At 42.6% G+C, this 121,896-nt stretch overlaps 1 protein-coding gene and 1 non-coding gene across 2 annotated transcripts; both read left to right on the forward strand.

Moving 5' to 3' along the window:
* The first annotated feature begins 62,381 nt into the window (after positions 1–62,381).
* Positions 62,382–120,839, forward strand: LOC126232243 (clumping factor A-like). Its single transcript, XM_049942534.1, has 2 exons — positions 62,382–62,430; positions 120,370–120,839. Exons 1-2 carry the CDS (start codon positions 62,382–62,384, stop codon positions 120,837–120,839), a joined length of 519 nt encoding a protein of 172 aa, XP_049798491.1.
* On the forward strand, positions 81,646–81,720 carry Trnat-ugu (transfer RNA threonine (anticodon UGU)). Its single transcript has one exon. It is a non-coding gene; the product is annotated as a tRNA-Thr (tRNA).
* Positions 120,840–121,896: the final 1,057 nt, after the last annotated feature.

Raw genomic sequence — 121,896 nt, forward strand, 5'->3', positions numbered from 1 at the left:
GAACTTTCTCGTTCAAAAATACCCTTACAGAGGCTCCCCGAAGCTTCATGTCCATTTCAAATCTGCGGAATCGATCTCTACGGGCCATTTCATAAAACACCTGCTGGTAATAAGTATGTCCTTACAATTATAGATCACTTTTCACGCTATCTAGCTATGGTGAGTCTCCCAGATCAGCAAGCAAATACAGTTGCCCAAGCTTTAGTTAACAACTGGATACTTAAATTTGGCGTACCTGAAGCTATTATCACAGATCAGGGATCTAATTTTATGTCTGAACTAATGAAACAGCTTTGCCACTTACTAAAAATACGTAAATTACGCACAACTCCGTTACACCCTCAGTGCAACGGGCGCACAGAAAGAGTTCATCGGACGATTGGCAAGATGCTTAGTTATTATATTAACGAACAACATTCTAATTGGGATACGTATTTACCAATAATCGTGTCGGTATACAACGCCAAAACGCATGAAGCAACTGGCATGTCACCTTATGAAGTGGTCTATGGCAGAAAAATGCCGTCCCCTTTTGATGTAATCAGGCAGAAAAACGGAAAAGTCGGAGAAACAGTAAGAGATTTCAGTCGAATGATGAAGGATGTATGGAAAAAGGTTCAAAAATCTAATACAAAGGCTTTGGAACGACAGGAAAGATTAGGTAATACCCAAGGTAAATATCCAAATTACAAAATCGGTCAGTGGGTTATGCTTTCGACTCCTTACATTGCTAAAGGAAAAACGAAGAAATTTGTAACAAACTACAGAGGTCCTTATCAAATTATTGAGATCACGTCACCAGTCAACGTTAAATTGCAACTGCCCACCAGAACTACCATTGTCCATGCAAGTCGTTTAAAACCTTTTAAGGGCGCTCCAGATGTAATTCCTTCAACAATAGTGTCTGCTTTTCCGAAGGGTGGAGGAAGTTCCCGTAAAGGAAAAAGAGTGGCCACGCCAGCACAGCATACAGACATGGCACCATACAATCTTCGACCAAGAGTGCGAATGTCCTAGTTGAATCTTAGTAGACTGTGGATAATATACAAATGTAAATAATTAATACATGATAATGGTTTATTTTCTAAGAAAGAAAATTTGAACGTAGAAACATGAAGATCTTGTAGTTAACAATGTATTCCTTCTTTTCTTTGTTTTTGTTTTTACTAGGTTGGTAGGATCATAACCATGTTGTTTGCTTTCTTCAGAAAACGCCATGCAAGCATTTCCTACACAGAACCTGTCCTACCTCAATGACTCCCTTGACAGTTCCCTTCTGAAGTCATTAGATATGTTCATAAACTCACAGCAAGGCAAAATTGAGGCCAATGTTATGATGCAACATGTTTAAAATTAAAAGGTGAACACAAAACTAAAATTATAATGATAGGAACAGGTATATCTGGAACCTTTGTGTTGGTGTTTCTACTTTGTACAGTTTTCTTTTATCTAAGACGAAAAAAGAAGCCAAATAATAATATACCACTTCATCAAATCCCTGTTACCTGGATACCACACTCTTAACTGGTGTACTTCAGTAGTTACTTTTCAGCACTAGTGTATTAATTTTGTTTATTGTACTTCATTCTTTATTAAACAGTCTCTTGTTAAAATAAACAATACTGTAGAATAAATATTCTTGCATTCATATAGGGTTGATTAAACAGGTGTTGCTATGTAAATTTCTAAGTGAATAATCTATTTTTTTGTTTATTCATTGTCACCAAGATTTGTTACACTTATTACAACAATTTATGTAAGAACTTTGTGATTCATAACCGTACAGTGCTTTTGTAAAGTGATAAAGTGTTTTCCACATACTTAATGTGAAGCGTGTGTAATTTTCTAAGTCGAGAGTTTTCATTGTTTGTGCTTTTGCCGTGTGAAGAGTGGAGGAATGTTGAGTGGTAAATTCGAGGGCGAATTTCTCCGAAGGGTGGAGGAATGTTGAGTGGTACTTAAGTAAATAAATTAGTGAAATCAAAGTGAACTAGAAATTAGGATATAAATGAAAAACTTGGTTTAGTTTAGAGAGTTACATACTCGCAAACAGCGGGCCGAACGGCGGAACAGAGGACACAATGACCATGAAGTCAGCAACTTCCACATAAGCGGGCGCTGTCGATTCAGCCGTCAGGGCATCGCCCGACCGGCTCACGTGTTTCTCAGTTGTCGTATGTGAGCAAAGGCCCTCGCCTACATCCCAAGAGCCAATGACCGACGTAAAGAAGATTCTTCGAGAAGCTATTCAACGTGACAGAAGAGGCAATGACCGGCTCACGTGTTTCTCAGTCGTCACATGTGATCAAAGGCCCTCACCTACATTCCAAGAGCCAACGACCGACGTTAAGAAGATTCTTCGAGAAGCTTTTCAACGTGACAGACGAGGCAATGACCGTGAAGTCGTTCACCTCCAGTAAACTGAAGTGAATAAATACGCGAGACGCAGTGGGCCAGACAGATGAAGTCAGATGAAGACGGAGACGGAGGCGGAGACGAAGACGAAGACGAGAGACGAAGGAAGAAAAGAAGAGTAGCAGTAGTTTTCAGTCAGTTTCGGTGCTGAAGACCGTCATGCAAGAAGAGTCTGCATCATGCACAGACGAACCAAGTCCGCCGCTGTAATGGAATAGCAAGCAGCCGCCGTAGCGCCAGAAGACAGAAGTTAAAAGGTATTTGAAGTCTGGTTTTTACATACCCGGGTGACTCGTGAGGACGGGAAGGAGACGGCCTCACGTCAGTAGTCACCTGTGAGCTGGGATGAAGATCTGACAGCCGAAGACTGGCAAGCGGGAGTCCGTGGTTCGAGTCCGGGACACTGGCCTTCCCCCGCCGCGCCGCTCCGCTGGTCGACGCACAACACACGCGGCCGCTTAGAGAAGAGAAACACTGGGACGCCACACCCAAGGTATCATCCGATGCACGATTTCGCTCGCAATAATTAAACGGGCCACCTCGCGCTGCGCTTCTCCAGTCAACTGAGCGAGACAGCGACACGAGATACACACCGCTACGCGTAATCAGACGCCGCCGCCGCCGCCGCCGCCGCCGCCGCCGCTGCCGCAGCAGAAGACTTCACAAACGACACAGCTGCCGCTCTCCGAACCAGAACATCCCGTAAGATACAGTTGTACAAATCTTCAATAAAAGTTATCTTATGTAAAAATGATGTTTCATTCGACCTCATACCCGAGCCAAGGAAGAACCCACCCTGCCCACATGTTGTTAAGAGAGGAAAGTTAATTTATTTAAGATTTTCACCCTGACAGAATGCTTTAGAATGCTCATCCTGACAATTGACTTGCATCAAAAGAGAAAACCCAGTTACATTTAGTGACAGAAGTGCCACAATTGTTACATTTGGTATCAGAAGCCGTTCTAGTTGTTACAGGGGGTTTCACTCCTTATGCCTTAACAAAAATTGGTTAATATTAATAAATGTGATATATTATAGGTATAAGCTCCTAAGAAAAGTGTTTACTTTTCGGGGTGATTGGTAGAAGTTAAGCGATTGAACCATTTTTAGTTTATGCTGCAAGCCGTTCTGAGAAAATCATTTCTCAAGAAAAAAAAGTTGAAGGTTTAGGGAAAACTTTTAGTTGTATTATTACATCAATTTGCATGAACTAAGTGTTACATATATACTTTTAATGTCGCTGAACACGTATCTGAAGTTAGATTTTTAATATTCAAAACGGCTAATCCAATATGGAGGACCAAGGATTATGTTTTACCAAAAATGTATTTTAGTTATTTACGTTTAGTCTGCAATTCAGGGAGTACTTACCAACCCTTCTTCTAGCTCGAAATGTTCCTAGACAGCAATTCCCTGTTCTTCTTGGCAGGAAAAGCCGATCTGTCTAACCTGGATATGCAGCACTCGTTATTCGTCAGTATTTTCGGCGAGTATGTTTGCATGCATTCTGTAGTATGAATCGTTTTGAGGACGTGCGTCACGGGACGAGTTTTCGCCTACATCTATATGTATACCCTGGAAATCACATTTAAATGCCTGGCAAAGGGATCATCGAATCACCTTCACAATTGGTAATTAATTGAAACCCTCAGCTGCCGACAGGTGTTGTTGATATACCTCGATGGGGACAGCTGAAAATGTGTGCCCTGACCGGTACTCGAACCCGGGATCTCCAGCTTACATGGCAGACTATCCATCTGAGCCACCGAGGACACAGATGAACAGCGCGACTGCAGGGACTAATCCCTTGCACGCTTCCCGTGAGACCCACATTCCCAACTGTCCACAATCTACATACGTAATGTACCTAATAGGTATTTGCCCATCCACTCATTACTTGCGCCGCACACTGACGTGGTGATTCCCTTAAGAGTTCGGGCAACGTGCGCATTCGCACAGTCGAAGGTCAGTGGCTGGGTAGCGTTTAACCATATATATTTAGATAGTAACTGTTCTCGAAAGAACAGGGGCCACTGACGACCGTACAGCTTCTCTAGAATAAATGATAATTAATTGAAACCCTCGGCTACCGACAGGTGTTGTTGGTTCAAATGGCTCTGAGCACTATGGGACTTAACGTCGGAGGTCATCAGTCGCCTAGAATTTAGAACTAATTAAACCTAACTAACCTAAGGACATCACACACATCCATGCCCGAGGCAGGATTCGAACCTGCGACTGTAGCGGTCGCTCGGTTCCAGACTGCAGCGCCTAGAACCGCACGGCAAAGTCATCATCAATGGTATCTGTTCTTTCGATTCCAATCTCGTATAGCGAGCGGAAAGAACGAACATCTACATCTTTCCGTACGAGCTCTGATTTCCCTTATTTTATCGAGGTGATCGTTTCTCCCTATGTTGGTCGGTGTCAACAAAATATTTTCGCATTCGGAGGAAAAAGTTGGTGATTGGAATTCCGTCGCAACGAAAAACGCCTTTGTTTTAATGATGTCCAGCCCAAATCCTGTATCATTTCATTTCAGTGACACTCTATCCCATATTTCGCGATATAACCTGCTGCCCTTCTTTGAACTTTATCGATGTACTCCGACCACCCTATCTGGTAAGGATCCCACACCGCGCAGCAGTATTCTAAAAGCGGACGGACAAGCGTACCTGAGTAGAGCGTTTCCGACTCAAGAGTGTCCCATGGCAACCGTCTGTCTATGGTAAGCTCCTATGGAACCAAACTGCTGAGGTCATCAGTCCCTATGCTTACACACTACTTACATGATAAGGACAACGCACACTCATGCCCGAGGGAGGACTCGAGCCTCGTAGCCAATCGTAGCGACGGGGGGAGCCGCGCAAACCGTGACAAGGCGTTTGGGACAGCCGGGCTACCCCGCGCGGCTCATGGCAACCGTGACACTGCTTCAAACAATGGGCTGTAGAAACTTTTGTAAAGCACGGATTACATAAAAAAAACTTTCCGTTCAAAGAGTCTAGTCAAGTGCACCTTTAAAAAAAATGCAACTACAAAGAAATTGAATTTTCGAACGTTTTGAATGAGAACCTGACCTTAAGGAACACCGTTGATCAAATGTCGCAGGGATTATGTACCCAGGTTTCACATGTGGGTTAACAGTTTCTAATCAATATCCGCAATGAGCAGGGCTTAAAACTTTGAAGCGTTAAATTTCAAGGGCCGTTCTCTTGTTTGCAAATAGTTTCACAGCGGAAATTTCTCTAGTTTTTTTGCTATAGGAGAAGGAGGATAAGAATGGGTGGAGGGGGGAGGGGAGACGGTGGGAGGAATCTTGCGTCTCCCAACTTGGAATCTTCAGTACAGAATTTTTATTCATTACGAGATTCTCAGCCACTTGCAGAAGTGATTTCCCGTGATTCTGCAAAACTTTTCCTTTAGCCAATCGTAGCAACTAACTTTGGCACATAAATAAACTGTAGAGTGAACAACTTTTCTGGGAACACTTTTATTTTTAAAATCATGAGAGGTGGAGGTTATTTAGTTAGTCGTGATGCATTTCAAGTGCTACACACAACTACTTCTCAGATAAGAAAGCTAACTATCCAAAATAAGGATAAACACTTGTTACAAAACGTTCCTCTTGCTCAACCTCTCTACAGTACGGCACTTGCTTGACCTGCACACTGCAACCCCAATTAAAATCAACCGAGCAAAAATGTGTGCACTTACTGTTCATAAATCACTTGATTGTTGCGCTCCTTACTTCTGCAATTGAAGACTTCAAGCTTTTAAATCTTGGTATCCGAACACAACATGTGAAGCTGTTATCCTTTACATTACACCTCACAACCAACTAATGTCACTCAGCTTTCTTAATGCTACCGAGTGTCACACAAAGTACAGAATTTCTTTTCTCGCCAGTTACTCGCAAACGTGGACCCCCCATTATGAGTGGCTGCAGTGTCTTAACCTACATAACCGTACAGATGGTTTCAGACGAAGTGTTACTTGCAGAGGAGTAGGATAACGAGCTATCGGCATGGCAACTGAGTTGGAGTTTGGCCGAAGCAACTTTAGGCACGAAGGAGAAACATTTTGCCTTGGCTGTAAGCGGCGCACAGCTCAGCGTTTACAAAGTTTCGAATTAAATCTCACACCGGGAATATTATTATTAAGCCCAGTTTCCACAGCAGCGAATGGAAGCGAACGCAACCGTACGAACATTTGCAGACCACTTGCCAGTATTCACTACCTTTCGTCTACGAGGTCTGTTCAAAAATTTCCGGAACTTTGTCCACATAATTTTTCTACGCTTACTTTCACTTATTTGTATGTGATCTCCCCCACGACTGGTACACCGCTCCCAACACCGTTTTCACTTCCGGGAGCAGACTTGGTTCGCCTTTCGTTGGACCGCGCGTCTATCGTTAACAAATCTTCGACTTCTCAACTTGGTTTTCAACTTTGGAAATGAAAAAATGTCTGCAAGGGCCAAGCTGACCTGACAAGCTTTTTATTTTTTGATCGTTGAGAACATTTCCTTACCCATTGTGAAGACTGAACCTTGTTCTCAACGTCATAACTGCAGACCCACGTCCCATCACCAGTTACAATTTTCTGAAGGAGCATCTCGTTCTCATTTGGGTGATCCTCAAGCTCTTCTCAGATTGCGAGGCGGAGGTCTTTCTGCTCTTGACTCATGAGCCGTGACACGAACTTGGCGGCATTACATTCCAAGATGCTGTATTAGGATTTCACGATCCAACTGCAATGTTACATTCTTCTGCAATCTCTCGGACAGTCAGTCTTCGTTCAGCACGCACAGTTTCGTTGACGTTCCTGACGCAAGCGTTGCTGGCAGAAGTCGAAGGACGTCCTGCACGGGGGTCGTCTTCCGTCCGGCCGTTTTTAAACCGTGTGAACAATCCGTAACACCGAGTACGGCTTAAGCACTCATCACCATAGGCTTCCTGCATCATTTGGTGTGTGTCTGTAAAGGTGTTCTTGAGTTTAGCTTTTAAGTTCCTATGGGGCCAAACTGCTGAGGTCATCAGTCCCTAGGCTTGCACCACTTACACACACCCATGCCCGAGGGAGGACTCTAACCTCGGACGGGGGGCAGCCGCACGAACCGTGGCAAGGCCCCGCAGACTGCGCGGCTACCCCGAGCGGCGGTTTTCTTGAGTTTCACGTAAAATTTATTTCAGGCGCATTCCTCCTCTAACTACCCCCTCTCGAAGTACGCCAACTGTGCCACACAATGTTCTATTCAATACAGCACTGAACAATAAGCTAACAGACATTCAACAATGAAACCTCCAGCAGTTACACATTAAGCACACGCGCGTGCAGGGATGTCAACTGCATTTCGCCCCAACACGCCATTGGCGCGAAATTACGAATAGTCCGAAATTTTTTTGAACACACCTCGCGTATTCAAAATTTAGGGTATGTTCTAGAAATTTTTAGCAAGTAGGCTTTCTGCGGATAGCTTACGTGTATCTTCTTCAGGCATCTGCCAATTTCTTCAGCATCTCTGTTACATTCTCCTGTGGGCCAAACAAACCTGTAACCATTCGTGCTGACTTTCTTATGAACAGTTCAATATCCCCTGGTAGTCGTATATGGGACAGGTCCCACACACTGGAGCAATATCAGAGTATGGGTCACCCCAATAGTTCGAAAAAGATCATCTTTTTGCACTGATTATATTTCCCTTTAATTCTAACAATGAATTACAGTCCGCCACTATCTTCGACTAAGACAATGTGATGGTTCCATTTCTTACTTCGTTATCACCAATGTAAACATTCTCGCTGCTCCCGTTTATGCTTCATCTCATCACTTCTGTCGTCGATTTACTCTCACCCCAAATTCTACACTCATTATTGTCGTTGATTTACTCTCACCCCAAATTCTACACTTATTATATTGTATATTCCATTCATCAGATCCCGTAGTAATTCACTTTCCTGAGGACGATAATATTATCAGCAAATATTGTCACTGATATCCTTTCACCCCGTATTTCAGTCTGAATCTTGAACCTCTCTCTTATTTTCTTCATTGCTTCTTTGATGCACTCACTGAACAGTAGAGGCGAATGACTCTATCAAAGTCTTACTCCCTTTTTAATCCTTGCACTTCGTTCTTGGTCTTCCATTCATATTTCCTCTTGGGTCTTGTACGAATATATTACCCGTCTCTCCCTAGAGCTATTTTCTTCAGAAGTTCGATCTTGCACCATTTTACATTGTCGAACGCTTTTCCAGGTCTACAAATCCTATGAACGCGTCTTGAGTTTTATTCAGTCCTTACAATGTGTTACACCGAGGTATTTGTGTGAGTTGACCGATTGGAAATGAGAGCTATTGCTGTTGTAGTCATAGTATACTACGTTGTTTCTTTTTGTGAAGTGCACAATTTTAGGATTGCGAACATCTAAAGCAAGCTGCAAAAACATCCGAAATTCTGTTTGAGTCTACGTACAAAAATGCATTGTTAGAAAAACAAACCAAGAAGGGACAAAATATCAGTAACGAACAACGTAGAATCTCTACGGCTAATCTGGATTAAACTGCGTCATTCAGCAACAATCAGGGCACAATCCAAGGAGGGATCTACACCTACATGGATATTCTGCAAATCACATCTAAGTGCCTGGCATAGGGTTTATCGAATCACCTTGACAATTGTCTGTTATTCCAACTTCATGTTTAGAACTGCCCAAGGTGTGATGAAGACTAAAAGGAGTCTGTCACGGAAGACCGTATTAAGTGTGATAATTGCTCCCAACAATGGCATGAAGAATGCACAGTTTATGAAGGTTATGGTGCATTTTCTTGTTATTGGTGTTAGTGCGTACTCTTACCAGACGATGCGGCTACGAGTGCGAACGAGCAGTCTCATATATATAATGAAATTTAAGGTTTGGGTTAAAAGTTACTCTGATAAATGTTGTTCGTAATTAAATGAGCAATGGTTTGCTATTTGTTTGTTGTAACTTTCACATCAACTTGAAATGACCGATTAAATACTAAGTGCATACTCCTTCCTGACTTTCCCCTGCAAAGGCAAAGTGATGAAGTCGAATAGTTTGTAGGAAGAATTTTTGTAGTTTCATGACTTTAGGTTGGCACGACTGAGATGAGCTGAGAGCGGCTGCCACAAAAATAACGGTTTTATTTATAACCTTAATTTTGCAATTAACAATGACGTGTCCGGTTGAAGTTTCCACATTAATTGAGCAACGTTCAGCGATGCGTTTTCCCTTTCAGAAGGTGGAAAACGGGCAAAAAATATTTTCTCTAATGATTTTTCAGTGTGGTCGAAGCTGTGCGAACGACGGAAATTTTCGCTAAGTACGTAGGACAGTTGAAAAACAATCGAACTTGAGTGACGAATGAAAAACGCCGTGGCCGGCCAACTGAAGTGTCTCCTCCTTCGGTTAAAGCCGGCTCTGACGACATTACTCATGATGGCCGACGTGTTGCAGTAGAACTGAATAGCAAAATAGCTGCAATAGGTAGTGGCACAGTTCGTAACGTTGTCAGTGACATGCTCAAGTACAGCAAAACAAGTCCAACGTGGGTCCCGAAAGAATTCACACAACAACAGAAGGAAACAAAGAGTGCTATGAATGTGAAGGTGAACCTTTTCTGAAAGAGATTTTAACGTGTGATGACACTTTCGTTCAAAATGGTGAACACGACTCGAAAAGACAAAGCGTGAAATGGAAGCACACCAGTTCACCTGTCCGAAAGAAATTCAAAACCCAAGCATCAGCGAGGAAAGTGATAATGACCATCATTTGGATGCCACAGTTGTCGTATTTTGGTGATTATTTGGAAGATCAGCGTACAGGATGGAGCGCTGACCATTCACATACACTGATGAGCAAAGAAAAGCCAGCGATGTGAGGGAAGGGTCGCCAATGTCAAAGAAAAGACGTGATATTATTACACAATGCTCGCCCACACACAGCGCAGCTGATCCAAGAAACCACTGGAAGGAAAAAGAAACCATAATGGGTTGGGAAACTCTACGTCATCGTCCCTACAGTCCAGATTTGACTTCCGTGAATTTTCATTTTCATATTGCTGATACACTCCTGGAAATGGAAAAAAGAACACATTGACACCGGTGTGTCAGACCCACCATACTTGCTCCGGACACTGCGAGAGGGCTGTACAAGCAATGATCACACGCGCGGCACAGCGGACACACCAGGAGCCGCGGTGTTGGCCGTCGAATGGCGCTAGCTGCGCAGCATTTGTGCACCGCCGCCGTCAGTGTCAGCCAGTTTGCCGTGGCATACGGAGCTCCATCGCAGTCTTTAACACTGGTAGCATGCCGCGACAGCGTGGACGTGAACCGTATGTGCAGTTGACGGACTTTGAGCGAGGGCGTATAGTGGGCATGCGGGAGGCCGGGTGGACGTACCGCCGAATTGCTCAATACGTGGGGCGTGAGGTCTCCACAGTACATCGATGTTGTCGCCAGTGGTCGGCGGAAGGTGCACGTGCCCGTCGACCTGGGACCGGACCGCAGCGACGCACGGATGCACGCCAAGACCGTAGGATCCTACGCAGTGCCGTAGGGGACCGCACCGCCACTTCCCAGCAAATTAGGGACACTGTTGCTCCTGGGGTATCGGCGAGGACCATTCGCAACCGTCTCCATGAAGCTGGGCTACGGTCCCGCACACCGTTAGGCCGTCTTCCGCTCACGCCCCAACATCGTGCAGCCCGCCTCCAGTGGTGTCGCGACAGGCGTGAATGGAGGGACGAATGGAGACGTGTCGTCTTCAGCGATGAGAGTCGCTTCTGCCTTGGTGCCAATGATGGTCGTATGCGTGTTTGGCGCCGTGCAGGTGAGCGCCACAATCAGGACTGCATACGACCGAGGCACACAGGGCCAACACCCGGCATCATGGTGTGGGGAGCGATCTCCTACACTGGCCGTACACCACTGGTGATCGTCGAGGGGACACTGAATAGTGCACGGTACATCCAAACCGTCATCGAACCCATCGTTCTACCATTCCTAGACCGGCAAGGGAACTTGCTGTTCCAACAGGACAATGCACGTCCGCATGTATCCCGTGCCACCCAACGTGCTCTAGAAGGTGTAAGTCAACTACCCTGGCCAGCAAGATCTCCGGATCTGTCCCCCATTGAGCATGTTTGGGACTGGATGAGGCGTCGTCTCACGCGGTCTGCACGTCCAGCACGAACGCTCGTCCAACTGAGGCGCCAGGTGGAAATGGCATAGCAAGCCGTTCCACAGGACTACATCCAGCATCTCTACGATCGTCTCCATGGGAGAATAGCAGCCTGCATTGCTGCGAAAGGTGGATATACACTGTACTAGTGCCGACATTGTGCATGCTGTGTTGCCTGTGTCTATGTGCCTGTGGTTCTGTCAGTGTGATCATGTGATGTATCTGACCCCAGGAATGTGTCAATAAAGTTTCCCCTTCCTGGGACAATGAATTCACGGTGTTCTTATTTCAATTTCCAGGAGTGTATTATGCAGAATGGAAGCTGTCTGCAGTGTAATTAACTCATAAAAAAAACTTCAAAAGTCAACCTCATTTGTATAGCATTTATTGGTACCTGTCTGAACCCCTCAATGACGCATCGAGTTGAAAGGATTCAGCGACAGCGAGGAGGTTAAAACAATTTCGGTTTTACTTACTTCATTCGCATTTATCGCCTCTCTCTTGCCCAGCAATATTTCGCAAACGACTGGGAAAAGAGCAAGTGGCACCTGTATATAACGAGATCAATATATATTTGCCTTCTGAATATTACACCTGTAACGGGTCCAACTTAAGGCAGTTAAAAAATCGCAGGTGACACTCGTGGACGAGATGAGGAAAAGAAAGGATGTGTATAATTACAGACCAGTGTCCTTGACATCGATTTTCTGCAGAATTTTAGAACGTATTCTGAATCTGATTAAATAAATTTCCTAGACACCGAAAAGCCTATGTCCATAAATGAGCACGGTTTTAGAAAGCTCGTGTGAAACCCAGCTTGCCCTTTTCGCACATTATATACTGCGAACCACGGATGAAGGGTGCCAGGCAGATTGCACTCTCCTAGATTTGAGAAAAGCCTTTGACACGGTGCTCCACTGCACGCTGTTAACGAAGGGCCTCGTATGAGCATACGGAGTAGGTTCCAAGATATCTGAGTGGCTCAAAGACAGATACCAGTACGTTCTCGACGGCGAGCGTTCTCTATAGACATAAATGATGTGACAGGCAAAGTGAACAGCAATCTGCGGCTGTTGATGATGCTGTCGTGTACGGGAGAGTGTCGTCATTGAGTCACTGTAGGAGGATACAATTAACGCGAAGCGCGGACATCTGAGAAAGGGGCAGGAGTCAGTGAGGTACTGAGGCATGCCGCCGCCGGTGCCTTAGTCAGCTGCGCTATGTTTGTCGGTTGAGGACCCAGGATACTAACAGCCTGAGCCAGGTGGTCCTACATATTCTCGATTCCGTTAAGCCCGGGAAGCCTGGTGGTCGGTGGAGTACAGCAAACTTATCCTGGTGCCTTTCACACCACGCACGTACACTGCAAGCTGTGTCACACATTCAGTTGTTCTGATGGTAGATTCCGAGGGAAAACAAACTCGATGTAGATGTGGCAACGGTTCCGACAGATATTTCTGCTCATCCACTGTGCCTTCCAGAACGACGAGATCACGTCGGGAGTGTCACGATAACGTTTCTGAGACCATAACGATCCTTCCTCCTGTCTTAACCCTGCCGTCGACTGCTGCAGGGTGTTCACTTTCAGGTGAATCACTCCCTACACGCCAAAGTCTGTCACTTGAAAAGCCCGCTTGTCACCGTGCAGTGGACGACCAGTCGCAGAACTGGCGTGGAAATTCCAGCCTTCGTCGCCGATGAACACCAGTCAGCATAGGTGTATGGACGAGGCGTCTGATGTGGTGACCCATACACAGCATTTTTCGCCGCGTGGTCTTTGAGGAGACACTGTCGGTTGCCCCTTGGTTCACGTGCGTGGCCAGTTGCTCAACAGTTGCACGTTATTCACCTGCGGCCTTCTTTAACTCCTGTCGTCTGTGGCCCGTGGGGCACCACAACGGCCACAGCGTCGGTTCTGGACAGTGCCATGCACGGAGTGCTTTAAATATGGCAACGAGCCAACATTTTACGAACTTTGCCGTTTGGAAAATGCGTCCACCGGTGGCCCGAAAGGCAATCATCACGTCCTTTTGGATGTCACATAAGTGGTTGAGTTTCCGCGTTACACATATCCTACAATGCTAGTGCTGCCACCTGCTGTCTGTGAGTGGTTACTGCACATTAACGTCGGACACAGCCGGTGATCACGTTAATGTAACTGAACCGTGTGGTTAGAAAAAGTAATGGAAATGGAAACAAAAAGGGGAAAGGATGGTAATCGGTACCAGGAGCACCGAAAATGTATACGAATTGCCTGTGCATGAGCTCCGAACGAAATAGGAGCAGCGGTGGTTTAAAAATTGTAAATGGTAGAATCACGGCTGAACAGTAAGTTCCTCGCCCAACCTGACGAAACAGATGTGGAGATTGAGAAACGAATGCATAACTGCTGGAAAAGAGTCTGCGGAGAGGAGACAGTGCCTGTCTTCTGAAGGTTTAAAGAGCAATTTCAAGATTTGCGAGATAAAGGTTTAGATTACGTCGCAAATATGCCGAATTATGAGAAAGACTGCACTGTGTAAGGGAAGCTACTGGGATGTCCCATAACCGTGGCACTAGTTCAGGGATTCAGCTGCACGAAGATATTTTGAAGGTGACTGCAGTTTTTTTGACAATTGATAATAAATCTGTTCCCGACAAATGAATCCTGGTGATCAGTTACGAAGAAGGGGAGAAAATGTATGAAAATCAATCTCTTCTTATGGAGGGACATTTCAGAGTTGTTCGAAACAACTGAAGCAACTGTACACGATTGCATGTTGATATCTGAAGCACGGAAGACTAGCTGTTTTACCAGAGGAAAGTCGAAATAATTGTGAAATATTTTTTTTCTGGATCGAGAAATGTCATAACTGGGTTGTCATTTAAAACTGCATTGCTACGCATCGAAATGGCTGCAAATTAAGCTATGAAAACAGTGTTCTCAGAGACATATCCAGTTGTAATTTTCGGTTCAAGCAATGCCTCTGGAAGACATACAAGAACTGGGATTAGTGGAGAAATACAGGGATGAAGAAGTAGGTCGATTGTCTTTCCGCATGTCTGCTGTAGAGCACATCTTCCACCGGACTGACTTGATGATGCATGGATGGTAACAGCGTAGCAAATGCCCAGTGGCGAAAAGATCATGAATTCGTAGACTATATAGTCAGTCAATAGATGGAAAATCCCAGTACCCCATCTGAAATGTGGAATTGGTGTAGACAGACAGTCGACCGAAATTATTTCGAAATAAATTCACTCTTAACTTGCGCTACCTCGATACCTAACACAACTGTATCAAAGTTGTCTGCGCTCAGAGAATTTATTTCGAAGTTACTTCGGTCAGCTGTCTACCGTCATCAATTCGATGTACAGGACCATGAATGCTGGCATAGCAAACGATACTCAATAAGGCGAAGGTATCTGAAACTACAATTTCTGATCAATACGCTAAAGGAGAATGCAATAAAATCAATACCTGAAATTAAAAAAAAAATATCCGTTGATCAGCCTCTTCAGTGAAAGAGGTAAAAGAGTTAAAAGATATTTTAAGAACACGGTGGATTTAAGACGTTTAAAATTTACGACATTCCTACGAAAAGTTCGTAAAATAAGACAGGAAGTAATGTTGTAGAATGGAAAAGGTAAAAAAAAAAAAAAATATTTTTTAAAACGCGGCTATGCACTATGTGCATAGACAGTTTTAATCCCAGATAAAATGTGGAGGGGCGTTCTTATTACAAAACGACAAGCAGAGCCTCCCCATTGTCGCTGCCTCCTTTGAAGATCGGAGAACCCGCAGCTAAAATGTATGTGATCAGAAACACCGCGTTGACTCACGGGTCGCCAAGTCCACGGCAGCAAAATCCCATGACACCCTTCAAGAGGCGGCGAGGCATCTCGTACAGTAGTTATTTGAGAGTGAATTTATTCCTCGCTCCTCATGACACGTCATCAAACTGATCTTCCTGCTTCTGGAGTGTCTACAGCGAGTATGAGGGAATCCCGAAACGTTACATCTTATTTTTGTTCTGCTCTCCGTTCCACACCTTCAAGGACCCACTTCTTTTCTGTGGCTCTCGAACACTTGTACTTCTTCGATGTCATTTTCGCGACGGATTTATGTACTGTGCTTATGCTTTATTGAGAAAACACGGTAATTTTTCGAAGTGTATAGGGGTGAAACGATTATCTAAATAACCGATAAAACAATTCTAGATATCGAGTATTACGTACCAGCTGGCACTTCATTAGAAAATGTTTACGGGGCTGTCTGTTATGACAGTCGCTTTGGTTTATGGAATGTACCGAACACATGAGGTTTCTTCGATAAATAGAAGTTCTTACATGGGTCTTGACAATACGATCGAATTACAAAGGTTCAAATAGTGAGACTCGACTGCGTGTAACTGCATAGGCAGATTTTCGGTCCCTGCAAATAATTGTAACGCAACTAAGGACATTATAGCGACACGAACGTCAGCCGCGTAAATAAGTCGTACACTAAGTGGACATCCAGCGGACGCAGGTAAACACTTCCTGTTATACCATGCCTCTGCTGCCTAGGTGTAAACACGGAGGACAGAAGGAAGTGCTCTACGTCCACTAGCTGGACTCCAGAGCAGGAAACAGCTGGGGTCCTCGGTGGTCTAGTGGTAAGGTGTCTGGAACGTTCCAGCGCCTCGGCTGGGGCTATTCGCCCCAGCCGGGCCGGGGTTCTATCCCCGGCCGGCGCTGGAATTTTCAGATTTCCGAACACTAGCCTCCACCTCTGCCCTGGCATGTGGCGCATGCCGGGTACCCCCGTGGGGTCCTTGCTTCGGATCCCACGTGTAGCTCACTCCCACACTACAAACTAAACCTGATTATGCTACTGCAAACATTTTAAATTTCAATTCACACACTTTCTACACCAGACTTCATCTACATATATTTTAAGGTACTTAATATATCTCACTATCATTAATGTTTGTAGGATTACAACTATGAAATAAAAACCTTACAAAAATAAATAAATAAAAGATTTTGTTTTCCATCGTGTGCTGAACACCCAAACATCTGCCATTTTCTTGTAGTTAACAGCCAATATTCAAAACAAAAATTTATGATACTGATTCATATATTACATACTGTATTTCACACATTCTAAGTGCTGAAAGCGCAGTAATTATTTCAAAGTCATAAGAAAATGCAAAATATTATATCAATAGCAAAACACAAGCCAACAATGTGTTCTTTTTAGTATCATGACTGACTATGTGATAAATAAATTCTGTATAAGGAATCGTTTCGTAACAGTTTACAATACAATACCTTTTAAAATGCATTGTTTTCACTAAAATTACATTTTCAAAAACGAACACAGGCCTTTTTTCTCAAATTATTCTAGTGTCAAAATGAGATGTCTGATATGACACAGGTCACTAATGAGACAAACTCTTTTTTTTTATGAAAAACGATATTTCTCGTTGTTTTATGTGAGCTGAATGCTGAATCAAAGAGATAACACTTAACATTAATAAGAGGAATTTCTTGGCGATTTTACTAACACGTCCATATATTTCATATAATATTTCGATTAATAGTTATATGACAACCGCTCTGCCTCTACTTTTTGTAAAAGTATCTTGTGGATCAGAAAAGAAATTATATTACTACCTCTACAGGTTAAGTCTAGTTGAATGAAAGAGATTGCAAAGGCCGTAGCCGAAGATGCAGAATGTTACCTTCTCTGCAATGCGTTTGCCTTCAGTAATGAGCGAAACTGTAAAATAAGAAAAAGGGATGACAAACGTCTATTATTGCTGTACTATTATATCACTAACGTTGCATTGCAAGAAACTTACTTACAGCTCCCCTTGCTGTTCAAAATTCTTTAAACCACAATACCGTGCGATTATTTTGGTACCATTTAATGTAACAGTAGCTCCGACACCTCACTGCGCAGAGGAAATTGAACCTACATTTCGTATTTTTGTTAATGAGAGAGAGAGAGACTGTCTGCCAGTATGGCTGTTTCTTTTACTATTAAATTCCGAGCCACATATCCATTTTTAATGCTTAAAAGTGCGGACAAAACTTTTAGTAATACTAAATTACAAAGAGGGAATGATGAATGTAACATGGTGCATACATAAATGTCACTGGAGATGTAGTTCGCATTATATGTTACGAGAACAGAACTATTTTGTAACGCGTGAAATACACAATGATACGGTAACAAACCGAGCAGTGATGCCATAGTCTGTTTTGTAATAATAGTGTAAAGGAAGAAGTAAACAGCAACTAGACATTTAAGTCACTCTATTTTCGCGGCCATTTTGCGGTTCATCACTTTGCTGCTAGATGTCACTACCAGTCCCTCACACACTCAGTTATCACTTCGCTGCTAGGTGTCGCTACTAGTCCTTCACACACTCAGTTATCACTTCGCTGCTAGGTGTCGCTACTAGTCCCTCACACAGTCAGTTATCACTTCGCTGCTAGGTGTCGCTACTAGTCCCTCACACAGTCAGTTATCGCTTCGCTGCTAGGTGTCGCTACTACTCCCTCATAGACTCAGTTGTCTATAGCGCAGGGCTTCGCTACCAGAGGGCTCTATCAGCACCGGCGAGGACTCACTCTGTCGGCGTTTGCTGCTTCACTCCTCAACATCTATGCTAGCTGACGTGACTGCTAAATCTTCAGACTACACGAAAAAATAACACAAATACCAAATAGGGCAAATAGTGATAAGTGCGAATACTACCGAACCATCACTTTCATACGTCCTGGCTGAAAATACTGAACCAAAATATTTACAGAGGAATGGAACACATTAGAGAATACGAGCTAGAGGAAAATCGATTTTGAGAGAACACACTAGCCGCTAGAGATCGGTTGAAGAAATTCAACCCCTATTTATAACATCCATAGATGTAGAAAATAACTTTTGACAGTTTTGAACAGAAAATACAGTTTGAATTTAAGATGCAACCACCGATAAAATACAGTGAGCGGCATGTTATCTAGAACTCGGCCAGATATCAGACAGCAGGTGTAAGACTTAACAGGAAGCTGGTAGTTGATAGTTGAGAAGTGAGAGTGTGAGAGAGTGTGAGAGTGTGAGAGTGTGAGAGAGAGAGAGAGAGAGAGAGAGAGAGAGAGAGAGAGAGAGAGAGAGAGAGAGAGAGAGAGAGAGACAAGGGGGGGGGGTTCTAGCCCCATCTTCCATGTTATTCACTTTGCATACAGAATGTTTCACACGTCATGCTACACACTTATCGAGTCTGTAGAGGGGACCTAGCTGATGAAGTTTTACATAGGATTCGATGTCTGGAAACGTCATCCAGCGACGCTACGGAGTATATAAGTTACAGGCGCTGCAGTCTGTAAAATATGTGTATACAGGGAGATCTAATGAAGATGTTACCAATTTTCTATGGTGATGGAGATGGATAAATGTATCAATTTGAGGTTATGTCCCTATAACGGAAAATTAGAAGAGAAGACATCCCTGTTATGTGTGACAATATGTACCGGTAGTGTTGTAGCTAAAATGTAGGGCAGGAAACTTTCAGAGGTGGTAGTATGGACCGAAGGAAGAAGACAATGTGCAGTACACATGGGCTGTAAAACGCATACTTTGCGAGCTTTAAGGACTTGTTCATCTTCGCTAGCATAAAACATGTCTCCACTATTGAACAAGTGCTCATAGCTCCTCAGGTATGCATTTTGTAGCCCATGTTTACCGGACATTTTTTCTTACTTTGATCCATACTACCACCTTTGAAAGTTAGCAACGACAGTATCAGTACTTGTATTCCACCGTCAGAGGTAACATAACGATTTTCCCTTTTAACTTTCGACTCATTCGTTTCCGGTACTGGGGCCCTTACCTCAAATAGATATATAATCACGGCAGCACACTCTACTTACATACATTTGCCGGAGATGGCGCCTGTATTTTGGTGCTCCGTAGCCTCGTTAGATGACGTTTGCAGGCATGAGTTACTATCTAAAATTGCAAGCTCTAGAAATGTATAAAGAAAGTAACATACGAAACGGACGAGAAATTCGGGAAATTAATCGAAGATAAAGAAGAAATAGAAGTTGTTTCCAAATCAAACTTGCATTTTGCTGCTGCTGATCTGAAATTTCGTGGCATTTATTCGCTCTGAAGAGGATCGTTCAAACGATGGTCGAAATGTCGTTATTTTAGTTGTTTCACTGTTTTATAATGACATGGCCTAGTAACCAAAATGATTTTCTTCAAGTTGTTTGTAGGAATTCTATCGCTTCTCTCCGATATTTTCAGTATGATATTAGTATTTTTCCTACACCTAGCAACTTTAGTAGTGCTTGAAATGATGAAAATAGTACCTAATACTTTTTGATATGGAGACAGAAACGGTGTTTCGTTTTAATGATAACGATATACAGGAAATTCCAGCTATGTTTCTGCGAAGTTGCACAACGCCGAAATCCTGAAATACATCCGTATATTTCGAATGTGGTACAACAGCTGTAGGTAGGAGACGAGGTACTGGCAGAAGTAAAGATGTGTGGGCGAGGCGTGAGTCTTGCTTGGGTAGCTCAGATGGTAGAGCACTTGCCCGCAAAAGGCAAAGCTCCCGAGTTCGAGTCTCGGTCCGGCACACAGTTTTAATCTGCCAGGAAGTTTCATATCGGCGCACACTCCGCTGCAGAGTGAACTAATTCTGGAAACAGCTGTACAGGTACTGGAGAGATACAGGACGTTCCAAAATTCCCGCTATAATCTTCTAGGGAACTGAGTGACGATATTTTGAACTGGAAGCCATGTATGGAAGCGTATATCCGTGCTACAGCCGTATAAATACATCTTCGCTAATGTGGTATGGAACAGGGTAATCATCACTGGAGGGGGGTTACTTACGTCGGATCGCATGATGTCATTTGACGGCTGTCCTACCTCTCTGAACTGGTTCGAGTCTCGTTCATGTGTCTGTGAGTGATAGAGCAACATTGCTGAATACACTTTTGCCGAATACACCGACAAGAGTGTTCTGTGTGGCCAAGCTCACAGTACTGGAAGAGCTGCTCGTCGCCTTTATCAAGATCGTTGTGCACAACGCCTCACTCCTCCCCACACGCTTTTCGTTACATTTGCGCAACGTCTTCGAGAAAGGGTGCCTTCACCGTCAGCAGGTGCGTCTGTGGTGCGCCATAGAGACGCAGCGCACGGGAGTTGGAAAATATATTTATAAGGATATGGTGCCTGTTCTTTCGGACATGTCCGAAAGGACACTACGAATGTAGCGAGTGGACATACAAGGTGAGAATGTGGGTCTCGCGGAAGGCGTGCGCGAGATAGTCCCTGCAGTCCCTGCAGTCCCTGCAGTCCCTGTGCCCTCGGTGGCTCAGATGAATAGAGCGACTGCCATGTAAGCAGATCCCTGGTTCGAGTCCCGGTCGGGGCACACATTTTCACCTGTCTTCAGCTGAAGGTATTAATATCATTCTAATTTCGAACTGGAAAAGGCCATCCTGTAAAAACAGTGTCTCTGTAAAAACAGTGTCTCTGAAGACCGATTTTTTTTTGTTTCTTTGGTTATTAAAGAGTGGAACTGTAGAACAATAGATGTATTGGGTCACATCTACTCTGAAATGCCAAAAACTGGTATAATAATGCGTATTCAAACACAGAGATATGTAAACAGGCAAAATATGGTGCTGCGGCTGGCAACGCCTGTGTAACACATGTGTCTGGCGTAGTTGTTAGATCGGTTACTGCTGCTACAATGGCAGGTTATCAAGATTTAAATGACTTTGAGCGTGGTATTATACTCGGCGCAAGAGCGATGGGACACAGCATCTCCGAGGTAGCGATGAAGTGGGGATTTTCCTGTACGACCAATTCACGAGGGCACCGTGAATATCAGCAATCCAGTAAAACAACAAATCTCCGACATCGCTGCGGCCGGAAAAAGATCTTGCAAGAATGGAAACTGAAGAGAATCGTTCAGCGTGGCGAAAGTGCAACCTTTACGCAAATTACAGAAAATTTCAATGCTTGACCATCAACAAGACGGGTTACAATTTACCATTCAACGAAACATCATCTACATGGGCTTTCAGAGCCGAAGGCCCACTCGTGTACCCTTGCTGACTGCACAGCACAAAGCTTTACGCCTCATTTGGGCCCATCGGTACGAACATTGGACTGTTGTTGACTGGAAACATATTGCCTGGTTGGACGAGTCTCATTTCAAAATATATATAGAGTATGGACGTGTACGGGTATGAAGACAACATCATGACTCCATGGACCCTGCATGTCAGCTACGGACTGTTGAAGCTGGTGGAGGCTCACGTCGTATGGCGTGTGAATTTGGAGTTATGTGGGACCCCTGAAACGTCTAGATACAGCTCTGACTGGTGACACGTGTGTAAGCATCCTGTCTGATCACCTGTATCCATTCATGTCCATTGTGCATTCTGACGGATGTGGGTAATTCCAGCAGGACAATGCGCCACCCCACAAAACCACAATTGCTACAGAGTGGCTGCAGGAACACTCTTCCGAGGTTAAACACTTCCACTGGCCACTAAACTCCCCAAACATCCTGTACGTTTCCAGTAAATTGTGTAGCCGTTGTCGTATTATATCTGATATCTGCGAATACACTTCATAATTCGTGACAGATCGTCAGGCGCGACTGCAGACGTCCGCAGCGTTTACCCAGGGGGCGTCTTGGCTACGGCAGCTCTGACGGCCACGAGAATAACCGGAGGTAGAGAGCGCAGCACGGCTAGTTTGAAGGACATTTTCAACTAGTGTTGCCAGAGGTGTCTCTTTTTAGATATACGACGACTCGCCGCACGTAAGCTGTAAGCGGAAAGGCAAATGCTGCAACTTCTGGCCTCTTCTAACATTTCGAAATACACTATCCTATCAGTAAGTGTACAGACACCTATTAGTGGACATTAATGTGCAGTGTGTCCACCCTTTGTCTCTATGGGGGCTTGAACTCTGCGCGGGACACTAAGTGAGGTGCCTGCCGACAATTTACGCACCACACACGGAAATAGTATCTACGTGTTTGTCTTTGTACATGCCAGGCAATACATTGCTCAGCAAGATTGCCGTGTCTCTCACAAATTTTGAACGTTTGGAGCACAATGGGCGGGTTCTTTAAAGCAGGTCGCGATTTTGACGATCTAACGAACCAACTGAACTGAATTTGGTACGATATCCGTCAGGAGAGCATCCACTAACTTTATCAATGTCAAGCCGAATAACTGCCCGCGTAAATGCCAGAGGTGGACCAACACGTTATCGACTTATCAATTTGTGAACCTCTTTCTCTTCAATTAATCATCCAGTTTTTCTGCAACTGTAATCATTCATTTGCCCCTACACGTACGTCACGTGTATCGATTTCCATCGCACTGGGGTATTTCCTCCGGGATACGTTTATTTTCCTTAGAGTGTAAATATATTTGGAGCGTATCATTCAAAAACGTTTGAAACGAAATAGAGGGGAGCGGGTTGTTGTTAGGAGAACAGAATGTATTAGACTCGCGGATCATGTGGTGTTATTGGCACAGAGCGAAAGAAGTATGACTGAAATGTTAAAAGAATTAAACAAGACACGTGAGTAAATTGGAATGAGAAATAATAAGAAAAATGCAAAATGTCCGGTGGTAAGTGCACGAAAAGTTAGAACAAATATAATGCTAGGTAGGAAGATACAGAACAATTTAGTGTTTTTAGATAACTGCGACGCGCTATTATGGACGACATTAGAAGTAATAAGGAGGTGAAAACACGTATAGCAATTGCCAACGAGACGTTTCATAACAGGAGGCTTTTATGTGACTGCGTTGATAGGGGATAAAATAGGCAGGCACAGTGAGAAATGAGGTGGTGTTGAGTGGGAGAACAGAGAGAAATTTTAAAGGCAGCAAGATGAGGAAAGTCGATTGGCATGGACACTGAATGAAAAGAAATTGTTTATTGATGGTATTGTGGAAATAGTGAATGGAAGAAGAGGAAGAAGAAGAAGACGCAGAACATACCAGGTGGTGGACAGCGTAAGGACAGAAAATAGTTATGAGAAAACAAGAGGGCAACAAATGATGGGACTGCATGGAGAGGTACATGTGAAGACCTGCCCTAGGGCAGAACACTCATGACGGCGGCGATGGTGGTAGTGGTGGTGGTGGTGGTGGTGGTGGTGGTGGTGGTGGTGGTGGTGACGACGACGAAGAGGAGACTTATTTAGGACATTTTCCAAGACGCCCATTTTCTTGTAATCGAAATTTAAACAAAAAAATAGGCTGCATATAATCTGTACTCTAAAAACAACCGTGAAGTGCGTGGCAGATGGAACTTGCCACTATACCAGTTATTAGGACTTATTCCCACTCCACTGACGTATGGAGCGTACAAATTGTGACGCTTAAAAGCCTCTGTGCGTGCTGTGCTTAGTCTAATCTGGTCTTCACGCTTCCTACAGTTACGATACGTAGGCGGTTTCAGTATATTCCTACATTCAGCATGTAACGTGGGTTCTAGAAACTTTCTAAGTAGGTCTCCTCGCGATACTTTGCTCTTCCACGGTATAGTCCGTGTCTATCATCAACTGTCCGTTAGTTCAGTTCTTTGAACACCTTCCTGACATTCTCCTATGGGTCAAACAAACCTGTGAGCATTTTTTGCTGCCCTTCTCTGTAGAAGTTCAATATCCCCTGTTCGTCCTATCTGGTACTGATTGCAATTCCCCAGTATTGTACCAATGAACCGCACGTGCTTTACTTACAAATGTGCTTATGTAATCGTTCCATTTCATACCGCTACAAATTTATACACTGAAGTATTTACACGAGTTAACAAATTGCAGCTGCAGCGCACTGAAGCTGTAGCCGTCGGAGAGTACGTAGTCTCATTTTTGAAATGTTGATTTAGTCGATACGGTCACAGTAGAATATCTGACTATGCTAACAGAGCCTCAACCTCACCTCTGCTTGCACGGCTTCGAACTATAAAAGTTCTCGAATGTGTTCTGTAAGTTTTGGAGACAGATGAAAATCGGATGGGACCAAGTCGGAGCTGTGTGGAGGTCAATCGACGGCAGCGAATGAACGGCATCGGAGTGCTGCAGACGTCGCAGCGCTCGGCTGTAGTTCGGCGTTGTAATGCTGACCAACTCTTCGAATTCGTGCTTTCAGTTTTCTGAGCTGTTTCTCACGCACCGACACAGTTAAATCACACACCGCTATGTTACACGGTACAAATCGGAGCCCTCTAGCAGCAGAGGGCTGCAGATATGTAGAATAAAGATGTAGAATGTTACTAACGTTTTTTAACTGGAAAGCTTAAGAGTTTTCAAATAAAACATTTGGAGTCATTACTTCTCAGCACGCCCTCGTGTTATATGCACAAAACCAAGAAACTGTTTCCGAGCAAAGTATGTTATCCATTTAATTGAACATCTTTATAAAGTACATCAGTAGTAAACCTTATAGTGATGGTGAAATTTCGGATTTATATTTACATTGAAAAACGATTTATCTGTGGCCAATACACAATTAAAATGGCAGTAGCCAGGTGGATATTAATTGCAATACCGCCCACATTGCCACGGTAAGTGGAATAATTGGTTTTCCGACACATGTCGCCATGTAACTGTCGCTCATGGCGATACATTAAAGAGTTCTCTGTCTCCCTGTCAGAGAGCCAGTATCCGGCATCACTCTAACCGAAATAAAGACGGAAATTCTGTGTGCCACATTTGAACATGAGTCTGAAAAGGTTACAAAACTAGTTAATGGAATTAAAAATACTTCAAAAAGTGAGTTGTTGCAGTTTTCCGTATTTATATGCAATACACTAGTCACAGGCTCTAGATCCTCAGTGGATATGCTTAATCGGTTGTCATACTATTTGAATTATTGAGTGCGTGATGTGTCCCTCCGAGATTAATTTTGCCTGGGCTTTAAGCGACTCACCGGTCAGCATTTACAGAGCTGCCAACTACATCTCGCACCGGGAATATTATTAGGCTCAGTTTGAACCGCAGCTAAGGGAAGCGAGCGCAGATCGAACGTGCATTCGCAGTGATTCCCTCTATTGACTACCATTCGCCTATATTCAACATTTAAGGATTCCTCCGGAAATATTCCAAGTAGACTTTCTCTGGATTATTTACAGTCGTATCTGATTATGATCCAAGAATCTCGAGCAATATTGGGGGATGGGTCACACGAGTGATTTCTAAGCAATTTTTTTGTACACATATTGTATTTTCCTAGAATTCCACCAACGAATGGCAGCCTGCCACCATCTTTCCCTAAGACTGCGTCTATGTGACGGTTCCATTTCAAATCTCTAGAAATTTTTACACCCAGGTATTCGTGTGAGTTGAGCTATTGCGAATTTGACTCGCTGACACTCTACCCGTAGGATAAGGTTATTTCGTTTCGTGAACCGAACAATTTTACATTTCGGGAACATTTGAACCAAGTTGTCATGCTTTGCACTACAGTGAATTCTTATGAGGGCGTGGCTTCATTCAGTAAGTACTTCATTGCAGACGACTGCATCATTTGCGGAAAGTCTGAAGTTCCAAATAGACCGCGTAACCACTGCCCTCTTCTCCCCTCCAAATTGCTATCTGAAGACTGGAAGTCCCATATGTAAACCACCTTCAGAAGTTCGTTTACTTTCCGTATCAGTTAATGTGTTAAATACTTGACCTGAAGAAGCATAGCCTTCTGCAGTTGAAGACGCTCTGTTTTAAGAGAAGCTAGTTTTTCGAAAACATCTCAATGTTTATGTCCTGAACTAGGTGTTGTACAATGCTATAATTTTTCAGGTACATTCAACGATATGTGTGAATACTGTCTGACAAATGTGTTGCGAATAGAGTGAGTTGTAAAGAAGTAATAAATTCAAAATTCATGCCTGATGCTGACGCCTTACTGCATGAACAGCTAAAATGTAGGAGTGATAAAAGTCTTTTTTCCATTCATCATCCTGTCAGGGATGTCAGCGGGAAAAAAAGTTTCGCAAAGTTTCAAAATTATGCGTGAAGTTTGTTGGAAGTTGCCAAGTACTGCCATTCACAAATGCACGGTGAATATAATTTGGATAATTTTCGCGCCATGTAACTATGCTGCCTTAGACGAGTACGCAGTTTCTAACTTTTAACGCCCGACTTATTGCGTTAAACCTATGCCTTTAAATGAGGGACGGAAGGAGGATTGTATTTAATGTGCCATCGATGTCGAGGTCATCAGAGACGCAGCAGGAAATGGCACTGCGTCAAGGAAGGGTAAAAGAAGTCCGCCGTGCCCTTTTATAGGAACCATCCCGACATTTACTTGGAGTGATTTAGGAAAATTGCGGAAAACATATATCAGGGTGGCCGGACGCGGATTTAAACCGTCGTCCTCCCCAATGGGAGTCTCGTAGCTAGCGTTTCTGCTCTGGATCATGGGATTCCGGGTTCGATTCCCGGCCGGGTTGAGTGTGTTGTCCCTATCATTTCGTCATCATTCGTGAAGGTGGCGAGATTGGACTGTGTAAAGATTAGGGCTTTGAACAGGCGCTGATAACCGCGCAGTTGAGCGCCCAACAAACCAATCTTCATCATCTTCATCTTCATCATCATCATCATCATCATCCAGTGTACTAACCACTGCGCCAGCTCGCTCGGTATACTTTTAAATGAGTGGATTATGTCAGCATTTTTACTATTTACATTGACTTCATTCTTCATAAATGAAAGCATGAACTACGAGAAGACAAAGGAATTGGGATAACGAATGAGAAATACCTCATTGTGCTTCTGTTTGTAGATGACATAATTCAAGTGAATGAAATGACCTCCAAAGATCTGTATACCACCTGAACGAAATATGCAACGAATGCAACTTTAAAATTTCTAGTAATAAAACGAAAATAAGTGCACTTCGAGGAAAATATTCAGTCAGTTTAAAACTAGTTTTGGATAATCCTGCTTTAGAACAGGTCTCTTAATCTTTCATTTAGGCTCCGCTGTAAGATCTTATTTTTACTCTGATACTGAAAATAAATTACACAAATTCTAAGCTGTCTGTGGCACCATTATCCGAAGATTGGGCAATAAAGTACAAAAAGAGATTGTCCCGAAATTCTATAAAGTGGTCGCGGTTCCTGTGTTATGCTATAAAGCGAAAACATGGTTGAAACAAAAAAAATTCAGACGGCAGTGATGAGGTTCCTAAGAAATTCGAAGGGCTGCAGAACACGAAATGATTAGGAATGAAGATACTAGAGAAAAATTAAGTATTTTCAACAGAAACTAAAAAATTCAAAAATATCGTGAAGACTGGTGAGAATGCTAATTCCCAGACTTCCCGAAAATATTCTGAACTACAAGCGGAATGGGAGAAGTGATATTGGAAGGCCTCGGACGTGGGAGTAATTTCGTTTGAGAGACTATCCCGCGTGGCGACTACTGAAATACATTATAGAATTCTTAAGTTATACACCAAAATAAGTAAGTTTTAATGTAGTTTACGTTCACTGAAGTAAAGAAAAAAAAATTTCTTGCTTTCTACAGTGGGGTATGTTCTTTCTCAGGATTCAAACTGTCTCCATGCCAAATTTGAACAATATCTGTTAAGCGGTTTAGTCTCGAAAACGAAACATTGTGTTACAAAGTAGAAAAACAACTGAGAGAAAGAAGCGGCGTCAGTTTCTGCAGGACGCGGCCATCATTTTGCAGGACAATGTTCGGGCAGGCTTGGCTCAAGTCGTGACTGATATGACTGGTATATGAGGATGGGAAGCGTCGCACCACTCACCACACTCCCCGGACTTATGCCCTCGTGAGCTCAGCTTGGTTCCTAACGTGAAGGATGAACTTATGGGTATTCGGTTCGGGGCTGTTATGGAGATTCGTCGGACAATAGACCGCTCCATTCGAACTACCTATACAACTGGCGTAGCTAGGGGTATCTTACTCTTTCGACATCACTGGCGACGACTTATATACGAGAGCTGTTCAAAAAACATCCGACCTTTTTTAATTGTTGAAATCAACAATGGTATCAGAGCGTGCGTGCGCTCATGTTTTCAGGGATACATACCTGATTTTCTGCACTACTTCGGAGCGCTTGTAAGTGGTACACGTTGGATTTAGTAATGTTAGTGAAATGACGTCGTTGGATCACATTTGGCTTCAAGCTTGGCGATTTTCAAGTTGAAACTATCATGTGTTTGTGGGCGAAGTAATGGGTACTACACGGCTAAAGGAGTGGTACAACCGTTTCAGAGGTAGTTGCTAATCAAAGAAGACTGAAGCCAGTTAAGATACGCACTCAGTATCCGCAAATCAGGTCGTTACTGACCCCGCAAGCTCCCTGGTGAAGCAGAATAGACGAATCACTATCACAGAAGTTGCAGGCTAATCTAAAAGCCGTAAATTCAACTAAATAACTAGGTATTACAATAACGAACAACTTAAATTGGAAGGAACACATAGAAAATGTTGCGGGAACGCTAACCAAAGACTGCGTTTTATTGGCAGGACACTTAGAAAACGTAACAGACCTACAAAGGAGACTGCCTACACTACGCTTGTCCGTCCTCTTTTAGAATACTGCTGGTAGATGTGGGATCCTTTCCAGATAGGCCTGACTGAGTACATCGAAAAAGTTCAAAGAAAGGAAGCACGTTTTCTATTATCGAGAAATGATACAGGATTTGGGCTGGACATCATTGAAAGAAAAGTGTTTTTCGTTGCGACGGAATCTTCTCACGAAATTCCATGCACCAACTTTTTCCTCCGAAAGCGGAAATATTTTGTTGACACCGACTTACGTAGGGAGGAACGATCACCAGGATAAAATAAGGGAAGTCAGAGCTCGCACGGAAAGATACAGGTGATCATTCTTTCCGTGTGCTATACGAGATTGGAATAAGACAGACTTGTGAAGGTGGTTCGATGAACCCTCTACCAGGCACTTAAATGTGATTTGCAGAGTATCCATATAGATGTAGGTATAGGTGTTCACATTATTTTTCCTATCCCCTGTATGTACGTATCTTTCCCACGAACTTTGTTACCTCAATGTCGATATCTGCTCCATTTTCGAAATATGTGAGCTTACTTATATTATCTGTAATGTTAATATACAACGTGAACAGTAAGGCTCCCAACACACTTCCCTGTGGCCCAAGTGGTTAGTTTTGCACGTATAGATGAACTCTCCATTCAAGATGAGATGCTGTGTCATCCCTACAAAAATATTTTACTGGCCGTACTTTATATGGTACATGCAAACGGTCAACTACAATTGCTGTTAACTGTGCGGTAACCTTTAGTGTATCAGAAGCGGATTAGGAAAATTGTTTCAAATGAGTATACGCACTCGTATTTCGGCAGGTGCACAGTTTTGCATCTCAACTTTTGCACGTTTCCCAGATACTTTTTCGAAAATTTCGAGCAAAACAAATCGAAATGTTAATTACATTATGAAACAAAGAAGAAGCAAATGCGGGTTTGTTCGCAAACCCGATGCAACATCTGGTGCAAGAGTCATGGGTTTTAATAAAGTAGCTGTCGATAGTGGTTATTCATTGCTAACAAATGTGGCTGACAAACACAAACTAATGACTTCTCAAATATCTAATTGTGATGAAACAGGCGTTTCGGTTAATCCTAAAAACCAATCGAAGATCACAGCTTGCAAGGGGAAACGTCAAGTAGGATCGTTAACATCTGCAGAAAGGGGCGAAACTGCAACCTGCCTCATTAGTTCGTCAGCAAGCGGAGCTTACACGCCTCCTACGCTTATTTTTCCACGAAAGAAGAAGCAGAAAGAATTTGACTTAGGACTGGCAGCAGGAGGTTGCGCTGAGGTCCACAGCACCGCATGGATGGCCACAGAGTCATTCTTTGTATGGTTTCGAAAATTTGTGGAATTTTCTAAGGCATCAAAGGACGTCCCAGTTCTCCTTATATTAGATGGCCACTCCACACATAACACGAACATTGACGTTATGGACTACGCGAGGGAGAGTGGCGTTTCGTTGCGATCTTTACAACAAATTGCTCTCACTGACTTCAGCCGTTTGATGTTTGTTTTATGAAGCCTTTAAGTCTTCGTTATAGTGATGAACTTCGAAAATGGCTACGAAGTCACGCAGGAAAAGTCGTAACTATCTTTCAAATTTCAACGCTTTTTGGTTCAGCTTTCGTCTAAAGAGCGACAATGAAAACCGCTATTAAAAGTTTCGAAGCTACTGGAATATGGCCCACGAACATTGCAGGCGCCGTCTACTTAATACCCGTCACACTTCAATGAATTTACCAATACGTTACATTCTTTACTATAGACCACGAATCAAGTAAAGTAAAAAAAAGCTCTGCGTCTATTGAGATCATGTTTCAGAGTTAAAGAAGCTCTAATAAGTCGCCTACATATTACAGTTGCTGCCGAAAGAGGAGAACCACTATTTTCCCACAAACGGAAATATAGTTAAAATTACGCTTCTATTTCGGCGGTTACTAAAAATTGTAGTGGAAGTTACATAGTGGACTCTCCCCTCCACCCACCAGAAACGTAGTTTTCGCGGCTGTTGTGCAACTTTTGTACACAGCTAGAGAAAGTGTGTTAAATATGGTGCGGACGGGAACACTAGGCTACGCCACAGGGCAATCTGCTCGCACAACGTTTACTCGGCATTCATAATCGTTGGCCTAAACAACTCACATTCAAATTACCCCCTTCCAACCTAACTTAGATCTCGGGCTACACTACCCATCGGCCTGTCATCACAACCAAAATTTCATTGGGAGGGGGGGGAAGGATTTCCTGTATCTCTCTCTAGGCAAAACTGTCAGATATTGTAGATTGATTGTCAGTCTCAACTACAAGATTTACTAATGATAAACACTTTTGAGGCGGCTCATAATTTTAGAATAGTTCTCTTCGTCTTACTTGGCATAAATTGTTCGCTGGCGTCCCTGCAGCTAGCTCCCTCAGTGTCTGTTGTTGTCATAGCAGACCGAACGCACCGCACATCCGACACCTTCGGAACCACTCACTGGCCAGTTAGCAACTGAGCCGAGCACTGTTTACAGCGTGAAAGGAAAACTATGCAAAGATGTACAATCAAATGGCACGACTAAGTAGCGCACGCACACACACACACACACACACACACACACACACACACACACACACACACACACACACACACACACACAGTAATATCTGTGGAATGTACATCGACACGCGCAGAACGAAATTCTTCTCGCGAACGTACAGCGTCTCCGAAAACAATCTCGTGACTATATTCCGGCGTTACGGCCAGGTTCTCATTCAAATGAGCATAAAATGGTACATTTGGAAATTTTTTTGAGACAATGAAAATACATTCGAAGAATCTGTTTGGGAATTACGAGTGATCATAGTATGAACTTTATTTTAGATTTTCAGTAAAAAAGAGGAACAAAATGGCGCCCGTAATTATGATTTGATCAAGGGCCTGCGAGTCTGAAGTACGCAGACTGCGTGCAGTGTGGCCCCTCAGATGACAAGTTTTATCTCCGGGTTCGGCATGTCAGGGGCAGTGACAACGAAGTGGCCGACGCTCTTAGCCGTATGTTCGCGTGAGAGTCTGGGGAAGGCAAGGGCACTTAGCTGACAAACAGGCTGAGGACCCTAGGTGGGGACCGATTCGGCAGCAGCTGGCGGATGGCGAGGTTGTTACTGGCTATTGCCTTCGTGGGGGCCTCTTGTGTAAAGGGGGAGACAACCAAGGTGAAGTGAAGGTCTGAATTCCACAGGAACTAGTTAGCATGGCACTCAGATATTTCCATGATTCGGCGGTCGGGGGTCATTTGGGGTTCTACAACACCTTGAACCGAGTTCGGGAACACATGTTTTTGCCCAACCTATATCGCGATGTCAGGCGATATGTTGGTAACTGCGTCCAATGTAAGCGCGGTAAGCCCGATGTGGGGCTGCGCAGAGAGCTACTACAGTCGGTTAGGGAGCAGTGTCCTCTGGACCGCGACTCAAAGATCAAAATGACGATCAATGGCAACTGGCGCCAGAAACGCACCAGCTCACTCTATTTCATCCCCTTAGGGGTTGACTTTCCAAAAACGTATTTGTAACCTTGAAGTCAAATACCAGTTTTCGTAGATGTAGCCTTAAAAATACTTTAATGGTTCTTCCATAATTATTTATCTCAAAATAAAACGTTCACCCACTATTTCACCTCATAGATGTTAAATTTCCAATAATACTGGAAAACATATTTCTTTATTTCTGACCTAGAAACCAGATACAAATTTTCTTATATATAGCTTCAAAATTACCTTAATAGCTACATGTTTCATAAATCCTTTCATTTCCTGTTTCTCCCACTTAGAGGTGGAATTTCGAAATATGCAGTATAAGTATAATATCAACATCCTTTCCAAATCTCAAGGTTTCTTTTCCTTGGCGGTCGGGACTGGGTGAATTTCGTAGTAATAGGCCTCCACACACACCCCACCCCACCCCACCCCTACCAATGCCCCCACCACCTCCTGGGGAAATTTCTGCGGACGCCCTTGTTCCACTGCACTCATATTTTGCCGACGACCTAAATTTAGCAGCGTGGGAAGGATAGGGTCGTGCAATAGACAGTATACTCAGTAGACAACGAACTATTCGTTGTGAAATCAGCGACATAGGAACCGAGACTGAAACAGAAGGTGCTGAAGGCGAAGTACACTAGACTCGTGTCTACCATCGATTTACCATGAACGGAAGTTCCGAAAATGAGCAAATAATTTTACAGTAAATTCAGTACCGATGGAGAGGACATACAACGAAAAACATTTCTAAAAAATTTCTGAAATAATTAAACACTCCACTTAAGTCGCGCGGCAGAAAACGCAGTGAATATGCTAGCACTTAAGACGGAAGGCCCCACGTGTTTACGCAGGCTTACGACAAGAATTGTTCAAATGGCTCTGAGCACTATGGGATTAACATCTATGGTCATCATTATCTAGTTTAAGGGGAAAATGTAAAGAAGACGATCGTCACCGAAGTTACAACTAAACTGAGTTTCTGGTTAGGTATCAAGTGGTCTTGTGTGCGAGCCTGAATTTTTAATCCTTTGCGGTGGGAATGATTCAAACCCGTCATGTTCTTCTTAAGAGGTATGCTATTTATTTTGCGCACAATGATCGTTTGTAGTTGTGTTGAGTTACTGCCTTGATAAGTTTTGGATGGCGCACGTATCGTAACTGTGGTCTGCGCTTGCGCTTAATGGCTGAAGGTGAATTAGCGTAATGAGTAGTAGCGAATGTTATAGTAACACGTTTGTAAATTATTTCGGGTGAATTACGTTAGTCGTGAACACATCTACTTACAACTGCACGTTTGTAAATAATTTCAGGTGAATGAGGAAATATATAGTAGTGAACACTGCATTAACATGTTTGTAATTAACTTCAGGTGCTACATCTTGGCAACTACTTTCAGGTGAATTACGTTAGTCGTGTAATATTATCCGTATACCAGTACAGTATGTGGGACAATTACGTTAGTCGTGGAATACTATCCGTATAAGACCTTGATGTCCCGGAATTTGCTTCAGTTTTGGAATCCACGAAAGAACTGGAAATTTTCCTCTACACAGCTTTCCATATAATTTCTATTACAGTGATTCAGTCTTGCCTGCCACTCGACTCTTCTGACCGTGAAATAAATTATACCACTCAGGTAACCGAGCGAGGTGGCGCAGTGGTTAGCACACTGGACCCGCATTCGGGAGGACGACGCTTCAATCCCGTCTCCAGCCATCCTGATTTAGGTTTTCCGTGATTTCCCTAAATCGTTTCAGTCAAATGCCGGGATGGTTCCTTTGAAAGGGCACGGCCGATTTCCTTCCCAATCCTTCCCTAACCCGAGCTTGCGCTCCGTCTCTAATGACCTCGTTGTCGACGGGACGTTAAACACTACAACCACCACCACCACCACTCAGGTGCTTATTACCCCTCCGTGTTTCCATTTGCCGATATCGCGCATAAACACTCACATGTCTCGAAGTTGCTATGGACCATGACGTAACGACACACTTTTCTACGGCGACACTGCAGTTTAGAGATAGAAAAACCGATCAGCTAAAACGATATCGGTGTTTTAGATCTGAATAACCGCTGTGTTTCGGTATTTGTTTGCTCTCGGTTATAGCAAGTATCTTTTTATATTTTCCTAATAACCACGTAAAAAACATATATCTCAATTAGCCACAGCAGTCGTAGTAAAATTTTTAGTTTTCAAATAAACCTTTTTTTTAAAAAGCAAGTAATTTTAATTTTGTAATATTTCCATAGCTTTGAAATACTGCGTTATTACAGAAAAATGGGAAAAGTGATCTATGCCACATTAATAACACTGCTGACAGAAACGAGCAACAAATGGATTGGTCCAGCATTTCCGAGATAATACTGTGTCTATTATACACGCAGTGTGCGAGACCTAACGCAGTTTCTCGCTGTTGTCGAACGTCAGTTGTAATACAGAATGGCACCATCCGGAAGTCTGGAAGTATTTTACGATATGCGGTATGAGTGAAGCACAGTGGTCGATTTGGTCAACTTGCGACATCATACAAGTAAAAATGTAAAAATTTAACAAATCATTCATAGTTCGCGATAAAAATAGAAAGTGCCTGATCTGCTGCCCGTGTCTACGTTATCTGCTTGTAGCCCTTGAAAACAGAGAAATTAAAACGAAAAAGAGATTTCTCCAGCGGGAGTTTTCACCCTTTATCGCTGGACTATACGAAATGCCCACATAGTGCTGTTATAACCGATTACAATATAATTTTTGAGCAGAGCTTCTAAAAACTAAAATCAATAGGAGAATACTGGCAGTTTTCTGTAGTATAGAAGCACTCGCCATATTTAGGGAAAAGCAGTGAACAGCGGAAAAAGTTTTATTTGACTATTTAATTTAACGAAATTAGAATTATATTAATACCGTCAGTTGCTCACGGGAGTTGATAAATATCAACGTGGACAGGTGAAAATGTGTGCCCCAACCGGGACTCGAACCCGGAATCTCCTGCTAAAATGACAGACGCTCCATCCATCTTTTTTTTCTTTTTTCTTTTTTTTAGAAAACCCCTTAATAAAATGGGAAAAAAAGAAAAAAAGGAAACCTAAGTGCCACCGCCACTTTTCATCCTATAACAAAACAATCTGGTCCACTTCAGGCGTTGGCTCCTGGCTAAACCTACCCCAGAGAGCTTCCAATATACCAGGGGAAATATGGGAAACCAAGGTTAAGGCTATCCTTACAAACAAAACAAAATCTTCCTTTTTTCTGAATTTTATTTTTATTGTTTTTATTTTTATTTTTTATTCCTTTTATTGTTCAGTTTTGTTGTGTAATTCATCAGAGGCCTTCTGTGCACCGCTAGTAACATGTTGAGTCACGTCTTCTCGAAATTGATGAGTTCCGTTGAATTGTTCAGAAATTTTCATTGGTTCAAACAGGAAACCTTCTTCTCTCTTGGCTTAACACATTCCAGCGGCGAGGCGGGTCGTGGAAAGAACTCCCCTGTATTTTGGGTGACGGACAACGACATAATGACGGTCATTGAGATATGTCCAAAAATCGAGTACAGAGTCTACAGGTTGTCCAAATAGGTAGTGAATGGCATGTCCGCGAATCCAATTCACAGCATTGGTATTTGTCCGAGGAAAATAGTCACGTTCCGGAAATAATAATGAAAGGGGAGTAATCCGATCCGGAATGTCCCGCGTCAGAAAAACCACAATACGTCGAACCAAGTGCCAAACCTCCGCCACCGGTCAGCAAACAAAGCGATGTTCATCATTGTCTGGCACTCCACACGTGGAACATAGAGGTGATTGGGCGAGGTGGATACGATGAAGGCGAAATTGGTTGATTTGCTTACCATTGACAGTTAGGTACCAGACAGATTGAACATTCGTGTCAAGGTAAGAGGCGAACACCGTGCGCCATATATGATGCCAGTCAACCTGGGGGAACTTTTGTTCAATCGGGTTAGGTGGACGACCTAATTGTAGGACATTGTATACTGCCTTTGTCTTGAGTAAAAGCTGTCTTGGTAAGGCGAGGCGTAGATAACTAAGTTCAAGAAAGAAGTATCGTATATAATGGAACTGGACTGGAACATCCGAGATCATCACTGGGGCTGACAGTGAGACCGGCGTATATGCCGACAGGAGGAGACCAGTGAGGCTCGATGGGCAACGTGTCCATACCGTCATCTGGGAGCTGACAAATAGGGCGCGAGCTCTATCCAGCACGTGAAACACCTATCCCACCTTGTTCACGGGGAAGAGTAAGGGTTGCATAGTTAACTTTGAACAGCAGCCCTGAGCTAACGAAAGATGCCATCGCTGCCAACATGCGACGTGCCACAGTAAGCGGGAAAGGTAGAACTTGTGCTACATGGGGAACTCGGGATATTGACATATCGAGATCGTTGGAGAATATCTAGGGATCGAAGGCGGTGGTCCATAATACCCGCTCTGATCATTAAAAGGAGGCGTCGGCAGTTCATGGTGGCTGAACGCCAGACCTCAGATGAAAAATCTATTCCCAAACAGCGAATGGTATCAACGGTGGTGAGAGGTGTAACGCACTCCACGGGAAGTCCCGTGCCAATGAACTTAACTTGTGAGTTACGTACGTTTAAAGAGCTACCCGATGCTTCACCATAAGTCGTTACCCACATCAAAACAGCTCGAACCTCGTCAGCATTACGTTAACAGATGACTAAATGTCAGCATAGGCCATGCAACAGAATCGGTAGCGATCTATGGACAACCCTACCGAACGTTGTCTTAGTTCACATAGCAAGGATTCCAAGGAAAAGGCGTACAAAATCGCTGATAGAGGGCAACCTTGACGTATGGATCGACCTATTTTTATCGGAGGAGTGAGTCTGCCATTGTATATAACCCTGGATGAGGCACCCCGCAGAAGGCGCATCACTACCGTGTTAACGGCGACTGGGAAACCCGTATGGTGGAGAACGGCCGTAAGGAACGAATGGTCAACCCTATCAAAAGCTTGACTAAAGTACAAAGACGCAAGTGCCCCAGAGAGGCGTTGTGCCTGGGTAACGGCGATCATATCCCTGTAGCGGCATAAAGCCGTGCGGATATTATTATCCCCTCCCAAAGATGCTTGGTCCGGCGACACAACGTGTCGGTCAACGTTGTTAAACGTGCCGCCAGATGGCGAGTGAAGATTTTCATATCACTGTTAAGGAGGGTGAGGGGCTGATAATCACTGATATTGTTGCCACCATGCGGTTTATGTACAGGAGTAATAATTCCTTCCATGAAATCGTCCGGCACAGGTACTTCCGGAGACATCAGTTCCCGACAGAAGGAGGTGAAGGGGGATTCTAACAAATCACGGAAGGTGCGATAAAATTCGAGGGGAAGACTGTCGGGTCCTGGGGAGCGATTGATGATTCCTGCCCGGATCGCATCGCGGACTTCATCATCGGTCACCTCTGACATCAAGTCAGTCGCCGCATCTCCTGGGATACCTCCGAAGTTGAGCTGAGAGATTTCCTCGATCAACTCTGGGGAATGTGGAATTGCGGCATAGAGCTGCTGGTAGTGGGCGTGAAGCACATTCCCTATTGCAGATTATTGGTCTGTTAGGACGTGAATCAATTTTCGGCGTCGATTTTGGCGTTCTTGGATGCTATAGTACATCGACGGATGTTCATGAGGCATGCGATCAGCAGTACGAGATCGTACTATCGCTCCTTCCAAATGCCTTCGCATGAGATTGGAGAGTTGGGCCTTAGCATGGTTCATCTGTGTATGGCGCTCAGGGGAGGCTGGTATCGTGGAGCATTCTGGTAGGATCCTGTAGTAAAAGTCCATAGTGCTCTTCCTCCAGGCGACAACATCTTTGCCATACAGGATTAAAGTTTTTCGATGAGCAGGTTTTGCACACTGGATCCACCAGGATGTGGTAGACGGATACGTGGGTCGGCGTCTATTACATGTGATCCAAGTGTCTTCTATTAGGAGTCGACAGTCAGGTGAATTAAGGAGTGCCGTGTTCAGTTTCCACAAATCACGTCCGTGCCATCCTGCCTGTCTTGTGAGAACAACATCACAGAAGTTAGCCTCATGATCTGAGAAAGCAACAGGCCAGATTTCAGCCTGTCGAGTGTGTTGAATTAGGGATCGCGAGATGTAGATGCGATCCAGTCGGCTGGAGGAGTGCGCAGTGTAGTACGTAAAGCCCAAAAGATCACCGAGAACATGTCTCCACGTGTCGACAAATTGTAGCCGCATGACGACTGTTTCCAGAGCTGTGCATGGTGAGTGACGCGCCAATTGATTCTGAGGTCGCTGGGTGCAGTTGAAGTCTCCACCCATGACCCAGTCATCGTGTGGTCCCATAAAAAGGGGTGTAACTTCATTCGCGAAGAAGGCATTGCGTTCACGACGGTAGCTGGAGCCCGACTGCGCTTAAATGTTGACGATGCTTACACCAAAGAGAGTAAGGGCCATACCTCTGCCGTTGCGGAGGTATAGGACATCTTTGGCAGGAAGACCTTCTCGTAAGATGATGGCAACACCACTACCGGTGTCCGATGCGGGAGAAAGATGCGCCGTGAAACCATGTGGTGGTGAAAAATCGGCGACATGCACTTCCTGAAATAGCGCAATATCGATGTCCGCATCATAAATCATACCGCGGAGCAGCGCTAGTTTCTGGGGCGCACGAATGGTCGCGAGGTTAATCGTTCCTCAGGCACAGGTGGGGGGGGGTCCTTCTACAGGAGCGGGAGGACGTCGATCTTGCCGGTCCGCTGAAGAGGCTGCTATTGTGGAGAGTTTGCGGGCGCGGGCGCACCGATAGGGGCGCCCCATCATCAGCACCACCCACCCCAGTCCCTTCGATCTCCACGTCGTCTGCCCAGGAGACTGATACTGCGGTAGGGCATCGGCTGTGCACATCATCCACGTGGAGAGGAGCCGTAGTTTCCGGCTCAGCAGATAGGCTGACTTCCTTCAGGATAACGACATCGCTCGACTAGTGTGGCCAGCATGTTCTTCAGACATGTGCCGGCCGGAGTGGCCGTGCGGTTCTAGGCGCTACAGTCTGGAGCTGGGCGACCGCTACGGTCGCATGTTCGAATCCTGCCTCGGGCATGGATGTGTGTGATGTCTTAGGTTAGTTAGATTTGATTAGTTCTAGGCGACTCATGACCTCTGAAGTCAAGTCGCTTAGTGCTCAGAGCCATTTGAACCATTTTTCTCTAGACATGTACCCTATCGAACATGCCTGGGATAGACTGAAGAGGGCTGTTCATGCTCGACGTGACCCTCCAACCACACTGAGTGATCTACGCCGAATCGCCGTTAGGAGTGAGACAATCTGGCTTGATGAACTTGTGGATAGTATTCCACGACGAATACAGGCGTGCATTAATTCAAGAGGACGTGGTAGTGGGTATTAGAGGTTCCGGTGTGTACACCAATATGGGCAACCAACTCTGAAGGTCTCGCTGTATGGTGGTACAACATGCAATGTGTGGTTTTTATGAGCAATAAAAAGGGCGGAAACGATGTTTATGTTGATCTCTATTCCAATTTTCTGTACGGGTTCCGGAACTCTAGGAACCGAGGTGATTGAAAACATTTTTTGATGTGAGTATTTTAGAGCACGTAGCTACAAAGATACCTGGACTCACCGACGGTGTCACTATAGAGACAGGCGTTAGTGATAATGACGTCATCGTAGCGACGATGGTTACTTAAGTTATTAAATCAATCAAGAAAGCTAGGAGAGTAGTTTTGCTAGAAAGAGCAGAAAAGCGGTTGTTAGAATCTCAGACAGTGAACGGACATTATTTAGTTCCAGTATGATGGATGTAGAGTAATTATAGGCGAAGTTTAAACAGATTGTAAATCGTGCTGTGCAAAAGTATGTGCCTAGTAAGTGAATGAAGGATGGAAAAGATATGATGAGGAAGCAAAGACTGTTGCACTCTCAGTTCAACAGAGAGCGGGATAACGACAAGTAAAGGTTAGTAGAGATTCGTGTGTGTGTGGAAAGATCGATGCTCGAGCATACAGCTGTCACCGTCATACCTTAACAAATTATCTTGAGGAGATCGCGAGACTATTCTGGTCCTACGTAAAACCGCTAAGTAGAGCGAAGCTTCTGCTCAGTCGTTGACCAGCCTGGTGTGCTAGTAGAAAACAACAAACGGAATGCTGAAGTTTTAAATTTCATGTTTAAGAAATTTTTCACGCAGGAGGATCGTAGAAACATACAGTCGTTAAGCTCTAGTGTCGACACCATGGTAATGGATGTCCCTGGCCTAGATAAACAGCTGGAAGATTTAGTAACAAATAAGTCGCCAGGTCCTGACGGAATACCGATTCGGTTTCACAAACAGTACTCTACGGCATTGGCCCCCTACTTGTTGTTGTTGTTGTTGTTGTTGTTGTTGTTGTGGTCTTCAGTCCTGAGACTGGTTTGATTCTCCATGATACTCTGTCCTGTGCAAGCTTCTTCATCTCCCAGTACCTACTGCAACCTACATCCTTCTGAATCTGCTTAGTGTATTCATCTTTTGGTCTCCCCCTACGATTTTTACGCACCACGCTGCCCTCCAATACTAAATTGGTGATCCCTTGATGCCTCAGAACATGTCCTACCAACCGATCCCTTCTTCTGGTCAAGTTGTACCACAAACTCCTCTTCTCCCCAATCCTATTCAGTACCTCCTCATTAGTTATGTGATCTACCTATCTAATCTTCAGCATTCTTCTGTATCACCACATTTCGAAAGCTTCTATTCTCTTCTTGTCCAAACTATTCACCGTCCATGTTTCACTCCCATACATGGCTACACTCCATACAAATACTTTCAGAAATGACTTCCTGACATTAAATCTATACTCGATATTAACAAATTTCTCTTCTTCAGAAACGCTTTCCTTGCCATTGCCAGTCTACATTTTTACTTCGACCATCATAAGTTATTTTGCTCCCCAAATAGCAAAACTCCTTTACTACTTTAAGTGTCTCATTTCCTAATCTAATACCCTCAACATCACCCGACTTAATTCGACAACATTCCATTATCCTCGTTTTACTTTTGTTGATGTTAATCTTATATCCTCCCTTCAAGACACCATCCATTCCGTTCAACTGCTCTTCCAAGTCCTTTGCTGTCTCTGACAGAATTACAATGTCATCGGCGAACCTCAAAGTTTTTATTTCTTCTCCATGGATTTTAATACCTACTCCGAATTTTTCTTTTGTTTCCTTTACTGCTTGCTCAATATACAGATTGAATAACATCGGGGAAGGGCTACAACCCTGTCTCACTCCCTTCCCAACCACTGCTTCCCTTTCATGCCCCTCCACTCTTATAACTGCCATCTGGTTTCTGTACAAATTGTAAATAGCCTTTCGCTCCCTGTATTTTACCCCTGCCACCTTTAGAATTTGAAAGAGAGTATTCCAGTCAACATTGTCAAAAGCTTTCTCTAAGTCTACAAATGCTAGAAACGTAGGTTTGCCTTTCCTTAATCTTTCTTCTAAGGTAAGTCGTAAGGTCAGTATTGCCTCACTTGTTCCAGTATTTCTACGGAATCCAAACTGATCTTCCCCGACGTCGGCTTCTACTAGTTTTTCCATTCGTCTGTAAAGAATTCGTGTTATTATTTTGCAGCTGTGGCTTATTAAACTGATTGTTCGGTAATTCTTACATCTGTCAACACCAGCTTTCTTTGGGATTGGAATTATTATATTCTTCTTGAAGTCTGAGGGTATTTTGCCTGTTTCATACATCTTGCTCACCAGATGGTAGAGTTTTGTCAGGACTGGCTCTCCCAAGGCCGTCAGTAGTTCCAATGGAATGTTGTCTACTCCGGGGGCCTTGTTTCGACTTACTTAGATTGCATTTATCGTGAATCTCTCGCCTAACGCAAAGTCCCCAGTGACTGGAAAAAAGTGACTCCTATATACACTACTGGCCATTAAGACTGCTACCGTACGAAGATGACGTGCTACAAAAGCGAAATTTAACCGACAGGAAGATGATGCTGTGATATGCAAATGATTAGCTTTCCAGAGCATTAACACAACATTGTCGCCGGTGGCGACATCTACAACGTGCTGACATGAGGAAAGTTTCCAACAGATTTCTCATACACAAACAGCAGTTGACCGGCATTGTCTGGTGAAACGTTGTTGTGATGCCACGTGTAAGGAGGAGAAAAGCATACCATCACGTTTCCGACTTTGAAAAAGGTCGGATTGTAGCCTATCGCGATTGCGGTTTATCGTATCGCGACATTGCTGCTCGCGTTGGTCGAGATCCAATGACTGTTAGCAGAATATGGAATCGGTGGGTTCAGGAGGGTAATACGGAACGCCGTGCTGGATCCCAACGACCTCGTATCACTAGCAGTCTAGATGACAGGCATCTTATCCGCATGGCTGTAACGGATCGTGCAGCCATGTTTGCAAGACAACAACCATCTGCACGAACAGTTCGACGACGTTTGCAGCATGGACTATCAGCTCGGTTACCCTTGACGCTGCATCACAGTCAAGAGCGCGTGCTATGGTGTACTCGACGACGAACCTGGGTGCACGAATGGGAAAACGTCATTTTTTCGGATGAATGCAGGTTCTGTTTACAGCATCATGATGGTCGCATCCGTGTTTGGCGACATCGCGGTGAATGCACACTGAAAGCGTGTATTCGTCATCGCCATACTGGCGTATCACCCGGCGTGATGGTATGGGGTGCCATTGGTTCCTAGTCTCGGTCACCTCTTGTTCGCATTGACGGCACTTTGAACAGTGGACGTTACATTTCAGATGTGTTACGACCCGTGGCTCTACCCTACATTTCAGCAGGATAATGCGACACCGCATGTTGCACGTCCTGTACGGGCCTTTCTGGACACAGAAAATTTTCGACGGCTGCCCTGGCCAGCACATTCTCCAGATCTCTCACCAGCTGAAAAGGCCTGGTCAATGGTGGCCGAGCAACTGGCTCGTCACAATACGCCAGTCACTACTCTTGATGAACTGTGGTATCGTGTTGAAGCTGCATGGGCAGTTGCACCTGTACACGCCATCCGAGCTCTGTTTGACTCAATGCCAAGGCGTATCAAGGCCGGTGGTTGTTCTGGGTACTGATTTCTCTGGATCTATGCACCAAAATTACGTGAAAATGTAATCACATGTCAGTTCTAGTATAATATATTTCTCTAATGAATACCCATTTATCATCTGCATTTCTTCTTGGTGTAGCAATTTTAATGGCCAGTAGTGTATAAGAACAGTAATAGGACGGACCTGCAAAATTACAGACCAATATCGTTAACATCCGTTTGCTGCATAATTCTTGAACATACACCGACGGAAAAAATCGCAACACTACAAGCAGTTGTGCGAGATAAACGAAAGTTTGTAAGCGTGTTTTTATATTTGAAAAATAATGTCTATTTAAATTTCGCGCCAGGCGCATAACAGTGGTGTTAGTAGCGGCACTATGAGGGTGCAAATCAGGTTTGCTTTAAATACACACCGTGACGGTTGTGTTAGTCACCTTCTAGATTGGACGTGGAGATTTGATCTTAGTCAAGAATGCCTTTGAGGAGACGGAGACGCCATTATGATCATCTTACTTTGAACGAGGTCGTGTAATAGGGCCACGGGAAGCTGGATATTCCTCCAGCGATATCGCAGGAAGACTTGGCAGAAATGTATCCCTGTACACGATTACTGGCAGCGGTGACCACGAGAGGGTGCGGTTGCAAAAAGGCCGGGCTCCGACCGGTCACGTGGTGCTACCGAGAGGGAAGGCAGTCGTGTCTGGCGTATGGCTCTGGCGCATCACATTTCTTCTGCAGCAGCAACTTGAACAGCAGTTGGCGACATAACGAAATGTTAAAAATCGATTACTTAAGGACAGCCCCGAGCCAGGAGCCCAGTATCATGCATTTCACTGACCCCCAAAGCACCGCCATTTGCGACACAAACTGATATCGCACACCTTTACAACACAATGCGTGCCCGTTTCAATGCTTGCTTTCAACATGCTGATCGTTACATCTGTTATTAATTTACCAGCATGTCACTTTTGCAACGGCTTATTCCGCGCTTACATTGCCCTGTGATGCTGCAATGTTAATCACTCAAATATCCTACATAGACAGACGTATTCCCGAAATTTCATTACTCTACATTATGTTGTTGTTGCTGTGATTTTTTTTACCGCCAGTTCATTTGTCCAGTCGCGGAAGCCGTCAGGCGCTGACGCCACCCTGCAGGTTGCATCAAGCACAGCCCCTGTAAATCATTAACTGCACAGTCCAGCGAGCTAAGAAATTAGCAGCTCGGTCCGCAGAGGTCCTTCGTGTACACGAGACACTAGAACAGGTGGTGCACACAACTACGACAGGGTCACTCCTGCTACGGACCTTCTGCTGCATCCGCCGTGACACGTGCGGCCACTCGAATGTAAATGTGCCTCCCGGGCAGTTCCGTCGTAGCCAACAACTGGTGCCCACCGCTACGAACCCAGCATCGCCCCCGACTGCATGCCGCCTTCGCTTCCAGTGGACAGTGTTAACTATACAGATGGCGCTTCTATGAAATCGGCAAAAAATTAGATACACTATTTAGAGAATATTACGTTTTTGAAGAAAACTACACTGTCAAAAATTCCCTTTAACTAACAGCTGCAATTAAAAAATTTTCCATTCCTGATGATGGTAATTTCGTATCCTTTAACGTAGTTAATTGACTTACTAACATTCACATTTATGACACTATTAAAATTACTGAAGAGAATCTTCTCCAACACAAAAACCTAATGTACAAGAAATTAAAGATGTCATTATGTTATTGCTTCTGATACTCTCCTATAACTATTTCAAGTTTAACGCTGAAATTTTTTTACGACCGGAAGCCTTTGCCACGCGCATTTGTATAGCAAGTACGCTTGCTAACAGTTTTGTTAAACATGACAAAAGGCAGTACTTCAAGAAATTCCCCGTCAGAGCTAATAAAATTTAATATTATACTATGTACACGGACGAAATCTTTGTGTCATTTAGAAGATCACTCAGTGACACTGTCACTACAATGACATAACTGAATAGTATATACACTAGCATTAATTTTCACTATTGCACAGGTAATGATATCTACAATAATTTCTTCCTCCCACGAACCCAGAGAACGCATTTTTCCTTTGTATGATTCACACATTAGTCAGCCTTCCCCTAGAGCAGAACGAAATTGCAATGAACTAGGAATCCTTAGACATGTAGCACTGAACGACGTTTTCATTGCACAAATAACTGGTAAAGCGTTCGCTGCAAAATTACTCAGTCGCAATACTACTGGTGAGATTACACTGCAGAAAGAGGAAGAAGCTAAAACTATTTGTCCCTACCATAACGTGGACCTGTTTCTGGCTGAATGGCTGAACAGTTTCGTAACAGCGAAGTAAGAACAGGCTTCTGTACCGACGACACGTTAGGCCTGACCGTACGTCACAGCCTACAACACAATAAACCTTCCACACACTCTGGGTTCCATAGGGCCTGTAGCGTAGTAAAGTCAGCATGTTACATATTTGTAAGGAGTGCCCAGATTCACAGCTATGTGATATTAATTTTCATTTCTTTCACTTTCATTATAGATTTATTTCGGCTAAACTGCCATTATCGATTATATAAAGTCTAGATGGACTAACATACAAATAACATCTTTGGTAACAGTATTTTGACTGTCGTTCTCTATTTGTTGAATTAAGGCAGTAATTAAAAAGCTATGACAGTAATTTCACAGTTTTGGAGCTACGAGGTAAACGTATGAGATTGTGGCTCGAAAGCTGTTAATGTCGTAACAAATTAATTACTATTTTAAATCAGCAGTGTACGTCAGTTTATCTAGACAATACATACGTCATTTGATAATGACGATTTAGCCGAAACAGATCTGTAGTGAAAGTGAGAGAAATAAAAATTAATGTCATAAAGCAGCGAGTCTGGACGTTCCTAATAAAATCATAGTCTCGGCTTTATAAAATTAACTGTAGGAATGAACTAGGTTTAATACAGGACAGAACATTCGTTCTAGAGAACAGTACACCAGTGACAGTTTTAGATCGCTGTCTGCGACCCATATTCGGACGACTAATAGAGATGGGGCCCCTCCACGCCCGCACCAACGTGGTGACCAAACCAAAAATTCTACTGTCACCTCCGTACACATGTTAGTTATCTAGTAAGTGGATCACAGGATGCTGGGCTGTGATGTTGTCCGTGCGTCTGGGTAAGGCTACGCATTAACACGGTCCATCAGGTGATAGATAGTGGACGAAACGCGAGTGAGGGTAGCGATTTGAAGAGCAGAGGGAAAAAAGTGCCATGGCTCGTGCCGTGGGAAGAAAACCTCTGCGACAGTGGGATGGGTAGTAAGAGCAGTAGTGGCTTACTAGCTGCGATAGCTCATGCAAGGTTGGATTTGTTAGTATAAGTATCATGCATCATTACCGTGACAAGCGATGGCGATGTGTCCCAGTTGCTGCAGCTGCTACATTCCTGGAACAATCGAGATCGTTATACAGTAGTGGGAGATCGGCCATAGATCATCTCACTGTGTGGGGGATGTGTGGAGCTTGTTTGCATGCAGTGTACGGTACGGCTTCCCTGTGTGGTGCCAGTTATTCGGCAGTGTATTTCAGCTGGATATCCAGTAAATGCGTCTGATTAACAGGGGCTCGCCTTTGCCGTTATGTTTGCGTATGCTTGGCCATAGATGTTATGTCCTTGCAAGTATGTCTTTTCGTCTTTTATGTTTCCATCTGTGGTTGTGGTCGTAGTTCCCCAGATTCAGAATAAACGGGTTCTGCGAATGTCTGGAGTTTCTGTATAGTCTTGTGGTGAGTTTGTGGATTACCTCCGTGAGAGTCTCAAGTCGGTATTCCCGGTGAAGGTCCGCGATGCGTGTGTATCGTGGAGCATTGCTTATGATTTTGAGTACTTTGTTTTGTATGAGCTGCAGAAGGCGCAGGCGTGTAGGCGCAGCGTATCCCCAGAAGGGAGCTGCGTACGTCATCAGGGGTCGGATGTCATGTACATGGACCTCGACACCCTTCTGTTCAGTGTGCTACGCCTGTTGAGCATAGGATAGAGCTGTTTGAGCCTCGCGCTAGCTCGGTTGGTCATGTGTTGTATGTGGTCCCCCCAGAGTAATTTCCGGTCCAGCCAGACACCGAGGTATTAACTTTCTCGCGGAAACGTATTGGCCGTGCATGTAGAGTTATTGGTCTGCAGTAGCGGTGTTTGCGCAGTTGCTTCGGTCTTTTAGTGAACAGAACGGCTTCGCACTTGTCGACTTTTACTCTAACACGCCATTTCTCAAACCAAGGCTCGGCCACTCTGAGTGCAGTCTGTAAGCGTGACGTAATGTTTGATGGTTTCCAATCTTGCGCAAGGATGGCTGTGTCATCCGCGTAGATTGCCATCATTGTGTTGTGTGTGGTTGGGAGATCGTTTATGTAGAGGTTAAACAGTAGTGGCCCTAGGATGCTTCCCTGGGGTACTCCCGCGTGTATACCGTGTCGTGTTGATTGTTTTCCCTGCACGTCGGTGTTGAAACTCCTGTCTGTGAGGTATGAGTGTATTAGACGCAGCAGCCCGTCGGGGAATCCCGCGTCGCTGAGTTTGCGGATGAGGCCGTTGTGCCATAGACGGTCGAAAGCCTTTTCGATGTCAAGGAACACTACCCCTGTAGCTTTGTTTATATTGAAGCCATGTGTTATATGTTCAACAACCCGTAGGAGTTGTTGTGGAGTGGTGATTCCTGAAGCCGAATTGCTCCGGTCTCATGATGTTATTTGTTATGCAGTGCCTAGTGATGCGTTTGAGAATCACCTTCTCAACAACCTTACTGAGCGAGCTCAGAAGGCTGATGGGTCGGTAATTTTGTGGGAGGCTGTGGTCTTTCCCCGGCTTCCTGAACATCAGGACCTTGGCCGTCTTCCAAAAGGCGGGGAAGTGTTGGTGTTTTAGTATGGCATTCGTTATGTGTGTTAGGTACTCAGTTGCTTTATCCGTGAACTCCTGGAGGACACGGTTTTGAATGCCATCATGACCAGGGGCTTTCCTAGCAGCGGAATGCATTATAGCCCAGGAGACTTCGGCTGTGCTAGCATGTCGAATGTCGTCGCGCGTTGGTTGGGCTAGAATGCGTGTAACCTCTTGGTCAGTAGCAAGTGTGAACGCTGGATCTGATGGTACCAGGTTCGGTGTGAATGACGCTGCGAGTGTTCGGGCCATTAGCTCTGCTTTCTCTTCCGCTGAGTATGCAGGTCCGTCAGGCCCTTGAAGCGTTGGGGTGTATATTTTCTCCCTGGTGAAGTGTCGCGCTAGTTGCCACACGACAGGTCGTGTGGTGTCCAGCCCTTCGAGTTTTTGGTTCCACTGTTGTGTTCTGTGTGTTTGTATTTTATCGTGTATGATGCCCTGTAGTATGTTAACGTGCCGTTTGAAGTACGGGCGCCTGGTGCGCTGCCATTGTCTCCTGAGGCGATTCCTCATTGAGATTAGGCCCAGGATTTCCTGGGGCAGGGCCGCACTGCGTTGTTGTGAGGTGCGATCAGGTATGGTGCCTGCCATTGCGTCCTGGACGGCGTTGGTGAGGGTTTCTACTGCCTCGTCAATTTGTGCTATTTCGTTAATTTCGTGTATAGGTGGGATGTGGCTATCAAGCGTTTGCTTGAACAATGTCCAATTCGCACGCCCGTAGTCCAACATCTTGCGTTGTTCCGTGTGCTGCAGTGTTTCCTCAATGTATAGTATTACAGGTTGGTGGTTTGAGGGCAGATCGTTTTCAACGGCGACGTTGAGTGTCGCTGTAATGCCCTTGATGAGGGCCATGTCTATCACGTCTGGCCTGTGTCCCCTCTGATAGGGAATGTGCGTCGGTTCAGTCGGCGCTAGTATTATGTTGTTTCTGCCTAGTGAATGTTCGTACAGTTTTTTGCCGTTGGGATTTCGTATGCGTGAATTCCATTCTGGGTGTTTTGCGTTCAGATCTCCAGCGACTATTACTCGCGGTGAAATGTTGAGTAATGTGCTGATATCGCGTGTTGAGATGCCTACAGGGCTGTTGTATACCGATATCAGTGTGGTGTAGGCTCCGTTGAACTTGACTCTGACGGCCGTAGCCTCGATTTTTTCCAGTTGAGGGAGCTCTATGTTTGTGTGCTCAATGTCTTTGCGTATGACGATTGCAGTTCCACCTGCCACGGCGTCGCCCGGTCGGTCGGTACGATAGACACAATAGCCAGGAAAGTTTAATTGTTTGTGCGGTTTAAGTTTAGTCTCGCTCAGTAGCGCGACAAGGATTCCCTTGCGCTCCATGAACGCGGCACATTCTGCCCTTTTGTTGTGGATCGAGTCTGCATTCCAGAACAGGATCTGTGATAGTGCGTGCGGGTCTGCGTTATGGGCCGGGTGTGGCATATTATTCATGTAAGAGTGTGAAAGAGTGTTGTGATGGCAGTGTGTATGACAGCCCAGTATTGCCCGGGTTCGGCGCTCATGAGCTGGGTGATGAGTGTAGTGACGGCCGTCAGCACCTTGGTAAGGATTTGAACGGTCGTGTGTCGGGGGAATAGTGTTTCCAATATTCCCCCAGGTGGTGTGTTGGTGTTGGGTGTGGCAGCCCGAGGTGCTGTTGTGGAGTTAGCGGCCGCTTGTGCGGGTATTGGCGTGTTGTTAGGAGCGGCATTTGTGCTTTGTGACAGAGGTTGTGGCGCCTGTGTTACTTCCGTGGTGAGGGGGATGGTAGTGTGAGTTAAGTATCGGTATCTTGTTGATTGTTTTCCTGTGTGTTGCTGTTCTGTTGTTGCTGCGTGGCCTGTTGTGGTGATTTCGTGTTCCCCGCCCTGTGTTTGCGTGTACGTCTATTCCTCCTCTGGGCTTGGGGTTCGGGGCGTTGTTGTGTGGATGTGTTTTCCTGTAAATGGTGCGTTTCTTCGCAGCACGTGATTTCCGGGAGTGGGGTCGTGTTGTTTGGGGGCATAGCTGTTGGTATCGATGCTTGTTGGGTTTCAGGTGTTGCCTGTGGCTGTTGTGTGGCTGTTGCAGCGGTTGTCTCACGTGTGTGTGTGTAGGGCGCTGAGGTTCCGCAGCCTGTGCCTTTCCGCCAGGGCGTGCAACCGTGGCAAACGTTACGCCGTTCCTTACTGGGTTCGGCGCTGGCCTTGGGCGTGGTATGTCGTATAGTACCCTGCTTTTGTCTTGTTTTCGCTTCAGCGCCTGTTTGTATGAGTTGCACTGTCTGAAGTTTGCCGCATGGGGCCCACCGCAGTTGGCACAGCGTCGCTGGTTTGGCTGTGTTTGTGTGCAAGTGTTGGATCTGTGATTGCCTGCGCATCCGCGGCAGCGAGTTGCCAGGCCGCAGCGGAGGGCCGAGTGGCCGAACCGCTGGCAGTTGTTGGGGGACGTTGGGTGGTTCGTAAAGTTCTACACGTACGTCCATCCGCAGAAAGCTCTTTATCTGCAGGATGGCGCGGGAATCAGCCGTGTCGGCTAACTCAACCATGTAGTGTGGTAACGGTGCGTGTGTACGGAACCCTGTCATCCGGGAGGCACTTTTACGGTTAGATAACATGGAAAGCTCTTTAGAAATTCTTCACAAAATTGGAAAAGTAAGCTTGATTATTTAGAAGAGACTGAAATTTATACGACTTTTATAGACCAACCAGAACACATTTAGAATGAAACCTATCTTAAAAGTAGGAGGTCACTAGACTGCTTCTAGAACATTCTACAATATAGCGGTTTTTTTTCCTATGACTGGCTTTAAGCGTGTTAATTCTGCCAAATACTCTTGACCATGCTACGCTTATTACTACTTAACATCCCTTTTTTCCTACAATTGTGTGTTACTTGCATTTCATCACACTCTGACTGCTCGCGTCTGTTTTGCGTGTGTGATCCGCTGCTTTCATCTATACTTGATATTTTACACACTATTCTATACTTTTATTTTATGGGTATTGCTTTGACCTGACAGCCACTTCATATTTTTAGCTACTTTTAATTTACACACTCGGTATCATTTGGCACATATTTCTGTCACTTTCTTCATTTATGCGCACACGTTTTACAAACGTATCGCCTCTGTATATTAGACCCTAGCGTCTTTGCGCTGTATGGCTCATGAGCTTTGTATGTTTGCATCTTTGCTGCTATTGTCAGACGTCTACCATGCCTGCTACACGAGATATTGACTTAAGTCTTTATCATATCAGGTATTATTTCACCAGCGCTCTAACGTAGGCTTGCACGGTGAATGGAACATGTGTTAGTTTGCTTTTACACTGGTGACAACTATGTTCCAGCATGTCGTAGCTTTATTTTATTAAGTGGGATACAACGTCCCACGTAAGTAGCCTTGAAATTTTCATTTTCCAAAGTTTGTCTGTTTTGTGATTACGTCTATTTCATTTGGTGACTGACGGCTTTCAGGGTGCTTAAAAGTGACCAATTGTCGAAACTGCAGTCACAATAAGTAATGGTTTGACATACTAAAGTGGAATTACTTCATTCAAAAAAATTCTGCCTCACCTTCCAGAATGAGATTTTCACTCTGCAGCGGAGTGTGCGCTGAAATGATACTTCCTGGCAGATTAAATCTGCCAGGAAGTTTCATATCAGCGCACACTCCGCTGCAGAGTGAAAATCTCATTCTGGGAACATTGCCCAGTCTGTGGCTAAGCCATGTCTCCGCAATATCCTTTCTTTCAGGAGTGCTAGTTCTTCAAAGTTCTGTAAAATTTGGAAAGTAGGAGACGAGATACTGGCAGAAGTAAAGCTGTGAGGACGGGACGTGAGTCGTGCTTGGGTAGCTCAGTTGGTAGAGCACTTGCCCGTGAGAGGAAAAGGTCCCGAGTTTTAATCTTCCAGGAAGTTTCAACTTCGGGAAGGATTACGCGAAGTTCAATCTGAACTGCCCGCATCCCTGGAGCTACTACTGACATTAACAGACGGGCACTTATCTCTGTACTACAAAATGGCCATTGTTACCAGTACATGGACGGCTACCCTGCTGAGAATTCATATCATAATACCATTGACATGTAAGGATTGTAAATTTGAATGTTACGCCTTGCATATGTATCCAGTGAAGTGGGAAATTTTGCAGAAATTCGTACAATTAACCGTGTGGGAAATACTGTTAGTGGCACGTAACAGACAAGCTCATGCTCAACTGTACAAGACTTCCTGTGTTGCCAAACAGGTCCAGTTACCATCTCCCCACAAAATTGTTACACACTGTTCCCAAATAATGCGAGTATTCTCTATTCCGCTCTCAAGAACCAGTCACGGAGTGCCCTAAGCAAGTTATAGCAGGCACGGTGCAGTTCTTTCCGCAAGTGGGACCACATTGGGTATTTTCAGTCATGGGAAACACTGTCTTTATTTGCGTTTGTTACGAGCAGGGTAAGCAAGGGAGTACGCAAAGAATAGAATTGCAGGGGCAGGGACTGTTAATTAACGGCACACAGTGTGACATTTCAGGGCCAACTTTCCATTTACCAGCCGTGATTACTGGAGCTACAATCATGAACATAACACGCACATTGATCTATGTACCCGACCAACTGGTGCAATTCGTCACGAAAAAAATATCACTATTCTGAATAGCATATCAGACCCGACTTTGCTCGCCTCTTTGAACCGGATGCTAGCAGCTCAAATTGGATGTATAACTATGGAACATCTTTTTCAACGAGTGCACGAGTAGTGTAATGAGCATAAGCAACGCTTACTAGGTATTAGATCATCAACCACTGCCACCTGTATTTTTATCTTTGTCATAGGATTAGTGTACTATCAGCTCAAGAGGAAGGTAGCCCAAATCCCGCCCCCTTCCAACCATTAACCTAAGGGTCCAGACAATATCACTGGACAGTTGTGGGCACTGCAGCAGAACACTGAGTAATGTTCAGAAACAAAGATTAGACTGAAGATAGAACTGAATGAACACAGTGTAAATAGTGAATCAATCGCATTTTGTGTTGTTTGTGAAGTGAACTTCAGTTGTTTTGACTTTTTGGTTGAATTCGGAGACGAATTCTTTTCGTACGAGAGAGGAATTGTAGAGGACAAGGGGTTATTTTTAGGAAATACGGTGCAAAATTGTGATTTAGTGTGTTTCATTGCGCGATGCGCCAGCCTCACGGCGGACGAAGGCCGGCCAGCGCATTATGCAGGTGACAGTTTTGCAACGAGCGTCGATATGTGTGTACGTGCGCAGCAGCCATCAGAACACAGTATTAGCAGAATTAAGAAGGCGCGGGCCACTTGTGGCGCGGTTGCATTAGCCAACTCATCGAGAACCTTCTAATAAACATGTCGCCGCGTAACCGGCGGATTCAGCAGTGGCCTGCACTATTTAAGGGCATCAGAGGTGGGCGTCGGCATTCGGTTCGGCCGATTGGGCGTTAGGTCGCTGTCACGTCGTCGTGACCTGTGACGCTGTCCCTGAGGACCGGCCGGTGGGGGGCGTTGCCCATTGCTGCACCGGCGACTTCCGGCGTCGTCACGAGCTGCAGCGTCTGCAGGAGGCGGGCTGGGCTGGCCCGGCCTCGTGCCGCTGTCCTCCTACTGCCTGTGCAGCCGCTGACCGAGGCCATCGTCACGTTCCCCGGACTGCGTGCATCAGCACGTCTCCACCACGACACGGGCGGTGGGGCTGAGCTACGGGAAAATGTCTTGGGAGAACCAACAATAAAGAGGAAGATTGCCAAAAACTGCCACTTCCTCCTACCCAGCCATGCCCTACAACCTCGTCCACGTCACCTGCTCCGGTCACCCTGTTACAATATGACATCGATGCCTCAATTGCTGTCAATCTACTGTGCAAGTTTACTCCTTTGATGTAAAGTAGGCGTTAAACTTTTGCTGGAGCAGTTTATTAAATAATGACGTTACTTGGAAACTGTACTGACTGGTGATTCAGCGACGTTAAATGGTTACACCTTGTGGATATCAAATAATATTCCCGGAGCGAGGTCGAGGTGGAAACACTATCAAGTGCTGAGCTCTGTGTCGCTTACAGCCAGGACAAAATTAATCTCAGCGGGAGCTATCATTAACCCCCGCCCCCATCACAAGCTGCTTCCCCCTCCAATCATCAAACCCATTTCCAGGCGACAGCTCGCTATCCTAATCCTCTGCCGCAACAAGTCGCTACAGTTCACGTTCGAACTATCTCTCAACCGATTAAGGTTAACCACTCTGATGTCCTAGAGCTCTTGACTTTAGCACAAATTATACGAAAGACTGCTACAGTGATACACTGGCGGCAAAAATATGGCGACACCAGGAAGGAGTTAGGCGACGTAAATCAAAGCTGGTACGCTGAAAGATCACGTCTGTTCAGATTTCGCGCCAGCCGCGTAAGAATGGCACTAGAAGTGCCGCTATGAGCATAAATATCAGGTTTGCCTTAAATACACGCTGCAAGGGTTGCGAGCGTTACCAACTTTGGAGGTGGACGTGGTGAGTTGATGTTAGTCAAGAATGCCTTAAAGCGACAATGAGGTCATCAACAACGCCTGAGTTTGAACGAGGTCTTCTAATAGGGCTACGAGAGGCCGGATGTTCCTTCTGCGATACTGCAGAAAGACCTGGCAGGAATGTTGTCACTGTAAATGATTGCTGACAGCGTTGTTCAGGAGAATGTACAGTTGCAAGAAGACCGGGCTCCGTAAAGTCACGTGGCACTACTGAAAGGGAAGATCATCGTGTTCACTGTAAGGCTCTGTCACATCACACTGCAGCAGTTTGTACAACGGTGACACAACTAACTGTTAAAAATGGATTACTTCAAGGTATGACCCGAGCCAGACAACCTGTAGCGTGCATTCCACTGACCCTTGCGACTTAAGTGATGTCAGAATGGTTCAAATGGCTCTAAGCACTATGGATCATCAGTCCCCTAGTCTTAAAATTACTTAAACCTAACTAGCCTAAGAACATCACACAAATCCATGCCCGAGGCAGGATTCGAACCTGCGAACGTAGCAAACGCGTGGTTCCCGACTGAAGCACCTAGAACCGTTGGACCACAGCGGACGGCTGCAGTGATGTCGAATGAGAGATCACTGGAGGGCAGGGTGGTTTTTTTTCTGATCAAATGTGGTTCTGCCCCGGTGCCATTGATGACCATGTGTTGGTTAGGAGGAGACCACTTGAGTGCCAGCAATCAACCAACCATCCAGTCTGTGTGCTAGATACACTGGACCTACACCGTGAGTTAATGACACGAGTGCAATTTAAGCTCTTGCTTAGTTATCCCACGCGCCCTGACTCTAAATTTGTATGTCAATCTGATAATTTGAGCTGTTGTGCTCCCATTCATGTACAGCATTCCAGAGGGTGTTTTCCAACAAGATAACTCTCGCTCACAGACTGGTGCTGTAAACCAACACATTCTACAATGTGTCGACATATTGCACTGGCCTGCTCGATCACCAGATCTGTCTCCAACCGAGCCCATATGGGACGTCATAGGACGACAACTCCAGCTTTAACAGTCGCTGTATTGACCAACCAACTGCAGCAAGTACCACAAACTGAGATCCGGTAACTCACAAACAACGCATGCACGTTTGCATGCTTGCATTCAACATTCCTGCGGTTTCACGGCATTTCGCATTTGCCATGGCTTATCCCGCGCTTACATTAACCTGTGATCTTGCAATGTTCATCACTCACATATATGCCGCAGAGCAACGTATTCTCAAAATTTCATCGCACTACGTTCATTATTTTCTGTTGCTGCGATTGTTTGCCGATAGCGTATTTCGAATTTTTTTTATTCCTGTAAACTAGCTTTCGAGACTTTCAAGGCTCTTCTTCAGAAGGGGGGCGCAGAGAAGCTACATCTTTATCTCCGTAGTGTGATGAGAGATACTGCCTCTGCGACGAGAAGATAGATAAAGTAACGTTAATGTATCACAATGAGTGGCAATTATATTGCAGGCTCTGTCGGAAAAGGAATTCCTTTTCTTACTCCTGTTGTGTCGTACAATTTATATCCACCTGGTAGCTTCCATTTTCATTGTATACTGTCACCAGTGCAGCTAATGTATATCACGAAGATACACTTTCAAATGACTATGTTACACGCCCTGAGAGAATCAGCATACAATTCAGTTTAGATTCGTACACGCATACAACATCCACATCCACGTGATTACTCCGCTGTTCACAATAAAGTGCCTGGCAGAGCTGTCTCTCTCTCTCGTTTCGATCTCGAACGGCGCGCGGGAAAAACGAGCACTTAAATTTTTCTGTGCTGGCCCTGATTTCTCTTATTTTAACGTGATGATCATTTCTCCTATGTACGTCGATGCCAGCAGAATGGTTTCGCAATCGGAGGAGAAAACTAGTGATTGAAATTTCATGAGCAGATCCCGTCGCAAGGGCAAACGACTTTGTTTTGACGATTGCCACTCCAATTCACGTATCTTGTCTGTGGTGCTCTAGCCCCTCTTTCGTGATAATACAAAACGAGCCGTGAGTCCCATCTGACACGGATCACACAACGCACAGCAATGCTCCAGAATAGGGCGGACAAGCATTGTGAAGCAGTCTCTCTAGTAGATCCGTTGCATCTTCTAAGTGTTCTGCCAATGAATCGCAAGTCTTTGGTTTCCACTACCAGAACACAATCTATGTGATCGTTCCAATTCAGGTTATTTGTAATTGTGATCCCTAAGTATTTAGTTGAATTTACAGCCGTAAGATTTGTGTGACATACGGCGTAAAAGAAATTTGGCGGATTTCTTTCAGTACTCATGTGAATAACTTCACACTTTTCTTTATTAAGGGACAATTGGCACTTTTCACACAATACAGATACCTTATCTAAATCATTTTGCAAGTCGTTTTGATCGTCTGATGACTTTACTAGACGGTAAATGACAGCATAATCTGCAAACAATCTAATACTGCAACTCAGATTATCTCCTATGTCGTTAATATAGATCACGAACAATAGAGGGCCTATAACGCTTCCTTGGGGAACGCCGGATATTACTTCTGTTTCACTCGATGACTTTCCGTCGAACTGTGACCTCTCTGACAGGAAATCACGAATCCTGTCGCACAACTGAGGCGATATTCCATGGGCATGCAGTTTGGTTACAAGACGCTTGTGAGGAACGCTGTTGAAAGCCTTCTGGAAATTTGAAAATAAAGAATCAATTTCACATCCCCTGCCGATAAAACTCATTACTTCTTGAGCATAACAAGTGTTTCGCAAGAACAATGTTTTCTGAATCCGTGCTGACTGTGTGCCAATAAATCGTTTTCTTCGAGGTAATTCGTAATATTCGAATACAGTATATGTTCCAAAACGCTACCGCAAATCGACCTTAGTGATATGGGCCTGTAATTCAGCGTATTAGTCCTACTTACCTTTTTGGGTATTGGTGTGACCTGAGCAATTTTCCAGTCTTTAGGTACGGATCTTTCTGTGAGCGATTGTATATAATTGCTAAATATGAAGTTATTGTTTCACCTTACTGGTATACAATCTGGACCGGAAACCTTGCCTTTATTAAGTGATTTAAGCTGCTTTGCTACACCGAGGAGCCCGCCGGAGTGGCCGTGCGGTTCTAGGCGCTACAGCCTGGAACCGAGCGACCGCTACGGTCGCAGGTTCGAATCCTGCCTCGGGCATGGATGTATGTGATGTCCTTAGGTTAGTTAGGCTTAATTAGTTATCAGTTCTAGGCGACTGATGACCTCAGACGTTAAGTCGCATAGTGCTCAGAACCAACCTACACCGAGGATATTTACTTCTATGCTTCTCATCTTGGCACTTTCTGTTGACTGGACTTCGGGAATACTTACTTCGTATTCTTTGCTGAAAGAGTTTCGGAAAACCATGTTTAATAACTCAACGGTAGATTGAAATCACCACCAACTATAATAGTGTGAGTGGGGTACCTATTTGAAATGACACTCACGTTTTCTTTCAACTGTTCAGCAACTATATCCTCTCAGTCGGGGGTCGTAAAACTATCCAATTAATAGTTTAGTCCGATTGAAAAGTATAGCCTCTACCCATACTATTTCGCAGGAACTATCAACTTCAGTTTCACTACAAGGTAAACTACTTCTGACAGTTCTGACAGCAATAAATACTCCAGCACCAACTGTATTTAATCTATCCCTTCTGAACGTAGTTAGGTCGTTTGAAAAAATTTCGGCTTAACTTATTTCCGGCTTTAACCAGCTTTCCGTACCTATAACTGTTTGAGCTTCAGTGCTTTCTATTAGGGCCTGGAGCTCTGGTTCTTTCCCAACACAGCTAAGATAATTTACAACACCGATCGTTTCTACAACCACTTTACTGTGTGTTACCTGCCCCCTTTTAGACGGTTTCCTGAGAACCTAAAACTCCGCCCCCGCTACCCATGTAGCCGCTTCCTGTGTGTAGTGGACTCCTGACCTATTAAGCGGAATCCAGAAACCCACCACCCTATGGCTCAAGTCAAGGAGTCTGAGGCGTACACGGTCACATAACCGCCTGAGCCTATGATTCATACCTTCCACTCGGCTCTGCACCGAAGGACCACAGTCGGTTCTGTCGATGATCATCAGTCCCTATGCTTACACACTACTTACATGATAAGGACAACGCACACTCATGCCCGAGGGAGGACTCGAGCCTCGCAGCGACGGGGGGAGCCGCGCAAACCGTGACAAGGCGTTTGGGACAGCCGGGCTACCCCGCGCGGCTCATGGCAACCGTGACACTGCTTCAAACAATGGGCTGTAGAAACTTTTGTAAAGCACGGATTACAAAAAAAACCTTTCCGTTCAAAGAGTCTAGTCAAGTGCACCTTTAAAAAAATGCAACTACAAAGAAATTGAATTCTCGAACGTTTTGAATGAGAACCTGTCCTTAAGGAACACCGTTGATCAAATGTCGCAGGGATTATGTACCCAGGTTTCACATGTGGGTTAACAGTTTCTAATCAATATCCGCAATGAGCAGGGCTTAAAACTTTGAAGCGTTAAATTTCAAGGGCCGTTCTCTTGTTTGCAAATAGTTTCACAGCGGAAATTTCTCTAGTTTTTTTGCTATAGGAAAAGGAGGATAGGAATGGGTGGAGGGGGGAGGGGAGACGGGGGGAGGAATCTTGCGTCTCCCAACTTGGAATCTTCAGTACAGAATTTTTGTTCGTTACGAGATTCTCAGCCACTTGTAGAAGTGATTTCCCGTGATTCTGCAAAACTTTTCCTTTAGCCAATCGTAGCAACTAACTTTGGCACATAAATAAACTGTAGACTGAACAACTTTTCTGGGAACACTTTTATTTTTAAAATCATGAGAGGTGGAGGGTATTTAGTTCGTCGTGATGCATTTCAAGTGCTACACACAACTACTTCTCAGATAAGAAAGCTAACTATCCAAAATAAGGATAAACACTTGTTAAAAAACGCTCCTCTTGCTCAACCTCTCTACAGTACGGCACTTGCTTGACCTGCACATTGCAACCCCAATTAAAATCAACCGAGCAAAAATGTGTGCACTTACTGTTCATAAATCACTTGATTGTTGCGCTCCTTACTTCTGAAATAGGAGACTTCAGGCTTTTAAATCTTGGTATCCGAACACAACATGTGAAGCTATTATCCTTTCCGTTACACCTCACAACCAACTAATGTCACTCAGCTTTCTTAATGCTGCCGAGTGTCACACAAAATTCAGAATTTCTTTTCTCGCCAGTTACTCGCAAACGCAGACCCACCATTATGAGTGGCTGCAGTGTCTTAACCTACATAACCGTACAGATGGTTTCAGACGAAGTGTTACTTGCAGAGGAGTAGGATAACGAGCTATCGGCCTGGCAATTGAGTTTGAGTTTGGCCGAAGCAACTTTAGGCACGAAGGAGATAATGATGTGTCCCTCAGAGAATAAGCGGTGCACAACTCAGCGTTTATAGAGTTGCCAATAACATCTCACAGCGGGAATATTATTATTAAGCCCAGTTTCCACAGCAGCGAATGGAAGCGAACGCAACCGTACGAACATTTGCAGACCACTTGCCAGTATTCACTACCTTCCGTCTACGAGGTCTGTTCAAAAAATTCTGGAACTTCTCTACGCTAACCTCCACTTATTTGTATATGATCTCCCCCACGACTGATACACCGTTTCCACTTCCGAGAGCAGACTTGGTTCGCCTTTCGCTGGACCGCGCGTCTATCGTTACAAATCTTCGTCCTCTCAACTTTGGAAATAAAAAAAAAAAATGTCCGCAAGGGCCAAGCTGACCTGACAAGCTTTTTATTTTTTGATCGTTGAGAACATTTCCCTATCCATTGTGATGACTGAATCTTGTTCTCAACGTCATAACTGCAGACCCACGTCCCATCACCATTTATAATTTTCTTAAGGAACATCTCGTTCTCATTTGGGTGATCCTAAAACTCTTCTCAGATTTGCGAGGCGGAGGTCTTTCTGCTCTTGACTCATGAGCCGTGACACGAACTTGGGGCCAACACGATACATTCCAAGATGCTGTAATAGGATTTCACGATCCAACTGCAATGTTACATTCTTCTGCAATCTCTCTGACAGTCGGTCTTCGTTTAGAACGCACAGTTTCGTTGACGTTCCTGACACAAGCGCTGTTGGCAGAAGTCGAAGGACGTCCTGAACAAGGGTCGTCTTTAACTTCCGTCCGGCCGTTTTTAAACTGTGTGAACCATCCGTAACACCGAGTACGGCTTAAGCACTCATCACCATAGGCTTCCTGCATCATTTGGTGTGTGTCTGTAAAGGTGTTCTTGAGTTTAGCTTTTAAGTTCCTGTGGGACCAAACTGCTGAGGTCATCAGTCCCTAGGCTTGCACCACTTACACACACCCATGCCCGATGGACGACTCTAGCCTCGGACGGGGAACAGCCGCACGAACCGTGGCAAGACCCCGCAGACTGCTCGGCTACCCCGAATGGCGGTTTGCTTGAGTTTCACGCAAAATTTATTGCAGGCGCATTGCTCCTCTAACCATCCCCTCTCGAAGTTCGCCAACTGTGCGACACAACGTTCTACTCAATACAGCACTGAACAATAAGCTAACAGACATACAACAATGAAACTTCCCGCAGTTACACATTAAGCACACGCGTGTGCAGAGATGTCAACTGCATTTCGCCCCAACACGCCTTTGGCGCGAAATTACAAATGTTCTGAAATTTTTTTGAACTCACCTCGCATATTCAAAATTTAGGGTATGTTCTAGAAATTTTGCAAGTAGGCTTTCTCGGGATAGCTTACGTGTATCTTCAGGCATCTGCCAATTTCTTCAGCTTCTCTGTTACATTCTCCTGTGGGCCTAACAAACCTGTAACCATTCGTGCTGACTTTCTTATGAACAGTTCAATATCCCCTGCTAGTCGTATATGGGACAGGTCCCACACACTGGAGCAATATTAGAGTATGGGTCACCCCAATAGTTCGAAAAAGATCATCTTTGTGCACTGATTATATTTCCCTTTAATTCTAACAATGAATTACAGTCCGCCACCATCTTTACCTTTGACTGAGACAATGTGATGGTTCCATTTCTTACTTGTTTTTGAGTCATCAGTCTTCCGACTGGTCTGATACGACCTACCATGAAGGACATAGATGCCAAGTGCTACTCTGAAGAAGAAGTTGGCGCAGGTGAGGTTCTGCGCCAACCTCTTCATCTCCGAGTATCATTTGGCACCTACGTCGTAAATTGTTTTCTGTGTGTATTCCAATGTCTGTCTTCCTTTACAGTTTTTGCCATCTACAGATCCCTCTAACACCGTGGAAGTTACTCAGTGATGTTCTATCATCCTGTCCCTTCTCCTTGTCAGTGTTTTCCAAATATTCCTTCACCCCATCAGTCCACGTAACTTTCAACATTCATCCCTACCGCCACATCACAAATGCTTCGATTCTCTTTTGATCTGGTTTTCCTGCAGTCCATGTTTCACTACCATACATACAATGCCGTGCTCCAAGCATATATTCTCAGAAATGTCTTCTTCAAATCAAGGTCTATGTTTGATGCTTGCAGATTACTCTAGGTCAAGAATGCCATTGCTGGCCTGCTTTTTACGTCCTCCTTTCTCTGTCCGTTATGGTTCATTTAACTGTCTCGGTAGAAAAATTTCTTAACTTCATCTACTTCGCCGGCCACGGTGGGCGAGCGGTTCTAGGCGCTGCAGTCCGGAAGCGCGCGACTGCTGCGGTCGCAGGTTCGAATCCTGCCTCGGGCATGGATGTGTGTGGTGTCCTTAGTTAGGTTTAAGTAGTTCTAAATTCTAGGGAATTGATGACATAAGATGTTAAGTCCCATAGTTCTCAGAGCCATTTGAACCATCTACTTCGTTATCACCAATGTTAAGATTCTCGCTGCTCCGTTTATGCTTCATCTCATCACTTGTGTCTTTGATTTACTCTCACCCCAAATTCTACACTCATTATATTGTATATTCCATTCATCAGATCCTGTAGTAATTCACTTTCACTGAGGACGATAATATTATCAGCAAATCTTGTCACTGATATCCTTTCACCTCGTATTTCAGTCTGAATCTTGAACCTCTCTTTTATTTTCTTCGTTTCTTTTTTGATGCGTAGATTGAACAGTAGAGGCGAATGACTATATCAAAGTCTTACTCCCTTTTTAATCCTTGCACTTCGTTCTTGGTCTTCCATTCATATTCCCTCTTGGGGCTTGTACGAATATATTACCCATCTCTCCCTAGAGCTATTTTCTTCAGAACTTCGATCTTGCACCATTTTACATTGTCGAACGCTTTTCCAGGTCTACAAATCCTATGAACGCGTCTTGAGTTTTATTCAGTCCTGCTTCCATTTCGTATCCTTACAATGGGTTAAATGGTTCAAAGGGCTCTGAGCACTATGGGACTTAACATCTTAGGTCATCTGTCCCCTAGAACTTAGAACTACTTAAACCTAACTAAGGACATCACACACATCCACGCCCGAGGCAGGTTTCGAACCTGCGACCGTAGCAGTCCCGCGGTATCGACTGCAGCGCCTAGAACTGCACGGCCACCGCGGCCGGCCTACAATGGGTTACACCGAGGTATTTGTGTGAGTTGACCGATTGAAAATGAGAGTTATTGATGTTGTAGTCATAGGATACTATGTTCTTTCGTTTTGTGAACTGCACAATTTTAGGTTTTCGAACATCTAAAGCAAGCTGCAAAAACATACGAAATTCTGTTTGAGTCTACGTACAAAAATGCATTGTTAGAAAAACAAACTAAACCATGAAGGGACAAAATATCAGTAAGGAACAACGTAGAATCTCTACGGCTAATCTGGATTAAACTGCGCCATCATCTTCAGCAACAACCAGGGCACAATCCAAGGAGGGATCTACACCCACATGGATATTCTGCAAATCACATCTAAGTGCCTGGCATTGGGTTTATCGAATCACCTTCACAATTGTCTATTATTCCAACTTCATGTTTTGAACAGCCCAAGGTGTGATGCCCACCATGGACCATGGAACTTGCGTTGGTTGGGAGGCTTGCGTACCTCAAAAATACAGATAGCTGTACCGTAGGTGCAACCACAATGGAGGGGTATCTGTTGAGAGGCCAGACAAACGCGTGGTTCCTGAAAAATGGCAGCAGCCTTTTCAGTAGTTGCAGGGGCAACAGTCTGGAGGATTGACTGATCTGGCCTTGTAACACTAACCAAAGCGGCCTTGCTGTTGTGGCACTGCGAACGGCTGTAAGCAAGGGGAACAGCCGTAATTTTTCCCGAGGGCATGCAGCTTTACTGTTTGGTTAAATGATGATGGCGTCCTCTTGGGTAAAATATTCCGAGGTAAAATAGTCCCCCATTCGGATCTCCGGTCGGGGACTACTCAAGAGGACGTTGTTATCAGGAGAAAGAAAACTGGCATGCTACGGATCGGAGCGTGGAATGTCAGATCCCTTAATCGGGCAGGTAGGTTAGAAAATTTCAAAAGATAAATGGATAGGTTAAAGTTAGATATAGTGGGAATTAGTGAAGTTCGATGGCGGGAGGAACAAGACTTCTGGTCAGGTGAATACAGGGTTATAAATACAAAATCAAATAGGGGTAACGCAGGAGTAGGTTTAATAATGAATAAAAAAATAGGAGTGGGGGTAAGCTACTACAAACAGCATAGTGAACGTATTATAGTGGCCAAGATAGACACGAAGCCCATGCCTACTACAGTAGTACAAGTTTATATGCCAACTAGCTCTGCAGATGACGAAGAAATTGAAGAAATGTATGATGAGATAAAAGAAATTTTTCAGGTAGTGAAGGGAGACGAAAGCTTAATAGTCATGGGTGACTGGAATTCGAGAGTAGGAAAAGGGAGAGAAGGAAACATAGTAGGTGAATATGGATTGGAGCTAAGAAATGGAAAAGGAAGCCGTCTGGTAGAATTTTGCACAGGGCATAACTTAATCATATCTAACACTTGGTTCAAGAATCATAAAAGAAGGTTGTATACATGGAAGAAGCCTGGAGATACTGACAGGTCTCAGATAGATTATATAATGGTAAGACAGAGATTTAGGAACAAGTTTTTCAATTGTAAGACATTTCCAGTGGCAGATGTGGACTCTGACCACAATCTATCGGTTATGAACTGTAGATTAAAACTGAAGAAACTTCAAAAAGGTGGGAATTTAAGGAGATGGGACCTGGATAAACTGAAAGAACCAGAGGTTGTACAAAGTTTCAAGGAGAGCATAAGGGAACAATTGACAGGAATGGGGAAAAGTAATACAATAGAAGAAGAATGGGTAGCTTTGAGGGATGAAGTAGGGAAGGCAGCAGAGGATCAAGTAGGTACAAAGAGAGCATAAGGGAACAATTGACAGGAATGGGGAAAAGTAATACAATAGAAGAAGAATGGGTAGCTTTGAGGGATGAAGTAGGGAAGGCAGCAGAGGATCAAGTAGGTACAAAGAGAGCATAAGGGAACAATTGACAGGAATGGGGAAAAGTAATACAATAGAAGAAGAATGGGTAGCTTTGAGGGATGAAGTAAGGAAGGCAGCAGAGGATCAAGTAGGTACAAAGACGAGGGCTAGTAGAAATCCTTGGGTAACAGAAGATATACTGAATTTATTTGATTAAAGGAGAAAATACAAAAATGCAGTAAATGAAGCAGGCAAAAAGGAATACAAACGTCTCAAAAATGAGATCGACAGGAAGTGCAAAATGGCTAAGCAGGGATGGCTAGAGGACAAATGTAAGGATGTAGAGGCCCATATCACTAGGGGTAAGATAGGTATTGCCTACAGGGAAATTAAAGAGAACTTTGGAGAAGAGAGATTCATTTGTATGCGTATCAAGAGCTCAGATGGAAACCCAGTTCTAAGCAAAGAAGGGAAAGCAGAAAGGTGGAAGGAGTATGTAGAGGATCTATACAAGGGCAATGTACTTGAGGACAATATATCGGAAATGGAAGAGGATGTAGAAGAAGATGAAATAGGAGATATGATATTGCGTCAAGAGTTTGACAGAGCACTGAAAGACCTAAGTCGAAACAAGGCCCCGGGGGTAGACAACCTTCCATTAGAACTACTGGCGGCCTTGGGAGAGCCAGTCCTGACAAAACACTACCATCTGGCGAGCAAGATGTACGGGACAGGCGAAATACCCACAGACTTCAAGAAGAATATAATAATTCCAATCCCAAAGAAAGCAGGTGTTGACACATGTGAAAATTACCGAACTATCAGTTTAGTAAGTCACAGCTGCAAAATACTAACGCGAATTCTTTACAGACGAGTGGAAAAACTGGTAGAAGCCGACCTCGAGGAAGAACAGTTTGGATTCAGTAGAAATGCTGATAACACGTGAGGCAATACTGACCTTACGACTTATCTTAGAAGCTAGATTAAGGAAAGGCAAACCTACGTTTCTAGCAATTGAAGACTTAGAGAAAGCTTTTGACAATGTTATCTGGAATACTCTCTTTCAAATTCTGAAGGTGGCAGGGGTAAAATACAGGGAGCGAAAGGCTATTTACAATTTGTACAGAAACCAGATGGCAGTTATAAGAGTCGAGGGGCATGAAAGGGAAGCAGTGGTTGGGAAAGGAGTGAGACAGGGTTGTAGCCTGTCCCCGATGTTATTCAATCTGTATATTGAGCAAGCAGTAAAGGAAACAAAAGAAAAATTCGGAGTAGGTATTAAAATCCATGGAGAAGAAATAAAAACTTTGAGGTTCGCCGATAACATTGTAATTCTGCCAGAGACAGCAAAGGACTTGGAAGAGCAGTTGAATGGAATGGACAGTGTCTTGAAAGGAGGATATAAGATGAACATCAACAAAAGCAAAACGAGGATAATGGAATGTAGTGGAATTAAGTCGGGTGATGCTGAGGGTATTAGATTAGGAAATGAGACACTATTTGGGGAGCAGAATAACTGATGATGGTCGAAGTAGAGAGGATATAAAATGTAGACTGGCAATGGCAAGGAAAGCGTTTCTGAAGAAGAAAAATTTGTTAACATCGGGTATAGATTTAAGTGTGTGGAAGTCGTTTCTGAAAGTATTCGTATGGAGTGTAGCCATGTATGGAAGTGAAACATGGGCAATAAATAGTTTGGACAAGAAGAGAATAGACGCTTTCAAAATGTGGTGCTACAGAAGAATGTTGAAGATTAGATGGGTAGATCACGTAACTAATGAGGAGGTATTGAATAGGATTGGGGAGAAGAGACGTTTGTGGCACGACTAGAAGAAGGGATCGATTGGTAGGACATGTCCTGAGGCATCAAGGGATCACAAATTTAGCATTGGAGGGCAGCGTGGAGAGTAAAAATCGTAGAGGGAGACCAAGAGATGAATGCACTAAGCAGATTCAGAAGGATGTAGGTTGTAGTAGGTACTGGGAGATAAAGGAGCTTGCACACGATAGATTAGCATGGAGAGCTGCATCAAACCAGTCTCAGGACTGAAGACCACAACAACAACAACAAAAACAACAAGGTGTGATGAAGACTAAAAGGAGTCTGTCACGGAAGACTGTATTAACTGTGATAATTGCTGCCAACAGTGGCATGAAGAATGCACAGTTTATGAAGGTCATGGTGCATTTTCTTGTTATTGGTGTTAGTGCGTACTCTTACCAGATTATGCGGCTAAGAGTACGAACGAGCAGTTTCATATATATAATGACATTTAAGGTTTGGGTTAAAAGTTACTCTGATAAATGTTGTTCCTAAATAAATGAGGAATGGTTTGCTATTTGTTTATTTTAACTTTCTCATCAACTAGAAATGACCGATGAAATACTAAGTGCATAGTCCTTCCTGACTTTCCCCTGCAAAAGCAAAGTGATGAAGTCGAATAGTTTGTAGGAAGAATTTTTGTAGTTTCATGACTTTAGGTTGGCACGACTGAGATGAGCTGAGAGCGGCTGCCAAAAAAATAACTGTTTTATTTATAACCTTAATGTTGCAATTAACAATGACGTGTCCGGTTGAAGTTTCCACATTAATTGAGCAACGTTCAGCGATGCCTTTTCCCTTTCAGAAGGTGGAAAACGGCCAAAATATTTTCTCTAACGATTTTTCAGTATGGTCGAAGCTGTGCGAACGACGGAAATTTTCGATAAATACGTAGGACAGTTCAAAAACAATCGAACTTCAGTGACAAATGAAAAACGCCGTGGCCGGCCAATTGATGTGTCTCCTCCTTCGGTTAAAGCCGGCCATGACGACATTACTCCTGATGGCCGACGTGTTGCATTAGAACTGAATAGCAAAATAGCTGCAATAGGTAGTGGCACAGTTCGTAACGTTGTCAGTGACATGCTCAAGTACAGCAAAACAAGTCCAACGTGGGTCCCGCAAGAATTCAGACAACAACACAAGGAAACAAAGAGTGCTACGAATGTGAAGGTGAACCTTTTGTGAACGAGATTTTAACGTGTGATGAAACTTTCGTTCAAAATGGTGAACCCGGCTCGAATAGACAAGGCGTGAAATGGAAGCACACCAGTTCACCTGTCCGAAAGAAATTCAAAACTCGAGCATCAGCGAGGAAAGTGATGCTGGCCATCATCTGGATGCCACAGTTGTATTTTGGTGATTATTTGGAAGATCAGCGTACAGGTTGGAGCGCTGACGACTCACTCATACTGATGAGCAAAGTAAAGCCAGCGATGAGAGGAAAGGGTCGCCAATGTCAAAGAAAAGACGTGATAATATTACATAACAATGCTCGCCCGCACACAGCGCAGCTGATCCAAGAAACCACTGGAAGGAAAAAGAAACCATAATGGGCTGGGAGACTGTACGTCATCGTCCCTACAGTCCAGATTTGACTTCCGTGAATTTTCATTTTCATATTGCTGATATTATGCAGAATGGAAGCTGTCTGCAGTGTAATTAACTCATAAGAAAAACTTCGAAAGTCAACCTCATTTGTAGAGCATTTATTGCTACCTGTCTGACCCGCTCAAGGACGCATCGCGTGGAAAGGATTCAGCGACAGCGAGGAGGTTAATACAATTTCGGTTTTACTTACTTCATTCGCATGTATCGCCTATCTCTTGCCCAGCAGTATTTCGCAAACGACTGGGAAAAGCGCAAGTGGCACCCGTATATAACGAGATCAATATACATTTGCCTTCTGAATATTACACCCGTAATGGGTCCAACCTAAGGCAGTCTAAAAAATCGCAGGTGACACTCTTGTACAAGAAGAGTAAAAGAAAGGATGTGCAAAATTACAAACCAGTGTCCTTGACATCGATTTACTGCAGAATTTTTGAACGTATTCTGAATCTGATTATAATAAATTTTCTACACACCGAAAAGCTTACGTCCATAAATCAGCACGGTTTTAGAAAGCTCGTGTGAAACCCAGGTTGCCCTTTTCGCACATTATATACTGCGAACCACGAATGAAGGGTGCCAGGCAGATTGCACTCTCCTAGATTTGAGAAAAGCCTTTGACACGGTGCTCCACTGCACGCTGTTAACGAAGGGCCTCGTATGAGCATACGGAGTAGGTTCCCAGATATGTGAGTGGCACAAAGACAGATACCAGTACGTTCTCGACGGCGAGCGTTGATCAGAGACAAGGGTATCGTCAGGAGTGTAACAGACAGCTGTTATTCTCTATAGACGTAAATGATGTGACAGGCAAAGTGAACAGCAGTCTGCGGCTGTTGATGATGCTGTCGTGTACGGGACAGTGTCGCCGTTGAGTCACTGTAGGGGGATACAATTAACGCGAAGCGCGGACAACTGAGAAAGGTGCAGGAGTCAGTGAGATACTGAGCCATGCCGACGCCGATGCCTTAGTCAGCTGCGCTATGTTTGTCGGTTGAGGACCCAGGACACGAAGAGCCTCATCGAGGTGGTCCCACATATTCTCGATTCCGTTAAGCCCGGGAAGCCTGGTGGTCGGTGGACTACAGCAAACTCATCGTGGTGCTTTTAACACCACGCACGTACACTGAAAGCTGTGTCACAGATTCAGTTGTTCTGCTGGTAGATTCCGAGGGAAAACAAACTCGATGTAGGTGTGGCAATGGTTCCGACCGAAATTTCTGCTCATCCACTGTGCCTTCCAGAACGACGATATCGTGTCGGGAGTGTCACGATAACGTTTCTGAGGCCATAACGATCCTTCCTCTGTCTTCACCCTGCCGTCGACTGTTGCAGGGTGTTCACTTTCAGGTGAATCACGCCCTACAAGCCAACGTCTAACTGTCACTTGAAAAGACCGCTCGTCACCGTGCAGTGGACGCCCAGTTGCAGAACTAGCGTGGAAATTCCAGCCTTCGTCGCCGATAAACAGCAGTCAGCATAGGTGTGTGGACCAGGCGTCTGCCGTGGAGACCCATACACAGCATTTTTCACCGAGTGGTCTTTGAGGAGACACTGTCGGTAGCCCCTTGGTTCACATGCGTGGTCAGTTGCTCAACAGTAGCACGTTATTCACCTGCAGCCTTCTTAACTCCTGTCGTCTGTGGCCCGTGGGGCACCACAACGGCCACAGCGTCGGTTCTGGACAGTGCCATGCGCGGAATGCTTTAAATATGGCAACGAGCCAACATTTTACGAACTTTGCCGTTTGGAAAATGCGTCCACCGGTGGCCCGAAAGGCAATCATCACGTCCTTTTGGATGTAACATAAGTGGTCGAGTTGCCGCATTACGCATACCCTACACTGCTAGTGCTGCCACCTGCTGTCTGGGAGTGGTTACTGCACATTAACGTCGGACACAGGCGGTGATCACGTTAATGTGACTGGACTGTGTGGTTAGAACAAGGAAAGGAAAAGGAAACAGAAAGGGGAAAGGATGGTAATCGGTACCAGGAGCACCGAAAATATATACGAATTGCCTGTGCATGAACTCCGAAAGAAATAGGAGCAGCGGCAGTTTAAAAATTGTAATTAGTAGAATCACAGCTGAAGAATAAGTTTCTCGCCCAACCTGACGATGCAGATGTGGAGATTGAGAAACGAATGCATAACTGCTGGAAAAGAGTCTGCGGAGAGGAGACAGTACCTGTTTTCCGAAGGTTTAAAGAGCAGTTTCAAGGTTTGCGAGATAAAGGTTTAGATTACGTCGCAAATATGCCGAATTATGAGAAAGACTGCACTGTGTAAGGGAAGCTACTGGGATGTCCCATAACCGTGGCACTAGTTCAGGGATTCAGCTGCGCGAAGAGATTTTGAAAGTGACTCAAGTTTTTTTTTTTTGAAAATTGATAATAAATCTGTTCCCGACAAATGAATCCTGGTGATCAGTTACGGAGAAGGGGAGAAAATGTTTGAAAATAAAGCTCTTCTTATGGACGGACATTTCGGACAACTGTACACCATTGCATTTTGATACCTGAAGCACGTAAGACTAGCTTTTTTACCGGAGGAAAGTCAAAATAATTGTGAAATATTTTTTTCTGAACAGAGAAATGTCATAACTGGGTTGTCATTTAAAACTGCAGTGCTAGACTTCGAAATGGCTGCAAATTAAGCTATGAAAACAGTGTTCTCCGAGACATCTATTTCCAGTTGTAATTTTCATTTCAAGCAATGCCTCTGGAAGACATACAAGAACTGGGATTAGTGGAGAAATACAGGGATGAAGAAGTAGTTCGATTGTCTTGCCGCATGTATGCTGTAGAGCACATCTTCCACCCGACTGCCTTGATGATGCATGGATGGTAACAGCGTAGCAAATGCCCAGTGGCGAAAAGATCATGAATTCGTAGACTATATAGTCAATCAATAGATGGAAAATCCTAGTACACCATCTGAAATGTAGAATTGGTGAAGACAGACAGTCTACCGAAATTATTTCGAAATAAATTCACTCTTAACTTGGCTTCAGTTGCGTTAGGTAATACCTCGATACCTAACACAACTGTATCAAAGTTATCTGCGTTCAGAGAATTTATTTCGAAGTAATTTTGGTCAGCTTTCTACCGTCATCAATTCGATGCACAGGACCATGAATGCTGTCGAAGTTTGGCACAGCAAACGATACTCAATAAGGCGAAGGTATCTGAAACTACAATTCCTGATCAATACGCTAAAGGAGAATGCAATAAAGTCAATACCTGAAATTTAAAAAAAAATAATCCATTGGTCAGCCTCTTCAGTGAAAGAGGTAAAAGATACATATGTGTTGAAAAAGAGTTTAACGATATTTTAAGAAAACATAATGACTCGGTGGATTTCAGACGTTTAAAATTTACGACATTCCTACGAAAAGTTCGTAAAATAAGACAGGAAGTAATGTTGTAGAATGGAAAAGGTAAAAAAAATAAATATTTTTTAAAACACGGCTATGCACTATAGACAGTCTTAAGCCTAGATAAAATGTGGAGGGGCGTTCTTATTACAAAACGACAGGCAGAGCCTCCCCATTGTCACGGCTTTCTTTGCAGGCCGGAGAACCCGCAGCTAAAATGTATGTGGTCAGAAACACCGCGTTGACTCACGGGTCGCCAAGTCACACGGCCGCAGAATCCCAAGACACCCTTCAAACTGAACTTCCTGCTTCTGGAGTGTCTGCAGCGAGTATGAGGGAATCCCGAAACGTTACATCTTATTTTTGTTCTGCTCTTCGTTCCACACCTTCAAGGACCCACTTCTTTTCTGTGGTACTCGAACACTTGCACTTCTTCGATGTCATGTTCGCTACGGATTTATGTACTGTGCTTTTGCTTTATTGAGAAAACACGGTAATTTTTCGAAGTGTATAGGGGTGAAACGATTATCTTAATAACTGATAAAACAATTCCAGATATCGTGTATTACGTTCCGGCTGACATTTCATTGCAAAATGTTTACGGGGCTGTTATGACGGTCGCTTCCGTTTTTGGAATGTACCGAACACATGAGGTTTCTTCGATAAACAGAAGTTCTTACATGGGTCTTGACACCACGATCGAATTACAAAGGTTCAAATAGTGAGACTCGACTGCGTGTAACTGCATAGGCAGATTTTCGGTCCCTGCAAATAATTGTAACGCAACTAAGGACATTATAGCGACACGAACGTCAGCCGCGTAAATAAGTCGTACACTAAGTGGACATCCAGCGGACGCAGGTAAACACTTCCTGTTATACCATGCCACTGCTGCCTAGGTGTAAACACGGAGGACAGCAGGAAGTGCCCTACGACCACTAGCTGGACTCTAGAGCAGGAAACAGCCGGGGTCCTCGGTGGTCTAGTGGTAAGGGGTCTGGAACGTTCCCCAGCCGGGCCGGGGTTCTATCCCCGGCCGGCGCTGGAATTTTCAGATTTCCGAACACTAGCCTCCACCTCTGCCCTGGCATGTGGCGCATGCCGGGTACCCCCGTGGGGTCCGTGCTTCGGATCCCACGTGTAGCCCACTCCCACACTACAAACTAAACCTGATTATGCTGCTGCAAACATTTTAAATTTTAATTCACACACTTTCTTCACCAGACTTCATCTACATATATTTTAAGGTACTTAGTATATCTCACTATCAAAAGAAATTTGTAGAATTACAACTATAAAATATAAACCTTACCAAAAAAAAATAAAAGAATTTGTTTTCCATCGTGTACTGAATACTGCTGAGGTAAATACCCAAACATCTGCCATTTTCTTGTAGTTAACAGTCAATATTCGAAAAAAAAATTATCATACTGATTCATATATTACATACGGAATTTCACACATTCTCAGTGCTGAAAAAGCAGTAATTATTTCAAAGTCATAAGAAAATGCAAAATATTATATCAACAGCAACACACAAGCCAACAATGTGTTCTTTTTAGTATTATGATTGACTATGTGATAAATAAATTCTGTATAAGAAATCGTTTCGTAACAGTTGACAATACCTTTTAAAAATACATTGTTTTCATTAATTGCATTTTCAAAAACGAACAGAGGCCTTTTTTTCTCAAATTATTCTAGTGTCAAAATGAGATGTTTGATATGACACAGGTCACTAATGAGACAAACTCTTTTTTTTTTATGAAAAACGATATTTCTCGTTGTCTTATGTGAGCTGAATGCTAAATCAAAGAGATAACACTTAACATTAATAAGAGGAATTTCTTGGCGATTTTACTAACACGTCCATATATTTCATATAATATTTCGATTAATAGTTATATGACAACCTCTCTGCCTCTACTTTTTGTAAAAGAATCTTGTGGATCAGAAAAGAAATTATATAACTACCTCTACAGGTTAAGTCTAGTTGAATGAAAGAGATTGTAAAGGCCGTAGCCGAAGATGGAGAATGTTACCTTCTCTGCAAGGCGTTTGCCACCAGTAATGAGCGAAACTGTAAAGTAAGAAAAAGGGATGACAAACGTCTATTATTGCTGTACTGTTATATCACTAACGTTGCATTGCAAGAAACTTACTTACAGTTCCCCTTGCTGTTCAAAATTCTTTAACCCACAATTCCGTGCGATTATTTTGGTACCATTTAATGTAACAGTAGCCCTGACACCTCATTGCGCAGAGGAAATTGAACCTACATTTCGTATTTTTGTTAATGAGAGAGAGAGACACTGTCTGCTAGTATGGCTGTTTCTTTTGCTATTAAATTCCGAGCCACATATCCATTTTTAATGCTTAAAAGTGTGGACAAAACTTTTAGTAATACTAAATTACAAATAGGGAATGATGAATGTAACATGCTGCGTACATTAATGTCGCTGGAGATGTAGTTTGCATTTTATGTTACGAGAACAGAAATATTTTGTAACGTGTGAAATACACAATGATACGGTAACAGACAAACCGAGTAGTGATGCCATAGTCTGTTTTGTAATAATAGTGTAAAGGAAGAAGTAAATAGCAACTAGACATTTAAGTCACTCAATTTTCGCGGCCATTTTGCGGTTCATCACTTCGCTGCTAGGTGTCGCTACTAGTCCCTCACACACTCAATTATCACTTCGCTGCTAGGTGTCGCTACTAGTCCCTCACACAGTCAGTTATCACTTCGCTGCTAGGTGTCGCTACTAGTCCCTCACACAGTCAGTTATCGCTTCGCTGCTAGGTGTCACTACTAGTCCCTCATAGACTCAGTTGTCTATAGTGCAGGGCTTCTCTACCAGAGGGCTCTATCAGCACCGGCGAGGACTCACTCTGTCGGCGTTTGCTGCTTCACTCCTCAATATCTATGCTAACTGACGTGACTGCTAAATCTTCAGACTAAACGAAAAAAATAACACCAATACCAAATAAGGCAAATAGTGATAAGTGCGAATACTACCAAACCATCACTTTCATACGTCCTGGCTGAAAATACTGATCCAAAATATTTACAGAGAAATGCAACACTTTAGAGAATACGAGCTAGAGGAAAATCGATTTTGAGAGAACACACTAGCCGCTAGAGATCTGTTGAAGAAATTAGACCCATATTTATAACATCTATAGATGTAGAAAATAACTTTTGACAGTTTTGACCAGAATATACAGTTTGAATTTAAGATGCAACCAGGGATAAAATACAGTGAGCGGCATGTTATCTAGAGTTCTGCCAGAAATCAGACAGCAGTTGTGAGACTTAAAAGACATAAAGGGAAGCTGGTAGTTGATAATTGAGAAGAGTGAGTGAGTGAGTGAGTGAGTGAGTGTGAGGGGGAGGGGGAGGAGAGAGAGAGAGAGAGAGAGAGAGAGAGAGAGAGAGAGAGAGAGAGAGAGAGAGATTGGGGGGGGGGGTCTAGCCAATTCTCCCATGATATTTACTTTGCATAGAGAATGTTCCACACGTCGTGCTACACACTTATCGAGTCTGTAGACGGGACCCAGCTGATGAAGTTTTACATAGGAATCGATGTCTGGAAACGTCATCCAGCGACGCTACAGAGTATATAAGTTACAGGCGCTGCAGTCTGTAAAATATGTGTATACAGGGAGATCCAATGAAGATGTTACCAATTTTCTATGGTGATGGAGATGGATAAATGTATCAACTTGAGGTTATGTCCCTATAACGGAAAATTAGAAGAGAAGACATCTCTGTTATATGTGACAGTATGTACCGGTAGTGTTGTAGCTAAAATGTAGGGCAGGAAACTTTCAGAGGTGGTAGTATGGACCGAAGGAAGAAGACAATGACCAGTACACATGGGCTGTAAAACGCATAGATTGAGAGCTTTAAGGACTTGTTCATCTTCGCTAGCATAAAACATGTCTCCACAATTGAACAAGTGCTCATAGCTCCTCAGGTACGCATTTTGTGGCCCATGTTTACCGGACATTTTTTCTTACTTTGATCCATACTACCACCTTTGAAAGTTAGCAACAACAGTATCAGTACTTGTATTCCACCGTCAGAGGTAACATAACGATATTTCCTTTTAACTTTCGACTCATTCGTTTCCGGTACTGGGGCCCTTACCTCAAATAGATACATAATCACGGCATCACACTCTATTTACAAACATTTGTCGGAGCTGGCGCCTGTATTTTGATGCTCCGTAGCCTCGCTAGATGACACTTGCAGGCATGAGTTACTATGTAAAATTTCAAGCTCTATAAATCTATAAAGAAAGCAACATACGAAACGGACGAGAAATTCGGGAAATTAATCGAAGATAAAGAAGAAATAGAAGTTGTTTCCAAATCAAACTTTCATTTTGCTGCTGCTGATTTGAAAGTTCGTGGCATTTATTCGCTCTGAAGAGGATCGTTCAAGCGATGGTCGAAATGTCGTTATTTTAGTTGTTTCACTAGTACCCAAAATGATTTTCTTCAAGCGCTAATAGAAACCACAGAAGCTGAAATCGTTATAGGTACAGAAAGCTGGATAAAGCCTGAAATAAGTTCTGCAGAAATTTTTACGAAGTTTCAGACACTGTTCAGGAAAGGCAGATTAGGCAAAATTGGTGATGGAGTGTTTGTGTCTGTCAGTAGTGGTTTATCTTGTAGTGCAGTCGAAGTAGATACTCCGTGCGAATTGGTATGGGTGGAGGTTATACTTAACAGCCGAACTAAGTTAAAAATTGTCTCCTTCTACCGCCCCCCCCCCCCCCAGACTCCGATGATATAGTTGCTGAACAGTTCAGAGAAAATTTGAGTCTCGTAACAAATAAATACCCCACTCATACGGTTATAGTTGGTGGAGACTTCAACCATCCCGCGATATGTTGGCAAAAATACTTGTTCAAAACCGGTGGTAGGCAGAAAACATCTTCCGAGATTGTCCTAAATGCTTTCTCCGAATATTTCGAGCAGTTAGTCCACGAACCCACGCCAATTGTAAATGGTTTCGAAAACACACCTAACCTGTTAACTACAAACAATCCAGAGCTAATAGAGAGCATCATGACTGTTACAGGGATTAGTGACCACAAGGTCGTTGTAGCTAGGCTCAATACCGTTTCTTCCAAATCCACCAGAAACAAACGCAAAATAATTTTATTTAAAAAAGCGGATAAAGTGTCACTAGAAGCCTTCCTAAGAGACAATCTCCATTCCTTCCGAACTGACTATGCAAATGTAGACGAGATGTGGCTCAAATTCAAAGATATAGTAGCAACAGCAATTGTGAGATTCATACCTCATAAATTGGTAAGAGATGGAACTGATCCCCCATGGTACACAAAACATGTCTGAACGCTGTTGCAGAGGCAACGAAAAAAGCATGCGAAGTTCAGAAGAACGCGAAATCCCGAAGATTGGCTAAAATTTACAGACGCACGAAATTTTGCACGGACTTCAATGCGAGATGTCTTTAATAGGTTCCACAACGAAACATTGTCTCGAAATTTGGTAGAAAATCCGAAGAAATTCTGGTCGTTTGTAAAGTACACAAGCGGCAAGACGCAGTCAATACCTTCGCTGCGCAGTGCCGATGGTAGTGTTACAGACGACTGTGCCGCTAAAGCGGAGTTATTGAACGCAGTTTTCCGAAATTCCTTCACCAGGGAAGACGAATGGAATATTCCAGAATTTGAAACACGAACAGCTGGTAGTATGAGTTTCTTCGAAGTAGATACCTTAGGGGTTGCGAAGCAACTCAAATCGCTTGATACAGGCAAGTGGTGGTGGTGGTGGTTAGTGTTTAACGTCCCGTCGACAACGAGGTCATTAGAGACGGAGCGCAAGCTCGGGTTAGGGAAGGATTGGGAAGGAAATCGGCCGTGCCCTTTCAGAGGAACCATCCCGGCATTTGCCTGAAACGATTTAGGGAAATCACGGAAAACCTAAATCAGGATGGCTGGAGACGGGATTGAACCGTCGTCCTCCCGAATGCGAGTCCAGTGTGCTAACCACTGCGCCACCTCGCTCGGGGGATGGGTCGCACGAGTGATTTCTAAGCAATTTCTTTTGTACACTGATTGTATTTTCCTAGAATTCTACCAATAAATAGCAGCCTGCCACCGTCTTTCCCTAAGACTACGACTATGTGACGGTTCCATTTCAAATCTCCACAAATTTTTACACCCAGGTATTCGTGTGGGTTGAGCGATTGCGAATTTGACTCGCTGACACTATACTCGTGAACGAACAATTTTACATTTCGGGAACATTTGAACCGAGTTGTCATGCTTTGCACTACACTGAAATCTCATGAGGGCGTGGCTTCTTTCAGGCAGTACTTCATTACAGACAACTGCATCATTTGCGGAAAGTGTTAAGTTTCAAATAGACCGCGTAACCACCACCCCTTCTCCCCTCCAAATTGCTATCTGAAGACTGGAAGTCCCATATGTAAACCACCTTCAGAAGTTCGTTTACATTCAGAATCAGTTAATGTGTTAAAAACTTGACCTGAAGAAGCATAACCCTTTGCAGTTGAAGACGCTCTGTTTTAAGAGAAGGTAGTTTTCGAAAACGTCTCAGTGTTTATGTACTGAACTAGGTATTGTACAATGCTATAATTTTCAGGTACATTCGGCGATGTATGTGGATACTGTCTGACAAATGTGTTGCGAATAGAGTGAGAAGTAATAAAGTGAAACATCAAGCCTGATGCTGACACCTTACTGCATGAAGAGCGAACATGTAGTAGTGATAAAAGTCTTTTTTCCTTTCATCATTCTATCAGGGATGGCAGAGGGAAAAAAAGTTTCGCAAAGTTTCAATTTTTAGTGTGACGTTTGTTGTAAGTCGCCAGGTGCTGCCATTCACAAATGCCCGGTGAGTATAGTCTCGATAATTTGCGCGCCATTATTATGCTGCCTTAGACGAGTACGCAGTTTTTAACTTTTAACGCCCGACTAATTGCGTTAAACCTATGCCTTTAAATGAAGGACGGACGGAGGATTGTATTTAATGCGCCACCGATGTCGAGGTCATTAGAGACGGAGCAGGAGCTGGCACTGCGTCAAGGAAGGGTAAAAGTAGTCCGCCGTGCCCTTTCAAAGGAACCATTCCAGTATTTGCTTAGAGCGATTCAGGAAAATTACGGAAAACATATATCAGGATGGCCGGACGCGGATTTAAACCGTCGTCCTCCTGAATGCGAGTCTAGTGTACTAGTTGACAGCTCGTCGTCTAGATGCTAGCGTTGCTGCTCTGGATCATGGGATTCCGGGTTCAATTCACGGCTGGGTTGCGTTCTCCGCCCGGGAACTAGGTGTCTGTGTTGTCCTTATCATTTCATCATCATTCGTGAAGGTGGCAAAACTGGACTGTGTAAAGGTTGGGGCTTTGTGCAGGCGCTGATAACCGTGCAGTTGAGCGCCTCGTAAACCAAACATCATCATCATCATCATATTCATCATATTCATCATCATCATCGTACCATGTACTAACCACTGCGGCAGCTCGCTCGGTATACATTTAAATGAGTAGATTATGTCAGCATTTTTAGTATTTACATTGACTTCATTCTTCATAAATGAAAGCATGAACTACGAGAAGACAAAAGGAATTGGGATAACGAATGAGAAATACCTCATTGTGCTTCTGTTTGTAGATGACATGATTCAAGTGAATGAAATGACCTCCAAAGATCTATATACCACCTGAACGAAATATGCAACGAATACAACTTTAAAATTTCTAGTAATAAAACGAAAATAAGTGCACTTCGAGGAAAATATTCAGTCAGATTAAAACTAGTTTTCGATAATCCTGCTTTAGAGCAGGTCTCTTAATCCTTCACATAGGGTACGCTGTAAGATCTGATTTTTACTCATACTGAAAATAAATTACACAAATTCTAAGCTGTCTGTGGCACCATTATCCGAACATTGGGTAATAAAGTACAAAAAGAGGTTGTCCCGAAATTCTATAAAGTGGTCGCGGTTCCTGTGTTATGCTATGAAAGCGAAAACATGGTTAAAACAAAAAAAAAAAAAGACACACAGCAGAGATGAGGTTCCTTAGAAATTCGATGGGCTGCAGAACAAGGAATGATTAGGAATGAAGATACTAGAAAAAAATTAAGTATTTTCAACAGAAAATAAAGAATTCAAAAATATCGTGAAGACTGGTGAGAATGCTAAGTCCCAGACTTCCCCAAAAGATTCAGAACTACAAGCGGAATAGGAGAAATATTGAAAGGGATCGGACGTGGGAGACTATCCCGCGCGGCGACTACTGAAGCACTTATACATTGTAGAATTCTTAAGTTATACACCAAAATAATTAAGTTTTAATGTAGTTTACGTTCACTGATGTAAAAAAAAAAACATTTCTTGCTTTCTAAAGTGGGCTATGTTCTTTCTCAGGGTTCAAACTATCTCCATGCCAAATTTGATCAATATCTGTTAAAACGGAACAGACTGTGTTACAAAGAAGAAAAACAACTGAGAGAAAGAAGCGGCGCCACTATCTGCAGCACGCAGCCATCATTTTGCAGGACAATGTTCGGACACCCTTGGTTCAAGTCGTGACTGATTTGATAATTAAATGGACACCCTAGCTGCAAACAGGCGTTGATGTACTTCATTGGGGACATGTTGAAAATGTGTGCCCCGACCAGGACTCGAACCCGGGATCTCCTGCTTACGTGGCAGACGCTCTATCCATCTGAGCCACCACGGGCACAGAGGATAGTGCGTCTGCAGGGACTTATCCCTTGCACGCTCCCCGTGAGATCCACATTCCCTACATGTCCACACCACTACATTCGTAGTGCGCCTAATAGATGTTTGCCCATCATATTCATTACTCGTGGCAGATTAATCTACCAAGTCCCGTACGAGTTCGGGCATAGCGTGTGCGTTCGCACAAGAAGGTCAACGGCTGGGAAGCCATATTTTAACTATATATGACGGTAGTATCTGTTCCCGAAAGAACAATTACCGTGGATGAGCATGCAGCTTTGCTAGAAATGAAATGATAATTAAATGGCGCACTACGAATGTAGTGGTGTGGACATGTAGGGAATGTGTATGTCACGGGGAGCGTGCAAGGGATAAGTCCCTGCAGACGCACTATCCTCTGTGCCCGCGGTGGCTCAGATGGATAGAGCGTCTGCCATGTAAGCAGGAGATCCCGGGTTCGAGTCCCGGTCGGGGCACACATTTTCAACATGTCCCCAATGAAGTACATCAACGCCTGTTTGCAGCTAGGGTGTCCATTTAATTATCATTTCATTTCTAGCAAAGCTGCATGGTCATCCACGGTAACTGTTCTTTCGGGAACAGATACTACCGTCATATATCGTGACTGATTTGATCGGTATATGGGGATGGGAAGCGCCGCACCACTCACCACACTCCCCGGACTTATGCCCTCGTGAGCTCAGATTGATTCCTAACGTGAAGGACGAACTTTGGGTTATTCGGTTAGGAGCTGTTATGGAGATTCGTCGGACAATAGACCGCTCCATTCGAACTACCTATACAACTGGCGTAGCTAGGGGTATCTTGCTCTTTCGACATCACTGGCGACGGCCTATATACGAGTGCTGTTCAAAAAATATCTGACCTTTTTTAATTGTTGAAATCGACAATGCTATCAGGGCGTGCGTGCGCTCATGTTTTCAGGCATACATAGCACACATACCTGATTTTCTTCACTACTTCGGAACACTTGTAAGTGGTACACGTTGGATTAAGTAATGTGAGTAAAATGACATCGTTGCATCACATTTGGCTCCAAGCTTGGCGATTCTCAAGTTGAAACCATCGTGTGTTTGTGGACGAAGTAATGGGTACTACACGGCTAAAGGAGTGGTACAACCATTTCAAAGGTAGCCGCTAATCAATGAAGACGGAAGACAGTTAAGGTACGCCCCCAATATCCGCAAATCAGGTCGTTACTGACCCCGAAAGATCCCTGGTGAAGCAGAATAGACGAATCACAATCAGAGAAGCTGCAGTCTAATCTAAAAGCCGTAAATTCAACTAACTAACTAGGTATTACAATAACTAACAACTTAAATTCGAAGGAACACACAGAAAATTTTGTGGAGAAGGCTAACCAAAGACTGCGTTTTATTGGCAGGACACTTAGAAAACGTAACAGACCTACAAAGGAGACTGTCTATACTACGCTTGTCCGTCCTCTTTTAGAATACCGCTGGGAGATGTGGGACCCTTACAAGACAGGACTGACGGAGTAGATCGAAAAAGTTCAAAGAAAGGCAGCACGTTTTCTATTATCGCGAAATATGGGAGAGAGTGTCATACAAATGATACAGGATTTGGGCTGGGCATCATTAAAAGAAAAGCGTTTTTCGTTGCGACTGAATCTTCTCACGAAATTCCAATCACCAACTTTTTCCTCCGAATGCGAAAATATTTTGTTGACACCGACCTACGTAGGGAGGAACGATCACCACGATAAAATAAGGGAAGTCAGAGCTCGTACTGAAAGATACAGGTGATCATTCTTTCCGTGTGCTATACGAGATTGGAATAATAGAGACTTGTGAAGGTGGTTCGATGAACCATCTGCCAGGCACTTGAATGTGATTTGCAGAGTATCTATGTAGATGTAAGTATAGGTGTTCACATTTTTCCTGTATGTGCATTTTTCCTGTATGTGCATATCGCTTCCCACGAACTTTGTTACCTCAATGTCGATATCTGCACCATTTTAGAAAAATGTGAGCTTACTTATATTATCTGTAATGTTAATATACAACGTAAACAGTAAGGCTCCCAACACACTTCCCTGTGGCCCAAGTGGTTAGTTTTACACGTATATATGAACTCTTCATTCAAGATGAGATGCTGTGTCCTCCCTACAAAAATATTTTACTGGCTGTACTTTATACGATACAGGCAAACGGTCAACTACAATTGCTGTTAACTGTGCGGTAACTTCTAGCGTATCAGAAGCGGTTTATGAAAATTGTTTCAAATGAGTATACGCACTCGTATTTCGGCAGGTGCACAGTTTTGCCTTTCAATTTTTGCACGTTTCCCAGATACTTTCTCGAAAATGTCGAGCAAAACAAATCGAAATGTTTATTACATCATGAAACAATGAAGAAGCAAATGCGGGTTTGTTCGCAAACTCGAAGCAACATCTGGTGCAAGAGTCATGGGTTTTAATAAAGTAGCTGTCGATAGGTTTTCTTTTCGTTGCTAACAAGTGTAACTGACAAACACAAACTAATGACTTCTCAAATAACTATTTGTGATGAAACGGGCGTTTCGGTTAATCCTAAAAACCAATCGAAGATCGCAGCTTGCAAGGCGAAACGTCAAGTAGGATCGTTAACATCTGCAGAAAGGGGCGAAACAGTAACCAGCCTCATTATTGCGTCAGCAAGCGGAGCTTACATGCTTCAAACTTATTTTTCCACGAAAGAAGAAGCAGAAAAAAATTTAGTTAGGACTGGCAGAAGGAAGTTGCGCTGAGGTCCACAGCACCGCATGGATGGCCACAGAATCATTCTTTGTATGGTTTCGAAAATTTGTGGAATTTTCTAAGGCATAAAAGGACTTCCTAGTTCTCCTTATATTAGATGGCCACTCAGCACATACGACATACACTGACGTTATGGTCTACGCGAGGGAGAGTTGCGTTTCGTTGCTATCTTTACAACCACATTGCTCTCACAGACTTCAGCCGCTTGATGTTTCTTTTATGAAGCTTTTAAGCCTTCGTTATAGTGATGAGCTTCGAAAATGGCTACGAAGCCATGCAGGGAAAGTCGTAACTATCTTTCAAATTTCAACGCTTTTTGGTTCAGCTTTCGTCTAAAATGCAACAATGAAAACCACTATTAAATGTTTCGAAGCTAATGGAATACGGCCCACAGACCCATCCATCCATATTCACCGATGCAGACTTCCTTCTGGCAGACACATTTGACATCGGACAAAATAGGTCGTCAGATAAAGAGGTTATCATATCTGAACAATTGGAATTGCCTCCACCTAGCACAGCAGCTAAAAAAGACGACGCCAACGGGCTGGATAATCAAGCGAACGAGGTTTCAGCGAATTGTAACAATGAACTGCCGCCTAAGAATGACAAAGTTATTGAGGCTAATTGTTCTAATCCTTCATGCTCTTGGATGACAACTGACAACACCTCCTCATTTCATATTTCACTACAAATTCTGATGCCCTTGCCAAAAGTTAACGAAAGCAAGAAAAGAGCGAAACGGAAGAGGGGGGAAGACTGTAGTTTTAACTGATTCGTCGTAAAAAAAAAAGTGTTAGAAGCCATTATTAAGGAAAAATAGAAAAAGAACTTTGCTAAAGAAGAAAGTGCAAAGAAAAACTATTTGCAAAAGAGAATAAAATTAAGAAAAAAAAGAAAGAAAGGGCCTGAAGATAAATGGAAAAAAGGACAGAATACAATACTAAGGAGAGTGATTATGAGAAAAGTTCCGACTGTGAATGTTTATATTGTGGTGGGTTTTATTCTAAATCAGTTGAAGGTTGGGTCGCTTGTTCCACGTGCAAAAAATGGACACACGATTCTCGTGCAGGAATAGATAGCGAAGATGATGAGTGTCTCCTCGTGTGTGAATTTTGTAAACAGCCTTAAGAAAAGGATACAATACATGAAAACTGTAGTTTGACATTAATATTCACTTTAAACTAGATAAATACCGAGCAAGCCAATATTTTCTGCATTTCAGATAATTTTATACGTTTTTGTAATCACTTGTACTTACCACCCAATTCTGCCGCGTGCACGGGGCAGAATGGGGCAAATGATATAAATTTCTGTTTTTGAGTGAAAAAATATTGTTGTTTTATTTTATGGCAATGTTCTTGTATTTTTGTGATTAATACATCATAATGTGTTCATATAAAAATTGGTAACTCTCTTATTTATCAATTTTGTACATTTAATCAAAGTTTACAACTTTGTACCCCATTCTACCCTGGGTTCCCCAACGCGTCGGATAAGAAAGATAAAAATACAATCGCTACTCGTTTCTTTAACGACAATTTAAGCTGTGCTCTCGGGTTCCTCCCATCGTTCATCACGATATATTACGAAAAAAATCATAGCTAACGATCATTATAAATTGCTCTAGAAACGAAGGCAATCACAGTTAACATTTAATAAGGCGACTGGTATCCTTCGAAACGCTAACTAATGACCGTCATGCTAAACGTCATGGGTCAAAGTGGACGGGTGGAATCGAAATACGCCCTTTGCCCACGATCGCTACATTCTGTCAAGTTGTGCCATTAATTTCTCTTCTCCCTAATCTGTTTTCGTATCTCCCCATCAGCTATTCGATATAAACTTTTTTAGCATTCTTCTACACCACCACATTTCGAAAGTTTGTAGCCGTCTCCTGTTTGGAGAACTAGGCATATTAACTACTGATTCGCAATATATTTATTCCGAAGGGCAGAAGGTACCTCGAAAACAATGAAAATAATTGTTTTATTGGTGATTGTACCAGTTTGATTTACACTTAGCGCGAATATAAAAGCATTTTAGTCCAAATCCTTATTTGAAGGTCCTAAATGTCGGTTTAAATGGCAGCTTGCTATGTAAGACATGCCCACTTGTTTCTTTGTAACAGCTCTTCGTTGGGATGATAAGCCTAGGGACATTTTTTCCCGTTGCTTTGAGCTTTCACCTATTGAATACATTTTTTCTTGTCTCGTAGTCAGTTGTTTGCTACAGTAATAACGTATCATGGGTGTTTCTCGTTTCTGAACAAAACAAATGCCAAGATCTACCCACAAAGTTTTCGAGAGAAGTTCTAGAAGACTTGCAAGAAATAAAGTAGTGAGTATCATGAAACAAATGTTTTGTTTTTGTACGGCATGCGTACTATTGGAAAGGAACGAAAAGCTTTACGAGAGATGTAAAAAATTAAAAAAAACTTTACAGTGGGCTGCTTGCAATAAACAGGAGAGAAATCTATGACACATGCCGTGAAAGAAACTATGAATTTAAATGAGTGCATGTACGTCGTTAAGTGCAATACAACCTTAAATTTTCCGTTACTTTCCTAACTAAATGTAGCTTTCCTCTCAAACCATTTATCCTAGAACCATGGAATTCTAACGGTCAGTTGTCTTACTGGAGGGCATGAAGAGTCGAGGGGCATGAAAGGGAAGCAGTGGTGGAGAAGGGAGTGAGACAGGGTAGTAGTCTATCCCCGATGTTATTCAATCTGTTTATTGAGCAAGCAGTAAAGGAAACAAAAGAAAAATTCGGTGTAGGAATTAAAATCCATGGAGAAGCTTTTTTATAAAGAACACTGTTGCCTTTTTATTTTTGAAATTTGCCCGTATAGCCTGTCTTTCTAAATTTTTCCAAAAATTTCGCTATTAATATATTATTCATGAAAAATAGTCAGCTTGTTGGAAAATAGTGGAAATGCATGTAAGAAATGTTTTATGTTTTACCGTTAATATAACACAGCTTGAGATAAGGGACGTGGAAATAGATCAATTTAACATGGTGGAGATAGAAGATACCTTCTCCCCTTGAAATTTGTCTTTAAAAACAAATGAATATTTTTACATCAACAGCCCATTTCATTTCAAGCAGTCATTACTAGAAACATGTATAATCTCCACAAAATTTTGGAAGTTAATTACTTTGGTGCAAGAAAGTCTCCATCATTCAGGAAAACGAATTTTCAATAACTTGGCAGCAGCCATAAAAAGCTTTACTACTGACAAATTTCAGTTTAAGAGGAGCCTAAAGGATTTATTAAACCATCTCCTCCGACACTATTAATGAATTGAATTTTTTTAGTAGAACTAGGGCGCGCGCGATTGTGAGTGAGTGAGAGTGAGAGAGAGAGAGAGAGAGAGAGAGAGAGAGAGAGAGAGAGAGAGATGCGGGGGTGGGGGGGTGTCAAGTAATGCGAGTACAATCACAAGTATGTCTAAATTTTCATTCCTCATTCCATGTCCATGATCAGTCTGTGGAAGGTAAATTAGCATATTAGTTTCCCACTGAGTATCTCCTCATTATGGATCAATTGCAACGGAAAGTACATATAATCTAATCTGACCCTCTTGTCTGTCCCATTTCTGTTGAAGGTTACACACGAGACAGATGCCTTCATATTTTTGTTGTTGTAGTCTTCAGTCCAGAGACTGGTTTGATGCAGCTCTCCATGCTAATGTATCATGTGCAAGCTTCATCTCCCAATGCCCACTGCAACCTACATGCTTCTGAATCTGCTTAGTGTAATCATCTCCTTCCTCGATTTTTACCCTCCACGTTGCCCTCCAATATTAAATTGATGCCTCATAACGTGTCCTACCAACCGACCCCTTCTTCTAGTCAAGTTGTGCCACAAACTCCTCTTCTCCCCAATACTATTCAATACCTCGTCATTAGTTATGTGATCTATCCATCTGATCTTCAGCATTCTTCTGTAGCACCATATTTCTAAAGCCTCTATTCTCTTCTTTATCGTCCATGATTCACTTCCATACATGGCTACAGTCCATACAAATACTCGGATAAAGACTTCTTGATACCTAAAGCTATACTTGATGATAAATTTTTCTTCTTCAGAAACACTTTCCTTGCCATTGCCAGCCTACAATTTATATCCTCTCTACTTCGACCATCATCAGATATTTTTCTCCCCAATTAGCAAAACTCATTTACTACTTCAAGTGTCTCATTTCCTAATCTAGTTCCCGCAGCACCACCTGACTTAATTCGACTACATTCCATTATCCTCGTTTTGCTTTTATTGATGCTCATATCATCCTTTCAGGACACTCCATTGCGTTCAGCTGCTCTTCCAGGTCCCTTGCTGTCTCTGACAGAATTATAATGTCATCGGCGAACCTCAAGGTTTTAATTTCCTCTTCATTGATTTAAATTCCTACTCCGAATTTTTCTTTTGTTTCCTTTACTGCTTGCTCAATAAACAGATTGAATAACATCGGTGATAGACTACAACCCTGTCTCACTCCCTTCCCAACCACTGCTTCCCTTTCATGCCCCTCGACTTGTATAATTTCTGTACAAATTGTAAATAGCCTTTCGCTCCCTGTATTTTACCCCTGCCACCTTCAGAATTTGAAAGAGTATTCCAGTCAACATTGTCAAAAGATTTCTCTAAGTCTACAAATGCTAGAAACGTAGGTGTGCGTTTCCTTAATCTAGCTTTTAAGAGAAGTCGTAGGGTCAGTATTGCCTCGTGTGTTCCAGTATTTCTACGGTATCCAAACTGGTGTTCCCCAAGGTCGGCTTCTACCAGTTTCTCCATTCGTCTGCAAAGAATTGGCGTTAGTATTTTGCACCTGTGACTTACTAAACAAATAGTTCGGTAATTTTCACATCTGTCAACACCTGCTTTCTTTGAGATTGGAATTATTATATCCTTCTTGAAGTCTGACGGTATTTCGCCTGTCTCATACATCCTGCTCATCAGATGGTAGAGTTTTGTCAGGGCTGGCTCTCCCACGGGTGTCACTAGTTATAATGGAATGTTGTCTACTCCCGGGGCCTTGTTTCGGCTTAGGTCTTTCAGTGCTCTGTCAAACTCTTCACGCAGTATCGTATCTCTCATTTCATCTTCATCTACATCCTCTTCCATTTCCATTATACTGTCCTCAAGTACACTGCCCTTGTATAGATCCTCTATATACTCCTTCCACCTTTCTGCTTTACCTTCTTTGCTTATAGCAGGGTTTCCATCTGAGCTCTTGATATGCATACAAGTGGATCTCTTTTCTCCAAAGATTTTTTATTTATTTATTGTTCCGTGGGACCAAATTAAGGAGAAATCTCCATGGTCATGGAACGAGTCAATATATGAAATTATAACACGATAGTAGAAACAGATAAAATGAAATATAAAAACATAATCAGGCGACAAGTCGTAAGTATAAATAAAGAAAATCAACAATGTAAACTGGAATTAGCTTAATTTTTTAGCTCTTCCAGGAGCTCCTCGACAGAAGGAGTGAGGAAACTCTTCAGTTTAGACTTAAAAGATTTTGGGCTCCTGCTAAGATTTTTGAATTCTTGTGGTAGCTTATTGAAAATAGATGCAGCAGAATACTGCACTCCTTTCTGCACAAGAGTCAAGGAAGTGCATTCCACATACAGATTTGATTTCTGCCTAGTATTAACTGAGTGAAAGCTGCTAACTGTTGGGAATCGCCTAATATTGATAACAACAAACGACATTAAAGAAAATATATGCTGTGAGGGCAATGTCAGAAATCCCAGACTATTGAATATGGGCCGACAAGAGGTTCTCGAACTTAAACTACATATAGCTCGAACAGCCCGTTTTTGAGCCAAAAAAACCCTTTTTGAATCAGAAGAATTACCCCAAAAAGTAATACCATACGACATACGCGTATGAAAATATACAAAGTAGACTATTTTTCGTGTTGAACTGTCACATATTTCAGATACTGTTCTAATGGTAAATAAAGCAGCATTTAGTTTCTGAACGAGATCCTGGTCATGGACTTTCCACAACATATTACTATCTATCCGAACGCCTAGGAACTTTAACTGTTCCGTCTCGCTTATATTATGCCCATTCTGTCTGATCAAAATATCGGTCCTTGTTGAATCGTGAGTTAGAAACTGTAAAAACTGAGTCTTACTGTGATTTAGCATCAAATTGTTTTCCACAAGCCACGAACTTATTTCATGAACTACATTATTTGATACTGTTTCAATATTACACACAAGATCCTTCACTGCCAAACTGGTGTCATCAGCAAACAGAAATATTTTTGAATCACCTGTAATACTAGAAGGCATATCATTTATATAAATAACAAACAGCAGTGGCCCCAGCACCGACCCTTGGGGAATGCCCCACTTAACAGAGCCCCATTGCGACTGAACATCACTACCACTCTCAATATTGCGGAGAATTACCTTCTGCTTTCTGTTCTTAAAGTAAGAGGAAAACCAATTCTATGCTACTCCCTTTACTCCATAACGGTCCAACTTCTGCAGTAATATTTTGTGGTCAACACAGTCAAAAGCTTTCGTTAAATCAAAGAAAACACCTAGCGTTCGCAACCTTTTATTTAATCCGGGCAAAACCTCACAGAGAAAAGAGAATATAACATTTTCAGTTGTTATATCATTTCTTAAACCAAACTGTACATTTGACAACAAATTATGTGAATTTAAATGCTCCAGTAACCTTGTATATACAACCCTCTCGATAACTTTAGCAAACACCGATGGCATGGAAATAGCTCTAAAGTTGTCAACATTATCCCTTTTTATAAAGTGGCTTCACTAGAGAGTACTTTAATCGGTCAGGAAACCGACCACTACTAAAGGAAAAGTAGCAGATATGGCTAAGTATTGGGCCACATACACAGAACAATACTTCAGTATTCTGCTAGATACCCCGTCATATCCATGAGAGTTCTTGGTCTTCAGTGATTTACTTATTAAGTCAATCTCCCTCTTGTCAGTATCATGGAGGAGCATTTCAGGTAACAGTCTCGGAACACCTTTTTCTAAGACCGCTATATGATTCCCCGTTGGGGCTAGGTTTCTGTTTAGTTCACCTGCTATATTCAGAAAGTGATTATTAAATACTGTACATATATGCGACTTATCAGTAACACGAACATTCACACTACGTACTGATTCTACACTCCTGGAAATGGAAAAAAGAAAACATTGACACCGGTGTGTCAGACCCACCATACTTGCTCCGGACACTGCGAGAGGGCTGTACAAGCAATGATCACACGCACGGAACAGCGGACACACCAGGAACCGCGGTGTTGGCCGTCGAATGGTGCTAGCTGCGCAGCATTTGTGCACCGCCGCCGTCAGTGTCAGCCAATTTGCCGTGGCATACGGAGCTCCATCGCAGTCTTTAACACTGGTAGCATGCCGCGACAGCGTGGACGTGAACCGTATGTGCAATTGACGGACTTTGAGCGAGGGCGTATAGTGGGCATGCGGGAGGCCGGGTGGACGTACCGCCGAATTGCTCAACACGTGGGGCGTGAGGTCTCCACAGTACATCGATGTTGTCGCCAGTGGTCGGCGGAAGGTGCACGTGCCCATCGACCTGGGACTGGACCGCAGCGACGCACGGATGAACGCCAAGACCGTAGGATCCTACGCAGTGCCGTAGGGGACCGCACCGCCACTTCCCAGCAAATTAGGGACACTGTTGCTTCTGGGGTATCGGCGAGGACCATTCGCAACTGTCTCCATGAAGCTGGGCTACGGTCCCGCACACCGTTAGGCCGTCTTCCGCTCACGCCCCAACATCGTGCAGCCCGCCTCCAGTGGTGTCGCGACAGGCGTGAATGGAGGGACGAATGGAGACGTGTCGTCTTCAGCGATGAGAGTCGCTTCTGCCTTGGTGCCAATGATGGTCGTATGCGTGTTTGGCACCGTGCAGGTGAGCGCCACAATCAGGACTGCATGCGACCGAGGCACACAGGGCCAACACCCGGCATCATGGTGTGGGGAGCGATCTCCTACACTGGCCGTACACCACTGGTGATCGTCGAGGGGACACTGAATAGTGCACGGTACATCCAAACCGTCATCGAACCCATCGTTCTACCATTCCTAGACCGGCAAGGGAACTTGCTGTTCCAACAGGACAATGCACGTCCGCATGTATCCCGTGCCACCCAACGTGCTCTAGAAGGTGTAAGTCAACTACCCTGGCCAGCAAGATCTCCGGATCTGTCCCCCATTGAGCATGTTTGGGACTGGATGAAGCGTCGTCTCACGCGGTCTGCACGTCCAGCACGAACGCTGGTCCAACTGAGGCGCCAGGTGGAAATGGCATGGCAAGCCGTTCCACAGGACTACATCCAGCATCTCTACGATCGTCTCCATGGGAGAATAGCAGCCTGCATTGCTGCGAAAGGTGGATATACACTGTACTAGTGCCGACATTGTGCATGCTCTGTTGCCTGTGTCTATGTGCCTGTGGTTCTGTCAGTGTGATTATGTGATGTATCTGACCCCAGGAATGTGTCAATAAAGTTTCCCCTTCCTCGGACAATGAATTCACGGTGTTCTTATTTCAATTTCCAGGAGTGTATATCCTCGACCTGTCTCTGCAGACCAGCCACTTCCTTTACGACTGACCATATGGTTTTAATTTTATCCGGAGACTTAGCTATTCTATCTGCATACCACTTACTTTTTGCCTTCCTAATAACATTTTTAAGCACCTTACATTACTGTTTGTAATGGGCTGCTGCATTTAGATTTTGACTGTTTCTAACGTTTCGATACAATTGCCACTTTGTTCTATAAGATATTCTTATCCCTATAGACAGCCACCCAGGCTGCCTGTTTGTGCTAGTACCCTGTTTTGAACGTTCTAACGGAAAGCAACTTTCAAAGAGAACGAGAAAAGTCTTGAGAAAAGCACTATATTTATCGTCTACTGTATCAGCGCTATAAACATCTTGCCACTCTCGTTCCTTGATAAGGTTTACAAAGGTCTCTGCAGCAACTGGATCAGCTTTCCTACACAGTTGATAACTATATTTAACATCTGTGGCAGCACAAAAATCTTTTAGAGTTATAATTTGTGCATCATGATCTGAAAGGCCATTCACCTTTTTGCTAACAGAATGCCCTTCTAGTAATGAGGAATGAACAAAAATGTTGTCTATGGTTGTTCTACTGTTCCCTTGCACTCTCGTTGGAAAGAACAAGGTTTGCATAAGATTATATGAATTAAGGAGGTCTACCGGCATCCGTTTCCTTGCAGAATCACTTATACAATTAATATTGAAGTCACCACATATAACTAACTTTTTGTATTTCCTATAAAGTGAACCGCCTCTAACTTTAGCAAAATGTTGTGAAATCGGCGTCTGGGGATCTATAAATAACAACAATTAGAAGTTTAGCTCCATTAAATTTAACCACACCTACACAACATTCAAACACCTTTTCAGTGAAGTACTTTGAAACATCAATTGACTCTAATGGGATGCCGTTTCCCACATACATGTCTACTCCCCCACACCGCAAACAGCTCCTAGAAAAGCTGCCAGCCAACCTGTATCCTGGTAAAGGAAGCCTCTGAATTACCTCCTTATTTAAGAAGTGTTCAGATATACCAATAATTTCTGAGTCAACATATATAAGCAGTTCACTAACTTTATCTCTAATCCTTGTACATTTTGATGAAATATACTAATTCCCTCATTACTCGGATGCCTAAGCTTTGTCAAAAGTGGTTCTTTTGTTAGAGAGAATTCCCTTAAGCAGGAATACCTATCAGCTGACTTCAATCTAAAAAAGGTGCAGCTCTAACACCCACTATTGCAGGAATTTTCCCATGAGTGCTCCCACCACCTCCACCTATGCTGTCACTTTAATTTTCCTGTAGGCAGTATCTATCTTACCCCTAGTGATATGCTCCTCTAAATCCTTACATTTGTCCTCTAGCCATCCATGCTCAGCCATTTGCACTTCCTGTCGATCTCATTTTTCAGACGTTTCCATTTCTTTTTGCCTGCTTCAGTTACTGCATTTTTGTAATTTCTCCTTTCATCAATTAAATTCAATATATCTTCTGTTACCCAAGGATTTCTACTAGCGCTCGTCTTTTTACCTACTTGATCCTCTGCTGCCTTCACTATTTCATGCCTCAAAGCTACCCATTCTTCTTCTACTGTATTACTTTCCCCCATTCCTGTCAATCGTTCCCTAATGCTCTTCCTGAAACACTCTACAACTTCTGATTCTGTCAGTTCAACCAGGTCCCATCTCCTTAAATTCCCACCTTTTTCCAGTTTCTTCAGTTTTAATCTACAGTTCATAACCAATACATTGTGGTCGGAGTCCACATTTTCCCCTGGAAATGTCTAACAATTTGATACCTGGTTCCTAAATCTCTGTCTTACCATTATATAATCTATCTAAAATCTTGCAGTATCTCCAGGTCTCTTCCACGTTTACAACCTTCTTTCATGATTCTTGGACCAAGTGTTAGCTATGATTAAGTTATGCTCTGGACGAAAACCTACCAGGCGGCTTCCTCTCATTTCTTACCCCTATTCCATATTCACCTACTACGCTTCCTTTTCTTCCTTTTTCTACTATCGAATTCCAGTCACCCATAACTATTAAATTTTCATCTCCCTCCACTATCTGAATAATTTCTTTTATCTTATCACACATTTCATCAATTTCTTCGTCATCAGCGGACTACTTGTACTACTGTGGTGGGCTTGGGCTTCGTGTCTATCTTGCTCACAATAACGCGCTCACTATGCTGCTTGTAGTAGCTAACCCGCAATCCTCTTTTTCTTATTCATCATTAGACATACTCATGTGTTAGCTTCATATTAGACTTCCTAATACTTATATCTATATTCGATGCTAACAATGACGCCGGTGGATAGACTACCATGAAATAACTGACCGTCGAGAAAGTCACGAATATAACCGACAAGCTAATGGGCCCTTCGCAGGAAAAGGTTTTTCGCCGCAAAAAGCGGAAAACTGGAATCCAGCAAATGAGTAAAAAATATATATTCACTGACAATAAATTAGTATACGTACACAACGTACACCACAGTAGTCTGGGATTTCTCTATTACGTAATAGTTTTTGACTTTGTATCTTGCAGCTTTAGTTATTTTTAATTAAAAGAGATTTTAAAAGGACCGAAAGAACATTTTGGACTACGCTACAGATCGTTCTGTTAGCACAGTCTTGACTTCGTAATCACTTTCTTTGACTTCGGCAACTCTCAACCAAAATCTCCGACCTAACCGAGACAATGCGCTACGATACAGCCGAGATCATGACAAGAGAATGGGCCACATTACACTTTAAGTAATTTTATATAGATACGGATCTCCATGACCTGTGTACGTCTAATATAAAAGATCTCCGAACCACTCTCCTCAAATAGATCGCAATCTTCACTTGACCTTTAACTGTAACTATTTCAGAATTAAAAACCGAATTCAAAGAAAACTAGGCTACCAGTCACAAAACTAGAAAAATAAAAATAATAAAAGTGAGAACGTGAAACAGGTTAGCAATAACCATAAACAGGAGATTCTACAGGAAATAAAAGTGAGAAAGGAAATCAATAATATTATCGACCGTTTAGGAACTGTAGGCTACGAAAGGGATGAAATCATTTATCGAATAATTGGTGGAAGAGTTAGTGTGTTTTAAGATTAAATCCAAACAAGAATTAGAGAAAAATATATCGAAGCTAGGCCTATATTACGAAAAATTGCTAAATCTCGAGACAAATTGTGTCCTGTATTAGATGAAGAGTTTGTGCCCATAGTACGGATAAAACAGTATCTGCAGCATCAACAGAAACTTCGGACATGTGTTTCATATTTCATCCAAGCCTGCAGGCTATAAATACTTAAACAAAATACCACTATAGGGAAATTACTTACGAAGTAGTTCTTGGTAAAGAAACACAGGACACAAATACGTGTGTAGGCTTAATATGCACTACAACTGTGTTTAAAAATCGCTATACTAGCTTTGGACTAACGACGAGCGAATATCAATATAACCTGTACAGCCTGTACGCTTTCCAAAGCTGTTATCCATGAAAAAGCTAGACGGCGTATCGTGAACAAAATACAATTGAACACCGAAACAATGAAATTAGTTGACAATGGGCACTGACTTTAGTCAATGGGCACTGTTGAAAATTTGTGCCAGAACAGGATTAGCACCCGAGTCCCCTGGTTACTAGGGAGAGGCAATGATCACTGTGTCCGAATTACGCAGTGGGCAACCTAATTGCACCAACTGCCCGAGCATGCCGTTCATCAGATCCAAATTCTCAATTTCTCCATAGACTGCTAATGCAGTGCTCCTTGAACATTATCCTCCTCGCCTTAATTATACAGTATATGGCAAAACAATAAAAAAAAACAGACACCGAATATATACAAACTTGGCCTTACGAACATTGCAGACACACGTCGCACTTCAAAGAATTGACCGTTGCTTTGTTTACTATAGACCACGAATCAAGTAACGTAAAAAAAAAAGCTCTGCGTCTATTGAGATCATGATTCAGAGTTAAAAAAACTCTAATAAGTCGCCTACATATTACAGTTGCTGCCGAAAGAGGAGAACCACTATTTTCCCACAAACGGAAATATAGTTAAAATTAAGCTTCTATTTCGGCTAGTTTCGGCGCTTACTAAAAATTGTACTGAAAGTTACATAGTGGACTCTCCCCTCCCCCCACCAGAAACGTAGTTTTCGTGGCTGTTGTGCGACTTTTGTACACAGCTAGAGAAAATGTGTTAAATACGGCGCGGACGGAAACACTAGGCTACGCTACAGGGCAATCTGCTCGCACAACGTTTACTCGGCATTCATAACCGTTGGCATAAACAACTCTCAATCAAATTACCTCCTTACAACCTAACTTAGATCTCGGGCTACACTACCCATCGGCCTGTCATCACAACCAAAATTTCTTTCAGGAGGGGGGATTTCCTGTATCTCTCTCTAGGCAAAACTGTCAGTTATTGTAGATTGATTGTCAGTCTCAACTACAAGATTTACTAATGATAAACACTTTCGAGACGGCTCATAATTTTAGAATAGTTCTCTTCGTCTTACTTGGCATAAATTGTTCGCTGGCGTCTCTACAGCTAGCTCCCTCAGTGTCTGCTTCTGCCATCGCACCACGCCAGTCTGTTGTTGTCCTAGCACACCGAACGCACCGCACATCCGACACCTTCGGAACCACTCACTGGCCAGTTAGCAACTGAGCCGAGCACTGTTTACATCGTGAAAGGAAAACTATGCAAAGATGTACACTCAAATGGCACGACTGAGTAGCACACACATACAGTAATATCTGTGGAATGTCCATCGACACGCGTGGAACGAAATTCTTCTCGCGAACGTACAACGTCTCCGAAAAAAATCTCGTGACTATATTCCGCCATTACGGCCACGTTCTCATTCAAATGAGCAAAAATGGTACATTTGGAAATTTTTTTGAGACAATGAAAATACATTCGAAGGATCTGTTTGGGAATTACGAGTGATCATACTATGAGCTTTATTTTAGATTTTCAGTAAAAAAAAATGGCGCCCGTAATTATGATTTGATCAAGGGCCTGCGAGTCTGAAGTACGCAGAGTGCGTGCAGTGTGGCCCCTCAGATGTTACCTGAAATCAAAAATGGATAACATCAGTTGATTCTACATTATTTCTCTGAAATTAAAAATGGATAACATCAGTCGATATTACATAAAATTTATGGGAGCGCATACCGAACCGCAAAGAAACAACCTTAAATTTAACGATACAGTGCTAATTCGAACTTTCAGTTCGATTTTTGGGGGTTTGTTTCACTCCTTATGCCCACACAAAAATTAGTTAATATTAACAAATGTCATATTATAGCTATAAGCTCCTAAGAAAAATGTTTACTTTTCGGGGTCCTAGGGTAGACGTTAAGAGGTTGAATCACTTTTAGTTTATGCTGCATGCCGTTCTGAGAAAAAAAACGTTTCTCGAAAAAAAAAGTGTTCAAAGTTTAGGGAAAACTTTTAGTTATATTATTACTTCGATTTGCATGAACTGAGTGTTACACATATATTTTTAATGTCGCTGAACATGAAGCTGAAGTCAGATTTTCAATATTCAAAACGGCTAATCCAATACGGAGGGCACAGGATTATGTTTTGACCAATTTTTACCAAAAATGCATTTTCGTTATTTACGTTTAGTCTGCAATTCAAGGAGTGCTTATGAGCCCTACCTCTAGCTCGAATTGTTTCTACATAGCAATTCCCTGTTCTTCTTGGGAGGAAAGGCCGATCTGTGTAACTTGGATATGCAGCACTCGTTATTCGTCAGTATTTTCGGCGAGTATGTTTGCATGCATTCTGAAGTATGAATCGTTTTGAACACGTGCGACACGGGACGAGTTTTCATCTACATTTACATGGATACTCTGCAAATCACATTTCAGTGCCTGGCAGAAGGTTCATCGAATTACCTTCATAATTGATAATTAATTGAAACCCTCAGGTGCCGATAGGTGTTGTTGATACAACCTCGATGGGGACAGCTGAAAATGTGTGCCCCGACCGGGACTCGAACCCGGGATCTCCTGCTTACATGGCAGACGCTCTATCCATCTGAGCCACCGAGGACACAGATGAATAGCGGGACTGCAGGGACTTAACCCTTGCACGCTTCCCGTGAGACCCACATTCCCAACTGTCCACAATCAACATACGTAATGTACGTAATAGGTATTTGCCCATCCACTCATTACTCGGGCACACTAAGGTGACGATTCCCGTAAGAGTTCGGGCAATCTTTGCGCATTCGCACAGACGAAGGTCAATGGCTGGGTAGCCTTTAACTACATATATGAAGATAGTAACTGTTGTCGAAGGAACAGATACCACTGATTACCGTGCAGCTTCTCTAGAATAAATGATAATTAATTGAAACCCTCAGCTGCCGACAGGTGTTGATATACCTCGATGGGGACAGCTGAAAATGTGTACCCCGAGGTACATCAACACCTGTCGGCAGCTGAGCGTTAAATTAATTATCATTTATTCTAGAGAAGCTGCACGGTCATCAGTGGTACCTGTTCTTTCGAGAACAGTTACTGTCTTCATATACCTTCACAATTCTCTATTATTCCAATCTCGTATAGCGCGCGGAAAGAACGAACACCTATATCTTTCCGTACGAGCTCTGATTTCCATTATTTTATCGAGGTGATCGTTTCTTCCTATGTAGGTCGGTGTCAACAAAATATTTTCGCATTCGGAGGAGAAAGTTGGTGATAGGAATTTCGTGAGAAGATTTCGTCGCAACGAAAAACGCCTTTGTTTTAATGATACCCATCCCAAATCCTCTATCATTTCAGTGACACTCTCTCCCATATTTCGCGATATAACGTGCTGCCCTTCTTTGAACTCCGACAGTCCTATCTGGTAAGGATCCCACACCGCGCAACAATATTCTAAAAGCGGACGGACAAGCGTAGTGTAGGCCTTCTTCCTGAGCAAGCGTTTCCGACTCAAGAGTGTCCCATGGCAACCGTCCGTCTGTGGTAAGCTCCTGTGGGACCAAACTGCTGAGGTCATCAGTCCCTAGCCGGCCGGTGTGACCGTGCGGTTCTAGGCGCTTCAGTCTGGAACCGTGTGACCGCTACGGTCGCAGGTTCGAATGCTGCCTCAGGTATGGATGTGTGTGGTGTCCTTAGGTTAGTTAGGTTTAAGTAGTTCTAAGTTCTAGGGGACTGATGACCTCAGATGTTAAGTCGCATAGTGCTCAGAGCCATTTGAACCATCAGTCTCTAAACATTCTGCGTTGCGTCTGCTTGTTCTATATCGTGTCTCCCTACCACTTTCGCGCAACGACGCTCTGAGCGTGTTTTTTAGGGAATTGACTAGTTTGAACCTGGGACCTGTTGCTGGTAAGGAGACGCCATACCACACATGACATGTAGAATTCAGAAGAGTTCAGTGAGACTAGCGATGATATAAGCAAATACTTAATGATTTCAGCGTCAGCTCCACTGCACTCCCTGTAAAAGAATCTTAATACTAACTAAATTTAGTGGAAGGGGTTCAAGGCTTTCCTATTTTTAGTTAGCTGGTAAAATAACGTCGAAGAAGCAGTTAAGTTTACCATTGGAAATTTTATTCTAATCACAAAACATTGTTTATAAATTGCACTATTGATAAAAGGAGATGTTTTAATACAGGATGGTAAAAACCAACAAAAATGTGAACAAATATTCCCTGACTGGGTTTCCAAGTTCTACAATGGATCGAAGGATGACCTATGCCATATCACATCTATAATGTATGTTTAAATTAAGTTTCACAAAAGAGAAAACTATCTAAATGGTCTACAGTGACCCTCAATTATCTTTACTTATCTAACTTGTCGTAAATTACAGTGGCTGATGTGGCTTCTCAATAACTATATAACAGAAAAATCATCGCGTTTCAGATTTTTACTTCAAGTGGCAAATGTGAACACCATGAGCTTTAATTGACGATCGACACTAGTATTACGCAAAAAAGGGATGTAACAGATGAGACTTCTGCAGTTCTGAGAGAAGCTTTGTGCGCTGTTATGTGGCATCGCATGCGTTCATTACCTTGTCGGTGTTCGTCAGGGGGCGGCGGGCAGCACAGCTCCGCTCACCTCGCCGTCTCGGAAGTAACTCTCCCTGTAACTTCTCCTTACTACAATTTACCGAAGTTGGTTTAAAAAAAAACTATCTGGCTGTGTTTTCATCTTACCAATCAGGGTCTCAATGTTAACCTTAAGCTCCGCCTACAAAAATTCTGTCTATCCAATGACAAACATTATACTTTTCGTGGTGGGGCAATGTTTTTAAAGTTTGCAACGTAACAGATGCGAGAAAGTCTCACGCTAAAACTTGCAGCTGGTGTGGTCCTTTTAGCGTTATCGTAAGATCTATACTGTTCTTCTGGAGGGCTCTATCTTTTAACATGGGCTGGGGGTTGGTCCTAACGTAACAGAGACGCGAAAAAGTCTCAAAGCTAAAACTTGCGGGTGGTGTGATCCTAGCAGTTAGCTGGCGACGTGGGTGTCCGTCCGTCCCTTATCGTAGGGCCTTCCAGCTTAACACGGTTCTGCTCTCGGCTTCTGTTCTCGTTTCTCCCCTCGGAACTGCGTCTGTCTCATGATGGGAAGGTATGACATGCATTTAGGCATTCTTGTGTTACTCTGTGATATTCCATTTGCTCACTCGTTACTCTTATTACTTTGGTTAATTTAATGTCACGATTTATTCGGAGCTATGTGACATACTACTGGATTTGCTTATCATGTCAGGGTTTTCATAGAAGGTGTTGGATTTGCCTGACACCTTATAAGTCCCTATGCTTACACACTACTTACAGTAATGTATGCTAAGGACAACACACACACACACACACACACACACACACACACACACACACACCTAAGGCTAACACACACACACACACACACACACACACACACACACACACCTAAGGACAACACACACACACACACACACACACACACACACACACACACACACACACCTAAGGACAACACACACACACACACACACACACACACACACACACACACCTAAGGACAACACACACACACACACACACACACACACACACACACACACACACACACACCCGAAGGAGGACTCAAACCTCCAATGGGGGGAGCCGCGTGAACTGTGACAAGGCGTTTGAGACAGCGCAGCTTCCCCGGGCGGCTCATGGCAGCCGTGACACTGCTTCAAACAATGGGCTGTAGAAACTTTTGTAACGCAAGGATTAAAAAAAACCTTTCCGTTTCAAGAGTCTAGACAAGTACACCCTTCAAAAATGCAATTACAAAGAAATTGAATTTTCGAACGTTTTCAATCAGAACCTGTCCTTAAGGAACACCGTTGATCAAATGTCACAGGGATTATGTACTCAGGTTTCACATGTGGGTTAACAGTTTCTAATCAACATACGGAAAGAGCAGGGATTAAAACTTTGAAGCGCTAAATTTCAAGGGCCGTTTTCTTGTTTGCAAATTGTTTCACAGCGGAAATTTCTCTCTTTTTTTTTTTGCTATAGGAAAAGGAAGATAGCAATGGGAGGAGGGGGGGGGGAGGAATCTTGCGTCTCCCACATTGGAATCTTCAATACATAATTTTTATTCATTACGAGATTCTCAGCCACTTGTAGAAGTGATTTCCCTTGATTCTGCAAAACTTTCCCTTTAGCCAATCGTAGCAACTATAGGATTTGGTTCCTGCTGCATGACATGTCTCGGAACTTAAACTGACCAACTCATTTGCATAAAGAGCTAGCTTATCATCCGCTTCTTTACTTGCGTAGACCGTATGGTCAGCAAAGAATTTTTTTTCTTTAATCGTTTTATATGTCTTTTGTAAATTGCAAAACTTTCTTAACTTTTCACGCTAATTAACGCCATTGAAGCATGGTTTTTTACTGAATGTTCTTATGACCAAAAAGCAATGCCGATAGCTGGAGTCCTAGGTGTTTGTTAATCAAGCCGTTTGTATTCTTGTGGCGATATCTCCGTAGAATCTTTCATTCCCTAACGCATATTTCTTTATATTTAATTGAGAAGTGAAATACCGGTTTTCGTAGATGCAGACTTAAAATATTTTAATATAACGCAATAAATATTTCATTAAAATTTTTCATCCCCTTAGGACTGAAGTTCCAAAACCAGTGCAACATCGAAAAATTCTAACAGAGGAGCCAAATACGAATTCTGAGATATATTTAGTAATGCTTTCACAATGAAACATTTTCAGAAACATCTCACACCTTTTAGGGGTTGAATTTTGAAACACAATTAAACATGTATTCTTCTATTTAGAACTGAGGAGCCAAATTCAAATCTTCATTGATGTAGTTCTAAAAATGCTTTCATAGTGAAATATTTCATAAAACTTTTCGTCCCCTATTTCACTCTATTGGTGAGTTAAATTTCCAAAAACAACGAAACACTTATTTTTTTTACATCAAACCGAGAATTCAAATCCAATTTTCATAGATGTAGCTTTAAAAATGCTTTAGTAGTTCTTTAATAATGATTTATTTTCAAAAAACCTTCAATAATTATTTTATTCCCCTAATGGAAAAATTCCGGAAAATGCTAAAAACCTGTTTTTTTTTTTTTTGTTTCTGACTGAGGAACCAAATGCCAATTTTAGTAGTTTTGTAGTTCTAGCTTCAATAGCGACATAGGGACATATTTTCAAAAACCCTTTCAATCCATATTTCACCCCCTTAGAAGTGGAATTTCGAACAATCTCTTCTTAAATGATGCTTACAGTGTAAGATTTACACCATCAAATTTCAAGTTCATATACCTTGCAGGTTGGGCTGGAAGGCGTTGAGGCAGTGAATGTGTGTGCCCTTATTGCACCTCATGGGAGGTTGTAGTTCCAAAAACAGTGAAACACGTATTTTTCAATAACACAATTTTCATAGATTTAGCTTTAAAAATTGTTTCACACTGAATTATTTTCATAAAACATTTCATCCTATATTCCACCCCTTTTATAGGTTGAATGTATCAAAAACAGAGAGACATGTTATTTTTTTTTTTTACTTCAACCGATAAGCCAAATTCAGGTTTCAATATATTTAGCTCTAAAAATGCTTTCATAATTAAATATTTCATGAAACATGTCATCCTCTATGAAATGAGTTATGGTAGTGACACACCAGAATCACAATAGTAATCTGTTGTAGTTGCTACATATTTTATTACAATCGATAGCATTATAAAATCACAATCACAATAATACAGGAGACTGCCTTATAAGGCCAGATCAGTTGGAAAAATAATAAATAAATTTCTTTACATGGAACAAGATCGTAAAACTTGAAATTTGGATATGACTAGGCAAATATACTTAGGTAGCTTTACTTAAGTAGTACAAATGTCCATAGAATTCCCAGCAGAACTCTCATTGCTTCCAATCAGCTGAAAAACAGATTAAGCGTAAGAACACAGATTTTTTAACGTTTGGCTAGCCAACATTCGTAAACAAAACTATATACAAATGACAAACAATTAAGGAGGTGCTTTAATTTTGACCAAACCGATCTTCAAACTTGCTTATTCAGTTGATTAATCAACAATATTCTTAGAATGAGTACAACTAGAACATGATTATATGACAATACCCCTAAAATGAGGTTGCTTCAAAATTTCGTGTTAATTGGCGACAGACATGAGCAGACTAAGGATTCAGATCAATATGAGAGATCCACGAGACAGGGAATGACATAGAAATATACTCAACTTTGAAATGCAACTGAATTTCGGATGCTATAATCCTCCACCAGAAAGATGGAATCACGCAAATGTGACAACATAACCCAAGATGTAAAGGAGAGGACATGGCCTTAAATATCTCTCTGCCCCCGTGGTGCTCTGCTCCCAGTATGCATGCGTCGACCGCTGCCAATTATCTCTAACACAACAGACATCAACGGCAGACAATATTCTGAGATATTATGAAACGTCCCCTTTTTAACAATTATACTAGACTGAGCCATATTTTGTTAGCACAACGCAATCTGACTTTCAGAATTCCCTACAAAAGAATGGCCCTGACTAACATTAGACTATACCTTTCACAAATCACTAAATCACTTACCTCACAATAATCTTCGTTACTTCCACTACTGCAATACAGCGAGCGCCACTACTGCCAGCTAAATAAAAGATTCAAACTATGGAAGGCACTAACTACTGATAGGGATAGTTAGCAAATGAAAGATATTAATAGAGAACAAACAATGTATTTACCTTGATATCATCATATATAAATATAGCAGTTCATGACAAATTTCAAAACTCCGCCATCTCTCTCCCCACATCCACCACTGCTGGCGGCTCACCTCCAACTGCGCAACGCTACGCGCTGTTCACAGCCAGCTGCCTAACACTACAATGGCGAGTATTACAACAATGCAAAGCAGCCACAGACTGCACACAGCACAGCCAGTGATTTTCATACGGAGGTGGCGTTACCAATAAAAAACCTAAACAGCCTACTTACATAGCCCCCATGCTCCCCACAAAAATTTTACAAATTGTTTTGGGCACTGGGCAATACATATTTGTTAAAATTTTTCATAATCGTAATTACAATAACAAAGAAATCAAATGCACACACTTATTGATACAATGTTGGTCAAAAGCTAAAATTTTCTCACAGTCCATAAAGATAGTCCTGATCATTCATCATAATAGTAATTACAGTTTTTTTTCACAAAGTCTGAGCAGTAAAAAAAAATGCACACGGAAGTAGTGGATTTCCATGCAATCTTGAAGAAGTAGTGTTGTCCTTCCAACGGTAAGACAGTGCTGACTCTCGACATGCAGACAGGTAATGGGCCACAACAGAGCAAACCCACGGCAGAGTCAGTCGAAGTTTTGAAGAATATTGGTAGGTAGGTCATCACAGTGCAGACCCACTGTAGTCCTGGTAGAGATGACAGTATTGGTGGGCCACCAGAGGTGCAGACCCACTGTAGTCCTTGTAGAAATAATGGTATTGATGGATCATCGAAGATGTAGACCCACTGTAGTCCTTTTAGAGATTGGTGGGCCATCAAAGATGCAGATCCACTGTAGTCCTTGTAGAGACGGCCAGCAGCCATCTGTTGCGACTGTGCAGGTGCATAATCACCATTGAAGAGTCTTGCGGATAATATAGCAAGTCCATAACCACCACTTGTGCACTCACAAAGTTTTTTGGAAATGTCCTTAGGACCAGCAATGCTGTTATCCAGTCCCTTGCTGAATTATTAACACACATGCAAACACTAACAGTCCCTACTTCTCACATATTGTCCATATACCATGACCAACAGAAACGTGTGCAGTGAAATGGAACTTACAAGTTACTTAATTTGATGACCTGGTGTCAATTACAATTTTATAACATAAGAATACAATTACAAAGGTACAAAATACATCATTAAAAACATAATAATACAGATAACATTTGTAGTAATATGGGCTTTACAAAAGAATAGAAATAACATATACATCAGTGTCACAGGAATTATGACATACGTACCTACATGAAAGATCAGAATAACTTTTGAAACATCAACTTTACACATGAGCATTAAAACAAAACAGAATAAATAATGTCAAAGCATATTTACGAAGTAAATAACATATTATTAATGCCAATTATATTTGAGGATAACAGTATTCCTCATCATATTGAATGTAGCTTAGTATTAGAAGAAGAAAAGATTCTACAACATAAGTCTTATCAGATAAACACATAAAGATAGGAAGTACACAAATACACAAGGGTACACAAACACATAGCATAATAATACAAAAGGAAAGGACAGGGTTTGTTTTACTGCAGTATTTTGCAAACAAAACTTTCTTTACTTCTTGGAGATCTCCCTTCATTCATCATTATTCCCAAAAAGTCCTATCTATACCTGCTTTCTGTATTCTATTCGTATTTCTTTCAAAATAATTATTTCTCAGTGCACAATACTCATTTTTGCCAAATCAGTTTCATATAACTTTCAATGCATTCTTTCCCTATTCTCCATAGTTAGGTTCTGATATAGTCTACCCCTCTTAAGCTAACTTACATCTACTGAGCTCAGATGCTAAACTAAGGGACGAGGCAATGCAGCAGCACAAAACAATTAACACAAACAGCAATGACCAAAAAAATGGAAATTTGCAAAGCAACCTACAGTAAATCTAAATTACCAAGCAATTCAACATTACAACTAATATGAGCCAATGTGCAGCAACAAGAAAAATAAATCAGTAGTAAAACTAGCTTAACAGAGTAATGCAAAGTGAAATTTAATAGCACTATGCCTGGCAAACAGCAGAAGCAATAAATTATATCTAAACATGACAAAGCGCAATCTAGTACACTAAAGACAACAATGCAGATAAGGGAAATGTCTATTCACATCTTAATGTCTATGTAATTAAAGTGGTGCACCACAAAAACTTATTGTAAAAAAAATATTACCATGTACTTGAAAAGAAAATTATGTGTGCAGTTACTGTTACTAGTCCCTTCTTATTGTTCTTTCCATTCCAAGAGCTCCTTTTTCCAAGAATGTGGATCAAAAAATAATTATTTAATAGATCTGTTGACAGAAAGTGTTCACATTAGCAAATGCATTTAATTTTATTTTATGAAACCAATGCTGCAAGACAGCTGGAAACCAGATATCAAATGAAATAAGCAACTATGTAGAAAGTAAAGCATAAAATAGTCATTCTGTAGTCATGAGGCATTTCATAAGTTAGTAGAAATTCTCTCAATTCTCGTAGATAGACACTTGTCCTAATCAGGTGTGCAGATGTAAGAATGTTTCCAAGTTATTATTATCGTGTCGCATTTGCGATGCTTTCTACAAAGGAATGTCAGAAGCGAGGTTAATGGCCTCTTTTTCTCCACCTAATGGCTTTTTCTCCAGGTGGCTGGCCCAGCTGGGCGCCACAACGCATTACATCAAGGTCACTTAGCTTTCTTACCGAAATATTTACGACAGCAGTTTCCGCTTCAGTGACAGTCTCATATAAAAAATTTTACAGGTCGAATTTTCGTTGCAAATGTGTAGATACAAAATCCTATGAATATAACAGTGTTCAAAACGTTTTCGTCGGCATTATGATACATTCATGCATTTACACACATTTCATAACTCAAAGTACGATTCTTGGTTACCAACAACCTTTTTCACAAATCAACGTCCCTAACCACTACTCATTATTTCTTACCTTATTATACATATACATATCGTCGACACTTCTACAATATTTCATCATAACCAATACGTAGCATAATCAAATTTCTCATATAGCATCAGCTTATTGATCATAAACATACCGCAACAGCATAATACACATAGTCATCGTAATAATAACATCATAACACCTCAGTCAAAACTCAAAAATGTCGTAGCTTTCTGCAATAATTTCAAAACCTAAGAAAAATTCTCTGCTCATTTCAATAGTGTCATCTACCTCAAACGTACTTTAAAAATCATGATCCCATACCAAATATATCAATCAAAGCTCTCATAATATCACAATGGGTCCGAAAAAATATGAACAGTCCACAAAGTGCAAGCAAAATACAATTTCATAAGTGTGAAGTTGTCCAACTATGTAATTACGTAAACATCTGTGACTGATATAGTAAAATAAATATTTGTCTCTCTCAGTTAAATGATCAGATAGCTGTGTAATTTATATGTTAGAGAAATATGGTACCGATGTGTAAAGTTGTATAAGCAAATACCACATTAGCTAGGGCTCCTTGTGCTTTCCAAACACATGGTACACAAAGTAAGCGTGTACCCCCCTGAGGATTAATGTAATTATACCCTCAGGTGTTACAGATTACAGCAATGGAATGAAATGTATCACGGAAAACCCTTGTATCATTGTACTTCAAATATGTATAAAAATAAATGTTTTAAGTGCGAAATTAATCAGTCAAATACGTGTACTGTAGCGCTAAACTCTGCGTCATGTTGTAAGATAATCTCTGTGGAAGTCTCGTAGTTATCTTCCTCCGAAAGCTAAGTTCTGCAGAAGTCAATGTACTTACCTCATGATAAACAAAAGTGAAATGCTTTGTGTATAGATATCGTAGTTATTACGCTTATTGTTGTGATGAAGGAAGTACTGTACTGTAACGTATTGTTGTGCTACGGAAAACCCTGTCTCATTTTAGCTATACTACAAAAGTTACTACTAAAACCTGTTTTACTTTCCAGAAGAATTCAGAAAAACTGTGCAGATATAAAACAGAAACACTGCAAAAGCAACATTGTAAATTGTCACTCATTAGTAGCGTCGTGATAAAAATCGTGTAGCTGTCACATAAACTAACCACTGTGTCATCTGGTATCTCACAGAAAGTACTTTAAATCCAGAATGTGTTTTCAAGTAAACCAAAATGTTGCATTAAAATCTCATTAGCAGTACCAGTACATGTTCGAAGTATGTAAGCCTGATAGTCGTTACATAATCATGCAACAAACAAGCAAGAATGCACACACACAATAACACAGTGTCGTCTGTTCACAATAACAATGCATTCGTAATTTCTGTTTAAAAATGTTCCCTAGGTTCTAGGCTGGATAGTTGACTTCAAAACATTGTTGCATGTTAGCATTTTCTCAGTGTGACAAATTGTACTAGTAGCGTCAAGTGAAAAGTTTTATGGCAAAGACAAAGTTAAAAAGCAGATTGTCTTTCAATAAACAGTTTTACATGTGAAATGTGGTGTAAACCTTTACTCTTCCTAGTACGCAGAGTTTCAACTTCAACGCAATTATCATGTGGTATACGTCGGATTCTGTAAGGTCCATTGTAAACTAGAAAGAATTTGTGACTCAAGTGTTTCTTCTTATGTGACAATGAATGAGCTTTAATGAGAACTTTCTCACCAATACATAATTTCTTTGCATTTGCTTTACCGTGTAGTTTTCTCCTTTTGTCTGCTGCAGATTTTATATTTTTAAAAGCCAAATCAATTATGTCTTTGTGTCGAAGTTTACGTGTATTCGGGAAAGGTACAAGCTCTCTGATTCTGTTCGGTGGTTTTTCATTCTTCAGTACAAGAGTAGGTGGTAAAGCAGTGGAGTCATGAGGCATTTCATTCAGCACGTTTTGAAATAAGGGTAAATATCTGTCCCAATGCTGATGCTTTCTGTGACAAAGTCTGCAAACCTTATTGATTTCTTTCATAATACGTTCGGAGGGATTACAATGTGGTGAGTACAATGAAATAAAAACAAGTTTGATTTTATGGTTGCGAAGCATGCGTGACTAAACAGCAGATCTGAATTGCGGTCCGTTATCTGAAATGACTTTAGCAACGTGGCCAACTTCACGTAAGAAATTTTTAACAAAGGCGTTGGATACAGATCGTCCAGTGGCTTTACGTAACGGAGTGAAAGAAACAAATTTTGAAGTAAGTTCAACAGCGACTAGAACGTACGAAAATCCATTCGATGTTCTGACAAGGGGTCCCAATAGATCAACTGCAGCAAATTCTTTTAATTTAGAAGGAATGATAGGAAACAACGGAGCACGATGTGAGATAGTAGATGGTTTCGCCTTTTGACAAAGTTTACAAATAGACAAGACTCTTCGAATTCTCTTTTCCATATTGTTAAAATAACAAGTCGTTCGAAGAATGTGATAACATTTTCGTGGACCAAAATGTGCGTAGCTGAAATGAATGTACCAAATGAGCTTATTAACAAAATCGTCTGGAATGCAAAGTACCCATAGCTTGTCATCAACAGTGCAGCGTTTGAAGAGTATGTTGTTTCTAACCAGGTAATAATGCCGAATCTGAGTGTGTGTCTTTTCATGCCATTTACTTTTGATGTCTTTCCAAATCGGATCTTTATCTTGTTCATGAGCAATGTCCTTTGAAGATGTGGTGATGAAGTTTTCAAAGGCGACTTTCTGAATGTAAAGAATACTGAAATTTTTCTCGAGGTTGCCTTCTGTATTACTTTTCTCAAGCCCAGCCGGTGCGCGTGACAGTGCGTCCGCAACAATGTTCTCCTTGCCGGGAATGTATACTATTGTGAAGCGGAATTCTTGCAGAAACAATGCCCAACGTTTTAACCTGTCATGATTTAATTTTGAAGACATAAGAAATTGTAATGCACGATGATCACTGTATACTTTTACATGCTTACCAGAAAGAAAGAAACGGAATTTGTTAAATGCCCAAACGATAGCTAAAGCTTCTAATTCAGTAACGGAATAATTTTTTTCAGATTTTGTTAGCACTCGGCTAGCAAAAGCAATGGTTTTCTGAACGGTAGTGTCATTTTCTATGGCTTCTTGAAATAAATGGGCACCAAGTCCGACTTTAGAAGAATCCGTGCTAAGGCAGAAATCTTGTGACAGATCTGGATGAGCTAGTATTGGCGCGTTAAGTAGCGATTCTTTCAAAGAATTGAATTCCAACTGTGCTTGTTCGTCCCAGTTCCAAATAGTGTTTTTTCCAGTGAGAGAACAAAGTTTTGGTGTAACAAGAATTTGCATATCCAGAAAACGACGGTAAGAATTTACGAGACCCCGAAAACTGCGGACTTGTCTTTTTGTGGATGGAACTGGAATGGCTCTGATTGCTTCTAACTTTTCAGGATCCGGCTGAATGCCTTCAGAAGAAATAATATGTCCCAAAAACCTCACCTTTGACCTACCGAATTCAGACTTTTCCAAGTTAACTGTAATTCCAGATTCTGCAAAAATACGTAACAAACTGTTGAGGATGCGATTGTGTTGTTCCCATGAGGCTTCTGCTATCAGAATATCGTCCACATATAAGGTGATGTGACGTTTTAAGAACTCAGGCAATATGGAATTTAGCCCGCGAATGAATGCTGCTGAAGAAATGTTCAAACCAAAGGGAAGTTTCCTAAACTGATAACAAACGCCGAAACAAAGGAAAGCTGTGTATTTTCTACATTCTGGATGAAGTTCGATCTGATAAAAGCTGGATCTGAGATCTATGGAAGACAACACTTTTACACCATTAAAATTTTGAAGAAGTTCTTCCAACGTTTGCGGCCTGTCTGTTTCAGGAATAATGATAGTATTGATTTGTCTCGAATCTAAGACAAGCCTGATCGATCCATTTTTCTTCTCAACAACATGTAATGGATTGTTGTATGAGCTTACTGCAGGCTCAATAATGCCCTCGTCAAGCATAGATTGTATTTCTGTCCTAACACGGTCCCTATAATGTGCTGGAATTACGTATGGTCTAACACAAAATTTAGTATGCTCACGAACACGAAATTGGTATTGAAATCCCTTGATTGTTCCCGTTTTGTGAGTAAAAACTGTGGAATGTGCTTGTAAAATCTCAAAAAGGTCCTGCCTATCAGTGTCATTACAATTTTCAATTGTTTGAATTTTATTCTGAATTAACTCATTAGTTTCAAATGCGCCGTCGATATCACCCCTGTCAGTACTTGCAGAGTGATTGTTAGTGTCAAGTTCCGTCGAAAATTCCGAACTGTTGTCTAACAGGAGGTAGAGCCGATTAATTTCTTCGTCATGGTTTGAGAGCCTATCTTCAAATTTCAAAGCTGCTGACTTACCTTCTTTCTCTAAACTTATTTCAGCATCGTGAAAGTTTAAGATTGCTTTGTATTCATTCAAAAAGTCATCCCAATATAATTTCCGTCGACAATAATGGAACAATGAGAAAGTTCATAGAGAAGCTGTGGCTTTGACAAAAGAATTCTAAATTGGTTTGTTGGCGTACATCTACACTTTTTCCAAAGATTGCACCTTGTAATTTAATCTTACGTAACGGAAGTGTGGGGCAACCGTTCGATTTGTTGCATTTGCTAAAGGCTGTTTCACTGATTACTGAAATGGGACTGCCAGAGTCAAGTACTGCCGTAAATTTTACATCATTTACTGTAATGTGAATCACAGGATATGCAATGTTGTTATGTTTTACGTCGTGTTCTTGGAGTAAGATGTCCCTAATGTCTTCCATTTTTACGTAATTACTAGCTACGGCAGCTGCGTCGTTAGTTTCATACGTACGTTTTGTGGCTGCCAGCGGTATGAGTCATTGCCTATTGTCTCTTTGTTGCCGCGCGTCGTTATTGGGGTTTGGGGACCTAACTTCTACAAATTCACCTTGTCGAGAGGGCCCTGCCCTGTTTAAATCCCGCCAGTTCTGATGCAATTCAGGTCTGTCGTTACGATCATATCGTCTATCGTCATGTCGGTAGTTCCTGTGGTTTCTTTCTTGTCGGTTAAGTGGTGGAGAATTTCTCCCTGAATCGTAACTGCGCGCTGCACCGTTGCGTCTAAAGTTATTCTGTCTCTCGTAATAATAATTGTTTTGGTTCCCATATTGTCTGTTTCTCTGATTGTCTCTGTGATAGTCATTACCGCAGAGAGGTGATCTTTCCCTGTAATTATTATTATTATTCTGCCAACGGTTGTTATACGGGTGGTGTCTGTTTCGGTCACGATTTGTGTTGTGAGAATATCCTTGTCGCGTCCAGTTATTATTTCTTTCATCGCGGAATTGCGACGGATGTGATCTGTAATTGTTGTGCTCCTGCGTTCCGTGATTGTCAGTGTCACTTTCCAGTTCTTGTAACAGTCCCTGAAAAGCTTCAATGTCGTCTTTGCAACGTCCTGCCAAAATAATATGTCGTAAATGTTCAGGTAATTTGATTAAGCAAATGCGGAACAGTTCTGAGGGGCTGTATGGGTTTGACAGGTACTGATTCTTCTGCAACATGTCTTCAAAATATTTCACAGGACTGGAGAATTCAGATTGTTCGAAATGTTTCATCATTATGATGCCATGTTTTACTCGGTCTTGTGTGGCTTGAGACCAATATGCTGAGAGGAAGGCATGGTAAAATTCTCCTTCACTGTGGCAATCGTGAATGACCGATCGCATTCTTACAGCTGGTTCATTCTCTAAGTAGCCACACATAAATTCTAATCTGTGTTCTAACGACCAGTTGGGAGGAAAACAATGAGAGAATTGATGGAGCCATGCTTGTGGATGAATGTCGTTGCCAGAATTCTTAAATGTTTTGAATTTACGTGTAGTAATGAACAGCTTATAGTCAAAATCATCGTGTCGGCGTGTAGCATATCGGTCATTGTTACGTCGTGTCGGCGGTTCCATCTCAAAATACGGTGCACATTGCCAGTTTCTTTCATAACTTCCGAAATGCCCTGTGTTATTATTTTGCGTCTTTTCCGTATTTCTAAGTCCCTCTTCCCGTGTTGGAGCGCGAGTGTCCTCTGAAATACGTAATTCTTGTATTACCTGTGTCAGCTGATCTTGTACTTCGCGGGTTTCTCTTTTGTACTGTGTATTGATTTGATTTTGATTTTGTTTGAATTTTCTAATTTCTTCATACTCTTCAGTGTCAGTGAAGGCTACAGGTGTTGTGTCATACAGATCATCATCTACCTTTGTAGATAAGTTAGTGAACTGATCTGAAAGTTCGGCCACTTTATCCGATAGTGTACTTATTTCCTCAGTGTGTTTTTCTGAACCAAGTTTCAGAGTATCTACTGTGTCCTTTAAGTTTTCCTGAGTTTTTGCAAGTTGCGTAACCGAATCGGTAGATGCAACTGAGTCAAATTTAGCTTGCAAGGTCTCATGATTTTCATTAACAATAGTTTGCAGTTCTTTTATGGCTGCTTCGTGATTCTGTAATGCATTTTCATGCCGCGAAAAAATAGGTTGAAAATGCTCACAAATTTGTGTTTTTACGTCGTTACAGGCTTTTTGACATTTCGATTCAATGTTATGTAACTCAGTAGTTAAATCTTCACGTGTTTGTTCAAGAGTTTGTTCCAATGAGTCTAACTTTTGAAGCTGTTGCTGTGTTTGTCTCTGATTTTGTTCTATTGTGTCTAATTTTTTAAGATTATGTTCCACTGTGTCTAACTTTTTAAGATTTTGTCCCATTTGTTGCATTAACTGTAATAACAGTGCACTGGTGTCTGAAACATGTTCCTCAGTGCTTTTCGGCAGTGAATATGCACCGGCAACATTCACATTTTGACAAGTGGAAAATGTGTCTTGACTCATTTGAGAAAACGGTGTGAACCCAAAACCTGAGTCTACAATATTTGCAAAATTGTGTCCTGTCATTCCCGATTCCTGAGGCGAGCTGTTGCTGACCGATCGATCGATAATGCTTCCCTCTTCACTAATTGTTTCACTGTCCACGCCATTGTTTGCCGCCCGCTCCATTTCCCTATGCACAATTACCAAATTACTACTTTGAACATCAGTTAATTCATTACTCGGTGACGCTAATAAGCTATGCTCGTCGTCACTATTATTTCTCAGTTTACTTTGTAGCCTAGTGTTACGTTTTTCACACGCCATTATTGTCACAATATTTCACACGATAACACAAAAAAGCACAATTTGAAGAGCAAAAACAAGAGAACACATTAACATAGCACTGAAAATAATATGTAGTTAATTGCAGCTGCGGAATACTTGGTGCAAATCTACATGCATGTCACAACTGTTTTACTGTACAACAATGAAAAACTACAACTACAAAGGAAATGCCCTCTATGATTACGCGCTAGCAATAAACAATAGCTACACTAATTACACAAACTACAACAAAAAAATCAGAAGATTCCAGTGAGTTATCCTCGGCTAAGGGTCGACATATGAAACGTCCCCTCGTTAACAATTATACTAGACTGAGCTTATACTGACACACAATATTTTGTTAGCGCAACGCAATCTGCCTTTCAGAATTCCCTACAAAAGAATGGCCCTGACTAACATTAAACTATACCTTTCCCAAATCGCTAAATCACTTACCTCACAAAAATCTTAGTTACTCCCACTACTGCAATACAGCGAGCGCCACTACTGCAGCTAAATAAAAGATTCAAACTATGGAAGGCACTAACTACTGATAGGGATAGTTAGCAAATGAAAGATATTAATAAAGAACAAACAATGTATTTACCTTGATATCATCATATATAAATATAGCAGTTCATGACAAATTTCAGAACTCCGCCATCTCTCTCCTCACATCCACCACTGCTGGCGGCTCACCTCCAACTGCGCAACGCTACGCGCTGTTCACAGCCAGCTGCCTAACACTACAATGGCGAGTATTACAACAATGCAAAGCAGCCACAGACTGCACACAGCACAGCCAGTGATTTTCATACAGAGGTGGCGTTACCAATAAAAAACCTTAACAGCCTACTCACAATATAAACTACACAACTTTATCTGGAGAACAGGTGAGCAATACAACTGAACTGAAACAAATGAGCCTCCGCGAGTTATTTGGCCAGTGCCAGAACTTAATCTTTGATTAATAAGTTCGCTAAAAATCATGCCGAAGTTAAGATGACTTTATCTCCGGGTTCGGCATATTAGGGGCAATGACAATGAAGTGGCCGACGCTCTCAGCCGTATGTTCGCGGGAGAGTCTGGGGAAGGCCATGGCCATGTAGAGACGGATCTTGGGGTGAATTTCCTTCTCTCCGAGACACCCGGTTTCTTCTGCGACTTAGCTGACAAACAGGATGAGGACCCTAGGTGGGGACGGATTCGGCAGCAGTTGGCGGATGGCGAGGTCATTACTAGCTATTGCCATCGTGGGGGCCTCTTGTGTAAAGGGGGAGACAGCCATGGTGAAGTCAGGGTCTGTATTCCACAGGAACTAGTTAGCATGGTACTCATGATTCGGCGGTCGGGGGTCATTTGGGGTTCTACAAGACCTACACCCGGAAGAGGAAGTCGTCCTACCCCGGTGGAAGTTAGTGATGAGGTCGCCGTTGCTGCACTGACTACGCAGCATGTGCCCCGGATAGAGCTCGTGCAGTGAGATGATAATCATCCATCCCATGGTCAACACCACAGATATTCTGCGATTTACTTTACTCTGATACCCGTACAACATACAGACAGTGCAGCAACTGAAACCTCACTATGCGCAATAACATTATGAATTCGCTCTTCATTTTCTGGTGCGGATAGAAGTTGGTGACTTATAGCTGGGTAATATTCTGCACAGTGAAGAGGCTGATTTTATACTACAGGGTGCAGTGAATAGACAGATCTGCCGAATTTGGGGTTATGTTAAATCGCGTGTTGTACATGAAGAGCCGTTGCACTGACCCTATGTGATGGTGTGATGTGGATTCACAAGCATCTTTATTCTCCATCCGTTCTTCTTTGAAGACAATTCACCATAAAGACCTGTCAGGTGTACCGTGACGTCTGCACGTTATCGAGACCTCTCTGTACAGCATGTGAGTCCGCTTTGGACGTTCTGTTATGTACACGACCAGTAACGCTCTTGTCCTTGTGCCTCCTTTGCACTTAGATTTCTGAAGATGGAAGTAACTCCAAAACGCGTCATGCATACTTTGCATTTGATCCGGTGACCTCGCTGTTTGGTCCTCTCTTCCCAAATCAACCAATCATACTTTGCAACAACCAATAAAGTCATTCTTCACCTGCTGTGTGGGATTTTATGCTATCTGATCAGCAGACCTAAGCATATAAATAGAACTAGTATCGCCTGTGGTCAAAATTCGACCAATTGCGTCAATGAATCTCTTATGCGATGGATAATGTCATGTATCTTAAAGTGAAATTTTAGTCACAGAACTGAATCCCTGGCAAATGCTGCGTTGTAGCTACGTGTGTCTATGAAACAGTTCTTTAATTTCTCTTTAATTATTCAAGCATTTAAAGGGAGTCTCTGATACACTACGTTGACAAATTAATTTTACCCTTATGACAACACAATGTGAATGCTATTGTATCGTATAAGGTCATCTCAGACGCGAAATTACTTGCATTACAATATCTGCGTTGTAAATTCATCAAAGCGCAATTACAGTTCTCAAAATTATTTGTAATTATGTTCCGTGCACATTTACTTGTATATTTTAGAACAATAGAATTATCGTTACTGACATTTGCATTATTCCTATTACTTTCTTTACGCAAAAATTGTGTGTGTGTAGCTCTCGACCCGTTCATGTTCTTTTTCGAGGCATAGCCTAAAACAAGTACAGTTTCGTTACTATACAGGACGTCGTAGCTACTCAAAATGCAGATACTGAAAATTCGGAACACACTACGTTTGGTGGTGGCGGCGGAAAATGAACACAGAGTTAGTTCCGTTTTCTATTTGACCAAAGTAAGTGAAAAAACTACGTTAATAAAGAAAGTTTGCTGTCCCCGACGACTTCGTTACTACGTTTCGTTTTCCGCTGTTGACAACTTCAACGACATAGCAGCTTCGGTCCTGGAAGTTGGTAGCAGTGTCAGAGACAAAGGAAAAGTTTTCACACGTGTGTGCTTCTATTTACCTATCCTAATGGTTATGGACACACATGATGGGTTCGTTTTGTTCACATCTACGGCGAAGTTCCTTACCCGTTATGCAAGTTTGATTTGTCATATTGTATAATTAATTTTAAGAATCAGTTCTTCAGTTTTCTATAAACAGATGCGTTATCATTATGAATGTTCAAATTGCTATTACTTTCTCGACGCAAAAAATTTGTGTCTGCCTAGCTCTGCGTCTTTCACTCTGACACGTTAGCATTCTCCTTCTAGACATACACTAACGATATATCTAAACAAATCGATATGTCGAAATATATCGACATGTCGAAATATATCGACATGTCGAAATATATCGACATGTCGAAATATATCGAAATGTCGAAATATATCGACATGTCGAAATATATCGACATGTCGAAATATATCGACATGTCGAAATATATCGACATCTCGAAATATATCGACATCTCGAAATATATCGACATCTCGAAATAAATCGACATCTCGAAATATATCGACATCTCGAAATATATCGACATCTCGAAATATATCGACATCTCGAAATATATCGACATCTCGGAATACTTCGATATCTCGGAATACTTCGACATCTCCAAATCGACATCTCGAAATACTTCGACATCTCGAAATACTTCGACATCTCGAAATACTTCGACATCTCGAAATACTTCGACATCTCTAAATACTTCGACATCTCGAAATACTTCGACATCTCGAAATACTTCGACATCTCGAAATACTTCGACATCTCGAAATACTTCATCTCGAAATACTTCATCTCGAAATATATCGACATCTCGAAATATATCGACATCTCGTAATATATCGACATCTCGAAATATATCGACATCTCGAAATATATCGACATCTCGAAATATATCGACATCTCGAAATATATCGACATCTCGAAATATATCGATACCTCGAAATATATCGATACCTCGAAATATATCGATACCTCGAAATATATATCGATACCTCGAAATATATCGATACCTCGAAACATATCGATACCTCGAAATATATCGATACATCAAAATATATCGATACCTCGAAATATATCGATACCCCGAAATATATAGATACCCCGAAATATATCGATACCTCGAAATATATCGATACCTAGAAATATATAGATACCTCGAAATATATCGATACCTCGAATTATATCGATACCTCTAAATAAATCGATATCCCGAAATAAAACGATATCCCGAAATATATCGATATCCCGAAATATACCGATATCTCGAAATATATGGATATCTCGAAATATATTATAAATAATAAATGGTACATGTGTTATAGATCCTGATCCACTTAATGTACTACTTGTGGAAAATGAAGCTTCTAACCCAACAGTAATTAAATCAATAGATATAGATTTAACATAACAATAATCAGGTAAACTATGAAATTGAGCTTTAGATAAAAATTGACTTAATTGATTAGAATACCATTGCGCTGCAGACGTTACATAACGTTTACCATAAATATTACCTTGAGCATCTTTAATATCTTGCCAGCTGAGTCCATAGCCCCACACTTGGAACAAATGAGTATTAATAAAATGTATATCACCATTTTTAATAGCATCTATACTTTTCCACATAAAAAACTTTGATGACTGATCCACACTATTAGTACCACCATCAGTACCATTGTCACTATTTACAGAACGAATTTGTGCAGAATATTCTTCAGCCATTTCTATTTCGTTACCTGAAGTTTCCTCACGTGGTTGCTTATGTTCTGCCGAATCAGGCCGAAGATCTTCTTCTGCTTTCCGTTTTATTCAAAAATGTTTATCTGTTTCCTCAATAGGTGGAGTGTTTAATTCGCTACTATCAGACGCTTCTTGAATAACGTCTCGTGGCTCTTGTGGTTCGTCGTCTAAATTGGAAAACAAATCAACAACAGCGCCAAGCACCTCATCTGTATCAATAGCAGCACGTGTCGCAGATGTAGCAGCTCTTGAAGCATTAATTCTTCTTATTGCAGCCCACGGTAAAGAACGAGTTGCACCTGTCTTTTTGTCCTTCCATGTTTTCGACTTAGGCATTGTGTTTCCATTGTCACTGCAATACAACTGAACATCTGCCGTCTTCTGCAGTCCTTTTATACCTACATCTGTTTGGATAGCCTTGACTGATCACTTGCCAACAGCAACCCACGACCCCCCCCCCAGCGGTTTCTGACGTCAGCAAGTGCGCTTTGCGCGTTCTTCGAACACGCAAAAATATCGACACCTCGAAACAAATCGACACCTCGAAACAAATCGACAGGTCGAAATAAATCGACACCTCGAAATTAATCGACATCTCGAAATTCAAAAGTTTTTGTTCGAACTATACCGAGACTCCGGGAAAAACGCCGACTCCGGGAAAAACGCCGACTCCGGGAAAAACGCCGACTCCGGGAAAAACGCCGACTCCGGGAAAAACGCCGACTCCGGGAAAAACGCCGACTCCGGGAAAAACGCCGACTCCGGGAGAAACGCCGACTCCGGGAGAAACGCCGACTCCGGGAAAAACGCCGACTCCGGGAAAAACGCCGACTCCGGGAAAAACGCCGACTCCGGGAAAAACGCCGACTCCGGGAAAAACGCCGACTCCGGGAAAAACGCCGACTCCGGGAAAAACGCCGACTCCGGGAAAAACGCCGACTCCGGGAAAAACGCCGACTCCGGGAAAAACGCCGACTCCGGGAAAAACGCCGACTCCGGGAAAAACGCCGACTCCGGGAAAAACGCCGACTCCGGGAAAAACGCCGACTCCGGGAAAAACCTGAGCTGTGTCCGTGGCGTTATTTATCAGCACCATTACTAAATTTTCATGTCACTCTATGAAAGAAATCAAAGAAAATTCTGGGAGATGAGTAACACTGCAAGATGGCCTAATAACAATGCTATAGCTTATACAATCATGATCGTCCTGGCTGGAACACCTCTAATGTTATCATGACAGGTATCAAATGGATGTTTTCCTCTTGCCTCTGCCTTTTCCCTGACCTGCTAACTGCATCCATTTTTCACATCATCCAGCAATCCAGATTGTCGTTGTTCTCCCCCTCCCTTTTTTACTGTATTTCTTTTCAGCTGCCCAAACTCACCAAAAAAATCAGAAACTGTTGTGGACCACAGTAGAACATGCTCTCTACAGTCTGGACTTAACGCCCCACATGTTTCATTTGTTTGGACCACTAAAAAAAGCAGTCTGCACACATTTGACAATAATGGTGCTGTCAAAGCCTTCATGGACAACTGGCTGCTGCCACAGCCACATTCATTTTACTGAAACAGATCAAGACACTGTCTAACCACAGGGGAAAATGTGTTTCCAAGTCAGTTGACCTCACAGAAAAGTAATTTTGTGTGTATGAATTTTTCTAAAGCTTAAATAAACTTAAGAAAATTCTGGTTTATATTTAATTAACTCTCTTACTGAGCATCCTGTCCCATATATATTTTCTATGACATATGGAACTGAAGAAATTAGTAAGAGAATCCTAGTGAATTACAAATACATACAAGCTGTAAAATATGATTGGGTAACATGGGATGTATCAATTTTGATGCATCAAGAAAACCTACACATCACAGCTTCATTCTCTTAATCCTGCTATGAGCAAGTTAACAGTTACTTCCATGATACCAATCGCAACTTGCGAAGATCACTTGTGTCTAGGAACAACTAAGGATGAACAGAGATATGGAAAGGAGAGAGGTTAGTGTTCAACAACCCATACACAATGAGATCTACAGTCTGGGGAAAATAAATCTGGCACAGAAAATAATCATAGTAAGACTGATGTGGGATTACAGTTTTTATGCACTACAGTACCTGTTTGGTACCATTTTGCCACTAAGTTTTGCATTGTACACTT

The sequence above is a fragment of the Schistocerca nitens genome, unplaced genomic scaffold (genome assembly GCF_023898315.1).
Source record: "Schistocerca nitens isolate TAMUIC-IGC-003100 unplaced genomic scaffold, iqSchNite1.1 HiC_scaffold_468, whole genome shotgun sequence".
Taxonomy (NCBI): Eukaryota; Metazoa; Arthropoda; class Insecta; order Orthoptera; family Acrididae; genus Schistocerca; species Schistocerca nitens.

Coding starts and splice junctions, on each gene's coding strand:
- LOC126232243 (XM_049942534.1), top strand. CDS start 62,382: ATGAAGGACATAGATGCCAAGTGCTACTCTGAAGAAGAAGTTGGCGCA. Junction 62,431..120,369: donor TGAAGAAGAAGTTGGCGCAG/GTGAGGTTCTGC, acceptor AACTATACCGAG/ACTCCGGGAAAAACGCCGAC.